This window comes from Vitis riparia, chromosome 2 (assembly GCF_004353265.1).
Source record: "Vitis riparia cultivar Riparia Gloire de Montpellier isolate 1030 chromosome 2, EGFV_Vit.rip_1.0, whole genome shotgun sequence".
In the NCBI taxonomy this organism is placed as follows: domain Eukaryota; kingdom Viridiplantae; phylum Streptophyta; class Magnoliopsida; order Vitales; family Vitaceae; genus Vitis; species Vitis riparia.
Genome location: NC_048432.1, coordinates 557,114 through 690,781, shown reverse-complemented (window position 1 = coordinate 690,781; position 133,668 = coordinate 557,114). Strand labels below are relative to the sequence as shown.

At 36.0% G+C, this 133,668-nt stretch overlaps 5 protein-coding genes and 1 long non-coding RNA gene across 15 annotated transcripts; 3 read left to right on the top strand and 3 right to left on the bottom strand.

Moving 5' to 3' along the window:
- Positions 1-3,113: 3,113 nt before the first annotated feature.
- On the top strand, positions 3,114-3,785 carry LOC117905910 (protein NRT1/ PTR FAMILY 6.4-like). Its single transcript, XM_034818784.1, has one exon. The coding sequence runs from the start codon at positions 3,114-3,116 to the stop codon at positions 3,783-3,785; it is 672 nt and encodes a 223-aa protein (XP_034674675.1).
- A 518-nt stretch (positions 3,786-4,303) lies between these two features.
- On the bottom strand, positions 4,304-8,199 carry LOC117928182. Of its 3 annotated transcripts, none has more exons than XR_004653566.1 (5): positions 8,119-8,133; positions 7,901-7,954; positions 6,283-6,490; positions 6,042-6,197; positions 4,304-4,626 (listed from the first exon to the last, which is right to left on the bottom strand). It is a non-coding gene; the product is annotated as an uncharacterized LOC117928182 (long non-coding RNA). The 3 variants fall into 3 exon arrangements; XR_004653567.1 differs by having other exon boundaries at positions 7,905-7,954; XR_004653565.1 differs by lacking the exon at positions 7,901-7,954 and having other exon boundaries at positions 8,119-8,199.
- Positions 8,200-34,690: 26,491 nt separating this feature from the next.
- On the bottom strand, positions 34,691-35,576 carry LOC117905542. Its single transcript, XM_034818444.1, has one exon. It carries the CDS (start codon positions 35,437-35,439, stop codon positions 34,834-34,836), a length of 606 nt encoding a protein of 201 aa, XP_034674335.1. The 5' UTR covers positions 35,440-35,576; the 3' UTR covers positions 34,691-34,833.
- A 1,656-nt stretch (positions 35,577-37,232) lies between these two features.
- Positions 37,233-68,831, bottom strand: LOC117926567 (pentatricopeptide repeat-containing protein At1g77360, mitochondrial-like). 8 transcript variants are annotated; one of them, XR_004653171.1, is made up of 5 exons: positions 68,367-68,831; positions 67,000-67,947; positions 66,507-66,622; positions 64,449-64,534; positions 38,252-38,332 (listed from the first exon to the last, which is right to left on the bottom strand). XR_004653171.1 is itself a non-coding variant. In XM_034845724.1 (4 exons), the coding sequence occupies exons 1-3, from the start codon at positions 68,780-68,782 to the stop codon at positions 66,547-66,549; spliced, it is 1,440 nt and encodes a 479-aa protein (XP_034701615.1). In that variant the 5' UTR covers positions 68,783-68,831; the 3' UTR covers positions 52,818-52,832; positions 66,507-66,546. The 8 variants fall into 8 exon arrangements, 4 of the variants coding, with proteins under 4 accessions (XP_034701600.1, XP_034701615.1, XP_034701625.1 ...); XR_004653166.1 differs by lacking the exons at positions 64,449-64,534; positions 66,507-66,622 and adding exons at positions 52,144-52,265; positions 52,365-52,832; XR_004653165.1 differs by lacking the exons at positions 64,449-64,534; positions 66,507-66,622 and adding exons at positions 52,144-52,257; positions 52,365-52,832.
- A 787-nt stretch (positions 68,832-69,618) lies between these two features.
- Positions 69,619-73,169, top strand: LOC117905201. Its single transcript, XM_034818149.1, has 2 exons — positions 69,619-69,902; positions 72,644-73,169. Exons 1-2 carry the CDS (start codon positions 69,861-69,863, stop codon positions 73,130-73,132), a joined length of 531 nt encoding a protein of 176 aa, XP_034674040.1. The 5' UTR covers positions 69,619-69,860; the 3' UTR covers positions 73,133-73,169.
- A 7,896-nt stretch (positions 73,170-81,065) lies between these two features.
- LOC117933072 lies at positions 81,066-97,670 on the top strand. Its single transcript, XM_034854440.1, has 5 exons — positions 81,066-81,420; positions 81,503-81,580; positions 87,116-87,197; positions 96,797-96,939; positions 97,209-97,670. The coding sequence occupies exons 1-5, from the start codon at positions 81,178-81,180 to the stop codon at positions 97,416-97,418; spliced, it is 756 nt and encodes a 251-aa protein (XP_034710331.1). The 5' UTR covers positions 81,066-81,177; the 3' UTR covers positions 97,419-97,670.
- The last annotated feature ends 35,998 nt before the right edge of the window (positions 97,671-133,668 follow it).

The following is a 133,668-nucleotide window of genomic DNA, read 5'->3' as shown; positions in this document are numbered from 1 at the left end:
AGCCCAACCCACTCCTTTTTTAGATTTGTTTCGTGGCCGATGTGGGATTGCATTTCAAGATGCAACGAAAAACAATTGGCTGATGATATATATATATATATATATAAATTATAAATATAAGATTAATAAAATAAATATCATTTATGAGTTTATATTATAAATATTATCTATATATACATAAATTAATATACATTTTTAATTAAAATAAGTAAATTAATTTTAATTATTATGTATTTTGTATCATAATTAAATATAAAATAAATAAAATTATCAATATTTTTAAAATAAAAAATACGTATACATATATCATTTAATACAATTTAATTAAATGGATTATAATTTCAATATTAAATATATTTTAAAATTAAATATGTTATAATCAAATATCATAATATTATTGTTAAATAATGTTTAATAATAATGTATACTTATAAAATTCATATTTTTTATTGACCATACGATATTATTATCAAATATATAATAAATTATATCATATACATATTTCATTTTTTTATAAAACAACTTTAAAATGTCTATTATTGTTTATTATATCATTTTAGAGTTTTTCTCAACATTTTCATAAGTTTTAATTTATTTTGGACTCACCGATATTTTATGTCAAAATATCCGTCGATATGTCTCTGATATCCATAAAATCGAAACACTGATATATCTAAAATTACCAATATTTTATGTGGAAAGCTCAAATCTCTTTTCCCTCATTTGTCCATATTTAGTAATATATATATAAATTCATGATTGGAATATATATATATTCCGATCATGACTTTATATTCACAATTTATCTTTTATAGTAAGTATTTTATAGTCATCTTATTCATTTATAATTCTTTAGATATGAATGTTAATAAATAAATTTATTGCTTAAAATTCATGAAAGTATAAATATTAGTTAAAATTAATGAGAATAAATATGTCAAATTGATAATTTAAAATAAATTTTAAATCAACTTTACAAAACAACCTTAATGCTTAAAAGTAAAAATTAAATAATAAGTTTTAACAATAATTTAACTTAAAATTAAATTCATATATTAAGTAAAAAAAAAACATTAAGTTTTAGCAAACATTCATTTAAAGAATAATTTTACTCCAAATCAAATTAAGTCATTAAGTATTAAATAATAAGTTTTACCATATATCCTCTAACTCTTGAATTATTATTATTGATGGATAGTGACTATTTACCCATTTCCAAGTCAAACTAACTTTTTTAGGCTATGTTTGGTTTTTGGAAAGTAGCAAAGAAAAAAGAATATCAAAGAAAATGATTTTTTTTTCTTATTTGGTTTTATCATATAAAATATGAAAGAAAGTAAAAAATAATTAAAATATATTTTTAAAAGTTTGAAGCATGATATAAAAATAATTTATGAACTTTAAATATATTTTTTATTTTCCTTTACTTTTTTTTTTCCTTGTACTTTTCCTCTCTACTTTTTTCTTTCACATTTTCTCTCAAATTTTTTCGGGAAACAAAAATAGCTTAGTTTTTTCTTCACAAACTAAATAATGTTTTTAGTCACTTCCAAATAGCTCTCATTCTCACTAAAAGTTATAGTAAAAACCACAAACAAACTTATGTTTGGTTATTGAAAAGTACTAAGAAAAAAAAATAAATGTTAAAGAAGATGATTTTTTAATGTTTAGTTGTCCCATGTGTTAGGACATTGAGGTCTTATACTATTTTTGTTGGCTCTTTTCATTCTGGCATTGAAAACTTTTTAAACAGTAACTTACTCTCCATCGAATATTCGAAATTGTTGTTTTTCAACTAGAAAATCACAAGTCTAAAAAGGTTTATTTAGTGGCAAGTTAGGCGTATAAAGGGTTGGATTTGATCAATAAATTTTATTCAAGTTAAATTATTCTTTATTTTATTTTTGCAAAATTCAAGAGCGCTCTCACCGCTCAAATGCCTATCTAAGTGCTCAAACGCTTGAGGCGCAAGAGCGATGGATAAGTGTGCTCCAACGGTCCCTCTAAATCTACAAATTGCATTTTGGAAATTAAAGATTTATTCATTTTGGAAGATTCAAGTACCAATCCTCTAGGTCTTAGGACCTATATAAATCATTTCTAAACCTGTTTTTAGGTTGGATACTTTGAAAGAATCAACCCTAACTTGACCTATCATTCTCAAACTCTCTCGAGAATTCATCGATCAAATTCTTAATTGTTGAAAGGACTTGCATCCCCTTAAAGGTTGAGGTGAATCCACTAGAGTGTTGGAGGTATTGCGTCATAGACATGAATCACAATATAAGTACTAGAGGGTAAATCTTTAGGATAAAACTGTATGATAAATTTGTATATTTTGATAGCCTATAGTGGAATATTAAATTAGATGTCTTATACCCCATGGTTTTTTATCTCCATAATTAGTGTGGGGGTTTTCCATATAAAATTGCTTATTTCTTGTGTGATTGTGTTTTATTTGAATATTCATTCTATCATATAAGATTCAATTAATTTAAATTGGCTTAGATCCCCCTCATAAGTTAATTTGGTTTAAGAAATTCAACTCATATATTAAATTTTTAAATTTTCACGCATTCAAACCCTTGTAAGTGTTACCCTAATAAGACAAAAGGTTTTCAACTAGTATCAGAATGGATTTTTCTAAATAAAAGTCAAATTTTTATCAATCCTGCAATTCTAGTATAGAACAATCGAGGTCTAGTGCTCCTTTAAATAGTCCATCATATTTCAATGGGAATAACTATCCCTATTGGAAGGCCTGAATGGAGTTTTTCTAAAAATGCAAGGAAAAAGGGTCTAGAATGCAGTGGAATATGGATGGGGACAGCCATTGGAATTATATGTGATGGAGAGATCTACTAGTGAATTAAAACCTAAACAAGAATGGAATAAATTGATAATGAAAAGAGTGAGCCAATACTCGGGCTCTTTTTAACATATCCAATGAGGTGAGTCCTAACGAGTTTTACAGGATAGCCATATGCAAACGTGCTGGGGAGGCCTGGGGCATTCTTGAACTAACTCATGAAGGCACTTCAACAGTTAAGTTATCTAAAATATAAATGCTTTCTTCCATATTTGAAAGCCTTATGATGCAAGGGAATCAAATCATGAACCGAAAAATTGGCTCCTTAGTTGTTCCTTCAGGTTCTCTCTTTGTCTTCCTCTTCATCTCCATTCTTCTCTTCACTTCCCTAAATGAAACGATCATTGTCCCATTTGCTCAGAAACTCACCCACAATGTCCCAGGAGTTACAAGCCTTCAGAGGGTTCGAATTGGACTCATTTTCTTGATGGTGGCTATGGTAACTGCTGCTATTGTTGAAAGGCAAAGGAGGGAAGTTACTGTTCAACACAAGACATTCTGGCTAGTACCTCAGTTCTTCCTAGTGGGTGCTGGGGAAGCCTTTGCTTATGTAGGACAACTAGAGTTCTTCATCAGAGAGGCACCAGATAGGATGAAATCAATGAGCATAGGACTCTTTTTAAGCACCCTTGCAATGGGGTTCTTTGTTAGTAGTTTGCTAGTGTCTCTGGTAGACAAAGTGCTTAGGAGCAATTTGAATTGGGGGAAATTGGACAACTTTTATTGGATGCTTGCAGTCCTAGGAGTATTGAATTTCTTGGCTTTTCTTGTCTTTGCAATGAGACACCAGTACACAACACTACAGTACAATAGCTCTGATGTTTATGGGGAGAATGAGCTAAAGAAGGGATGGAATGAAGGTATCACCAGCGAAATGGAGAAGAAAGAGAGAGTTGAAGGAAAGGAGGAACCTTAGATCATACACTTTCAACAGTTTGTTTATGTTATTTTTAGCCCTATATTCTATTCACGTAGTATATTTTAATCATGTACCATCTTGGAAGAAAGAAATATAACATTTTTAGTTATATTCACATCCAGATCAGAAGGTATAAGCATTCCTACCTTTTATACATTAAGTAATGTTCTTGTCCGACAATACTGTTGTTTTGTAAATCTCAATTTTCTTATAGCACAAAACTGAGAAAATATTTCATGACTGCAAAGTCCTGTACATGTCAAACAATGGTTCAGCCATTCACAACCTAAATTCAAAGACTTACAGATGAAATAAGAGTGCTCTGTTTGCAGGATGCTCTTGCTATCTAAACCTCTGAAATTAGACTGATTTTCCTAAAGAACTCTTCTAAAAACCTTTGGATCCCAAAACCAACCCTAACATAGAAGTTAGACACAAAAATTGAGCAGAACTTTGTTTGAAGGACAAAAACCATGCCAAGAACAATATGCATCAATGATTCTACTACACACAGATGCACAAATCAGACGACTGAATTGCTCTTATTCAAGCAAACTTGCCTATGGAGTTCAAATTCCAGGTAGGCCAGTATATGATCAAGTCTGCAGATGAAGGATGAATACAAATTTCAAAATCAGCAGAATGCCTGAAACATATCCATTTCCTAAAGCCATCTTTTCTTTGTTCATTTACATCTCTATTTTCACAGTAGACAGAATCAAAATGAACCCCAAGTTACCAGCTCACAGACAGCATGAACAATGGCCACAACAATTGCCTCCTTTTTAGGTCATGTGCTTTCCTATGCCTGTTCACTCAAGACCAAATATCTCAGATCCTGGAAGGAGGAAAGAAACAAAATTTAACGACACCTCATTTAATGGCAACACTATTTACCTATATAAAAAAAAAAAATTTGATGGCAACACTATTTAAAAAAAAAAAAAGAAGAAAAAAAAAAATTAAGGTCAAGCATGTAAAAGAATATCTGCCTTTTTTTTTGGTCTCATGTTGTTTCCTTTCTTTCCTCTAGAATCATACCAATGGAATAAAGTTCAAGAAATATTTCATCTGCAGCAAAACATTGCGGCTACATATTCATTGGTACCACACGAGTTTTTTAAAGAGTATTTAACAACAAAGTCCAAAAATTAACCATTGCTGTATTTCATGCTAAAATGCTAACTAATCTCGAATGGGCATTAGAATTAGGGAGAAGAATGCACAAATATGACAATGGACATAAAACAACCTGGTTAGGCTATTGACCCACAATTGATGGCCAGACCAATTGGACATGTTTCAGATGTCAACTCCTAAGGGTATGACTGAATTGCGATGATATGAAAAGGGAAAAAATCTCAATCATAAAAGCATATAAATTGACATAGAGTGGATTGGTGAGAGGACCCATAGAATATATTGACAACACCTAATTCCTTTTCTAGTAAAGACTTTAAAATGTGCGAAGCACCGATGTGAGACATGAGGTGACATTGGTATGGGACCATGGGTATGACATTTGTGTGCAACATGCTGAATGCAATACCCTCTAGAAGTCCAGTGAAGGAAGAAGGAAAGATGGCCCTAGTTCATTAGAACTTGCCCGGTACACTTGTTTCATTTTCCTTTTGGAATACCAATACATCAAATTGAGTGGGATACCCATGTTGTACATGTGAAACCATTATGTAAAGTTAGTTGCTATGTTACATTTCATTCAAACCTAACATACATATGAGGAGATTTTGGACATTTCAATCTTCAACATCTAAGGCTTGTCATATGTCATAAGGTTAAGAGATCAAACAAATCTAACCCCTAAAAAAGTACCCACAACAATCTCCAAGCATCATGCTATGATTCTCCATTGCCATTTAAAAAAGAAAAAAGAATTAAACTAAAAAAATTTTAACAGTTCATTACCTTGTCTTCTAATTACACAAAATCTTTTCCAATTTCAGAGATGTCTCAGGGAAAGACATGTTTAATCACATTTCAGAAACCCATACAAAAATAGGCTATTACATCAAAGATGACTGGCTAATCCAGCTTCATTTGACTGGTCAAGAAAGCATGATTAACAAGCAAGCAAACCAATAGACACATTATATGTGATACCCAAAGCTGCATCACACACATACATTGTGTGTGCACCTATGTTGCTGCCTTGCCATACTTTTAGTAAACCAACTTTTGCCAAAACAATTTCATTAAAGAAGACCCCCTTTCAAAAAAAGCAGGAAAGCTAACCTCTGAGAGTAACATAGGATTCTAAGAAGAATCATTTGCTGGTGGGGGAAGGACATGGTTTATGACCAAAGGTGGGCGTAGAGCTCGATGGTTGATCTCCTTCAGTTTGCGAGCCTTATACATCTCTTCTGTCTCAATAACAACTAATCTTTTTACCTAACAATAAAATTTGGCAACCAAAATCAATTAAAAAGCATATATAATGGATGATGATGCATTCATCACAAGCTCATTTTAGCACCTGTTGAAGCATTCCCCTGACAGTAGGAGTGTTCCATCTCATGACAGTTCGGTTGCACTTTCGGAGGCGCAGTGCCTCTAATGTACGCCTGTGGAGTCTCCTAGTTCCTGGAATGCCCCTCACCAAGGTTATATAAAGATTAGGGCTCCATGCAACCGGAACACATGCTTTAAAAGCCTTGAACGCATTCATATTTTATCTCTTGCCCCTATGTCAGCCAATGAAATGCCAAATAAATAATTTTTCCCAAATTAAACAATAAAATGATAGCACCTAACAGAGATTGAAACAGTGGGAAGAAGTGGGAGTGCCAAAACAGGAAATGGTAGACAATTTTTTTCTTTTCTTGCAATTTGCATACACTAATAGATGTTAAGCATGCTTATGCACTCCAGTTTATTAGAAATAATATTGTCAAAAAACAATGAACATACATATGTCATTTTATTAATCATACAAAACCTGTAACATCATAAATCACCAATCACTCTGAAAATTCAGATATTTGAGGGCAAATCAGGTTCTGAGCATATTAATAACCGCAGCAAGTGCTGAAAATAAAAATATCTAAGAAAAATAATTAGTATCCAGATAAATTGGTTGCAGTCCAAAATTGAAGGTAATTAGTTAACTTTATTATTCACGGATGGATATTCCTCGTGTAGGCACAAAATACATCCATCTATTAATCACTCATATGAGTGAATCTTCACCTTAATGAGTTAGGAGATACTTCTACTCTCAATTCAACATGATCTCCCAAAAGATGATACCAAGTCTTCTTTCCAAATTTAAGCAGTCAGAAATGGGGATTAGAAAAATAACATATGTTTTGCCTTTTTTTTTATAGGTAGGGAGAGGATATTATAAAAGTAAACACCAAGAGAGCACCCCGAAATACACAAGAAGTACATAATGGACGCCTAAAGGCACCACCAAAAGAATAGAGGGGCAACAAAAAACAACACCCCACTCAATGAATATCTAAAAAAATTTAAGAGCAAGATTACCAAGAGTAGTCTTCTTATATAATTTATTGTGGCTCTAAAGGAACAAATCTTATAAAACACTGATTTAGACTCTATGCAAAAATATGCAGATTGAAATAAGTCACAGTAACATTGAATAACCCAGTTCCTAACACACCAACAGATTGCAAAACAATTCAACACAACAAAGCTTCATATCTCAATAACTCCTTGTAGGTTATACATGTCCCTTTTTTCAGTGTTTAAATCCATCTAAGCCTTTAGTCTCAAGAAATTAACAAATAGAATAAGTATTATCTGCCTCTTTAACAAAACAACCAACCCAATAAAAAAAATCAAACAAAGCACCCAAAAATCGGATCAGCAAATAAACGCCATTTCAAAGTTGCAAACAGTCCTCTCACATAAGGCAGAGCTACATTCAGGACACACCATAATCATAGAATTGAAAATTGAACGCTTTCCCCATTTCCATACTAGCTAATTCAATCAATAAACTCAACAGAAAACACGTCAAACGCTATGGGATCAAAAAACAAACACCATTTCAAGATTAAGCAAAGGTTCCACTCAGAGAAGGATATGCTAACAACTAGAGGAAAATTGAAAATATTTCTTCATTTTCATACCAACCCAAATCAGTTCAATCGACAAGCCACTGCAAGAATCAGTTTCAGCTCAACCTAGAATATGTACAAAACACTAGTTCAGTGACAAGATCTTCTCTTCCCTTTTTTCCCCCTTTTTTACTACATTCTATATACTGGCTGGTCAGGTTTTTAACTTTTTATCATCTCATTACCGTCTGAACACGAAGAAATTGGTTTAGGGTTAGGGTTAGAATTACCTGGTGGCCGTGTGAGACAAAGCACCCTCCTCTCTTTTTTCTCTGTTATCGGTCCTACTTAGGGTTCCGTTTGAATCAGTGGAACTCTTGGAGATAATAAGGTCATGTTTGGTTGCACTTTTTTTTTATAATTAAAAATTTGAGAATAATTTTAAAAATTATGTTTGGCAGCCATTTTTACTTTTTATTTTTCAAATTCAACAGTAAAAAATTATATTAAAAAATAATGGTATGATTTTTTTTTCTAAAATATTTAAAATTAATTTTAAAATACAAATTAACACTCGAGGCCTAAATATATATTTATTTTTTTTACCAAATTAATACTCAAGGCTCAACCGTCTCACCTCTAAAGATTGGAAAATCAATTAAATTCATTTAAAATTTAATGAATTTTTAATTAGGTAATGCGAGTGTTGGGTGCTTGGCTATTTAGTTTGAGCTCTTTGTTTGTTTGTTTTTTTTTTTTTTTTTGATAGATTAGTTTGGGCTCTTTGTTATGGTGTTCTATAATGATGCCTAATTATGTAAGTGCATTGTTATTTGTAGAAACATATAAAGGTGTGAATCTATTGGTTGATCAGGCGAATCTATTTGTATATACAGATAGATAGGTGAATGCATGATCCAACATGCCTATTTGTGAAGTACAAAAATATTCCTCCTCATCTCGTGTCCAAATAAAACAAAAGGATATGTAAAATGGTTATACCCAAGGATGAAAATATCGGTAATCACGGATATATCGGTAATTCGATTTTACGGATATATCGGATATATCGGAGATATTTTTGGATATATCGGAGATATATCGGTGGATATTATTGGTAGGCTTAAAATTGTTAAAAACTCATGGAAATGTAAGAAAAACCTCATAATAATATAATTAGAAGTATAATAGACATTTTAAAGTTGTTTTATTGAAAAATTTGATATATATATATGATATAATTTGCGATATTAGATGTAATTATATCATATCGATCTATAAGAAATGTTAATTTCGTAATTGTTCTCATTATAAAGTCACATCAAATACTTCATTTCATTAAATAACAATAATTTGTACACATTACATTGCAATGTCCCTTTAGTACCAAAATGAGGATCGATGTGGTTCAATGGGATTGATAGATGAAGGAACCCCGGCTTGCTGTTGGAGACAATATTGGTACCAAGTCAATGAGCCTCGATAATATTGGTTATAAATTCTAACATGCCATGCATATATCTCTTGAGTCCTACCTACTGCCTCTACATGGATAGGATACTCAAAGTTCACCCATGTGTTAACGCCAAATCCTTCTTCCATCTGATATGGAATTTGTCTAGAAGGGGAATAATGCGACATACCATACTGTGGACCCGCATTTTTCATGTGCGTCCCCACTTGATCGGCGAGACTCGCTTTTTATTTGTGAAAAATTAATTTTTGGAAAAAATTTGGAGTCGCCACTTATTTTATTTTTATTTAAAAGGGAAAATAAAACAAGAAAGAAAAACCCTAAAATGTGACTCCATAATTTTTGGAAAAAGCATGTCTTTGAAAAACCCGAGTCTTGGTCCGGGGATCAGGTTACTTATTGGGAAGGTACCTCTAGGAGGTAGCACCCCTCTAAGCCCTAAAAAGGTCTCTACTGACTAAGTTGAGGGAAACGTGGCAATTAATCGGTTAGTTATGGATACCTAAGTAGGCTAGGTGATTTTGAAAAATAGCATGCTTAGCAGGAAAACCAATCACAATCATGAAGAAGATTTAGGGTACGTACCTGGACTGCTTCTTAAGTGCTATCACAAGACATCAAAGTTAGTATAGAAGTACCGCACACAACATGTATTTAATCATAGCGAATCTAGCATACATCTAAGCACCTAAGGATTATCAAACATATGCATATTTCACAGTGACATGATTGTTTACAAAAATTTAGAAAGTAGGTGATAAGGGACGTACCTGGATAACATAGATGACTTACAATGCGCTTCCATAAGACATGAAGGGTTAGATAATAAATAATAAAATATAGAAATCCTAGCATGCTCGTTATCTAATTGGCATAGCAAAAATTATCAAAGTATATGAAAACACTAATTATCACACTCATCTTATATACAATTCCTAAAGAAAAATAGACATAATTTCAACAAGTGACAAAAGTGGCAACAAAAATAATTTTTGAAAAGATTTTCTTATGTAGGGGTTTCACCAATTCCCCAATTGATATACACGAATTGAGCCTAGAATTATCCCATTTATTTGGGACCACAAGCTTTGATTCGTGTTTTGTTTAAAACTGTAATTTTATTTGAAAGATGTGAACCAATCAAAACATGGTTGCACATTATTTTAAAAAATGAGATTTTGATTCTAAGAATCCTAAAGGAATTTTTGAAATGGTTTTTTAAGGAAATGAGATTTTGAGAATATTGTTATGTTTTAAAGATAAAAGAAGTTAATTTAAAAACAATAAAATGTATGAATCAAAATACCAAGCAAAAGAAAAAAAGAACAAATCACAAAGTAGAATTTTTGACAACAGATAAAATTGAAGTGGTGGGAATGGAGGCCAATCTTCACTATTTTCGATAGCCTCTAAAAATTGATTTTGACAAAGGATGACCAAAGTGATAAACCAAAACCTTAGATCTTACAAGCACTGAAACTTTAACAACATTTAATCTTAAGATAAACTTAATCAAGCACTAAATATTATGTGACCTTTAAAATAGTACAAACGATACATATCAACTAATATTAACGATTTGGAGTCATAAATTTAATCGGCTAACTAAACAATTGAATAAAAGAAAACAAACACAAACTAAATAAAATTAGTCAAAAACTAAAATGAACTATTTTTAAACACAAAATGATAATATGGGGATGGATTAAACTAATTGTCTACAATTCGAAAGCATAGAATTAATGGAAAAATGGAATAAAAAAAATCTTAACATAAACTAAACAATATGAAACCAACCAAATTAATTAAAACTCTAAAAAAATATCAACTAACACAGGATCAGTCAAAACTAAAATAATTTCTCTCTTTATTTATTTTAAAACATGAATATATCAACGCAGAATGAAATAAATTAACCGACTTAAATTCTAAAACTAATAAACTAGAAGGATGAATCATGAATTAAATTTAACAACCTTTAGATATGAAAAGAGTGGCATGGAATCAATTGAACTAATAAACTGAATTTTAATAACATCTAAACTAACAGATAAATTAAAACTGAAACGTATGAAATTATGGATTTCCTAATTGAGAACAAAAATAATGCTAATCAAAATTCTAAATTTCTAACCATTATTACAAATTATCCAAACTCTAAAAAATCCTAACTTTTCCATTATTAACAAAAATTGCCCAAACCAATACTAAAAAAAACTAATTTGTCAAACTAAGAAAATGAATTATAACCACATTAGACAAAAATCATAATTTTCAAGATGGAATAATAAATCAATAATTAATTAATTAATTAATTAATTTATAGTTGGATAAATATATATATGATCAATTATTTTAATGAACTAAAATTTTATAAGAATGCTTAAATCTAAGGTAAAATTAAAAACTAACAAAAATGATTTTTAAAACTAAATCTCTAACCTATAGAATCAATTTTATTTATAATTAAATAAATTACAAAGCATTAAATTGGTAACAAATAAATAAATAAACAATCAATAATTAGATAAATTAAAACCATATCAAATGAAGATTAAAATATATATATATATATATATTTTTCATGTGAAGCTATCTAAAATCATATTTTATGAACTTAATATAATACATTAAAACTAACCTTTAACGTGATGAATAAAGAAAAACTAAATAAACAAATGTGAGATTGTATTGCCATGTTAAAGCAAACACGTATTGGAACTAATAAACAAATCAACCCACTCACCTAATATAATAATCCAAATTGACAATGGTACACCAAGTATAATAACTAAAGCAATTAAACCAAAAAGTAGTATTCTTGCTGCCATATTAAAGGAAACGTACTGGACCATAAAACATTCAACCCAATATAATAATCTAAATAGGAATCAGACCAGACTTTTATATTTTTTTTAAAGCAAACACAACATAAAAGACCAAACTTACCCAGCGGCTAAGTGCGTGGTCTGTTCTTCCCAAAGTGGCAGCCGTGTAAGTGGATCTCCTTCAGGTGGAGGTGCGTGTTGAAGGTGCTTCCGGAGATGTGCGGCGGGTATGGCGCAGGGTGCAGCCGTGACACTTGCAGTGTAAGATCACGCTCCGCAACCTGATATGAACCGTTTCGATGAAGAGCAGATGCACGGACTGATGATGGATGCAGCCCGTGGAGATGAAGATTTGATGCGTAGACTACTCTCAGCGGGAAACCCGTGTTCAACCGGCTGATGGTTCTCTTCTCCCAGATGCGAATTTCCCCTGGACTCCCCTGTAGATGGCAGGCCTGTGTATCTGTCTCTCTCTCGTGTGGCTGCAACTTCTTCCACTTTTCTGCAGAGTGCTCACTCTTTTTCTCAAATCCTCAGTTGATCCTCCTTTTCCCTTCCATGCTGCGTTATTTTCCTTTTTTCTTCCCTGAAAATTTCCTTTCCTTCTAAAGAAAAAACTCCTCTCTCCCTTTGTATCTTCCCCACAAAACTCTCTTCATTCATTCCCATGAGTGTCTATCTATCATGCCCTGAATCCACCCTTCCAAAACCGGCGTGATCCCTTTCCATGAGCGTGTTCTGCACCTTCTCGTTGATTCCACCTTCAAGGAAAAATCATTCACCAACCCGGAGAGAGCTAGCAAGCAGTTGCGTGTTGCTGAGTCACCTTCCCAAAGATATTCTCTATTCATTCCTTCCTTCTAAAACACTAAACGATCCATCATTCCATAAAATGCATAACCTTCCTCATCCATGGCCTCTATCAAATATCAGCCTACAGAATTTCATAGAAACGTGCTCAGAATCCTCCAGAATGTGCACCCAACTCCTTACCAAAAATGTGCTCCAAGTCCTCCATTTGGCTAATCTGTGATAAAAAAATCAGTAAAAGTAACTATACTAATAATAATAATAATAAATAAATAAATAAATAAATAAAACATTTAAACAAAATTATTAGATTATTAAGGACAAGTATTACGAAAATGTGACAAAATAATAGGAAAATAAAATAAAGGAGGAAATAGACAAAATAATAAATAAAATAAACAAAAATATAATAATAAAAAGCCAAGATATGCAACTCCATAATAAACGAGTCATGCAAGTCATGCAAGCCATACAAAAATGCAATCCATGCCAACCATGCAAGCATGCAAAAATTCCCTAAAAGGTAACCTAAGTGGGCCTAAGATGCCTAAGTGAGCCTAAGGTGGTTAAGTGGGCCTAAGGTGGTGTCTAATGGGCTTAAGGTGGTGCCTAATGGGCCAAGTGTCTAAGTGAGCCTAAGGTGGTGCCTAATGGGCCAAGTGTATCTAAAAGCTATCCTAAAAAAACAAGAAAAGCCTAAGTCTAAGTTAGGGCTTCCAAGGGTCACAATAAGGGATCAAATAATCCCTCAACCAAAGTCTCCAAGGTGACTCAGAAAAAGGTAAGTGGTGAGTAGTATTGGGCCACCAAGGAACTATTGTGGAGCACTGAAAACGAACTTAAAGACATGTGTTAAAGGGACAAAATTGAGGGTCTACAAATATGCCCCTCTTCGGCATAGATCACGAGTGTAGAGAATGCGAGTAGAAACGCGAGTAATGAACGGAATGAAGTGAACTATACCGAAGAACTAAAGAAGGACCAGAGATTTTGTCCTAGCACATGAAAAGAGTAAGCTCGGAACACGGGGATGCAATCACAAAGATGGAATAACTTTAGGTCGTGAGCTCAAGGCTCTACACAGAAAGAATACTCTGGGTCATAAATGGAAAATCGATTCTGGGTCGAGAGCTCTGGGCTCTAAATGGAAAAGAAATGACTCTGGGTCATAAATGAAAAAAAAAAAAAAAAACGACTCTGGGTCGAGAGCTTTGGGCTCTAAATGGAAAATCAACTCTGGGTCGGGAGCTCAGGGCTCTAAATGGAAAAGAAATGACTCTGGGTCATAAATGGAAAATCGACTCTGGGTTGAGAGCTCTGGCTCTAAATGGAAAAGAAATGACTCTGGGTCTTGAATGGAAAACGACTCTAGGTCGAGAGCTCTAGGCTCTAAATGGATAGCCGATCAGGATACTTTCCGGCTCATGGTGCCGGGTCAAGGCCACTCACAAGTGGCTAAAATGATGAAAACGAAACATCTCAGGGATGTGAATGATGTAAATGACTCCGGGTCGTGAGCTCAGGGCTCAGGGTGCTATGAATGACTCTGGGTCGAGATGAAAAATGACTCTGGGTCGGTGAATAGCTCAGGGCTATGAGCTCCGGGCTCTATGACTGATCGGCTAGAAGGAGAATGCGATACGCAAACTCTAGGTCAAACCACTCATGGGCGACCAAATGATGAAAGCTCAACTAAGAGCTGGAAAGACTCCGGGTTTATAGGAAATGATAGCTCAGGGCTAGCGGGCTCAGGGCCTAAGGGAAAAAGGATAGCTCAGGGCTATAAGACTCAGGGTCTAGAAGGAATGGATAGCTCATGGCTACGAGGCTCAGGGCCTAGAATTGAATAATAGAGAAGACCAACTCGAAAGTGGACATGAAATAAATTGGCTCAGAGCCATATACTCGAAATGTCAAGGGTCGGACTACTGAAACCAAGAAGGGAAATATGCCCCAGTATCCAGGGTGCTCACACTGCTGAAACAACCAGTAAACCAATCATCTGCTAGAATCAATGGGTCAGAAACTGATGCATCGTGACAAACCTCTGAAAAGTCTAAACTGAAGGAACCCTCCATGTCTGAAAAGCTGCTCTGTCGATGAATCTCAAAAGGTAAATCTCAAAGAGTGTATATCATGGCTCATCTAAAAGTAAACCTCAAAGTGCATAAAATGCTGCTCATCTGGATAATCCAATCTGCAATGTAACAATGACGAAAACAAATCTGTCTCATGAACATCTGGCTAAAGGATCCACCCACGCTCCTCGGGTGAAACCTGATGCGATCCATCTCTATCTCAACAAATCCATGTAGGGAGGCCCTGATACGGTCGATTGTCGGAAGCTCTGGGCTAGTGCTCAATCTAAAACCAAACTGGTCACTGTCTCAATCTCAAGGATACTCAAAGAAAATGGGGGAAATATGCCCTAGTATAAGATCCGATATCAAAGTCATGAGGCGAACAACAAACAATGATCATCCATCCTCGTACCGCTTCCCAAACAAATCTCGCAAAGGAGAGGGGAATATGCCTCGGTATGATATCTGATGCCAAAGTCATGAGATAAACAACTAACAATGATCATCCATCTATATACCGCTGCCCGAACATAATCTCATCATGGAGAGGGGAATATGCCCCAGTATGGATAACTAATGTACAATAGAGAATCAGTCAAAATCAATCAAACATCTCCATGACCATGGATAGGAATAGTCATATCATCCAACAACAACTAGAAACCTCAGAGAAAAGGGGAAATATGCCCCAGTGTGGATATCTGACGCACAATCAAAAGGATGAATCCAACATCATCAATCAACTGTCCTCAGCTCAACAATAATCCGCTAAGAAGTCAGAATGATGTATCGACCAATGCCTTAAGGAGACACTCTAAATCTAATATCAAATGAATAGCCAAAATGATGAGGAACGTGGTAATCTCAAAAGTAGAAACACGTCTCTGATGAATCCCTGACTGAATCTGATAGGAATCTGGTAACCTCAAAATGGGGGAAATATGCCCCAGTATGCCTGATCTATACACTGCACTGAAAACTGCCTCCAACTCAGTAATAATCCACTAGTCTATCTCAGAAGTACTCCGCGAATGGAACCACAAGGGGCTCAACGATGCTCCACTAGAACTGATATAGTCTCAACATCCCTCACTAGGGATCCCTGATCGGTGAAAATACCTAGACTCAAAGAAAGTGCTCCACTAGGGGCTCATCTCAACCAAAAGAAAGGGGAATATGCCCCAGTATGGATATCTAATGCACAACCAAAGGATGAATCCAATATCCTCAATGATCTGTCTCCAAACCCAAAAAATCCATCAAACATCAATATGCCAAGCAAGAGAGAGACCAAATGTTTCCAAAAGTATCCTCCATAAAAGAGAAAATGGTAACGACCATACTTCAACCAATCTACCAAAAACCTGTCCAAGTGAAGACTGTCAAAGATAACGTCTGATTTCGTGGCCTCGGGGTGGTCTTAAGACACGGGACGTAACGTAGGCCAAGGTGATAGGGTGAAAGAAATGACGCAGTTTGTGAGAGAACTTTAATGGCTAACTTTCTCAATGTAGGTGTTTGATTCCCATACATAAACCACCATTCAGCTGCAACGAATTTGATAATCATATAAATACTTATGTGGTGAATTTGCAATAATAATAATCAATTTTTTCTTATAAAGACTCACCGGGCACCATGGTTGACCTTGATGCAACTGCCGCTCGATCACCGAATCCTCTTTTTGCATCTCGAAAAAGTACAAGCTATGTATTCAACATTTAATTTGTTAGTAAACGTTCACATAAATTGATGAATGAAATTATTGTTTTATTGACAAAAATAACAATTTTTTATTCACCTCATTTCCAAATTGACCAAGCGATTCAGTAGTTGGATCTAATTTTGCAAAAACATCATGGACAGCTTGAAGTAGTTCCGGATCACTACCAACTCCACGCCTATATTGAAATCTTGGATTCAAAAAGTATGCTACAATAAAGTTTAGTAGAGTTAGTATTTTTTTTTTTAAAGAAACTTAAAAACAAAGTAAAAACTTATAAAGATATATAGTATTTAAGTACCTGCTGCATGAAGTGGATGTTTTAGTGTTTTCTGCCAATGATGTTGTATTATTTTGAACATCCAATCTCCAGATCCTTGACGAATAAGGTTCTCTTTCATCACGTGCATAAGCTCGTACACAAATGGCATTGTGGGAACAACTTCAGAATCCACAAGTCGAAGCACCACGTATAATGGCTCATATAATGAAACTATATTTGTCAATGTGTCCCAATACGCATGGTCAAACAATAATTGCTCCAATTCTCGTCCAAGTTTTGTTCGACTGAGTTTGTGTTGTGCCCATTCATCACTCATAAACAATTTTTCAAATCAGCCCTTTTTTTGAGAAGACTGTCAAGAGCAATATAATTGGTAGCAAACCTTGTAGCTCCTGGTCGAACAATGTCTCCACCACAATACTTTCTCATTTGTGCTAGTAACCAACCATGATTGTAAATGAAGTTAGTTATCTTGCGAGCATTGTTTATCACCTCGATAACATTGGGTCTTTTACCGATGTCTTCAAAGATTAAGTCGATGCAGTGTGCCGCACACGGAGTCCAATATAAGTTATACTTCTTCATCAATTGTTTCCCTGCTTTCATGAATGCCGACCCATTATCTGTGACAATTTGGACCACATTTTCCTTACCGACTTCTTTGATAATAGTCTTCAAAGCTCATATATATACTTGTGGTCTTTGATATAGTTCGATGCATCGACTGACTTAAGGAACACTGTAGTCCCTTTAGAATAAACCATGAAATTAATAATACTTAATTTCGTGGGCCCTGTCCATCCATCTGACATTATTGTGCACCCATATGTCTTCCATTTTTCCCTTTGTTGGTCCACATAAGCTTCCATTTCTTTGTACTCCATTTCCAAGTATTTGTTCTTTATTTCATATGGAGATGGAGGTTCGATTCCCATTCCTGCACTTCATATGTAAAACATGTCACAAAATACTATACTTACTAAAAGTATAACATAATATAACATTTGATAAATTAGTAATTACCTGCTTGTTGTGCACCAATAATCATATTCTTGAAGTGATGAGACTTTGCTTTTGCGGGTACGACACTCTCATAAATGAAGAATTTGCTGATTAAGCGTCCCATCGTTTCTTTAATTGCACCACCCTTGAATATATCTTTGATACTTTTTTGTTTTGCTGCAGAAGACTTGTAAAGCGAAGGGGCAATAGGGGGTGAATGCTGCGAATGTTGCATACTCTGTGATTTTCACATCATCGACGGTATACCAGTAGAAGACTCTCCCGATTTGCGTTTGCTTCCTACAATATTCTCATGTTGTTCACGTTCCCAATTAGATGCTTTCGAGGCACGAACTGCAGCTCGATATGCATCTCGCTCATCTGGGTGCATATTTGTCGGATACATATACACATCTTCATCCTCAGCATCTTCATCACCATCATCTTCGTCTACCAAATGTGTATGATGCGTCCCCATTGTGCCACGTAATTGACTACGAATTTCTTCAATATCAACATTTTTCTTTGCTTTTGCTTTTTGTTTGTCATGCACCAATAATCGTATCTCTTCTTTCACTTCGGGCGGCACTCTTGGACACTTTTTGGTGTTGTTATGCGGGTCCTTATGCATTAAATGAGACTTGAATCGTGTGATGCCTCCACTTTTCATTACCAACCCACAAAAATTACAAATTGTTCCATTTCGATTACCCTCAATTGTTGAACAATACCTCCAGGCCGGATCTCGCCCTGGCACGCCAGAACCACCTTCACTAGCCATGCTAAATCTATTGCAAGAAAAATACACTTAAATTTAAATCTATGTTAATTAAACTAATTAAATAAATTAGCTAAGTTAATTTTTAAAATATAAATGTAATTTTATGACAAATTGACTAAATATTGAAATTAATCATACCATATATAGTAGTTCATGTTAATTTAACTAATTAAATAAATTAGCTAAGTTAATTTTTAAAATATAAATGTAATTTTATGACAAATTGACTAAATATTGAAATTAATCATACCATATATAGTAGTTCATGTTAATTTAACTAATTAAATAAATTAGCTAAGTTAATTTTTAAAATATAAATGTAATTTTATGACAAATTGACTAAATATTGAAATTAATCATACCATATATAGTAGTTCATGTTAATTAAATTAATTAAATAAATTAGCTAAGTTAATTTTTAAAATCTAAATGTAATTTTATGACAAATTGACTAAATATTGAAATTAATCATACCATATATAGTAGTTCATGTTAATTTAACTAATTAAATAAATTAGCTAAGTTAATTTTTAAAATATAAATGTAATTTTATGACAAATTGACTAAATATTGAAATTAATCATACCATATATAGTAGTTCATGTTAATTTAACTAATTAAATAAATTAGCTAAGTTAATTTTTAAAATATAAATGTAATTTTATGACAAATTGACTAAATATTGAAATTAATCATACCATATATAGTAGTTCATGTTAATTAAACTAATTAAATAAATTAGCTAAGTTAATTTTTAAAATATAAATGTAATTTTATGACAAATTGACTAAATATTGAAATTAATCATACCATATATAGTAGTTCATGTTAATTAAATTAATTAAATAAATTAGCTAAGTTAATTTTTAAAATCTAAATGTAATTTTATGACAAATTGACTAAATATTGAAATTAATCATACCATATATAGTAGTTCATGTTAATTTAACTAATTAAATAATTAGCTAAGTTAATTTTTAAAATATAAATGTAATTTTATGACAAATTTACTAAATATTGAAATTAATCATACCATATATAGTAGTTCATGTTAATTTAACTAATTAAATAAATTAGCTAAGTTAATTTTTAAAATATAAATGTAATTTTATGACAAATTGACTAAATATTGAAATTAATCATACCATATATAGTAGTTCATGTTAATTAAACTAATTAAATAAATTAGCTAAGTTAATTTTTAAAATCTAAATGTAATTTTATGACAAATTGACTAAATATTGAAATTAATCATACCATATATAGTAGTTCATGTTAATTTAACTAATTAAATACATTAGCTAAGTTAATTTTTAAAATATAAATGTAATTTTATGACAAATTTACTAAATATTGAAATTAATCATACCATATATAGTAGTTCATGTTAATTAAACTAATTAAATAAATTAGCTAAGTTAATTTTTAAAATATAAATGTAATTTTATGACAAATTGACTAAATATTAAAATTAATCATACCATATATAGTAGTTCATGTTAATTTAACTAATTAAATAAATTAGCTAAGTTAATTTTTAAATATAAATGTAATTTTATGACAAATTGACTAAATATTGAAATTAATCATACCATATATAGTAGTTCATGTTAATTTAACTAATTAAATAAATTAGCTAAGTTAATTTTTAAAATATAAATGTAATTTTATGACAAATTTACTAAATATTGAAATTAATCATAATTGAATATGAAAATAAATCGCGATAATATAAAAAATTTAGCATTTTTAATATTCCATAATTAATCATGTTAATTAAATTAATTACATAATTTACTATGTTAATTAAATTGATTAAATAATTTAGCTAAGTTAATTAGCTTAATGTAATTCTAAATGCGAATTTAAATCACAAATAATCATCTAAAATAAATATATCATAACCTAAATTAATTCAATAAAAATATACAAAATAATTACAATTGAATGTAAACATACTAATTAATTAAAAATACATGAATTAATTATTGCAAACAAAATTAATTATAATTTAAAACAAACATACCTTAAAATGATTGAATAATTGAGCAATCTTGGAAAAAATTGGAGCAACAAGAGAGCAAATGAAGAATCCAAGTAAAAATGGATGAAATTGATGCAAAATTGGCTATTTATAGGTGAAATTTGGGCCAAAATAGCCGTTGGAAAGTTAAGTTATCGTTTAAAATTAATTTTGGCCGTTGGATCACAATTTGGAAGCAATCTGGCCGTTGGATCTCTTTGTTAACGTTGGGATTCAAATCTGGGCGTTGGATCAAGGCGGCCGTGATCTGGGCCGTCAGATCAAGCTGGAGAGAGGGGCGATTTTTCGGAAAAAATCGCCAAAAAATCGGCGATACAAGCGATAAATCGGCGATTTATTGAAAAAATCGGCGATTTATCGTGTGTCGCCGATATATCGGCGATTTATCGCCAATTTTTTGGCGATTTTTTCCGATTTTTCGCCCGGCCGACTTATCTCCTTGCTGTGTTGTTTCGCTGCCCGCCGACACGCGATATATCGGCGATATTTCGCCGATATTCTTCGATTTTTTCCTCCCTGGTTATACCCTATGTTTCATGTAATGTAATACCATTGCAAGAATCAGTTTAGGTTCAACCTAGAATATGTACAAAACCCTAGTGACAAGATCTTCTCTTCTCATTTCCCCCCATTTTTTACTACATTCTATATGCTGGCTAGTTAGGTTTTTATCATACCATTCTTGTCCGAACACGAAGAAATTGGATTAGGGTTAGGGTTAGAATTACCTTGCGGCCGTGTGAGAAGTACCCTCATTTCCTTTTTCTCTGTTATCGATCTTATTTAGGGGTCCGTTTGAATCAGTGGAACTCTTAGAGACTAATAAGCCATGTTTGGTTGCACTTTTTTTTATAATTAAAAATTTGAGAATAATTTTAAAAATTATGTTTGGCAGCCATTTTTACTTTTTATTTTTAAAATTCAATAGTAAAAAATTATATTAAAAAAATAATGGTATGATTTCTTTTCTAAAATATTTAAAATTAATTTTAAAATACAAATTAACTCTCGAGGCCCAAATAAATTTTATTTTTATTTTTTACCAAATTAATACTCAAGGCTCAGCCGCCTCACCTCTAAACATTGGAAAATAAATTAAATTAATTTAAAATTTAATGAATTTTTAATTAGGCAATGTGAGTGATGGGCGCTTGACTATTTAGTTTGAGCTTTTTGTTTGTTTGTTTGTTTTTTTTTTTTTTTTTTTGATAGATTAGTTTTAGCTCTTTGTTATGGTGTTCTATAATGATGCCTAGTTATGTAAGTGCATTGTTATTTGTAAAAATATATAAAGGTGTGAATCTATAGGTTGATGAGGCCAATCTATTTGTATATATAGATAGATAGGTGAATGCATGATCCAACATGCCTATTTGTGAAGTACAAAAAAATTCATCCTCATCTCGTGTCCAAATATAACAAAAGGACATGTAAAATGGTTATACCCTATGTTCCATGTAATGTACAACTACTGCAAGAATCAGTTTCAGCTCAACCTAGAATATGTACAAAACCATAGTTCAGTGACAAGATCTTCTTCCCCCCTCCCCCCCCCCTTCCTCATTTTTTACTACATTCTATATACTGGCTGGTCAGGTTTTTATCATCCTATTCCTTTTCGAACACGAGGAAATTGGATTAGGGTTAGGGCTAGAATTACCTGGTGGTTGTGTGAGACAAAGTACCCTCATCTCATTTTTCTCTATTACCGATCCTATTTAGGGGTCCGTTTGAATCAGTGGAACTCTTGGAGACTAATATGGTCATGTTTGGTTGCACTTTTTTTTTTATAATTAAAAATTTGAGAATAATTTTAAAAATTATGTTTGGCAGCCATTTTTACTTTTTATTTTTAAAATTCAATAGTAAAAAATTTAATAAAAAAATAATGGTATGATTTTTTTTCTAAAATATTTAAAATTAATTTTAAAATACAAATTAGCACTCGAGACCCAAATATTTTTTTTATTTTATTTTTTACCAACTTAATACTCAAGGCTCAACTGCCTCACCTCTAAAGATTGGAAAATCAATGAAATTCATTTAAAATTTAATGAATTTTTAATTAGGCAATGTGAGTGTTGGGTGCTTGGCTATTTAGTTTAAGCTCTTTTTTTTTTTTTTTTTTTGATAGATTAGTTTGAGCTCTTTGTTATGGTGTTCTATAATGATGCCTAGTTATGTAAGTGCATTGTTATTTGTAGAAACATATAAATGTGTGAATCTATAGGTTGATCAGGCCGATCTATTTGTATATATAGATAGATAAGTGAATGCATGACATGCCTATTTGTGAAGTACAAAAAAATTCCTCCTCATCTCATGTCCAAATATAACAAAAGGACATGTAAAATGGTTATACCCTATGTTCCATGTAATGTACAACTACTGCAAGAATCGGTTTCAACTCAACCTAGAATATGTACAAAACCATAGTTCATTGACAAGATCTTCTCTTCTTTTTTTTCCCCATTTTTTACTACATTCTATATACTGGCTGGTCAGGTTTTTATTATCCTATTCCCATTTCTTTTCAAATCAATTCTTCAAAATTCTGATTTCCAAACTTAATTTCCATTTTCCAAAATTCCAATTTTCACATTTATTTATTTAATCATTATTATTTTCGTTATTATTATTATTTTATTCATTTATTTATTCACTTATTCATTTATTTAAAATTTCATCTCTAAATAATCCTCCAAAATTCTAAATTTAATTCCCAATTTTACAAAATTCCAACTTTCACATTTATTTATTTATTATTATTATTGTTATTATATTTATTATTATTATCATTTTATTTATTTATTTTTAAAATTTTCACCTTCAAATAATTCCCAAGATTCTAATTTTTACAATTTAATTTTCATTGTTCTGATTCTCAAATGATTTTCAAATTTTTAATTTCTTTCAAATTTAATTTCCAAAAATCCAATTCTTAAATTTAATTCCTAAGACTCCAAATTTCAAATAATTTTCGAGACTCCAATTTCCAAATAAATTTCGAAAACCCAATGTTCTCTTGAATAGTTTTAATTCCACTTTGGTTTTCAAATAACCTTCTGTTTTTCCCGATCCTCAATAAGCACAAAGGCGATTTCCATAATTCCGAGATAATAGAATTTGTGAGATTAATTGGGTTTTGGTGGGACCCGACATATGTGGCCTTCTCATTGATTTATTGATTACTATGCTTGACTAACTTACTTCGTTATGTGACATACACACGATTATTTTGTGCCTATTTACTAACATTTGTTTTCCATGAAATAAATCAGTTCATCATTCAGGTATGTTTTTCGCCTTTCATATTCATTCGGGTATTTTGTTTTGATTTTCATTCGGTATCCATTGACCTACTTATTAATTGTCATGATTGCTTTATTTTATTAGTAGAGACTCATCTTTAGGGACTTAGAGGGGTGCTACGGTCTTTACCGTACCTTCCCGATAAGTAACCTAACCCCCAAGTCTGATCCGATTTTTCGCAGACCACCTTTTCCGAAAATAAGGAGTCACACTTAGGGTTTTTATTTCTTATTTTATTTTCCCTTTAAAAAAATAAAACAAAAAATAAGTGGCGATTCCAAGCCATTTTACAGTAAATAAAATCATTTTCAAATAAAAAAATTGAGTTCGCCATCAAATGGAAAACGCATGAGTCGAAATACGGGGTCCACAGTATTCTTTATATCTTTTTTGAGAGAAAAATCTAAAACTATTGAGCAATTGAAGTCATTTTGCATTAGAATTCAAGTGGAAAAGGCCATCTAATTGTAAAGATGAAGAATGATAAAGGAAGAGAATTCGAAAATGTTGTAATTGATCACTTTTGTGAATCAAAGGGTATTAAGCATGAATATTTAGCCCCTAAAACTCCTCAACAAAATCAAGGGGTTGAAAGAAATAACCGTGTTCTTCAATAAATGGCATGAGTGATGTTTCACATGCACGATACTCCTATGTATTTTTGCATCGAAGCCATTAACACGACTTTATTATACTGTCAATAGGGTTTTTCTTGGGACTAGAACAAATAAAACGCCATATGAATTATGGTCAAGGAGAAAACCTAACCTTAAGTATTTTAGAACTTTTTGCGATGAATGCTACATCCTTAAGGATGGGAAAAATCTAGGTAAATTGGATCCCAAGTTAGATTTGGGCATTTTCCTAGATTATTCCACCAAGAACAAAGTTTATAAGGTTTATAATCAAAGTACTACAGTTATCTAAAAATCTTCAGATGTGCTTATTGTTGATTCTAGATATGTTCAGTAATAAGTTAACTCTGAATATTTACCCTAGGAACCTATTAGGGATATTCCTGGAAAAATGGTTGATTTAGTGAATACCCTTGAAAATATCCCTAAAAAGGTGGTTGACTCCAACAAAGATAAAAAAAAAAACCACTTGAAATTGCTAAGTTAGGTGAAATGGGTAATAGGCATTAATCCAGAGAACCCAAAAATCACCTTATCTCAAATGTAATGGGAAACATAGATAATTTTGTGGTTACAAGGAGACAATCTAGACAAAATGAGATAATTTTTTTTTTTTTTTTTTTGCTATACCTCTCAATTAGAGCAAAAAATGTGGAGAAAATTATAAAAGATGAATCTTGGACTACCACTCTATAGGAAGAGTTAAATTAGTTTGTTAGGAATGATGTGTCATATTTAGTCCCTATACCTAAGGATAAACATGTGTTAGGTATAAAATGGGTTTTCAAGAATAAAACAAGATGAAAATGAGATAATTATGAGGAAAAAAACTAGGCTAGTGGTTCAAGGATACTCCCAAATTGAGGGAATTGATTTTGAGGAAACCTTTGCCCATAACTAGGTTAGAATCTATTAGAATCCTCCTAGCTATAACATGCTCATTAAGAATGAATTTATTTCAAATGGATGTTAAGAGTGTTATTCTTAATGAAGAAGTTTATGTGGAGCAACCTAAGGGCTTTGAGGATCTCAAACTCCTTAATCATAAATATAGGTTAAAGAAAGGCTTATATGGATTAAAACAAGCTCCTATAGCTTGGTATGAGAGGCTCACAACTTACCTTATGGAAAAAAGATTTAAGAAAAAAAGAGTTGATAGAATTATATTCATTCAATGGATAAAGACTAAGCTTTTAGTAGCTCAAATTTATGTTGATGATATTGTTTTTGGAGTCACCTTGAGCGATTTTGCCCTTAATTTTGTTGAGGAAAGGAATTTGAAATGATCATGGTAGGTGAACTTAATTTCTTCTTAGAACTACAGATTAGGCAACTTAAAGATGACATTTTTCTATCTCAATCTAACTATGCTAAGGAGTTAATGAAAAAGTTCGGCTTACATTCCACTATGTACTTTAGGACACCCATGAGTACTACTACTAAGCTTTACAATGACTCATTCAAAAGGGATGTTGAGCAAAAGTTTTATGGGAGTATCATAGGGAGTCTTTTGTATCTCACCACAAGTCGTCCAAACATATCTTTTAGTATGGGAGCTTGTGTTAAGTACCAAGTCAATCCCAAAGAGTCATATTTAACTTCTATTAGAAGAATCATTCAATATATTAGTGAGACTTTACATTATGGGCTATGGTGCCCTTTTGATTCATCTCTAGTTTAGTTATTGATGGGTATTTTGATGTCAACTGGGTCGGAAATGTAGAGGATAAGAAAAACACTTCTGGTGCTTGTTTCTTGGTCAATGATTGCTTAGTTGTCTGGCTAAGTAAGAAGCAAAATTCGATATCCTTCTCCATTGCGAAAACAAAATATATTGTCATAAGAAGTTGTTGTACCCAACTCCTTTGGATGAAACAAATGCTTAGTGACTATGACATTGAGCAAGGTACTATGAATATTCATTGTGACAACTCTAGTGCAATTAATATTTCCAAAAATCTCATTCTTCATTCTCAAACTAAACACATAGAAATTCGTCATCATTTCATCTATTTTTCAAACTAAGATTGTGATTAACTTTTTTCTTTGAATTCAAAATATTGATCTTGTGTTGGTTGAACTTTATTCTTTGAACATTTTACTTGATTAATTATTATTCTTTCTAATTTTGTAAGTTATTTTGATTGAATCATGCCCTAAAGTGATTTTTTTTTTTTTTTTTTTGTTTCTTACTTGTTTCCAAAGAGTTCTCATGGTTTATACACTATCAATCGTATGCCTTTATGTCATTTTGATTGTTTCTAGCTTTTGTAGCTTCTTTCGTACAAGATTAGCATAGTTTCGAGCGCATATCCAAGGGCTCAAGTACTACTTCTAGTGTTTTGGCTATGAAGATTAGAGTTTGAGCGCTCACAGTGCTCAAGCACCCATAAATTATTCCCAATGTCGCTCCGTGTAGTAAAAGCGCACAAGCTCTTCTTAAGTCATATCTAACATCACTTCCAACACTCACATCGCTCAACCACTGATCTATGTCCAGTTGCCCAAGCACCTATTTAAGGCCTTCCGATGCGCATTTTGATTCATTTTCACTTGGTTAGTTGTCTTGAGCGCTTTGGGCCTTCATGTTCTTGCTATCTAGCATGTTTTAGTGTCCTTTGTTTGAGTTTTCAAAGTTCATAGTATTGTTTGGGGTAGTATTTTGAGTCTTTCCAATGGTTTAGTTTTTCTTAGCTATTTTTTCGATTTTCATGCCTCTTTACATTTTCATTCATAGGAGTATGATTGGACATAGATGTCCTAGGGAGGTGACTCATTTCATGCCTCCTTCTCTTAAGCCCCTTTGAGGCGTTCATATCTAAGGTCCATTTAACCTAAATGCTTTATCTATGGAGTGTTTTCATTCCAAGGAATTGGGTGACCGATATTACTCTTCTCTTATAGGACGTCAAGTTGAGGCTGAGTGCCCCATTGATCGATCTGACAGCCTTTTAGGATACTCTTTTGCCTACTATCTTCCAAGCATAAGGTTGGGAGCCCCTTATGACTACTAATGGACACCATATTCCCATTAAATTTAGATGTTCTATGTAAACATCCATTTTGTAGTGAGTGGTCTCATGTTCTGTGTCATAATGTATGGTCAGACCTTTATGGTCTCTACTAGGTCCATCCGATGTGTCTTGGGCATACCCTTTGTTTCTAGTTAGCTTTCCACTTTTTCTCTTAAGGTTCAGGTACTCACTCAAGGTGAGCATACCTCTATTCTTATCTCTTTATATGGCGAGCCTCACTCTTTGCCTACCTATATTCCCATTGCTAACTTCACCAAGTCAGCTTGGGTTCTTGCTACTTGTATGTCATACTCCTTCTATCTTTCATCCCATTGGATAAAGATTTGATGCATTGTGGCTTATTTCATACATGTTATTCTCTCTAAGCAATAGTTCGATGTTGCCCAGGTCATTCTGGAAACTATGACCCTTTTTTACGATCCCACTATTTGTACAAGTGTTCCTTCATTTGCCTTAATCATCACTTGAATTGTTGAGGACGTCAAGTTTGATTTAGACCATTTTTTGGCTACTTAGGTTCCTCATGCCCTCATTAACGTGAGTTCCTAGGCTAAGCATTATAGCCATGTTTATAGCCCGATGGTGCCCTCACCCCAATCTCAACAAGTCATTATTTCTCAAAGCCTTACTCACCTGACCTCAACTGTACATGAGCTTGTGCTGAGAAGGAGGAGATACAAGCTCTGAAGCAGGATCATCCCATTTATAGGTTGATTTTCCCAAGTTTGCTCCTCATGGGCATCATATTCAAGGTTATGAAGGTTCTTCGTGCTTATCAACTTGCCCAACTTCTCCATCCAATGCTTCTTTTCTCCAATAGGTAATAGGTTCCCTTAACCAGTTGTACCTTTGGATAGATACCATGACTACATGTTTGGATTCACATGAGCAAGAAATGGATACTAGCTTTAGAGGTATTGAGGGGCAACTCTCTTATATCATCTCTTGGATTCATTCCTAGGGCGCCTTAAGCTCTACTCCATTGCCATCATTAGATTAGGATGTTTAGTTTGTTTTGTTAGGATGTTTTGTATGTACAATGAAGTCGAGTTGGCTCAATTCACTATTGTTACTTTTGTTATGTTTTTGGTTTAGATACTTGCTTTTATTATTATTATTCTTGTTGTATCCAAAACTTTTTTTTTCCTATATATATGGATATCATGTTTCTCTCTTTTTGCATCTTATTGCTCTATTGCTACTCATTGTCTATTTAGTAACAAAAAGAAGAAAACATAAGGAGAATTGTTTGATGGATTGGATTGATTGTATTGTTTTGATAGCATTATTTCTTTTTGGATGGATTCATATACTTGAAATATGTTTGCATGCATGGGCTGTATCTTGATCTTGATCTTGATCTTTTCTAATTTTTTTCCCTATTGCCTTATTTTGATTCCATAGCCATATATTTTCTCCCACCCACTGCTTTATCCTAGGTATTTATGTTTCATTGTGTGCAAATTACAAGTATTGGGATATTTTATGGGAACTTGTTGCATCTTTCGATTCCAAGCATATGATTGAATGATTAGGTTTAGATGAACCTGATTAAGAGTTATGTAAACTCCGTTTGAGAGTTTTGGGGGGTTTATGTAACTATATTTTGTCACAATTACTAAAAGAAGAGATTGTTAGGACATTGAGGTCTTGTACTATTTTTAATAGCAATTTTGTTCGTTTTCATTCTGGCATAGGAAACTTTTTAAATAGTAACTCACTCTCCATAAAAGATTCAAGGTTGTTATTCATTCAATAAAAAAGTCACAAGTAAGTCTAGAAAAGTTTATTTAGTGGCAAGTTAGATGTTTAAAGGATTGGATTGGATCAGTAATTTTTTTTCAAAATTAAATTGTTCTTTATTTTACTTTTGGAAAATTCAAGGGTGCTCAAGCATTGGCATCAACGCTCAAGCGCTAGCATCAACACTCAAGCATTGGCATCAGTGCTCAAGCACTAACATCAATGCTCAAGCGCCTATCTAAGAACCCAAGCACCTATTTAAGCGCTTAAGGCACTTGAGCAGTGGATAAGTGCACTTGAACAATTCCTTTGAATTGATTTAAATTTGCTTAGATCCCTTTCATAGGTTAATTAGTTAAGAAATTCAACTTGTGTATTAAAATTTTAAATTTCCACTCATTCATTCCCTCAAGGTGTTACCATATCAGGACAAAGGCTTTTAACTATAAAAAAATTCAATATAATTAAAACTAATTGGAAACTTAAGTATTTTCAAATTATCTAGTCTTTATATCAATAAGTTAAAATAAGGTAAAAGAATTTAAAATAGCAAATAAAAATAATTTATTAACTTTAAAATTTTTTTTATTTTACTTCATTCTTTATTTCTTTCATTTTTTTTCCCTTTCTTCTACTTTTCCTTTTTGTTTTCTTTCTCTTACATTTTCTGTCAAATTTTTCAAGATGTAAAACATAGTCTAATTGTTTTATAAAAATCATCTTTCTTTCTCTTATATTTTATCTCAAATTTTTCAAGAATTAAACATAGTCTAAATGTTTTATAAAAATCAACCTGACGAACCCTAAATAAATATTGTGTTTTACCTAGTGTAAACCCCCATTCAGGGGATTTTAGTTTTTAATATGGCATAAGAAGAGCCGGGTAACACCCTAGGCAAGTGGGGGGACCCCTTCCCGACACATGAGAGGAGCTGCATGGACCAGCATGGAGATGGCAGGGGGTCATGCTGGTGGAAGTCAAAGACGCCATGCTGGCTGACGGAGGGAATAGTGGAGCTGGTAGTGGCTTCTAGAGGAAGATAGAAACAGGGAGGGATCTTCTCGGCAGTAGGGGAGCTTGAGAGAACGGGCCAGACAAAGAGAGCTTGAGGGAGGTTTTCTGGGGCTTCCAAGGGAGGCTAGAGGCGAGATTGCCAGAGAAGGTATCCGGAAGAGTGGTCGCAGGTGAGTTTGAGCTAAGTTTTTGTCTTGCTTTGATTCTTATTCCTCTTATTCTTTTTTATTATTTTATTTTTATTTTGGTTTGCTTTGCACTGCTCATCAGTCTGGGTTGCATTATATGTTGATTTTCATTCATTTTCTGGGTTATTTTCTTGGTATTGTTGTTGATCTTGCTGTTATCCCTATGGTTTAGTTTGGAGTTGATAAACGTACTATGTAACTCTAGCTTGAGATCTCCTCACCTGTATCAGCCCATGGACATCACCTGAAATGAGGCTATACGCATTCATTTTCTTTTTTTACTTCATTCCTCGTTTTTTTCTTCCCTCGTTTTTTTGTTTTGGCTCATTTCCTTCTACCCTTGTTCTTCTATTGCTGAGTTCGCAAATCAGAGTCCTGAATATGGGGATTCGGAGGCTTTTATTTCCGCTCCTAAAGACTAAGAGTGTTTGACTAAGGAAAGATGGCTTAGATGTCAATATACAGCAGCCTGAAGAGGGTAGGTGAATCTGGAAAGATGATTGAGGATTTAAGACCAGCAGTTTCTCCTTGGTACCGTTTGTTATTGTGATGGCAGTGTGCATCATCTTGGTTAGGATTGCAGCCACTGAAGTGGACAGGGAGCACCCTGCTACCCGTTCCCTCAGCTCCATGCACGTATCCTATACCTAACTTGCCCATACCCATCACTACTTTACCCCGTCTGTACCCTTCACGCCCATTTTTCCAGACTCACCACGTGTCAATATCCCCACCCCACTTTCTCATCTCCTTTCCAATCAGACTCATTCCTAAGGTCTCTTGTAAACAAGGATGGATATCGGCACTTCAGTTGGCATTTTTGGTGTACTCGGATCTTCTACCCTATAGTCTTTCATAGTTGCCCTTGCCATTCCTTCAGTACCAATTTTTGAAGGCTCAATGACAAGCTATAACAGTTTTCAGATTTAGTGTACGCACTTGTGAGTCTCAGAATCCGCAGCCGAGGAGACACTAATGTTGTGGTGCGCTCAACCACTCAATTACTTCCAGCGTGCCTTCGACTCCTAGTCATCCCTCTTTCTTCATCTTCGGCACTGTGATCTCTATCTCTAACCCGAAGTGAACCGTGACGATGAAGAGGACAAGTCCCTTGAACCCAGAAAGCGTTTCTGTTGTGGCAACGGTGCACAGTCGGCATCTTGGAGTGGTGCTCCAAGCAGCTTCCGAGCTCAAGGTGGCTGCCCTTACCCCGCGACCCATTCATCGCCACCATTGCCGCCGCCCATGCCAGTGACGCCGCGGGGAGGAGCACGAGATGGAGGGAGTTCATGCTCCCGGTAGCACCCTTTTTCTTTTATGGCGAGGATCGGGATTCGAGACCCCAACGACGCCCATGAACTGCCGTTTTGTTGTTGCCCTGGATGACGCGGGCGCGCCCTCCCCTTCAGTTGGAAAGCCATGAAGCGGGTGTGCAGGGGACCGGGCCTGCTGGAGGTGTGCATGCATGCGCACGTGGAGAGCCCAATACCCATGGGCCTCACCTGAAGGATCTCTTCCACCTTGGGCCTGCCTTTGAGTGCATCCCGTTTAGCATGCTCCTGGATAGACAAGCCCATTTGGTTACCTCAGCTCCAAAATAAATTTTCAAACTCCTAGTCTTAGTAACTTATTAATGTATTCATCCTTTTTTTCTTGTTTTTTTTTCTTTTTTATTATTTTCTATCGTGTTTTATTTTTACCAACTTAGATTAGCCCAGCTTAAACATAATTAAAAGACATGTTATTAAGGATGAATATCGTTTTCAAAGCCCAAATTAATTCATATTTCATTTTCTTTGCTTTAGTTATGTTTAATCGAATATGGAAATTTTTGTATAATAAATTTACGTTGGCTTCAATGAATGTTCTACTATCCCAATTTTAAGTCCCATCTTCATAATCCATGTCTTTTAAAATCATTCTTCAAAAATCCGATTTCCTAAATTAATTCTCAATTCCAAATGTTCGACTATTTACTTTCACCCATTTAAATATTATTCTTGCTATTATTATTAGTTTGTGCTTACGTATTTAATTCTTTTAAAAATTCTAATAGTTGAAACCCAACCCTTTAAAAATCCCCTGTCCTAATTTAATCTTCAATCCTAGAAATCCCATTATTCGTCAAAATCTTATTTTCATTAAATAGAATAATTATGATCCCATACTTTATCTAGTTATTTAAAGCCCCATCTTTCAAAATCTTAAGTTTTAATTTAATTCTTCAAATACTTGTTTAAATCATATTTTCATAAATCGAATTATTATCCCATGTTTATTTAGTTATTTAAAATCTAATCCTTCAAAAATCCCCTGTCATAATTTAGTTTCTCAGTAATTCGTTTAAATCTTATTTTCATCCATTAGGATTATAATCTCGTACCTACCTTTTTATTCAAAGCCTAATCCTTTAAAAATCCAACGCCCTAAATTCACATTTTCAATTATAAAAATTCCATTATTTTATTCATTTGCATATTTGTTCGTTCATTTATTTCAATCATTAAAATTCAACTCTTCAAAACCGGATTCCCAAATTTAACCTTTAGACTAAATTTTTTTCCATCATTCACTTTTATTCATTTAAATATCATCTTTGTTATCATTATTATAAATTCCACGTTTACTCGTTTCTTTCTTCTAAAAATTCCAATAATTAGAGTTCAATTATTCAAAGGCCTGACTTTCGAAATTAATTTTCACAATCCCACTATTCACTATTCATCCGTCTAAATATCGTTTTGATTAATTAGTAACATTATTCCATACTTACCCATTTATTTCTCTTATAAATTTCAATGATTAAAGTCTATTTCTTCAAAATTCCGATTCCTAAGTTTAGCTATTCGAAATTCTAATTGTCCTATCTCCGAACTTCATTTTCAGTTTCTCGTGCTCCAATTCCCGTATTTATCCCGCTACTTATCATTATCATTGTCACTATTGTTTTATTCATTATTTCTATAAATTTTGCCTTCAAACGATTTTCAAGACTGCCAACTTTTTATAAATCGACTATCATAATCTCTACTTCTCAAATAACTCACAATTCTGTTTTCTTTCAAAATTTAATTCCCAAAGCCTCGATTTTCGCACCTTAGTTTTCCTCAAAGATCCCGAATTTTCAAATAATCCCTCAAAATCCCAATCTCTTTCAAATTTAATTTCCAACATTCCCATTCTTACATCTAATTTCTACGAATCCAATTTTCAGATAAATTTTAAGGCTCCAATTTTCGAATAAATTTTCAAATGAATTTCAGAAATCCAGCTTTCCTTCGAACAATTTTAATCCTTGTTTAGTGATGCATGTGATATGTTTTATGCTCTATATGGTGTACTAACCCTCTCTATTGATAGCGCATGGTGGCTCGTGGCCCAGGTATGTACCCATTTTCCCTCTAATCGTTGTCTATGCATGTCTCGATTCTTATGTGTGCATGATCATCTAGGATATCCATCGTTTTACTCATCAATTGCCACGTCAGCTTCATTTTTATTAGTAGAGACCCGACTTTAGGGACTTAGAGGGGTGCTACGGTCTTTACCGTACCTTCCCGATAAGTAACCTGACCCCCGAACCCGATCCGGTTTTTCACAGACCACCTTTTCCAAAATAAGGAGTCACACTTAGGGTTTTTCTTTCTTATTTTGTTTACCCTTTAAAAATAAAACAAAAATGAGTGGCGACTCCAAGTCATTTTCAAGCAATAAATAAAATAAACTTTTCGAATTAAAAATCGAGCTCGCCATTGAGTGGGAAACGCATGAGCCGAAATGCGGGGTCCACACCTAGACAAGAACCATCAAACCAAAATTGCTAAAACAAATTAACTACTCCTCCATTTCCTTGGATGGGTGATAGATGCATTTCTGTTCTACCCAAACATTGGAAACCAAAGAAAAAAAAAAAAAAAAACTTCTGTTCTTATTAATATAATTATTGTGAAAGAAACCGTAGTTATTTTTTGATACAAAAGAACCTCGTTAAGTTGTCTCAGCCTCATTTTGGAGAGAATGTACAAAGGCAAAAGATTTCAAATAAACAACATCACTTTGACTTTGAGCTGCAGTATGAATGGATGTAACTACTATTTGAAGGATGAAACCGAAGCTCACAGTTCAAATGGCACCAAAGCGTCACCGACCCCAGAAGCCCAATTCTCCAGTGTGTTTTTGAACTCCCTTTCAGATCAAACTTTATCTTATCTTCCTTCAACGATCTGTCCACAAAGTCCATATCCCGTGACCCTAACGGAATTGAACTGGACTCTACCACGTAGTTAAAATCAATGGAACTGTTCTTGCTTACATCGAAAGGGTAGGCCACCAGCTTCGCGATTTCTATTTCGTGGAAGCTCATCGTCAAGCTGGTGTCTGAGAAGGAGGCATGCGCCTTGGCATTGTGGTTTTCAGCGCGGATGTAGACGGTCATCTGGACGTCCATGACGCCGGCCTGCGAGAAGTCGAGCCTGTTCAGGCGGGCATCTGTGACTGTCAAGGCAGGTACCCGGGGGTGTATCACCAGGTACCCGACAAAGACGCAGACCCCAGCTACGATGACGGCAAGGGCGATGAAGACGCAGATGACGGCCGCGCACCAGACCAGGGGGTGGGTTTTCTGGCCGGACCCGACGACTAGTTTCCTGGGAGGCATTCGTGGTGGTGGCCGGAGAGGGCGACCACATACAGTCGGAGAAGGGGTGAGCTATGGCTTTTTTGAGGTTTATGGTGATGGCTTTACAGGGTGTGGGAGGTTGAGAGGAAGGTATAACAATTTGGGTGGGAGATATGGGGGGGGGGGGGGGGGTGGAGAAGGTTTTGGTATCTTCCTTTCCTGGGCGTAAAGTCAGCAATGGTTGTGTATTTAATCAATTTTGCTTGAATGCAGTTTAGGAATCTTGGCTACTTTGTCTGGAAAAAAGGAAAATACCAAACTTGCATGGCTAATTAAATACCAAATCCTCATCCTCTCTTTTTTTTTTCCCTTGTTCAAACTATACATGCAAGTAAAAATGATTTAGTATAGTAAGGTAAAAATGTAATAAGACCTGTTTGAGTCAGTTTTTGTTTGACTTTAACTAAAAGTTGAAATCAAAGTCAAAATCATAATTTTTTAAAGATAAAATAGGTATTTTAAAAGGGTTTACACAAAAAAAATAAAAAAAATAAAAATCGTTCAAAATATTAAAATACAAATAATTGAAATAGCATTTGAAGGTTAAATGTAACGTTTGAAATTGTTTGGATAAAGCTTTCACCCAATGGTACTTTCCAACCCAAAGTTCTACTACTAGAAACCAAAGCTTAACACTACCCCAAACAGGGCCTTATAATAATGCAAAATATTGTTAAACCTATGAATTTTTCAATTGAGTGTGGTTCAAGGCTATGATCCAAGGTATATTTTCAAGTAATTTAGAGAAAATTAGGTATTATGAGGTGGAACATGGTTGTTGTGGGTGATTATATAGCTTCCTTTGTCTTCAATTTTCTTGGGAAGAATATGATTTGAAATTAGATTCCAAGTCTTCTAAAGTAAAGAAAAAAATCTAAGCTTTTACACTTTAAACTGTTGAAATTCAGCTCAAAATCCATGGCTTTGTGAAGCAACCAAGCAGGATTCTTTCAGTCCCCGGCCTTTCCATGCAACCAAACAGGATTCTTTCAGTTCTCATCCCTTTCCAATGTAACCAAACAGGACTTCAGTTCCTCCACTAGCCATAATAAATTTCTATCTATTTAGTTTCCTTCTCTTATTTTATCATCTCTGGTTTTCAGATACTTTGTGGCATTCAGATATGAGAAGGCCCTCCTCCGTCTCTGGTTACACAAAAGATGAATGCAAGCGGAAATATGACAGTGGCCAGCTTCAGGGTGATGGAAATCTTCAATCGATTAAAAAGCTCGAAGGCCTCTTGGTAACGTTTTCAAAAACAATTCTCAGAAAACAATTTTTAAGAACAATTCTTCCTATTTGAAAACTCAAGCGTAGAAAAGATTCTTGGTTTATTATCCATGAAGAAATTATACACTCATGTACAATGCATATGTTTCAAAAATATTCTTCATATTTTCGAACGCTCTACAAAAAACACCTGAAAACATCTCAAATCTGCTTCAAAAAACATTGCTTTCATTATAAATTTTCAAAAAACTCTTGCCAAAAGTGTTTTTTAAGTTAGAAAACTGTTTTAAAACAGTTGACAAACAGCCCTTGACTAAATTTTGGGGGTTTGTTTCTCTATCCCTCTGAAAGCCTGTTCTTTTGAAATTTCATTTGTTAGAAATAGTTCAGGAAGAATGTTTGGATCACTAGAAAATTTAATACCTTGACAGGGGAAATCAGAACAAATGCTCCTAGATCACATTTTTTTCTATTGAATAATAAAGCAAAGCAGAGTTCCTCCGGTCACCTTAGGTTCGGCAATCCAGAATCCACAGAGGTTCAGACAGAAGAAGACTAAACAATAATCTCAATCAATTTTTCTAATTACAACCATGAACATATACCAAATCTCAAGGTAGAAGCAACAAAAACCATCCAAAACCATCAATTGCTCTCTCAAAAACACAGAGTAACAAGAAAGACATACAAATTTATAGCATTTTCCCTAACCAAATGATCCAAAACATTCATCCATATTGCTATATCATCATTCTCATCAGCAAACAGAAAAACTGGCAATCAAGATTCTTACCCGGTTGCCACAATCGATCAAAGTCCTCTTGATCTGATCTCTTTTCCTGCCCCCACAATGCCTCCATAGACACCATATTATGCAACCATTGCTGTGGAACTGGAGCAGCAGCAGCAGAAGCAGAAAACCTAACACCAGTGCCTGCAATTTCCATTATTTTACCTGTCTCTGCAGCTATCATTTCAGAAAGATGTTTTAATCAGTGTTTTCTGTGCTCACAAGCATTCCTTTTCAGGGCTACAGTCTGTAGTAAATAGCAAACCCTGAAAAGGTTTTCGACTTGGGTCATGAATCCAACCAACAATTAATTGAAGAAGATGACTGCAGTTACCTTCCAGAAGATCAAGATACCTCTTCCCGTAACTCCTGGAGCTTCCTGCCATGGCAATGTACATACTACTCTCCCAGACTCATCAATTTTTGCTTACTTACCTTACAAGCAAACCGAAAATGAAAGCCGCATTCTTCCCCCCTACCCCCACCAATTGTTTTCAGAAACCATCCATCACAGATTCACAAGGTTCTAAAAAATTCGAGGCACCTGTTTCGCCCATGTAGAAAAGATGATACAAGCAGGGAAAAGCTTTAGTCTCTCTGCAATTCAAGATTATTTCTGATTCATGGTCATGATATGACCAGAACCGATGATCAACAGAATTCCCAACTCATGTAGAACTCATCCCTTAAGCTGAAACGCAATGCATCATCCCTTCAGATTCAAATTGCCATACCCTGGACAGCAATGATTACTTCATACAAAAAAGAATTACGCATTCCATAAATGCAACCAAATAATACTCAAAAACATCACAAACTTGTTTCTTTGTTGAGTTTTTCCAATCATAACATCTGCAGAAAAATAACACATACCCAGCATCAGAAACTACAGAAAGAATAATCAAGACTATCAAGGTAAATGACAGGAAATGCCACAGTGTCGAAGGCCGATACTACTGGAAATCTCTCTTTGACAATGACACATGAGACGTGTGGAAGCAACCAATGCATTCATAGCAGTAACATCTTCATAAGGAATTTGCCAAATTGATTCAACAAACAAACCCAGAAAAATAAATGCTCTCAGTTTTTCAAAAGCCACCATCTATCAGTTAACCACTTTGGAAATCCTACCCGTAAAATCATTCCGAGTAGACCCATGTTTATAGACAGTGAATACAAAACAATGAAACCTCATGCCAGTTGGTGATCAAACAAGTGTAATGACAATTACTAGCTAAAAACCAAATAATTAGTTTGAAAAGATCAACTAAATGACTGGAAAAATATCCTCCTGCACACCAAAATCAATAATCCAAAATGGAAAAGAAAAATAAAAAATAGGAATGCCCAGAACCGTGACAATAAAATGGTGACAAATAAAAGTCACATCCTGAATGATGAAGCAAGGTCTAAAAGGTAAACAAGCTTGAATTTTTTTTTATATGAACTGAATATATGAAATTTTAGAATACCCTCATTTTTTAACTCTTTTTTTGCAGAGGATTTCTTCCAATGCTCACAGAAACTTTGTATGACATTATAAAACTTGGTATCTCATATTTCAACCATATAAAGTGGCAATAATTCTGTCTTCCTGCTACAAAAATAAGAAAAAAGAGAAAAAAGAAACGAAAAATCTTTGAGATCTCTCCATGTGGTCCATAAAGCTGGAAGCTGAATGCCAGATCAGACATTTTACAACTGTCCTCTTGTACATTTCCGGGGTGAGCATATTTAACAATAAAAGCTTTAATTGTAAGAATGCTCTATAATGGCTTCCCAAACAACAAACTCTGCTTAGGCTGTTCATCTAAGCTCTACATGTTCATTCTTTCAGAAAGGCAACCAACAAAGTGTCACTGAAATAATCACTTGTGCAGTATACCAGTGTCATTTACTGATTTCTAACAAAGACCATTGTATGCACAAATTTCATGAAATGCTATGAAATGCTATGAAATTAGTAAAGTATAGAAAAATAATGCGAACAAAATTTTTGTTAAAATTAATAATTATGGGAATACAATCTTTATGATAATATTCTTTTACAAAAGAATATTTCCTCTTCCACCTTGATCACCATTTGAAAATGATGAAAACATTTTCTTGATTTCGAAGATCAATTGAGGGTCACAAGTAGCTTGTACCTGAATGAACTCGTCGAATGACGAAGATTGTGTGTGTAGATGATGAAGATGTTTTCTTTATTTTGAAAGTAAATCGAGGGCCTAGGGTGCCTTATTCCCAAATGACTATGTCAAAAGGCGAAGAACAAGTGTGTAGTTCTTCTATGATTTCTTAGACTTCTAGGGAGATTTTGTGAAGCCTTTTCCTCTTTATGAAACCTCTTTCCCCATTTTGAGTCGTTTTTATCAATCCCAAGTCCTCCTCATTGAAGGAAGTCACCATTATTTATAGGTGAAATTAGGGGATTAAATTTGGAATCCTTAAGATTTTATTTGCTTAATTCAAAGAATTTCATTCCTTAACTTTTAGCAACCAATCTCCTTCAGTAAGGAAAATCGCCAACAAGAGAATTTTTTTTATATTTTTAATTCTCTTTTGACTTCAATTGGAAGATTTATTTCCTTTCCAACAAGAGAATTTTTTTTTTTAATTCTCTTTTGACTTCAATCGGAAAATTTGATTTTATTTGTAAGACCAAATTTTTTAGTCTTCCAAATTTTGTCATGTGTCACCTTTTGAATATATGTCATGTGTCAAATTTGTGTATGACCCATCACTCATCGAGGGCAAATTTTGTCGAATTGAGAAGCCATAACTTTGAAGACCAATTTAGTAATAATTAAATCCACTAAAAATTTTGATGTCTACAACCATGTCAAGGAATCAGCAGAGAACATTTGTTACTCTGACTTATTAATAAACATCAAAATTTGACAAACAAGAGCAATATCAAGTGCCTTTGCATATGCTTTGTAGACCAATAATCTGTAGTTCTTTTAAACGTACAAATTTATTTAATATGCCACAAAAAATGGTCTTCAACTTTGATGCACCATGTGGACTTCTTTTTGTCAAATGCCTTGTTTTTACTAGCTTGTCAAGTAAGACCTACAAAACATGAACTCACTAAATGCCACATACTGTAAAAGCTTCATGGCACACAAACATTCTGGAGCCACATGCTATATCATCCCATCGGAAAACACAGAAACTAGCAATCAAGATTCTTACCCCGATGCCACAATCAAAGTCCTCTTGTTGATCTGATCCCTCCAAAGATGCACTTTGCAACTCTTGCTATGGTACTGGAGCAGCAGCAGAAACACTAACATCAGTGCCCACAATTTCTATAATTTTACCAGACTTGTCTCTGCAGCTATCATTTGAGACAGATGTTGTAATCAGTGTTTCTCTGTGCTCACAAATCACAATCATTCCTCAACAGGGCAGAAGTCTGCAGTAACTTAGCAAACTCTGAAAAGGTTTACATCATCGGTCACCAAGCCAACCCATACCAAATTGAAGAAGACAACTGGAGTCACATTCCAGAGGATCAAGATTCCTCTTTCTGTAAGTCCCGGAGCTTCCTGCAATGGCAATAATATACATACTCTCCCAAACTCATCAATTTTCCTACACTAAACTAATATTACCTCGCTACCCATATGAATTGTATACTGTTGAATATAATGAATTTATAGTGTACAATCTTTCCTTTTTTTTAATATAGGTCACATGTATGGTAGTTAGGACTCCTAGCCTTGTATATATATATTTTCTCAATTGTAAGTAGACACCACATGAATAAGAATCAAGGTTTTCTTCTCTCTCTCTCTTAACATGGTATCATAGCCAAGGGAGAAAACCTAATTCTTTCCAGTTTCCCCGTGTCATCAATTCCGAGAAACCTTCCTGTGACCGTGTTTCATTCCGGTCACCTTCCCCAACCCCCAAAGCTTTCCGGTCGGTCGAATCGTCGTCAGAAAACATTCACCGCCGGCGACTTTTCTGACAAACTTTTCCGGCGACGTCTTTTTCCGACACCGCAAGGAGCGCCTGGAGAAGATCTCCAATTTTTCCCAAAGCACAGGAGCCAGAAAACCACCCACGCGCCGGCCAAGCGCATTTTTCCAGCCGGCGACTACATCTCACGCTCCGGCGCGTAAGGGCGCGTGAGCCACTTTCCGGCGACGCGCTTCCTCCTCCAGCCTCGCCTGACGCCGACTAGCCACCCTTCATACCTGTTTCTGCCATCCGAGACCTGCAGTGCCTCTTTTGGGGTTCTTTTGCCTCCGCCGGCCCTCCGAACAGTTTTTCCGGCGTCCTCCGGCTTTTTTTTCTCAACCCCAATCCCTGCACGTGCCTTGGGAAGTGTTCTTCTACCTTTCCGGTGGTGCCACGGTTGTTTTTCTTTTCTATTTGGTCTCTCACACGGGCGATTCTTCGGTTTTTCCTTCTTCAGTCGCATCTAAAGCCGTATTAGGGCTCTCTTCGATCCAAATATACTTCATTCTCCAGATAAGTGGATATGGCTACTAAAACTTCCATTTTTTCCTCTGTCATATCTAGATCTCCTATGATTACTTCGGAGAAATTGGTTGGCAGTGAAAATTATCTTTCTTGGTCTGCCTCTGTTGAACTTTGGTTTATGGGACAAGGATACGAGGATCACTTGATTACACAGGAAGCAGATATCCCTGAGGTTGAGCGCATACAGTGGAGAAAGATAGATGCCCAGTTATGTAGTGTATTATGGCAATCAGTTGATCCCAAGATCCTTCTTCATCTTCGGGCCTACAAAACTTGTTTTAAATTTTGGACTCAGGCCAAAGGATTATACACGAATGATATCCAGCGTCTTTATAAGGTGGCTTCTGCTGTTGTCCATATCAGCGAACAGGACTTGGATCTATCTACTTATATTGGCCAGATTGCCTCTCTTAAGGAGGAGTTCTTGACTGTGATGCCTCTTACTTCTGATGTTGGGGCTCAACAAACACAGCTTGATAAGTTTTTCATGGTCCTTACTCTTATTGGCCTCCGTCCGGATCTTGAGCCTGTCCGCGATCAAATTCTTGGGAGTTCATCAGTTCCGTCCTTGGATGATGTGTTTGTTCGCCTCCTTCATATCTCGTCCACTCAGACTTTGCCATCTGATAGCATTTCAGATTCTTCTGTGTTAGTTTCTCACACTACCTCTCGAGGAGGACGCAGTGGTAACCGAGGTAGAGGCCAACGTCCTCATTGCACCTATTGCAATAAACTTGGCCACACTCGCGATCGTTGCTATCAGTTACATGGACGGCCTCCTCGCACTGCCCATGTGGCCCAGTCCTCTGATTCTCAGCTGCCTCAGCCTCCGAGCTCCTCCGCATCTCAGGCATCTCAGGCTTCTGTTGCCTCTGTTGCCCAGCCTGGTAATGCTTCTGCCTGCCTTACCCACACATCTTCTCTTGGACCCTGGATTCTAGATTCTGGAGCTTCTGATCACATATCTGGTAATAAGGATCTTTTCTCCTCTATTACTACTACCTCTGCTTTACCTACTGTTACCTTAGCTAATGGTTCTCAAACTGTAGCTAAAGGTATTGGTTTGGCCCTTCCTCTGCTTTCTCTACCTCTCACTTCTATCCTTTATACTCCTGAATGTCCTTTTAATCTTATTTCCATCAGCAAAATCACTCGTACTCTTAATTGCTCTATTACCTTTTCTGATAAATTTGTGACCTTGCAGGACCGGAGTACGGGGAAGACGATTGGCATAGGACGTGAGTCTCAAGGCCTCTATCACCTCACCTCGGATTCATCTCCTGTAGTTTGCATTTCCACTGATGCTCCTCTCCTCATTCACAGTCGTTTGGGCCACCCTAGTCTCTCCAAGTTCCAGAAGATAGTCCCTCGTTTTTCCACTTTGTCGTCGCTTTCATGTGAGTCATGTCAGCTTGGGAAACATACTCATGTCTCGTTCCCAAAGCGTTTGAATAATCGGGCAAAGTCTCCTTTTGAGCTTGTCCACACTGATGTTTGGGGTCCTTGTCGGACTGCGTCTACTTTAGGATTTCAGTATTTTATCACTTTCATTGATGACTATTCTCGATGTACTTGGTTATTTTTAATGAAAAATCGAGCTGAGTTATTCACTATTTTCCAGAAATTTTATGCTGAAATCCAGACCCAGTTCAATATTTCTATTCGTGTGTTACGCAGTGATAATGCTCGGAAATATTTTTCAGCCCCATTTACTTCATTTATGTCTCATCATGGGATTCTTCATCAGTCTTCTTGTGCTCATACTCCTCAACAAAATGGGGTAGCTGAACGCAAGAATCAACATCTTGTTGAGACAGCTCGTACTATCCTCCTCCATAGTAATGTTCCTTTTCGTTTTTGGGGGGACGCTGTTCTTACCGCTTGTTATTTGATTAATCGTATGCCCTCCTCTGTTTTACATGATCGGATTCCTCATTTCCTTCTCTTCCCTGACCAACCACTTTATTTCCTCCCTCCTCGTGTCTTTGGGTACTTGCTTTGTTCATATTCTCACTCCTGGACAGGACAAGCTTTCCGCCAAAGCCATGAAGTGCTTCTTCTTGGGATATTTCAGACTTCAGAAGGGTTATCGTTGTTATTCCCTTGAGACTCATCGATACTTTATCTCCGCTGATGTCACTTTCTTTGAGGACTCACCATTCTTTTCCACCACTTCTGAGTCTCTTCCTGTTTCTGAAGTCTTGCCCCTTCCCATTGTCTCCCCATCTGATGTTGTGCCTCCTCGACCACTTCAGGTTTATCATCGTCGCCCTCGTGTTGCTGCTCCTCTCCCTTTTGCTGAGGCACCTGATGACTCACTTCCTATCCCTTCGGCTTCTCCTGCCCCGGCTCTGCCTTCTCCTGATGATTTACCCATTGCTATTCAGAAAGGTACTCGCTCTACTCGTAATCCTCATCCTATTTACAATTTTTTGAGTTATCATCGATTATCTTCACCCTATTCTGCTTTTGTTTATGCTATATCCTCTGTTTCTCTTCCAAAGGGCACCCATGAAGCTCTTTCCCATCCAGGCTGGCGACAGGCAATGGTGGATGAAATGGCTGTTCTGCACTCTAATGGCACTTGGGATCTTGTTGTTTTACCCTCTGGTAAATCTACAGTTGGCTGTCGTTGGGTCTATGCAGTTAAGGTTGGTCCTGATGGTCAGGTTGATCGCCTTAAGGCCCGCTTAGTTGCTAAAGGCTATACTCAGGTTTATGGTTCTGATTATGGTGACACATTCTCCCCTGTTGCCAAGATTGCTTCTGTCCGCTTGCTTCTCTCCATGGCTGCTATGTGTTCTTGGCCTCTTTATCAGTTGGATATTAAAAATGCCTTCATGGTGATCTTGCCGAGGAAGTTTATATGGAGCAACCTCCTGGTTTTGTTGCTCAGGGGGAGTCTGGTTTAGTGTGCAGGTTACGCCGTTCTCTATATGTCTTGAAACAATCTCCTCGAGCATGGTTTGGCCGTTTTAGTTCTGTTGTTCAAGAGTTTGGCATGCTTCGCAGTACAGCAGACCATTCAGTTTTCTATCATCATAACTCCTTGGAGCAGTGTATTTATCAGGTTGTTTATGTGGACGACATCGTCATTACAGGCAATGATCAGGATGGTATTCAGAAACTAAAGCAACATCTTTTTACCCACTTTCAGACCAAAGACTTGGGGAAACTCAAGTATTTCTTGGGAATTGAGATAGCTCAATCCAGTTCCGGTGTGGTCCTTTCCCAAAGGAAGTATGCTTTAGACATCCTGGAAGAAACTGGTATGTTAGACTGTAAACCGATAGACACACCTATGGATCCGAATGTCAAACTTGTACCAGGACAAGGGGAGCCTTTAGGAGACCCTGGGAGATATCGACGGCTCGTAGGTAAATTGAACTATCTCACCATTACTCGTCTAGACATTTCTTTTCCTGTGAGTGTTGTTAGTCAATTCCTACAGTCACCATGTGATAGTCATTGGGATGCCGTAATCCGCATTCTTCTATCTATCAAAAGTACACTAGGCCAAGGTGTGTTGTACGAGAATAGAGGTCATACTCAGGTTGTTGGTTACACAGATGCAAATTGGGCTGACTCACCCACAGATAGACGTTCCACTTCAGGGTACTATGTTTTTATTGGAGATAATCTAATATCTTGGAAGAGTAAGAAACAAGATGTAGTGGCCAGATCTAGTACTGAAGCTGAGTATCGACCTATGGCTTTGGCAACATGTGAACTCATATGGTTGAGACATCTTCTTCGAGAGTTGAGATTTGGAAAGGATGAACAGATGAAACTCATTTGTGATAACCAGGTTGCATTACATATTGCATCTAATCCAGTCTTTCATGAAAGGACCAAACATATTGAAGTTGACTGTCACTTCATTAGAGAGAAGATCGTATCAGGATGTGTTGCTACAAGTTTTGTTAATTCAAATGATCAACTAGTAGACATCTTCACTAAATCTCTTAGAGGTCCTAGGATTAAATACATTTGTAACAAGCTTGGTGCATATGACGTATATGCTCCAGCTTGAGGGGGAGTGTTGAATATAATGAATTTATAGTGTACAATCTTTCCTTTTTTTTAATATAGGTCACATGTATGGTAGTTAGGACTCCTAACCTTGTATATATATATTTTCTCAATTGTAAGTAGACACCACATGAATAAGAATCAAGGTTTTCTTCTCTCTCTCTCTTAACATATACAAAGCGCCTTACCAGCAAACTGCAAAGGAAAGCCACATTCTTCTAATATTACTTCGCTACCCATATGAATTGTATACAAAGCACCTTACTAGAAAACTGCAAAGGAAAGCCACATTCTTCCCTCCACATCTACCAAATTATTTTCAGAAATCATCAATTACAGATTCACAAGGATCCAACAATTTTGAAGCACCTGTTTCACTCATTTAGGAAAGACCATATGAAGAAATTTAAGGGAGAAAAAAAAACATTTCTCTCTCTATATTCGAACTGATTATAGTACCGATATTTATATATGAATGGCTGAGGCAATCTGCCTTTAAAAAAAATACATATAATCCTTGATTTTAGAAAAGAAGGGCTCTCATAAAATCAGGGAATAGGTTAGAATTGGAAATACAACCGTACCATAGCTGTGACACAGCTGTAGTTGTAACATAGCTGTTAACCCAAAAGAGGAGTACTCAACTCAATGTCTACAAATTCAGTAGTTTGGAGCAGGAAATTTGGAGCAAGAGAGATAGGATTTGAGTTGTGAACTATAACAGACTCAAGTGTTTGAGGTTTGGTCATGGTTTCTATTTCCCAAAACTGGTCTTCCTGAATTCCATTCTCCCCCTAAATATTGGTTTTGGAGTAATAGGGCAGATTTTCAAAGAATATCACATCCATGGAGTTGTAGAACCTAATTGTGATGGGAGAGTACCACTTATAGCTCTTCTAGTTTGGAGAGTATCCTAGGAAAATACACTTAATGGCCTTAGGATCAAGCTTACTTCAATGATGTTAGGGAATGTGAACAAAGGTTGAGCAACCAAACACTTTAGATGGAATGGAGGAGATGAGCCAAGTCCTAAGGTATGATTTGAGAAAGAGTTTGCCTAGTGTTTAGAAACTCAAGACACAGGAAGACATTCTATTGATGAGATAGGTTGCAATAAGTACAGCTTCTCCCCAAAAACTCTCTGTGACATGGGTAGAGAACATAAGGGCCCTTACAACTTCTAACAAGTGTCTATTCTTTCTCTTGGCTATCCCAATTTGTTGCGGATTATCAATGCAAGAATTTTGATGAACTATATCTTTTCTTAATAAGAATTCCCCAAGGATAGAATTGAAATAATTTCTAGCATTATCAGTTTTCAAAACTTGTATTTTGGCCTAGGTCTAGATCATGTTGTAAAACTTTTTGAAAATATGACCCATTTTTTATTTGTCTTTCATCAAGAATATTCAAGAAATTCTAGTATGATCATCTACAAAGGACATGGACCATCTAGCCCCTATTATGTTCTTTATTCTAGATGGCCCCTAAACATCACTATGTATCATGGAAAAATGATAAGTTGATTTGTATGGTTGAATTGGAGAGGACTTACGAACATGCTTGGATAATTGACAAATTTCACACTGAAAAACATTTGAACTTTTAATGAATAATGATGGAAAGAGTTTTTTGCAATACAAGAACTAGGATGTGCTAGAAGATAGTGTCACTATGTAACATTACTATCTTTATTAGAACTAAAAACAGAAAGAGACTGTTTTTCACCAATTGGGGGTTGAAGTTGTCTTTCAATATAATCACTCACTTTGAAGCTATAAAGTCCCAAACACATATCAACATGGTCAATTGTCTTCCTTGAATTCAAATCCTAAAAACACAATAGTTTGGGAAAAATTTAGTAATACAATTTTTTGCCCAAGTGAGTTTACTAATGGACAACAAATTGCAATCCTAGTTTAGAACCAAAAGAACAAACTCAAGAGTTAGGTCCTTGTAGATGACAATAGAACCTACACCAGTCACCTTGGAGAAAGAACCATCAATTATATGAACCAGCTATACGAGCCGTATATTTCTTAGAATAAGGCGTGTAATTTTGAAAATTTGTGGCATCTCCAACCATGTGATCAGAAGCTCTTGAGTCAATCCAATGACTCAAATTTTCCTTTTTACTTTCAAGGCAACAAGAAATTACCTTTTTGGGTTAAGGATCCGAACCCGCTGATAGAATTGGAGGAATTTAACCCCTGTTGGGATTGGTTGAACACTTTTTGCAACAGTTTCAATTGCTCTTTGCTGAACAGACCAGAATTAGATGGTGTTGGGTTGTACTCAATGGTGACATGGTGTTCTCGGATTTCTCTATCATTTTGAGGACGTGACGGCTTCCAATATGCGAGTTTCCCATGGATTTTCCAGTATGTGTCCTTATTATGACTTGGTTTTCGGCAATGATTACACCAAGGCCTCCTTTTTCTTGGTCAATTGTCACTAGAAAGATGGAGAGGACCTCGAGACGCTAGGGCTGAACCTTAAATGATAGGTTGGTTGGTTTGTGACCACAACATGACTTTCTTTCTACTTTCTTCTCGACGCACTTTTGAGGCAACTTCTCAGATGTTGGGTAAAGGATTAGTTCCCAACATTCTACCTCGAACTTCAACCAAATTTTTCTTCAACCCTAATAAAAATTTGTGAGTTTGTTTCTTCTTAACAATCTTCTTGTATTTAATTGCATCCATTAGGCAATCCCATTTGGTGGTTTCAAACATGTCCAACTACTGCCAATAGCAAGTTAGAAGACTGAAATATTGAGTGACAGACAAATCACCTTGGCGTAAATCATGAAGGATCCCTTCTTTTTCAAATGCCTCTACTATGTCTTCTGTATTGAAATGAGTCTCCCTTGTTGCTTCCCAAATTTCTTGCGTCGTTTCATTAAGTATAAAATTTTCCCCTATGTCATTGTTCATCAAGTTAATTAGCTAAGACAAAATCAAGTTAATTTTCCCCTACCACATATAAACATCATGATTGCATGAGACCATTGAAGATAGTTCTACCATTCAGTTTGCGTCCAGTAATGAGAAAGACAGCACCATCTGATCCTCCATTGTTGCTCGGAATAGGAGCTTCTTGAGTTGAGGTGACTTCTAAGGTTGAGGAGTCCTTGGTGGCCTTTCCGTATTTGGTCATGAACAGATTGAATAGTTCAGATTCAGTTTTGATACTATGAAGAAATTTGAGGGAGAAAAAATACTTTTTTTTCTCTATATTCAAACTGATTATAGTACCAATATTCAATCATGAATGATTGAGGTCATCTCCCCTAGAAAAAGAAAATCTAGTCCTTGATTTTAGGAGAGAAAGGCTCTCATAAAATCGAGGAATAAGTTAGAATCGGAAATACAACTGTACCACAGCAATGACACAGCTATAACACAGTTGTACATTCCGAATTTCCAAACCATACAAGCAAGGGAAAACTTCATTCTCTTTGAAATTTAAGATTACTTTTAATTCATGTTAATCATATGACCAGATCAACTGATCAATGGGATTACTATTAGCACCCATGCCCTTACTTGGACGCTAAAGCCATCAAGGGCTTCATGGGTGAACACCTTGCACCCATGGGGGAAGCCTTGAGGAAAGAGGCAAGGTGATGGAGGGTTTGTGGCATCAGAAAGGCAACACTTAGGTGGGTGCAAGGCATCGCTCATGGACCACACACATAACAGCTACATGCACAGGGCGCATGCACACAAGAAGCATGAGAGTATTTTTCTAATTATTTAATAAATTCATTATTCTTCCTCAAGCATATATGATATCTCCTCCATAAATATCTAAAATGGTCTAAAATTCTCTTTAAGGTGGAATGGGGGGTAGGGGGGAACGGGAGGAGGTAGGTGACTTAAGGTGGCATGGGCGTGGCCACACCAAGCAGCCTCAATGCAAGGCCTCTGACACGAAGAAGGCAAATGGGCCAAGCCTTGTTAGTACCCAACATGGGCTCCACAACATGTGGTGGTGTACGACCCGTGGCTACAACAGCGCGTGGTGTGATGCGAACTCCCATCCTGATGGTGGCACAAGGGCACAATGCCTTGTGCTGAGCAACTTAAAGAGCCATGGGCGAATGCCATTGTTTGTTGCTTGGATGCGGCATGAGGATGCAGTAGCAACGAAACCTACTCAAGACATGATGCAGGATGCTATGCACAAGGGCGTAAGGCCTTGTGCACGGATGGAGTCATGGGCGCAATGCCATGACTCATTGCTGCACCAAGGAGAGGGGACTTGAGCAAGGCATGAAGTCATAGCAGCAACAAGATGGATGCACGCAGTAGGTTGCCTAGATACGCTACAGCAGATTAGTGAGCCATGGGAACAATGCTATGACAAGTTACTGCACCAAGATAGGATGAGACATTGCATGGTGTCATTGCAGCAGTAGGAAGGTGTAAGGTGTGGGCTTCAAACATGAGCAAGGGGCGGTAGTAATCCTTGCCAAAGCATGCAACCATAGGTAGGGAGTCAAGATGTGATGTAACCCATGCGCGCAATGACATGGGGCGGCATGGGCATGGAACAAAGGCAACCAGTTACCTCGGCATGGATGAGACTTAAACGTGTAGACTAAGAGAGGGTTTGGCATGCACATGAGCTACATATATAGGCACTCCCGACAACAACGTGAAGAGTTAAGACTCAGTGGGATTGCAAGTCGAGCATGAGTAGGAGTCTTGATTCCTATTGTAATTGTAGTCTAAGTAAGACTAGGACTCCTAGTTGGAGTAGCTGGTGTCATAGACTATCAAAAAGAGTCCAAGTAGAACTAGGATTGTGTACTCCTAATCTAACAAGGAGTGGGTGGCACCACTATATAAAAAGGGAGGACTAGAGAGTCTCCTGGGACACACGCACAAAGACACAAAGATAGAGAGTAGAGGAGTAAGCAGGAACTCACTAGTGTTATTGTGGAAGTCTTGCTGAAAGCCACATCTAATGCTCTTATTTGGTGAGGTAATAAAATACAAGTTGTGGTTGGTGCCCAGTAATCTCATGGGTTGGTTTTTGTGTGCAATCACGTGTGGATTAGAAGGCTGGCTTAGAGGGCATCTAAGTGCCGCACAGACGGGAAAAATTCTTAAGGGAGAAATTGTGCTTGTGACAATTCCCAACTCATGTAGAACTCACTTCTTTAGCTGAAATGAATTAATCATCCCTTCAGAGTCAAATTGCCATAACCTAGTCAGAGAATTAATTAGTTCATGCAATAAAGAATGATGTGTTTTAGAAACGTGATCAAATAATATTCAAACATTACAAACTTGTTTGCTTTGTTCGAGTTTTTTCAATCCATCCTGCCAAGGACAAATCAAAAGACATAGAAAGAAAAATCAAGACTATCAAGGTAAATGAGAGGAAATGCTAAATGGTATTTGGGGTTGGCACTGCAAGAAATGCATTTGTTGTTGCTCAACAATTTAAAGCATCTCTTCTTGATGGTGATGCATGAGAAGTGTCGAAGCAAACAATACATTTATAGCAGTAACATCTTCAAAATATTTTGAGGAATGATGCTATATCTTCCTAAGGAGTTTGCCAATTGATTCATGGAACAAACATTAGAAAAATAAATGCCCTTAGCTTTTCCAAAGCCAATTGCTAATTGATGAAGAATGGTTTAAGATGTCAACAATATTTTTTAAAATTTTTTTGATAGGAACCAAATGTCTGAAATTTTAGGATACCCCAACTTTAATTCTTGACTGTGAAGAAGTCTTTTCCAATGCTCACAGAACTTTTCACAACATTATAGAACCTGGCCTATCTCATCTCAACCATATCTAAACCAAATAATTGCTACTAAATGGCAATAATTCCTAATTCCTGGTGAAAAACAGGAACAGACAGACAGAAAGAGAGACAGAGACAGACAGACAGACAGACAGACAAAACCAAAAAACCTTTTGAGATTTCCCCAGCTAGACCATAAATCCGGAAGCTTGATGACCAGATAAGACATTTTACAACTGCACTCTTAGACATTTCCAGAGTGGTCATATTTAACAAGAAATTTTTTCATTGTAACAATGCTCTATAGAAGATTCCCAATCTACAAGCTCTGCTTAGATTTTTAGTCTAAGCTCTATACTTACGTTCCTTCAGAAAGGCAGCCTTCAAAATGTCACTGAAATAACCACTTGATCAGTGAACTATTTTCATTTATCGATCTCCAGCAAGACAGTTCAAGGAATCACCAGTATATACACCTGCAAATCTGACTAAGAAATATCAAAATTTGGCATAAAGCATATGCTTTTGTAATCCAATAATATGCAGTTCCCTTAAGCATACAAATTTATTTAATGTCATATACCTTTTCTTCATCTTCAATGCACCATGTGGGCTATTCTTTCAGGCACCATGTTATTAGTAGACTGTCAAGAAAGGCCTATGAAACACAGACTCATTAAATGAGATATTAAAAGCCTCGTGTTCTGGTGCCACTAGAATGATGCCAGTTTCTCCATGGTTGTATCTCCTTCCAGTAGCAAAGAGATGATACATCCTAGCCTTGATGTCCATCCATTTGATCAAGCCCAAGTCTGCTTCTTGCTGTTGCCTGTTTCCGGAAGATGTCACTAAAGGGATCAAACAACTTCACTCCTCCAAGCTAAAGAGGCTGAAAATAGGTCCCATGAGGTCAAGACGCAGGTTTCCTCCTCTGACAAGGTCGTGCCTTATCCTTGAGGTCAAGGTACATTGGGACCTTCCATTTTCAGCTTCCCTTACTGAAGACATCTCTCCATCCGCAAGTCCAACCTCCTCCCAAACAAAGAACTCTCTGTATACAATTTTTCAAGGCCCTCTTGAGGAAAGTCATCATAGATTCATTGATCTAGTAGAATGGCTACATCCTCAAAAGAATAAGGAAATGGTGAAGGTGATGATAATTTATTTTACAGTCACCTTGGTTGTGATATTTAAACTGAAAAAAGCTCTTTTGAAAAGAGAAGACCAAGGATTTATGCTCTTGGCAACATTAACCATACTTCAACTAGATTCAAACCAAGGTGGTAACCATCTGCTTTGTGAATTCTAGAGAGTGTGAGAATGAGAAGATTCTCAAGATATGCCTTACAGGACAACATCATCCTGGCAATACAAACACAAATGAAGGAGTCTTTAGAAATGCACTCGGTCACATTCCATTAACACTTTACAGGAACTACCATGAGGTCTTAATGATGCTAGCACTCTATAACTCAATTCTACATGTTAGAAGTTTGTGTCCTCCTGTGTTATTGGCAATTCCCCTCAGAATTTGGAGTTGTAACCAAGTTCATCCAATATGTCCAACTAAATTTTGAGGGGTTTGCATTCATATGTACATATTGAGAAAATTATGCAAACTTCTCTTCGAGCACATCATAGAGATGGTAAGTGAATTAGATGCAAACTTCCACTTCAATGAATTCATATTTTAAAGAGTGGTTTTTTTATAGGTAAATAAATAAGTATTAAGAAGCACCTAAGATAAGCAGGCACACCCAATACACACAGGAAGTTTACAAGAGGCACCATAACAAAAATCAACTAACCCAACCAAAAATACAAAGCACACTCACTGAAACTAAAAGTTCACTATTTAAAAATGCTTCTCATGCATTAAATCTTAATTTTGGCAGAATCAAGGCCAATTGTTAGACCATCAATCTTCAGCTGGTTCACATTTCACTCAATCAAAAGAGAGCTTTGATTGATCTGCCTTTCAATTGATCTATCATCCAGGTAAGAAACTTTACCCAATATGATCTTGTTAGATGTGTTAAATTTATATAAACATGCATCCAATCTTAGGAATGTTACAACTTAGCCAACTAAAAGAAATAACAAAAGCATAAGAAAATTGAAACTCATTATGAAAAATAGCCAAACAATTTTTCTATTTCTATTATTTTCAAACCTATTTCCAATTATATACCAAACAAAATTTTGAATTTTCTGTTTTGTGAAAATTGTTCTTGAATTTATCTTACCAAACATATTTTTAACAAATAATTTAAAATTTTGTTTTTTTTTTTTTTCAAACACATTCTTTATTGCTATTTTTTCAGAACAAAACAAGACATGAGCATCTTTTTCATGGATTTTTTAAGAAAAAAAAAAAAACAATTTTTTAAGAACCAAACATGCCCTACATGTAAGGATCTTTTAAGAAAAAAATTTATCAAAAATTCTCAATTCAGTTTCTCATTTTTTTTAATATAGAATTGTTTAGATAAATTATAGAGCTTCCCAAAATTGCTCTTAGTGTTTTTTGATATGAAATTTTTTTTGAGAAGGTTGTGGAAGGTTTCCTATAGTAATCCTGTAAGGATTTTGAATCTGAATAAATTATTTTAATTGAGAAAAAGTTTAGAAAATTAATTAAGAGTATAAAGAAAATCACAAGCATCATATTTTGCTCTTGTTCATTGATTTCAAAACTAGCATAATGTTTTATCATCCAAAGTTTAAAATCCAAAATTCCCTATTCTCTTGATCTATTAACAACTATTGTCTTGGTGTTGATAAAAAATAGCATAGGTTTTCATCATTAATGGTTTGAAACCCAAATGCCCCAATTCCCTAACATGTTAAAAACTATCCTCTTTGTGTTACAATCTATAGGGGAGAACACATCTCTTGAAGGAGTTCAAGAACATCACAAGCATCGTATTATGCTCTTGCTCATTGATTTCAAAACTAGCATAGTGTTTTATCATTCAAGGTTTAAAATCCAAAATTCCCTATTCTCTCTCAACTATTAAATACTATTGTCTTGGTGTTGATAAAAAATAGCATAGGTTTTCATCATTAATGGATTGAAATCCAAGTGCACCAATTCTCTAACATGTTAAATCATCATCTTTGTGTTATAGTTTCTAGGGGAGAACATGTCTCTTGAGGAGTTCAAGGAGGTTGTGGTTGCCTCATAGAAATTTGAGATGTATCCACTAAAGTGTAGGTTGAGAGAAGATTCACAACTTCGTCAGGGGTGGCCAAGTGATTTTGGTAGTCAAATGCAAGAATCGTGAAATGAGCCAAGGATTAGATTATGAAGTAGAGTTGTTTAGTGAATTTGCATCACAAGGGTGGTTTCCACATAAATCACATGTTTATTTTATGTGATTGTATTGCAATCGCCCTCAATAAAATGAAATGATTAATTAAAAGCTAAAAATGTTAATATTTGTTGAACTATCAATTTTTCTAAAAGCTTAAACTCGTAAGATTTGAGCTCACAATGTATATCATGCACTCAAACACCCTCCCTCACCTGTAACCTCCATTTTTGGGCTTACAACCTTAACAAATTGGGTAAATAAACATACAATGGTGAGGGTCAAACACTTAACCTCCCACTAAACAAGGCTCTACTACCATGTTAAACTACTAATTTTCCTAAAAGCTTAAGTTTGTAGGATTTGGGCTCACAACATATATCATGCACTCTAATACCCTCCCTCACGTGTAGCCTCCATTTTTGGGCTTACACATGGGCTTAATAAATTGGGTAAATAAACATGCAATGGTGAGGGTTAAACACTTAACCTCCCACTAAACAAGGCTTTGATATCGTGTTAAACTACTAATTTTCTTAAAAGCTTAAACTTTTTTTTTTTGATAAGTAAAAGCAATTGTCTTAAGAAAGCCTGAAGTACACCTGACAGTATACACGAAGTATATAAGGCAACTAGGCCAAAGGGAAAGAAAAAACAAAAAAAACTTTACTTACAACCCAACCAATCAATGAAATCGAAGATGGACCATGAAGCACAATTTACATGCACCCTAACCCAATCCGAGAACATGTACAAAAAAGACCGTAAAATAGCTTGATCCGCTAATTCAGAATCTTCAAAGATTCTTCTATTTCTTTCCTTCCATAAAGTCCAAAATAAGCATAAAGGTTGTGCATTCCACGCCTTTTTTCTTTTTTTTCCAACAAAGGTGCCGTTCCAACCAAGAATGGTTTCCTTGATAGAATTGGGCAAAACCAATGAACACCAAAAAGAGCAAAAATAAGGTGCCAAATCATAGTTGCCTTGGGACAATGAATAAGCACATGATTAGTTAATTCTTCATCCGCTTTACACAAATAGCACCTACTTGGTAAGGCCCAACCCCTCCTTTTTAATTGATCCATAGTTAGAATTCTTCCCCAGACAGCCTCCCAAGCAAAAAAGCTGACTCTCTTTGGAACCCAAGGATTCCAAACTAAGCTTGAAGGGAACTCTCTACCAATGCAAGGAGTTAGGGAAGAGAAGAAAGATTTAACTGTAAAGATATCTTTCTTTGAAACCCTCCACGACATGACATCCTCAATCCCCCTTCTAAGCGCATGGCCATGTAACCTACTGAAAAAAGTTTCCACCTCTTCCATCTCCCAATCATTGTTGAGTCTTGTGAAAACAAGGTTCCAACAACCCAAATTCCCAGAAACTTGTAAGATTTGGACTCACAATGTATATCATGCACTCTAACAATATTTGGGAGCACTACTTGTTCAACGCCTAAGGTAGTTTAAATAATATTGAGAATAAGTTTTTCAATAAGTAAATCACAATCAATTGAAAGAAGTTCAATAGGAAATTGAAATTAATTAAGAAATTGAAATTAAATAGAAGAATGTAACACAAAATTTGTACTCAGGTAAAAGCATATCAAAGGTTAATACTAAAATGGGGATTTAAATACAAGGCAATAAACCATGAAATGGTAAATATGCTTGTACACAAGTTTTTCCATTCATGGCTACTCACATCAAAGATGTTCCCAAGCATAGTTCAAACTATGACCAAGACAAGACAATCAAGCTCAAAACATAAGTTAAGATGCTTTTCTAAGGATGTAAACTGGGCAGGATGAGGCAAACCGGGGAAGGCTCACTCATCCCCATCCCTTCCCAGCTTGTAAATTTATTCCTTATTCTCATCCCATTCCTCATCTTAGATTAGGCAAGGTCGACAAGGATAGGGAATCCCCATTGGGGGAATAAATTCCAAATCCCTAACAAGGAATCCCCGTTGGTTTTCTTAATTTAACAACTTTACATTTAGTTTTTAAAATGTATAAATATAATTGGGCAAGGAGGGGATTTGTGGTAGAGAATAGGGTCCCCATCCCCACCCCATAAGGGGTGGATCATTGCAAGGACCCGAACTAATAAGTTGCCAAGTAGCCTTGTTCCAATTACCAATAAAACTAATATAAGCACCTAGCTTTGAAAAGACAAGTTACCCAGGAGGATCCTCACACGAGTATGAATAATAAAGAAAGGAACTTCATTTCTTTTATAACTTAAAGGATAGGAAACAATCTCAATTTGAAAACCTTTGCTGGTTTTAGAAAACTTTCCATTCATGTTCCTTTGTTGTGGCCTTCCATTCAATTTTCAGCATGTCTCTCTAGTGTGCTTAGCTCTTTTGCAACAGTCCCACCATCTAATATCTTTGTCCGCTCCTTTGTTTGTGTTTGGATTGTTCTCCACAACCACATGGAAAGCAAAATAATCATGAGACGGGGTTTTCATCATAACACCAATTATGGATTCTTCACTATGCACGAGGGAACACATTTCATTCAAGGACGAAAAACTTTTCCAAGGATTCGACTCCTTACCTAATCTAACTTAGCATTCAAGCCAACAAGGAATTCAAAGATCCTCTATCTTTTAAATAAATCAACAAGCTTTGCAGCATCATTTGGTGATTTCATGTCAATATGTTGATAGATGTCCACCTTGTGCCATAATACCTTCAATGTATTATTGTAGGTTGCGATCGTCAATTATCTTTGTTTGGTTGCATGAATATTTTTCATCGATGCATTTGAGCAGCATTTTCCTTCTTCGAATAGGTATGTGTAACAGCATCCGAAAATCTCTTTAGTCATAAAGAGAAATAAGAAAGCCCGAGCTATTTTTGGTTGCATTGAATTTAGCAACCAAGACATTATCAAAGAGTCTTTGACTTTCCACGCTTCAAAGCTAGGATACTAAGTTTTTGGTTCTATTATTGTCCCACACAAATACCTGATCTTCCCTTGATTTAATAGAAAGAGTTTGGAAGAGTGAGAACTCAAGAAAATCATTATCATTGAGTTTCTAGGTGATGATTTGGAGAGTAGGATTATCAAGATGATTGGAGACTTCTGGGACTATGGAATTTTGATTGGAAGTTTGTTCAGCCATGTTGAGAACAAAAGAAGATAAAAAAATAAAAAAATAAAAAAAGATTAAGAAGGTACTAAGAAAAAGCGAAAGGAGGAGGAGACAACTAAAGGTAGGAGACGGAAAGACAGAGACACCAAAGGTAAGAGAAGGAAGAGTGGAGATGCCAAAAAAAAGGGAAGAAAGGTGTGGTTAAGACACTGAAAATTTGAACCCAAGAAACTAAAGTTGCTTTGATACCATATTGGTTGAAAAAACCAATTCATATATTATTTTTTTATCAAAAAATAGTACGCAAATTTATACAATAGTGTCAAGGGGAGTTGTCTGTTACAGTTATCCCAATTTGTAGGATAGTTGACTAATTCTATCAACTAATATACATTAAAAATAGATTAGTAAAGTACAACTAATCAGGTTGTAAGATTGAGATTTGGTTGATTTCCTACATATAGGCATATAACAATTATATTAATAGTGCCTAACAAAGAGATGCACAAAAGCATAAATGGTCAAACACGGCTAGGGGCTACATTAAAAGAAAAAAAAAAAAAAAAAGACCCTTGCCTTACTTGGAGCTTATCAAAGATTGAACCGGCTGCTCCATCCCATCAAAGATCTTATGGTTCCAATCTTACCAAATGGTCCAAAACAAACATGCAGAGATCAATTTCCAAACTTTACTTCTTTTTCTCTCCATAAAACTCCTAAGCCATCATAATAAAAGCTCTCTAACAAACCTAGGTATCACCCAAGAGACGCTAAAACATGCAAAAACTAACTGCCATAAACTTCCTACTATACCATAATGAATGAGGATATGATTGATGTATCCTTCGTTACTTCTACACAAGCAACACCAATTTTTTCTTTTTTTGGATCAAAAACAAAATATATATTGATAATAATAAAGGTACAATAGAAGGATGAGAGGTCCTTCCCTCAAACATACAGATCCTGATCAAAGTAAGACAGAACCCCACTACACAAACAACACCAATTTTTATTTTTATTTTTTTATAGGTAAATAAGCAGAATGTATTAAAAGCGCTTGCAAAAAGGTGCAAAAGAGTACACACAAAGTATATAGATAAGGCTAAGAGGAAAGCAAGAAAAGAAAAGAGGACTAAAAACCACCTTCCCACCAACACCCGGCCTCCAAGGGGTTAGGAGACCAAAAACACTCAAAAGACCCTTAATAGAAAACACCCCACAATCCTGAAGCAAAAAATCTTCTACCGGAAGCAACAAGAAAAACCCTTAATATAAAACACCCCAAAGACTTGCAGAGCCCCTTCCTCTAAGACCCTACACCCTTCCCTTTTCCTTTTACTATGGACGGCGCACTATTGTAATTGACAAAGCACTCGAGCCTTCAAATTTCCTTATCCAACCAAGAAGAGGACATGGATTTTCTCCTTTCCCCTAACACCTTAACCCCCTAACCTTTCTTCGATTCCAATTTTCTAAGAGAGCCAATTTCCTTTTTGTAGCCCAAAATTGGCATCCCCAAACAGTTGGAGAACTTGACAAAAGCTCTGGGAAGGCACGCAAACTCCTCCCCCTCTTCCACGCCACTCAAGCCCACAACCCTCGGAGGGTTCACACACTCTAGCCTCTAAATTTGACAATCCCTTCATCACTTCAAGGACCCATATGGCGTCGCGGATCCCAAAGAAGAGATCACGACAAAAGGGTGTCGGTTTGCCTCCGCCAAGAGGGCTTCATTCATGATTGCTACCCAGGAATCCTCCAAGGGCACTAAAGAGTCAAGGCAAACACCCTCACAGCTCCCCTCAATCCTTTTTGCTGCCACAGGAAAAAGCTCTAAGGTCGTAATAGTCCCACCGTCGCCTCCTTCCTTTCTCTCAGTCTTAACCGCAGTCCCTTCCAAGGGCCTTCCTTTTCTTCACATTTGATCCAAGGTTAAGATCTTCTTTCAAGCAACCTACCATGCAAAGAAACTCACTTTTGTGGGGTACCTCAAACTCCAAACTTTTCTTGCTTGGAAGGCAATTGCCAAAGTAGCTTCCAAAGAGCTAAACAAAAGATTTGACAAAGAAAATCTCATCCTTTGAGCATTTACATACCAACCTACCCCCATAGCTCCTATTCAATACCACCACCTGAATTTGTTGAAGAAAAGGTTCCACAGTAGCCAACTCCCAATCATTTTTATTTTTATTTTTGATAAATATCATGAATATATTAAAGGGCAAAGGCCACCAAGCATACAGGGCGTATACAATCTGCCTCAAAACGAGAGCACAAAAAAAAACAAGCACCCTTACCCTCCCTAAGTGGCCGCTAGCCACTCCAAAAAACCTAAGAGTGAAGAGGACTCCTCTCCAATATACACCCTAGCCCAACTCCACAAGGTACAAACAAAAGAATTTTTGAGTTTCTGTATATTTAACACCCCTCCCTTGAAAGCTAGCCTATTTCTTTCCTTCCATACCGTCCAAAAAATACACAACGGTATAGAATTCCAAATTTTTTTCCTCTTTTTCCCCACAAAGGGGCCCTTCCAACTGAATAACGCCTCCTTCACCAACTCTGGGAACACCCACTGAACCCCCACTAGGGCAAAAATAATTTCCCATAAGGCCCTTACCACTAGACAATGCAAAAGAATGTGATTTACACTCTCCTCTTCACAACCACACAAAAAACATCGGTTAAGAAATTGCCATCCCCGTTTTTGAAGCCTATCCAAGGTAAGAATCTTCCCCCACGCGGCTTCCCAAGCAAAAAACGCCACTTTGGTTGGGACCTTATCCACCCAAACGCCTCTATACGGAAAGTCGCAAGCATTGATAACAACCAGCTTGTTGTAGGCATCCTTCACCCCGTACCTCCCATGGTCCCCCCCTTCCAAAGCACCACGTCCTCTTCTGAAGATAGTTTGAAGTCCATGAGCATAATAAGCAATCCTCTAATCAAGTCCAGCTCCCAATCATTAAAGTCTCTATGGAATCTAAGATTCCAACCTCCTGAACCACTGCTATGATCCCACATCTCATTAACCGTTGCATTCCTGTTGACTGCCATCTCATGCAGTAGGGGAAAAGAATGGGACAGCCTCTCATTCCCACACCACTGATCAGACCAGAATTTCACTCTAGTCCCTTTCCCTACCTTAAACTTTGTATTTTCCCAACACCACTTGGCTTCCTTCATAATCTCCTTCCAAACCCCCACTCCATAAGTACCCCGGGCTTCTTTGGTTCTCCACCCAAGCTCTTCCTGACCATATTTCACCCCAATCATTAACTTCCAAAGATTATCCTTTTCAACTGCAAATCTCCAAACTCATTTGCCCAACAAAGCTTTGTTCAGGGAGTCAATCTTCCGAATGCCAAGGCCACCCTTCTCCCTTCTAGTGCACACCACCTCCCACTTAATTAAATGGACCTTCCTCTCCAAGCTGCCCCCTCCCCAAAGAAAGTCCCTTTGAAGTTTTTCAAGCCTCTTTACAACACTTTTCAGCATACGAAAAAGGGACATATTGTAGATAGGAAGGCTGGCCATAGTGCATTTGATCAAGGTGATACGCCCTCCCTTTGAAATATACTGTTTTTTCCACTGAGCTAATCTCTTTCTCATTCTCTCTTCCACCCCATCCCAAATGGAGGCAGCTTTGTGATGAGCTCCAAGAGGCAGCCCTAAATAAACAGTGGGCAGCACTCCCACTTTACAGCCAAGTTCCACAGCCAGCTCCTCAATGTCTTCCACCTCACCAACTGGAATTAGGACACTTTTATCAAGATTAATTCTAAGACCGGAAGCCGCCTCAAACCAAGCCAAAATCCAGCTTAGAGCGGACACTTGCTCTTTGCTAGCTTCACAAAAAATGATCGTGTCATCAGCAAAGAGTAGGTGGGAAACTATCATCTCCTCTTCCCCTCTCCCCCGCATTCTGCAGCCTAATACGAAGCCCCCTTCAACCGCCCTTCTAATTAGAATACTAAGAACTTCCATTCCTAACACAAAAAGATACGGGGAAAGGGGATCTCCTTGTCTTAGCCCCTTAGAATTTGAAAAGAAACCAGCCGGCACCCCATTGATCATGACTGAAAATTTGGCGGTTGAGATGCACCACCAAATCCACTCCACCCACCGCGACCCAAAACCCATTTTGACCAGAATTTTCATGAGAAAGTTCCAATTAATGCTGTCATAGGCTTTCTCAATGTCCAATTTACAGATCAGCCCTTTCTCGTTTCTCTTTTGCCAAAAATCGATCACCTCATTGGCAATAAGAGACGCATCCAAGATCTGTTTGCCCCTCACAAAGGCGTTTTGGTCCCCGGACACCACCTTATCTAACACTTTCTTTAACCTATTCGCCAACACCTTAGCCAACAGCTTGTACAAGCTCCCTAACAAGCTGATTGGCCTAAAATCACCCAAATCTTCAACCCCTCCTTTCTTAGGAATGAGGACTATAACGGTGGAGTTAAGGCTGTTGGCAAAAGAACGCTGGACATAGAATTCTCTAAACAGTTCCATAATCTCCTCCTTCACTAACTCCCAGCTTGATTGCCAAAAAGCAATTGTAAACCCATCCGGGCCCGGAGTTTTATCCCCATTCATACCCATTAAGGCTGCGTAAATTTCCTCTTCAGTAAATTGCACCTCCAGAGAATCAGCTTCACTAGAACTAAGACATTTAAAGTGCACCCCCTCAATATCCGCCCTCCAGCCAGGTTCTTCAGAAAGCACCTGCTGAAAAGCACTCACTATTCCCAATCATGGAAGTTCCTTGAAAAGCAAGGATTCCAATACCCACCTCCCATAACCTCCTAAACATCAACAACTCATGCATCTTTTGACCTTGCAATAGAAAATAATGTAAGAACAAACTCCCCTCGAACAACCTCATTATAACACAGATCAGGCCAAAATCTATTAGTTCTTTTTTTTTTTTTATAAATGAGCGCAAATATATTAAAGGGCAGAAAGCCACAAAGCATACAAGTAGTATACACAGTAGCCTAGAAACAAAAACACATGAACAAAAACCTCACCACCCCTTAAGGAACGGCAAGCCATTCCAAAAAACCTAAAAGCGAAGAGGACTCATCTCCCATATACACCCTAGCCCAACTCCACAAATTATATATAAAAGAATTTTTCAACTTCTATATAGCTAAAGAGCCCCCCCTAAAGGCTAATTTATTTCTTTCCTTCCATACCGTCCAAAAAATACACAACGGGATGGAATTCCAAATCTTTTTCCTCTTTTTCCCCACAAAGGGGCCCCTCCAACTAAGTAACACCTCTTTGACTGTCTCTAGGAACACCCAATGAGCCCCAAACAAGGCAAGGACAATCTCCCAGAGGACCCTGACCACTATACAGTGTAAAAGAATATGATTTCCAAAATCTATTAGTTCTTGACAAAACCACTTTCCTAATTGCATTCCATAGCCTAACTCCATACCCTCCACAAACCTCTTAAATACTAAAAAACCTACCAAATTACAAAGCTCAATTAGCAACCCACTTGCACTCTCATCAATGGGAGAGACACAAGTTTGAATCATATAGCTCCAAATCTAAACAACCATCTTAGGATTCTTGCCATCAAAAAACATTACAATGGTTGTAGCATAAGTAGAATGCATTGGAGATTTTTCATTCTTGATCATCTTAGTGAAAAAACTTTTCCCACCTCATGATGCAAGATCTTAAAACGTCCAACATTAAACAATTTTTCATAGGTTATAGAATGAGATGAAAAGAACAAAAAAAAAAAAATAGTTGAAAAAGAAGAAAATAATTTTTTTGCAATCACAACAAGATTCCTAAGTAATCACACGTAGAGTTCCCTAAGCAATTTCACTTAGGAAGAAGATAATCATAACCTCAAAACGAAGCATAATAGATGATAAAACATTTTATTAAAATTCTCCATTTTGAAAGACTACATAAGCATATATGGAGTCTTATGACCCTTCTCTAATGAGCAAACTTTCCTAATTCCTTAACTTTCTTTTCAAAAATAGGAAAAGATGTAAGGAAAGAAATATTATTTGGGAACTAAAAGAAAGAGAAACTTTTCTAATAAAATAAGAAGACTAAAAGAAAAAGATATATGAAAAAAAAGGTCAACCAATAACTAAAATAGAAACTTGACAAATTGACATAGAACTAAATAAACTAACTATGGCAAGTCAGAAGAAGGGTTTAGATCAATATTAGCATCCCAAATTAAGGGTTAGGCATTTTGGAACCAACCTTTCCCCTCCTCTCGTAAGTCTTCAAAACGGCATTCCCAATGTTGTTCCCAATACCTCAAGAATCTTCTTACTCTTAAAACAAAACTGAAAAACCATGTTGTTAGTTAAAGAATTAGGGAAAAGACCATGGCAAACCCATCCCACACAAAAACCTAAACATAATTTTTTTTTTTTTTTTGATAGGTAAATTAGGATAATGTAATAAAGATGCCAGCAAAACTGGTGCAAAAAAGTACACACACAGAATATAATTAAGCCCAAAGGCAAGCAAGAGGAAGAAAGGAAAAGCAAACACCTACAACCCTAACAACCAACCCCTAAAAGAGTTGGACTTACCCCAGCAATAGATCCCAAAAACCAAAGAAAACCCCCAACATACCCCAACTGCAATCAAAATCCCTCAACCAAATGATAACGAAAGAGCAAATTCACAAATCAAGTGTTGGAACCCCGGTGCTCCTCTATTCAAACATAATATCAATTTCACCAATATTGTAAAGCATACCAATGAGCATTATACATCATCAAATTTGACATCCCCTATCCAAAGGAACCGCATGACTCAATATATTCTACTTAAGAAAAACATTAAGAATATTAGAGAAAAAATTCAAACTTGGTAAGCAATTCAAACTTGGTAAGCAATTCTCTGCAATAACTTGAAGAAACTTGATCATTTCATTCACTTGCACTCCCCAAGAAAATGTCATCAAAACCATGTTATGAACTATCTTATTTGCAGATTCCAATCATCTTATTCACAAATTCCAACCCACCCAAATCACAACTTCCCTAAAACTACTCTTTGCCTTCGTCATAGTGCCTTTTCTTTCCAATCCCCCAATAAAGTCACAAAGGCATCAACATTTAATGCAATCTTTCCTTTTATTTTCTCAAAGAATTCAAGTGCCATCAACTTTCCTAAAAATGGCACTCAACAAAGAATTCATCGCCACCATGTCCATTGGAATTCCATACAAGTCCATAACATCCACCATTATAATGCCTTGTTCACATTATCAACAAAGCAATGGCCTATGCAAATCGACCCCTCTCTAGTCTAATAGATAGAATAACATCATAGAGTGGCTTAAGCATTATGTTCTAGCCAAGCAAGTTGAGAATGAAATTCCACGAATTGGAAGTGTTTGTAAGGCTTGCCCAATGGAAGAACTCGACATTGGTAGAAAGGTGTGGAGCAAGAAAGTTGAAGGACCACTACAAGCATTTGGGGGCAAGAGAGATGTTGGTGGCAAAAAGAACAACAACAATGAATGAGGGTGGGGCTCCCAATGAGGAGGACTTAGATGATTTTGACACAAGGAGAAAACTAAGGTGTCGAGATGTGATGGGAAGTGGCATTGGGGCAAGGCCCATTAGGGTTTTCGAGGATTATTTGTGGTTGGGGTTGGTTTCAACCATGGCCCCCATTTTTAAGGTTTCGTAAAAAAACAAGAATATTTGAAGCATTTAGGAAGAAATCTAAAAGGAGAGAGGAAGAAAGGAAGAAAAAAAAACAACAAAGATGAAAATTGAGTTGTAAAGAAAAAGAGGACTGAATAGCTTAGAAAAGGGGAAAATAAGATCAACTTTACCTTTCAATGGGCTTAATATTTTAATCAAGATTGGTCCAACCTAACAAGCTCCATAATTGGAATTATTGCACATCTAGTTCCACCATCTCAAGTGATCTCTTCTTCCTTTCCCTACCTCTAACTATAGAAAGTCTCATCGACATTTCTGAATCCCAAAACCAAAATCAACTAGGATCTAGAAAACCCCAAAATTATAGTAATGAAGTATCACGATACAGGAAAACTACAGGAGACGCTAAGACACAAAATCCTGGAATGAGAAATAAATATAATTTAAGGAACCAAAAAGTTCTACCTCAAGATCCTAAACTAAAGGTAGTTGCACAAATCTTTGCAATGGAAAAACATTGCCTGCTGTAGAAGACAACAAAAATATTTACAGTGGCAATGAAGAAATCATCAGAAAAGTTGCCACCCCAAGTTATCCTAATTGACATAACACGATAAGGTAAGAAAATTACCCATCAAAGAATCTAGAAAAGTTAACCAAGCAGTTTTCTGTCAGGTCAGAAAATGACCATCAAGTCCTTCGAGAATCAGCTGCATCTTACAATCTTCTAAATAGGGAAGCACAGATCTAAATAGGGAAGCACAGAAAAAGTAAGTAAATCACCACCAGCCGCAGAACATCCCAGTAAAGGAAGTGAAATTAGCCAATAGACTGGAACAAGAAGTCCGTAATCAATAGAATGGAAAAAAGAAGCAAGGGAAGATAGCAAATCAACCAAAAATAGATCAGAAAGCAAGGCATCAAAATGGGGATTTAAAACTAAAGTAGCACAACCAAGAAATGGTAAAATCTGCTTGTTATGAAAGATTTTTCCATTCATGATTGCCACACATCAAAGATGTTCGCAAACATTATCAAAACAAAAGGCAGGGCATCCAAATCCCGCCAAAAAAAAGAAAAGAAAAAAACAAGTTCATAAAACAGAATCTTGAGATACTTTCCACCTTTTCCATAAACTATCACATGTATCTCTTGCACTTCTACCATCTTTGTAGCGTGCATTCTTCAGTTTTTCCATGGTTGACTCATGAATTTTAATCTTCATATCAAGCATATCTTCTGCAAACCTCCTGTAATCAGAGAACCTACGCAAATTACAAAGCCCAATAAGCAATGCATTTGCACTCTCGTCAACAGGAGAGAGTGAGTTCTCAATCATATAGCTCCAAATCTCAATTGCCATCTCCGGGTCATCACCATCAAAACACATTGCAATAGCAGCAGCACAATTAGAAGGCATTGGAGGACATTCATTCTTGATCATTTCAATGAAGAACTTTCCCGCTTCATGAACCTTCTTATGCTTAACAAGACATTGAAAAATCATGTTATACGTGAAAGAATCAGCAAACACACCATAGAAAACCATCTCATCCAAAAACCGAAATGCGTTATCAGCATCACCAGCATTGCAGAGTATACCAATTATGGTATTGTACATCATCAAATTTGGCATGAAACCACCATCCAACATTATGTCCCACAAAGCAATTGCATGAGTTGAATCATTCTGCTTAAGGAGAACATCAAGAGCATTAGAGAAGAATTTCAAACCTGGCAAGCAACCCTTCCCTTTCATCACTAGAAGAAACTTGATTGCCTCCTCCACCTCCATTCCTCGAACAAGTGTCATCAAAACCGAGTTGTAAGCCACCATATTTTGCGGACTCCAACCAAGTCGAACCACCATTTCCCCAAAAGTACTCTTCGCCTTTGTCACATTGCCTTCTCTCTCCCACCCCTCCAACAAGATCATGAAAGTATCACCATCTGGTGTAATCTTCACTTTGATTTTCTCAAAGAATTCAAGCGCCAGTGTAGTTGAGCCACCCTCGCAGCAAATGGCACTTAATAGAGCATTCATTGCTGCCACATCCGGTGGAATTCCATACCTGTTTTTTAGTTAAAAAAAATAAAAAAAATTCACATATAAAAAAATCCTTATATCATGTAAAAAAAAAAAAAAAAGTAAGTAAATGTACAATTTCTAAGCCTCTATCCAAACTCAAGGTATCCATTCATTTTTATTTTTTGCTATCGGATCCAACAAACTCAATGCTTCCCAAGTGTACAAAATCAGACCTAATTTAACACAAACAGCAAAATCATTGCAATAAATTAGAAGATCCGTCCTTTCCTTTTTCTTTATCTTTTCTTGGGCTTTTAATCAGAAGCAACAAATCCATTGCAATGAACTAGTATACAAAGGACGACACTTCCTTTCAAAATGTACAAAACCCACCAAAATTTACTTCATGTGAAACAACAAATTCATTGCAGTGAAGTAAAAAATACCAGGAAAACTCCATACCTGTCCATAACCTCAAAGCTCATAATCGCCTCATTAACCCTGCCGACGGAGCAATAGCTTCCGAAAACAGAAATAAAAGCGGACAACGACAACGCACCCTCATTCCTCATGGACCGAATTGCGTCCCACATGGGCTCGAACTTGGAGTTCTTACCGAGTAGGTCGACGATGAGGTTCCATGAGTGAGCGGAGTGCTTACGCGTGAGGCCCGCCCAACGGAAGAACTCGACGGCAGCTGAGGGGTTGGAGTAGGAAAGGCGGAGGACGTCTTGGACGACGTCCGGGGTTGGGGGGATGGCGGTGGCGGAGAGAGCGGCGGCGAGGGCGTGGGGGGCGGTGGCGGAAATGATTTGGAGGAGGGTTTTGGCGTCCGGGGAGATTTCTTTTGGTTTAGGGTTTGTCTGGCTTTCAGCCATGGCTTCCAATTTCTAGGAATTCAGAGAGAAGGACATCACTTTGGGGAGGAAGACCTCTGAGGTGTCAATATTTTAATATTTTCTTGTTTTTTTTTGTTTTTTTTTTAATATATTTTTTTATGAAAATTCTCCCTGGTATCAAAATTTTCATCAACGGTTCCAGTAAAATCTGCCCAGTAATTTTTACATTGACTTCGATAAACGTGGAGTTAAGGCAAAAATGGTTTTTGTGAACAAAAAAATTAAAATAAATTAATTTTTTCAAATGTAATATTATTTGTCCTATAACTTTTGTGATGTATACTTCAATGGCAGTTAAGCTTTTTTCAAAGTCCATCAGAAAAGTAATTCTTTTAAAAACAAAATTCTATATCTAAATTCCTTTTCAAAATATTCATCAAACTAATCTTTTGTTTGGAATAGCTTTCATTTTCTTCTTTTTTTCATCTTTTTTCATCTTAAAATCATAGTTATCATCGATAATTTATATCAAAATGGCATGAATGTAGTACTTGAAGTTGTAGGGGATTAGAGCATAGGCGTGCTTGAGACCTAGAAACAATCTAAACCTATTATATAAGTATTATTGATCATCCCCTCAATTGAAAATGGGGAAATTATGTAAATATGCATGATTGGGAATATAAAAAAAAACCTAAAAAGCCTCTTTTTGTTTAAAGTACCCTTTGACCCTAAATAATGCCCAATTGGTGCACTGTAACAGTGCAAACCCCCCTTCCCCTTATGCCAAAAAATGCCCTTCAATGGGGTGTTTGGCTGCCACCCACACTAGCCATTAATCCCATGTGGTAGCCACGTCACTCGTTTTTTAAGTACAAAGTTATGTGCTGATTGAAAGCTAATAATATGAGATTAGAAAACCCAAAAAGCCTCCTTGAAATTACCTAAACCCCATTAAAACATTGTTTGTCGAAATTCCCATCGAAACCCCAACCAACCAGACAAAATTGGTGAAACCCTTAAGCAATGAGCAGTCATCAATGGTGGAGGCCTAGCAGTGATGTAGAGAAAGTATCAAAGGTTCCCTCTCCTACTACTCAAATTCGTGTAGTTTCTTATGCGGGAAGCCGATGCCGTAAAAACCAAAGCTTCATACAAGGTATCATCTCTTTGTTCGTTGAGCATCCTGTGCAAATATTTGTTCGATATCAAAACACGTGGTGTTGGATGTGTTCTTGGTTGTTTTGAGCTTCCAATTGGGATGAGGAAGAAAATGTTTTGACATTTTCCCTTCATTTCAACGCATTTGAAATGTGAAATTTGAAAATGTTTGGGATGAGGGAGAATTGGCGGTCCACAGTGGCGATCTAAAAATTTCTTTTTTTTTTTTTTTTTAAGATTTGTTAAGGTTGTAGAAATCAAAACAGGACGCATTCATTTGTGAACCTAATAAGGGATTAGAGCTTTCACGTTTCAGTAGGGTTGCTTAGTCAAGATTTTAGAGGAAGAGCAAAGGAAAATTGGTATTGGGAACTTACTATATTGGATTTGTTTGGGAAAGTTACTATTTTTTTTTTTCGTGTCATTGGGCCTTCACTTACATGGTTAAGAACATACTAGGTTGGTCTTTATTTTATACATATTACTGAGATGTAATTATGAAATGAATTTAGCTTAAGGGATGTGCAACCTAAACCATAATCACACTTTATGAAGCAGTAATGAAAAGAACGGTTTTTCAATGTGGGAATGAACATTGTGTTCAGAAATTGGTGTACGGGGATCTTAAATTAATAAACATAAGAAGTTGTGTCATTGAGTACTCCCTTTGTAGATTTGAATGTGTTAAAATTTGCTTTTTTATTTTATGGTGGGAACTAGATGAAAGCAAAAAATATTCATCTGTGGTTGATTTAAATTAATAAATATGTTTCTTTGTGATATATTAGTTAGTTTTAATACATTAGTATCCCTTGTAATTAATCCATTAGATGCTTTAAAATCTCATCGTTTCAATAGGTTGTTGTACATGTAACATAAAAAACAATGGAATGTTTTATTTTACCTACTAATATATCTACAATTGTACAGTTTTTGTTTCGTTTAAGTCATATGTTAACTTAACAGACATATGTACCATGTGTTAGTAGTCATGGTGATTATCATTTTAATTGCTTTGGCACCAGAAAGTGAACATAAAGTTGTAATTTGTCTGATTTAGTGGTATAAAATCCATATATTCATGATGCATATCATCAATGTGTGAGGTGTCTAAGTGGTTAAACATTGTATGAACTATTTCAATAGAATTGATGATAGGGTTGATGGTATTAAGTATATAGCTTTTTACACTTTATTATAATTCATCTTTTTCCCATGAATTCATATACTTTAGGAGTGTATTTGCATAAGATTACATGTTATGGTAAAAGAATTTTTTCCTAATGCTTGTTGAATCATGTAGGATGCAATTGTCGCTTAGGATTCAGATTGATTATGTACAATGGTTAAATGTAAAAGTAACAGTCTTATCCCCTTAATGTAATAGTGTATGTTCAATTGTGTACTTCATGTGAGATGGGGTGAAACAGTTGGTGGTTTTCATCTCCAGTTTATTTAATTATTTATCCCCACATTGTGAAATGCACATTTAGTAGTTGTTGGATGAAGAGTTTTCCGCAACAAGAAGCTATGTAGGTTGAAAAATGTATCATCTTTATCAACTATACATTTACATAGGATTCATTCATGGTAGTTCCTTTCCATGGTTCGGAACATAGAATTGTTAACAATCATATTGAAGTTAACATATGTTTCACCTTTATTATATAATTTAACCACTTAAGTAATAAACCGTCGGACTATTGTCAATTATTGATTTGATAGTTTGTTTAATGATGTCACAATGGCATGTAACTACATCCTTACCAAAGCAAGCAAACCTTCTAGAAGTTGAATGTACAACAATTATAAGATATAAGAGCCTTGGGTTGTGTTATTATAAAGATATTTTATTTCCCTTTCCTTCTTCCATGTCCATATAATTGTTGAGTTGGTATTTGTGAGCATGTGTGTGTTATTGTGTGACCCTAATTCATTTCTCTTTTCATTCAATCCCATTTTGTGGTGTAATTTAGAATCCATGTTATTTGTATTGCACATATTGCCTTTATTAAATGTATATGCATCATAAATTCTCTTTATCCTAGCCATTCGTCTGTATACCAGATTCATGTATATTATAATTTAATTCTCTACTGTCTATCATCATCTATGTCTCTCTTACATAGCTGGCATTTTACACCCTTGCAAAATTTAAGAGTACCACCATGGCAATCTAAACGTAACAGTGTTTATGGCCTAAAGTTGGACGTTTGATCAAATGATGTACCATGCAATTGTTAGTTATGCTTTGGATTGCATGCACACCCAACCCTTTATTGTACACGTAACACTGTTTTTAGCTTCCATGGTAATTGTATTATTTACCTGGTTTTGATGACATGCACCATCTTAGAGAGGGTATACAAATATATTTTGGTTTAATATAAAAAATGTAAATAACCGTTTTAACTTCCTACTTTTTTTACATAAGCATCATTGTGTCTTTCATTTAAATAGCATTGTAAGGCAAAGTTACAACCTATTCTTCAACAAACACAACTTTGATTACAGTCATATTATGCATTCATTTCTTATATGCTAATCACATTAACTTTAACTTGTATGTGTATTATCATAATGTCATCTCAATTAAGATGTTCACCCTAAGGATTTTTAGTTGCGATGCAACAAATATCGAATGAGAGAAATGAATTGGTGCACAAGCTTGGATCCGGTGGCTTTTTGCAAATTGCTTGTAAGCAACTGAATATAAGGTTGTGTATGTGGATTTTGCAGAAGATTAATGTGGCATGCTGCAAGCTTCAGTTGGAGGGAGCTCTCAACATTCCCATGACTTGCAATCATGTACAACTAGTATTTGGAATCCCTTCTAGTGAAAAGAAACCGGTTCTCGACAACCATTACATTCGTGAGGGCCACACTCCATCCATTATAAAGATTGAAGATCTCATGGTTGAAACAGAGAATGCCACAAAATTCCATTGCCTATTTATTATTTTTGTGTGTGCTACTCTCTTTGCCCCTACGATGGGCTTGGAAGGTCACCATGCCTTATGGCATGCCCTTCCCGAATCACTAATAGGAGATGTTAACTGGGGACAATTCCTCATTGATGAACTTATGCATGTCGTACATGACCACCGACAAAGTGGGGGGTTTTACATTAGGGGTTGCTTGTTGTTCCTGCAGATTTGTCCTTACCAAAACTCTCCATCTTATACCAACTTTACTTGTCAATTTTCATGTCACGATGAGATTCTTTAATACTTTCTTTCATTAATAGTTCTTCTATGTTTGTTTCTCCAACTTTCCACTGATGCAAATTGACAGTGCAACGCCTCATTGTGTGCACTAGAATGAAAATTTGATTAAAAAATGGTTGAAATTTGAGGCTAAGATGTTAGGATAGTTGGGTTTCACACATGTGGTACCCATACTATATATGTATCCTCATTGTATATTATTTACATTAGTGTCGATCAACTAAAGGTCCATTGAACTAGCTATGTTTTTAAATTTTGTTCTCATTGGCCTACAGTTTATGCATGCACGAATTGAAGAAGTGACACCTAATCAAACGAGTCCCCCTTAACCCGATGCTACCCTTTAGGCTGACAATGCTCTTACCAACCTACAGGTACCTATGAGAAATGAAGATTATGCTATTCAATGTATTCTACTTTGCATTAACGTGGCTATGTGTGCTAATACAAAAAATAAGGTATCAATTTAACTTTTTGTTATTATAGCAAGTGATTGCTCGCATGGAGACCAGACAACAAGAAATAGAAGTTGCGCAATTGCACATTAATTCATTGATCTCTCTCCATCTTGACGGCATCAAATCTCTAATGAGGTTTTAGCCAAGCTCATCCATTATCAACCATGATTCGCCTAAACTAAGTGATGGTGTAGAAGTAACGGTTGGTATTGGTGCATCATTCAGTCTTGAAGCAAATGTCTCTGAAGATGCCTTTCCTGATCTAATGCCAAATGGGCCTCCAGTTGCAAATGACACAGCTTCGTTGCAACTAGCGTCAACACTTTTGGAGGCAGTAGGTGGTCTTGGTGCATCTTTCACTCCTGAAGTAAACAGGAAGAGTCATTGGGTGGAAGACTACTATGACTTTGAAGTATTCTTTATCGATTAAAATCGATTTTAGAACACTTAGATCACAAGTATGTGACATTTTTTTTTCTAAATATATTGTATCTATATTCTTTTTTTATTGTCATGTTTCTACTATGCATAGATCTAGAAAGCCTATGATAGATTTTCATGCTCCCTAATGATCTAGGGTTTCAAAATTGAGCAATCCAAGATTTCCTAGCATCATATTGAAGATGTTGGTCTATGTGGAAAATCCAAAGGGTAAGGCATGTTGCAAAGTTAACGTATAACTTGATCTCAGCACATTGTCACTCGAGGAAATAAAATTAGAACATTGTATATGACTTCTAGTTATAAGGATACAATTTTTCTTGTTGATGCTAGTGTTAATTCAAATTTATGGCATTGTAGGCTTGGGTACATGAGTGAGAAAAGAACAAAAGTGTTTTTGTCAAAGGGAAAACTACTAGGTTGAAATGTTGAGCATAGCTTATGTTAAGCCTACATTTTTAGTAAGCAAAAAGAGGTTAGGCATTCTAAAGTTTAAATGGAATCAAAAGCAAAAAATAAAATAAATAAATAAATAAATTTAGTTCATACCATTTGTTGGAACCTTATCCTATTTCATCCATCCACCAGTTACTATGTGACATTCATTGATGATTCGAGTAGAAAGACAAGGGATTATTTCTTGAAAATAAGTCTAATGTTTTTTATGTTTTCAAAGGTAGAGAGCCATAGTTGAGAACAAGTCAAATTTAAAGGTGAAGTGCTTATAGTCTAATAATGGGGGAGAATATGTTGATAAAAAATTCAAATAGTATTGTGTTAACAACAAGATCAAGATGAGGGAAACTATTTCATGAAAACCTTAACAAGATGCTATGGTGGAAAAGATAAACAAAATCCCAAGTAAACACTCTAATTAAGAGCATAAGATTGCATGTAGGGCTTTCAAAGATGTTTTGGGTTGAATTAGTTAGCATTGCAACTTATCTGATCAATGGTGAACCCTCAAACCATGGAATTGCAAAACCCAATAGGAGGTTTGGAGTGGTAAAAAGGTAAACATTTTTTTTGTGAAGCGTTTAATTATGTTTCTTATATTCATATTGACTCTATTGTTAGAAGTAAACTTGATCCAAAATCTAAGAATACATTTTTTTTTTTATTGACTACGGTGATACAAAGTTTGGTCATTGCTTTTGAAATAACTAAAATTGCAACATTTTCAAGAGTAGATATGTTATTTTCAATGAACAAGTAATATATAAGGACAAGTTAAGCACAAAAGATGAAAACACATGCCTTAAAGTTACAAATCTAGAAATAGCTCAGTTGAAGGATTTTCTAATGAATCCTAGTAGTAATACCTAGTAGTAATGAAATAAATAAATAATAATGATTATTCTAATACTTAACCTTAAACGTGCTTGATGAAAGGCTAAAACTAATTTAACACTAATCATATTTAATTATGAATTAAATTTTAATTAAGGTTAAGTATGATTAATTAACGACTTAAGTTTGTGTATTAGTTTCATAGGGGTTAATTATAATTAATAGGGGTTAATTATAATTAAGAGGGTTTAAGGGACTTATTGGCAGCTACAAAAGCATAAAAAGCTACAAGTAGCGAGACTAAAATGCAATTTGGAAACTTTTGGTTGGTAGCAACCTTAGAGCTTACCACCTCATGCTTGCTTTGAGACACTATATAAACGCTATTAGCTTTCATTTCAACTCATTCTCTACAAAAATTTGGTAGTTTAGAGAGAGAAAATGAAGGAATCAAGGTGAGCAAGAAGACAAGGTTAGTAATTTTAATACATTTGGATTCCAAATAGTTTTTTTTAAGCAAATTAATGATAAAGTTTGTTTGAAAACTAAATTTAATTAGTTATAATCATGTTTAATTATAAATTAAAATTAATTAGGGTTTTAAGTAATTTAATTTAAGTATTTTTTTAAAGGAAGAATCAACATGTTTATTTGCTTAGTTTGCTTTAATTGAAACATAAATTGACGAATCATGTGATTAATTAAGCTTATCTATACACTTAGAATATGCTAATAGATTGAGTTGACGGAGAATCAGAATATTTAGAGTATACTAATTAATTTGGGTATATAATTATGCATAGAAAATATTGTTTACTCACCTTAATTTTAACTTAAAATTTGCAGGCATGTAGATTAGGTAATTTAAAAACTAAAGTTATCAACATTAAATTGTTAAAATTAACAATAAGGGAAAAATGTTCTAAATTTTAATTGTGTAATTTTTATGGTTGGAAAACCTAAATTGTATTGTTTTATTTTAGTTCCTTGTAATAGCTAAGAGTTATTTACATGAAAAAAAAAAATTGCAAAAGAGAAGTCAATGTAAGGTAGAGAATTTTATATCATTTTATTGTGTATCATTGTTTTCTTTTCTTGAAGCATTTATTGAAAATCCTTATATATAATAAATATTTAGTTAAAAGGGATGAATTAATCCCCAAATTGTGAATCTAACCCTTCCCATGTTTTTTCTTGAAAAGTAACTCTTTTTTTTTTACACAAATATCGTTCATCATTTCAAGTATTTACATGTAGGTTTTAAAGGAAAATATTATTTTTACAAGAAAATAATGAGGGCATTTTTGTCCAAATGAGGTCAAAAAGGGATGGGAGGTCAAATTTCAAATTTTGGATTTTCAAAAACCGTTTTAATCAAATAACCATATATTTAATATGATTTTATGAATTATTTTAATGTGCTATGATGTTCATAGTGTATTTGAATTGTTTTAAAATGTTGTCATGATGTTTGGATATGTATTGATATGAGAAATCATGACTTCAATATTGTGGACATGGTTCATGGTGTGGTTACATTGCAAAAATGGTATGAGACAATGACAAATAATATCCCAAGGACAGATTAATGATGGAAAGTATCTATAAGAAGTTGTAGTATTAATTCAGACATTGTTTATGTGGGATTATGGGTCCTTGGGTGAAAATCCCTAAAATCCTCAAGGAATACACTCCAATGTGGTGGTATAAGGTTGGTTTTATGCTTGGATTTTAATCCCTAAAGACATAAGGTTGGTCCTACCCTTGGGTATGAGTCTCAAAAGACATAGGATATGACTTGCCCTTAGGTGGTAGTCCTATAATAGTCACTATTTATGGTAAAGCATCTTTTAGAGTATTGATTGATGATATGTACATTGGTGGGGATTAGCAACTTATCATATGAAAGAGAATGAATGAGACAAAGTAGATATGAAACCATTAACAATCTGCATACATATTTGACATTATTGCATATTTGTTAATAATTATAAAATATTTATCATGCATGATGCTACATGTATAATTCAAGTTTTTAAGGATATATACAGAATGATTATAAACTTTCCTACTGAGTTGTGAACTCACCTTATCTCTTCCACTTTTAGATGCAAGTCAAAAGACACTTGTTGGGGTTAATGCTTGAACTTTGCATGTATTATTGATTATCTGTTGTTTTGCTTATATTGAGAGTGTTTTGAGGTTTTTGTCTTTGTATCATAAGAAGACTAAATTATTTTGAAGAAATGATGTCATTTATGTTTGTTTTTGTACGCTAAAATATGAGTAAGACCATGTACTAAGCTAATCGTGCATGGGTCACCTATATAATTAACCTAAATTTACAATCATTTGTGAGACATCTAATATGAAATTAGTTTTTAAAAAGGAAAACTTAAGGATAATATAGTTACGTTAAAATCACCTTTATAACTATAATTTTTTTTAAATACTCTATAAAAAAATAGTAGGAAGAATATCAAGATTATTGCCAAATGGCAGCTAGCACAAAGAACCAAATGAGAAAAACCCAAGGCAAGGTGTCACTTGGTTTTTTGTATTTATATGAGAACAGGTGTGCATAAGTGAGTGAGTGACTTCTCATGCTATCATTACATGTGTCTCTTCTTCTTTGACATTGACATAAAAATCACTTTCATAATTATGTCAAATAGTATAACCAATCAAAACAATTTTATTTCTTTTTGGGGTTAAATTATAGGCTTAAATCAACCATGGAAATGAATAAGTTATTCAAAAAAGTGTTCTCAATTTTATAATATCATAACAATATAACTTTTTATTTTTTATATTTAGGGAAAGAAGCGATATTAGATTTAATTATCAAATAATTGTTCTTTACCAAATATTCAAAATATTTTTTTAAAATGATAATTAAAAAATTATTTCCAAATTTATAACCGTTTGTGAGACATTATTGGTTTTTTCAAAACACAACTTATTATAATATAATTAGACTAAAATTATCTTTTGATGCCTCTTGGTAGTTTTTCACATTCAAAATAACCTTTATAACTACAATTTTCTTAAATGTTTTATGAGAAAATTAAAATTACTTCTAAATATTTAGATGTAATGGGATAGATCTGAATATAACTACAAAATAACCTTTATAACATTATTTGTACGCTAAAAGATGAGTAAGACCGTGTACTAAGCTAATCGTGCATGGGTCACCTATATGATTAACCTAAATTTACAATCATTTGTGTAACATCTAATATAAAATTAATTTTTAAAAAGGAAAATTTAAGGATAATATAGTTACGTTAAAATCACCTTTATAACTATAATTTTTCTTAAATACTCTATTAAAAAAATACTAGGAAGAATATCAAGATTATTGCCAAATGACACCTAGCACAAAGAACAAAATGAGAAAAATCCAAGGCAAGGTGTCACTTGGTTTTTTTGTATTTATATGAGAACAGGTGTGTACAAGTGAGTGAGTGACTTATCATGCTATCATTGCGTGTATCTCTTCTTCTTTGACATTGACATAAAAATCACTTCCATAATTATGTCAAATAGTATAACCAATCAAAACAATTTTATTTCTTTTTGGATTAAATTATAGGCTTAAATCAGCCATGGAAATTAATATAAATTATTCAAAAAAAGTGTTCTCAATTTTATAACATCATAGCAAGATAACTTTTTATTTTTTATATTTAGGGAAAGAAGCGATATAAGATTTAATTATCAAATAGTTATTTTCTACCAAATATTCAAAATATTTTTAAAAAATGATAATTTAATTATTTCTAAATTTATAACTGTTTATGAGACATTATTGGTTTTTTCAAAACACAACATATTATAATATAATTAGACTAAAATCATCTTTTGATGCCTCTTGGTAGTTTTTCACGTTCAAAATAACCTTTATAACTATAATTTTCTTAAATATTTTATACAAGAAAATTAAAATTACTTCTAAATATTAAGAAGTAATGTGATAGATCACATTATGGTATATGTAATATTTATCATATGTACATCATCGAATCAAATGTATGTCTTATTTTTCTTTAAATAAGAATAGTTTTCTTAAAAGAGTCAATAACCCACTTAAGGGGCACCTAAGAACAAACTCAACTACTTACTCGACTTTAGTTAACAACGATCCTTATTTTAAAGGTGACAAGACCAACAAAAAATCGAGCTAGACACATACAGACAAATAGACAACGGTTTTGCATATCTTATTTTGCTTTAACCCTAAAACATGAGGTCTTTTTTTTTTTTTTTTTGCAAGAGTAGTGTATTTTTTTAAAAATCATAACATAAAAAATAATTCTAAGTTTGCGGAACTTTTTAATTTCAAATAAAACTCATCTTTTTTAAAGATGAGTTTAGTATAAAAAATGAATTCGTTTTTTGAAAAGACAAGTTTAGTATAAAAAATAAATTTATAATTTTAAAAAGACAAGTTTAGAATAAAAATAAAAAAGGAGTTCAAAAGTGTCACAATTTTTTATTTAAATAATTATATTTTAATAATATTTTTTTAAAAGAACATTTTTATTAAAAAATACCATGTCCTAACCCAATGGTGCACGAGACATGTACATAATTAGCCTAAATTTTTACAATATGAAGATTGTTGCCAAATGGCAGCGAGTACAAAGAACAAAATGAGAAAGATACAAGTGTCGATCCAAGTGTCTTAAAATAGGAAGCATGATGTCACTTGGTCTTTTGTATTTACATGGGAAGAGATGTGCACAAGTGATTGGCTTCTCATACTATCATTACATGTGTCGGCTTCCCCTACTATCATTACATGTGTCTCTTCTTCCTTGACATTGACATTAAAATCAATAAAACTATTTTATTCCTATTTGTGTTAAATGAGAGGCTTAAATCATCTAAATGAATGTAAGGGACTCGTTGGCAACTATGTTAAAAAAAAAAAAAAAAAAAACTATTTTTCAAGAAAAAAATTAAGAAAAAAAAGTATTTTCAGAATTTCTTTTTAATTATTTTATATTATTTTCATTGATTTTTTTTAAGAATTATTTTAAAAAATAATTATATAAATATGTAAAATAATTAAAAATAAAACATTACATATAAAAATTATATTTAAAATATATTTAAAAATATTAAAAACAGACTAAAAATATTTTAGATTTTTAAATAAATTTTTATTTCATAAATCATTAAAAAATTAGTTTTAAAAATTATTTTTTAAAATACTTTCAAAAATAATTATCAAATGATTTAAATTATTTAAAAAAAATGTTCTCAATTTTATAACATAATAGATAATTATACTATGATAGCTTTAAAGAAGTGATAAATAAATTAAAAATAATAATAATAATTTTTTTTTGGAAAATTATATTAAAGGTTTAGAGAAATACAAAAAATGTAATAATATATATATTGATATAAAAATTGAACTAAAAATAAATAAAAATAATTTTAATTATTACTAAATAGTATAATTATTGAAATAAATAAATTTTCATAAATTATTTAAAAAAATAATTTATTTTTATTTTAATATATTTTTAACACCTTAAATTTTAAAATATTCAAAGCCGAGGTGTCAAAGAGTTTTTAGCGTTAATATCATTTTCTATTTTCTAATTTTTTATTAATTACAATTCTACTAGTTTTTAAACACAAACTATTTTCACTCGAACACGTGTCATTTGTCGATTACTAAAATCATGAACAAATCGTGGACTTGGCAGTAACCAAGCATTTTTACAAGGCCTATTTCAGTGGCTGCCATTCACTTCACACCTGTAACTGACTCGCCGACCGTTACTCAGACATCGCCGGACCCTATCTCTCCCCCCGAAGACCTGCATTTTCCTGCGCCATGAAGCCACCTCGATTCATTTTTACTAAACCCACAGCTTCACTCTTCATCAGAACCCCCAATTCGCCTCCAAATTCGCAGAGACTCCCTCACCTCTGGCCATCTGACATCAGATTTCGGTCATGGAAAAGACCCCAGATACCCTCTGCAGCCCAGTCGTCCTCGACGGCGATTGCGCCGGCGATGATCTCCGGTGGGATAGAGGACGAGAAGGCAGAAGCGGTGGAGGGGAGTGTAGAGAAGGTGAAGAGTTATGGTGTGGGTGGCGAAATCGTAAATGTGATGGTTTTGATGTGCTAATGGTTTCAATTTGTTGATTTTGTAGGTTATTTATGGTTGCAGATTCTTTACACTTTTTGGAGTCTGGGGGTCTTTGGTTGGATCAATTCTATGTTTCATCAAGGTACGATTTTGAAACGCTAATATAATTTTTATTGATAATGCATTTTACTTTGATATACCAAATTGTTTATTTTAAATTTTTGCTATTTAGTTATATTGGATTGAAAATAAATATTAAGCGGTCTATTATCCGAAAAATTTTGGGTGCTGTTGAATCCAAAAATTTAATTAAAAAAAAAAAAAAAATTCTGGGGTTGGTGAATCCAGGTTAGGTCATTGAGCTGCTAGTAGTATATGAATTTGAAAATGTCATACTTCCATGCTCTGTTCATATCCTTTTCCAATTTTGGCTGCTGAATGATTTTGGTTTGTTCCTTACATTAGAATTAGGGATGGCAATAGGACGGGTTTAGGATGGATCACCCCATCTCAACCCTGTCTCAATTATTTAAACATATTTTCATTCTCATCCCATAAAAAAATTAAACATGATGGCATGGGGTGGGGTGGGTATGGGAATTTTGCATACCAAAGGCATGGCTGATGGAGTTGCAATTAGTATTGTGCCTTTATCACTTTGCACTGGTTGTGGATGTCATTAGTTGGCATATTTAAGTAGAGGGATGATGTGGATCACTAGGTCCTTGATTACACGGTCCTACGTGATCATCACAAAGATGTGGGAAATAGTGCATGACTTCACCTGAAGGTGGCAAGTTTTGTAATGGACACCTATTTTGGAAAGGAATCGGCATGAGGAGCAAAACTGTCATGATGTACACTATTTATTGGTCAGATTACATCGTTTAGGGCCCAAAAACCAGTAATTTTTGTTGTTTTCATAGTTTTAGAAGGCATAAGGTTGTACCTTTGGCATCAACAGGACCTAAGTTGCAAGTCTCCTGTAGCTTAGGAGCAAGGTGGAACACAAGGCGTACGTTTGAGTAAAGTGAAATGTGACTTGGGATGTATATTAATTTTATAAAATGTGATCCAAAATCTAATCCAATCAATAAAAAAAATTTAAGATTCTAAATATTTAAGAAAAGAATTCAATAAAAAGTAATGAAATTATATAAATTTCAATATACAATTAGAAATTTCAATAATAAAAGTGTTTAAAAAGGAAAAGTAAAGTAGAAGAGGCATGTTTCTCCAACAAGGTGCATGCCTTGGCAAGGGAGACACTATAGCTAGGGAGTGGTCGTGCCTTAGGTCCAAGAGTGCTTTAAGTGCGTCTTTTAAAACTATTCTTGTTGTCATGTTCATGTAGGAATGCCAAAATCAAAATCTGTTATAACCCTTGGGTTGAATATTTTTATGATCCAATTTTAGTTTTTCTCTCTCTTTTTTTTTTTTTTTGTGGAAATTTCACTTTTATTTTATTTTTTAAACCTTTTTCGGATATGTGACCTTATTTAAAAGGGTTTTATTATTAGGAAGAGATTTTTTTTGTTTTTTTTTTTCAATAATACAAAATTTGATGATTTTCTCCTAATTTTGTTTATTATTGGTGTTTTTGTGTGACATCAACAAGACGTGCATCCCTCTTCTTGGTATTATTCATATGCCAGTCAACATGTTTAGGAAAGTTCTCTTCTATTCCATTGCATCAAGGTCTCATGGTTATGTTGTTTTCTGATACACAACATTTAAGTTGGCAACAATAGATTAAGGGTTTGAGTTATCATCTTAAAAAGATGCTTTAAGTGAGGTCTTCAGAAAAGGGGTGAAATTTGATGGCTAGTTCTTTCAATATAATTGGTCCTAAAAGATTCAGGTCATTATAAAATTAAAACAAGATGGATGAAGGGGAGTTGTGCTTCTTTAAAGTGTTAGGTGATCAATGAATGTCTATTATGGGTAAATCTTATAAGACAGGATACATGGCTAATCATGATTTCAAGAATGAAATTGCTGGCTGTAATGGTAGCCATGGTTTGTGGTTCCAAAATGGTGGGCAGTCAAGAAACATGTCATAAAGTGAGCATGAGTGAGATGTGGATTTTTTTTCATTCTCCTTTTTCTTTTTTCATTTTCACAAGAACAAAGCATTTATTCAATGAAGTACAATAGATGACAGATATCTGAATCCAGTGTACTCTCTCAGCAAAACAAATCTTATCCACTGATGAGCTTAGTTGAAACCATGTATACAGGAGAAAATGTCGAGAGTTTCACTACTGAAGTATAGAGAGATCTGTAATATCCTGCAACCCATGGCTTCTATATAATTCAGAATACACATGTGACAGAAAATTGGATCTGAACCATAAAGTGAGTTAGAGCACTGAGGCACACCTGGCGTATCTTATCATTATCTTGTAGATCAGTAATAGTTATATGTGGTTTGTATGTTATCAAGATTGGCATTTGATTTGATTAATATCCTTTAGTTTCAACCTTTTATGTTCCATTTGAATCTTGGAAAGTTTGAGGAAAAGTACAAAAGAGAGAAAATGAAAGACAAATGTGGAAGGAAAGAGAAAGTGAAGGCAAAAAAAGGTTTAAGCTCAATAAATTTCTATTACATGCTTCTCAAGATTTATTTATTTTGATAAGTATACATGCTTCTCAATATTTATTTCTCATCTTCTCTCTTTCTCTATAAAGATGAATTAGAAAGCATATAAAATTTTGAATCATTTTTGTTATATTTGATTTTTCTTCGTACCATGACACATCAAACAGGAGAATTTAGATTCCCTTCTTAATTTTCCTTTACCTAATAAATCCCTTGATCCAAACAGAGCATTGAAGTATGGGCTTTCTCCATAAATCTTTCTTAGGAATATTTTAAGGATCCAAAGCATCATCAATTTATTTTTCATCATTGTATTATAGTAGGTAGGGTGAATCCCACTCTAGACTTTCTCAGCAACCCAATTCCCTTCCTTAGCACCCTATATTTGGAACTAAATCCTTGATTGAAAAGAATTTCAGCTAATAGAAATGAAATGAATGGAATCAGATTTTGTTTCCTATATCTCATTTCACATTTCAGAGAACTGAAATGGAAGTAATTAACTTTCCTTGTTTGGTTCTATAAAGGAAATGAAAAAGAAACATCCTTTTCACCATTACACCTTAGTTTGGTTTAACAAAAACTTAGGATTCAAGTAGTGGACAGTAAGTCTTCATTATACATTAGTAAAATCATGCAATAGATTGGATTGAGGCATTTACTTATCCTGTAAGATTCACATTGATGTTATGGTTATTTAATTGCCATAATGTCTTTAATTTGTATGTTTCAGAAAGAAATTTCTCATTCTACATGCTTGTTTGTGGCAGCCTAATACATGATGTTTGTATAATGAAAATCTATTGACATTTCTAAACTATAATGGAAATTTAATTTTCTTTTTTACATTGTCTTCTAAAAATTGGAAATGGCACATGCACTCTAAAATGTTGGTGAGGCATTCCTTTGCCTGTGGTTCCATTATTTCATGGAAAAGTGATATCCAGAATATAAGGGATTAATATTATACATCTATTGATGGGACTTCTGTGGTAGCAATACCAAGGCTCCAACTTGGGCGGGTTGAAAGGCTAACCCATGTATCCATATGTACAACCCATGCTAAACCCAAGATGAGGTTAGGTTGGGAATTCTCAACCCATGCTAAGTTTGTGGGCATCTCGAGTTCCTTAGGGTTCCAATGGGTTATCAAACAAAAGGTATAATAGAGTCTCCTAATAAGTAAGTACTTATTTCAAAGTTATAATATATAAACCATATTGCATAATAAGATTTTACAAGCGAAATATGTCTCAAAACTATTAAATATATTTTTAATTATTAATATAATATAAATGACAACTTTAGACTCCAGTTTCAACATTTAAAAATGTTTTGATAATTAAACAAGAATGATAAATTTATTAGTATGCAAGTGAAGGAGATTCTTTATGGAAGAAAATCATTAAGGGTAAGTTTGGGGAGGAGGAAAGGGGGTGGAGGTCAAGAGTGGTGAGAGATTCCTATGGAGTTGGGGTATGGAAAGAGATTGAGAAGCATTGGGAGCTTTTTAATTCTATGATTTCCTTTGTGGTGGGTAATGGGAGGAGGGTGAAGTTTTGGAAAGATAGATGGTGTAGTGAGGAGCCTTTATTTGAGATTTTTCCGTCCTTGTTTGCCTTATTTGATTCCAAAGAGGCATTGATAGCTGATCTGTGGGAGCATAGAGGAAAAGGTGGTAATTGGAGTTTCCGTTTTGTTAAGAACTTGAATGATTAGGAGTTGGGTGTCATGGAGCGCTTTCTTTCTTTACTTCAAAGACATTCAATGAAAAGGGAACAAAATGATAGAGTAGTTTGGAAGGGTGGGAACAAAGGTGTCTTCTCTGTTAAAGGGCTTTATTTTGTGTTAGAGAATGGTTGTACAACCCCGTTCCCTTTAAAAATAGTGTGGAACCCTTGGATTCCATCAAAGGCAAGTTTCTTCACTTGGGAGGCTTGTTGGGGAAAGGTTTTGACTTTGGATCAACTTAAAAAAAGAGGGTGGACTTTGGCCAATAGATGTGCTTTATGCAAAGTGGAGTTAAAGACCATAGACCATATCCTTCTTCATTGTGACAAGGCGAGATTACTATGGCAGCTGGTGTTCTCCATTTTTGGTGTTTGGTGGATTATTTCTGAGATAGTTAGGGAAACCCTTTGAGGGTGAAATGAGACTTTTATAGAGAAAAGGCGTAGTAAGGCTCAAAGAGCAGCCCCTAATTGCATTTTCTGGACGCTTTGGAAGGAAAGAGACGAGATTTTTTTATAGTGTGGAATTGTCTGATTAAAGGCTAAAAAGTTTATTCCTAAACAATTTCTCTGTGTGGGTTAGGGTTTATATAGGTGACGGGTATATGCATTTGATTGATTTCATAGAGTGGTTGGGCATTGGGTGAGGGAGAGAGTATTTTTTTTTTATACCCTCTTTTCTACTTTTTGCTTGTTTTACTTGTATATGACCTATATACTCTTGCTCTCTTTTTGCGTTTTTTTAATACAATTTCTTACTTATCAAAAAAAAAAAAAAATTATTAGTATAGGACAATTGTAAAAGGCAAATGTTAGAGTTCTTTCAAAATTTTAAAATATTTTTCCATATTTTAAATAAAATGATAAATAGTACAAGTAAAAAATAAATAATAATATGTGGCTTTGGGTTTCGGTGGGTTGCCTACACCTTCAATTGGTGCGAACCCTAATATCTTCAGGTTGGTATTTTTTCAACCCAAGCTTGGCCTTAACCCATTGACACCCCTGCCCACGCCAATGTGAACCTCGGGTTAGGCATGGGTTGGGTGGGTTGAACCAACCTAAGTTGCAGCTGTAAGTAGAACCATGACATTGGTGTTTAATAACTCTATTTTTGTATTGATTGCATGTCAGCCTGACCCTAACCCATTGACACCTTGCCCACGCCAATGCAAACCTTAGGTTAGGCATGGGTTGAGTGGGTTGGACCCACCTAAGTTGCAGCCGTAAGTAGAATCATGACATTGGTGTTTAATTACTCTATTTTTGTATTGATCTCATGTTATTAGTTGGATTTCTTTTTGGCCTCGCTTTGATTTAAATTATTTGCTGAGACATGCAGGGTTGCACTTATGTTGCGATGTCGTTCATGGAGTACTTTGTGAATCACACCAATGTGATTTTGTTGCTGGTTGAGGCTATTGGTGGGTTTATGATTCATTTTCATTATTTGTCCTATCCTTGATCTTCTATCTGCACTCATTTAACTTCTCTAATTTGAAATGTTGCTCTTTTATAGAAAATATATTGTATGTTGAGATGGTGGAGTGTTAAATGATTTCGAAAAGTAGAAACTTCTTTGGTAAGGCTAATAATTTGTTAGGGAGTGTAAAGGAGGTCCAACCCAACTACAGGCAGAGTATACACGGATCAGAAAGACAAGAAAGAGTAGAAATCTAGTGGCACAATTTAACTCACCAAGGAGAAGAAAAAGGAACTTCTCCTTTCCAAATGGAACTCTTGAGGCTAATAGTACAAAGTAGAAAGGGATAAATGCTAGGTTTCAATATCGAGAGTTTCTCCTCTCTGAAAGTCCTTTGGCTCCTTTCCTTCCAAAGCATCCACATGAAACCCAAAGGAGATTCCTGTCAAACATTACATTCTCTTCATGACCAATTAATCCCAGGTCCAGTGTCTTCTCATCTTGCTTGCATGCAGAGGACCAGTTGGGAAGGATCTTACCTCTGTGAACTTGGTGATCAATAGTCAAAATCCTTTCCAATGAAGCAGCCAGAGAAAAGACCCCTTTGTGGGACTGTAGCTGCGCCATATCTTTTTCCAAGGAAATTCCCTTAACAGTGCCCCAGGTAATGATTTTATAAAGAAGTAACCATTGTTGGCTTGGTCCTCCCATTTGATAATACCCTCCTGCACCATCTGAGCACCAAATAGAACCTTATGGAACCTAATTGATAAACTCCAGCTCCCACTCTGAAAGAGGGATAAGAATGTTGGTCTGCATAAAGAACCCTGTATACCCCTTCCCTGTTCCCCAATAATCCAACACCTTAGCCTCCTTATTCCTAGCTGTGGCCAAAAGGTCAGGAAAAGTTACTTTCAAAGGCTTATCTCCATATCAGATGTCTATCCAAGACTTTACTCTAGCCTCATTCCCTATTACAAATGAAACTCACTCCTAAAATCTTGTCACATCTTGCTGACACTTTTCAACAAATCAATCCTGTGAGAACACCTCATGTCCCTCCACAGCCGGTTCCCTAGAACAGCTTATTAGCCCAGCCCTCCAACTTGTTTAGAGTTGTACTTGAATTTCTTCCCTTCATAAGTTGTCCCTCTAAAGTTTTTCTATCCTCTTAGGAAGGACAGAGAGTTGAAGAAGCTCGTCAGCACCATTAACTATGATGGAGTGGCTGGAAGAGAGACAGAGGAAGGGGAGTTGGGAAGGCAAATGACCGTGGTCCCTTATGAAGCTTAGATTACTGTCCTGGAATGTTAGAGGCATGCATGACCCAGATAAAAGGATGGTCATCAAGTCGATGGTGAGAAAACACAAGCCAGATCTGGTATGTCTTCAGGAGACAAAGATGAAGGAAATGTCTGATAGGGTTGTCAAGAGTTTGGGAATTGGGAGGAATTTAGGTTGGGTGTCTTTAGATGCTAGGGGTGCAGCAGGTGGGGTGCTAGTAATGTGGGATAAAAGAGTTTTGGAAGGGTTGGAGTTCGAAGTGGGGTCTTTTTCTATCTCTTGTCGCTTTAGAAATTGTGAAGAGGGCTTTGTTTGAGTTTTCTCTGGGTTATATGGCCCGAGCAAAGGAAGGGAGAGGAGGGAGTTGTGGGAGGAGTTAGCCGCAATCAAGGGGCTGTGGAATGATCCCTGGTGCATAGCAGGGGATTTTAATGTAGTGCGGTTCCCAGTTGAAACGAGCAATGGAAGGCAGATGTCAACTGCGATGAGAGAGTTTTCAAGCTTTATCGATGAGTTTGAACTAGTTGACCCACCTCTGGGGGGGTGGAGCCTTCACTTGGATAGGAGGGGAAGGAGGGGCCCTAAAGGCTCGGTTAGATCGTTTTCTGTTCTCAGGAGACTGGGAGGAACGAGTGACCGGGGCAATGCAATGTCTTCTTACTAGACCTGTTTCTGACCATTGTCCAATTCTGTTGGACTGTGGTGGGGTGAGAAAAGGTAAAAGCCCGTTTAGGTTTGAAAACATGTGGCTAAGGGTGGAAGGATTTATGGATAAGGTTAAAGAATGGTGGCAGTCTTACAATTTTAGGGGGAGTCCAAGCTTTGTGATAGCGAAGAAGCTTCAGGCTTTGAAACACGACCTGAAGATGTGGAATAAAGAATCCCTTGGCGATGTATCAGTTAAGAAGGATGCAGCCTGGGAGAAGTTAAAATATTAGGACAATTTAGAAAGTATTGGCTCTCTCTTTGAGGAAGATAGGAGGAGTCAGGGGGCAGCCAGAGACAAATTTAATCATTGTGCCATCCTCGAAATAATCTCCTGGAGGCAGAAGTCAAGGGCCCTTTAGCTGAAGGAGGGAGATAGCAACACCAAGTTCTTCCACCGGATGGCTAATGCAAGGAGAAGGGGAAACTTTATCAGTAGCCTAACAGTTAGGGGTATTAGGCTGAGTAAAGAGGAGGAGCTTAAAGAAGGGATTGGGTCTTACTTTAAGTCCATGTTTGAGGACCCCATAGTGAGAAGACCAGAAGTGGAGTTTGGTCTTTTTAATACTCTTGATTCCTTGGATAATGATATTTTGGAGAGGCAATTCTCGATCGAGGAGGTGCTCAGAGCTCTCTTCGATCTGGGGGGAGACAAGGCGCCAGGGCCGGATGGCTTTACGCTGGCTTTCTGGAAGACCTGCTGGCCTGTTGTTGGGGGGGAAGTGATGCAGGTCTTTGAGGAGCTCCACTCGCAGAATGTGATCTTTCAAAGCCATAATGCAACCTTCTTAGTGCTTATCCCGAAGAAAGAGGGGGCTAGTGATGTGCAAGATTATAGACCAATCAGTCTAGTGGGGAGTCTTTATAAAATTATTGCTAAAGTTCTAGCAAATAGGTTGAAAGGAGTAATGGGAAAATTGGTTTCGAATAGTCAGAATGCTTTTATGGAAGGGAGGCAGATTTTGGATGCTGTTTTGGTGGCTAATGAGGCGATAGACTCAAGGAAGAGAAGTGTTGGGACAGGCTTAGTGTGCAAATTGGACATTGAGAAGGCTTATGACCATGTAAACTAGAGGTTCCTTATGTCAGTCTTGGAGAAGATGGGTTTTGGTCCAAAATGGCGTAAATGGATTTTTTGTTGCATATCAACTGTGAGAATGGCAGTTTTAGTGAATGGTACTCCCACAGATTTCTTCTCAATGTTTAGAGGCCTAAGGCAGGGTGATCCACTCTCACCTTATTTGTTTGTGCTGATCATGGAAGCGCTCAGTAGTTTAATTTCAAGAGCTGAGGAGAATGGTATTATTAGGGGCTTCAAGGCAACGGGAAGACGTGGAGAAGGGGTGTCGGTCTTCCACCTGTTGTTTGCTGATGACACTCTCCTTTTTTGTGAGGATGATAGGGATCAGCTGATTTTTTGGAAGTGGGTTGTAATATGTTTTGAAGTAGTTTCAGGCCTAAAAATTAATTTGCAGAAAAGCGAAATTATTCCAATTGGGGGAATGGAAGAGGTGGATAGAGCTGCTGCAGTTTTCGGGTGTAAAGTGGGGAATCTCCCTACGAATTATCTAGGCCTACCTCTTGGAGCATCCCACAAGTCGTGTAGAGTTTGGGATGGGGTAGAAGAAAGATTCAAGAGAAAGTTGGCTATGTGGAAAAAACAATGTCTCTCTAAGGGAGGTCGTCTTACCCTCATAAAGAGCACACTCTCAAATCTCCCTATCTACTTCATGTCTCTTTTTGTTATCCCAAGGAAAGTGAGACTCAGATTGGAAAAAATTCAAAGGGAGTTCTTGTGGGGAGATATGGAGGAAAGAAGGAAGGTCCACTTGGTAAGATGGGCGGTTATTTGCAAAGATAAGAGGCATGGAGGGTTGGGGTTAAGGTACTTGAAGGATTTCAATCATGCTTTGCTCGGAAAATGGCTATGGAGATTTCCTATAGAAAGGGAGAGTTTTTGGAGAAGAGTCATTGTTGGTAAATTTGGGGAGGTGCAAGGTGGGTGGACCACTAGAGAGGTGAGAGAGTCTTATGGGACGGGCCTTTGGAAAGACATTAGGAAGGGTTGGGAGGAGTTCTTTCTTAGAACTAGGAGGAGTTCTTTCTTAGAACTAGGATTCGTATTGGAAATGGGAGACGAACCAGATTTTGGTGGGACATGTGGGTAGGAGACTCTAAGCTAAAGGATCTCTTCCCTTTGCTGTTTAGAATTGCAGCTAATAATTCTGCAATAGTGGCTGATCTATGGGGAAGACAAGAAGGTGGAGACGGGGGTTGGGAGGTGCACTTTAGAAGACCCTTTCAAGATTGGGAGTTGGAGGAGGTGAACCGCTTTTTGGGTTACATTTCTGCAGTAAGGGTGCAAGAAGGGGAGGATTTTCTGGTTTGGAAAATTGAGAGGAAAGGAACGTTTAAGGTAAATTCTTATTATAGGTCTTTGAAGGAAGACAATAGCCCTTTATTTCCAGAAAAGGAGGTTTGGGGTTCGTATGCCCCTTTAAGAACTCGTTTTTTTGCTTGGGAAGCAGTTTGGGGTAAAATTTCCACTATAGATATGCTAATGAGGAGGGGTTGGTCTATGGCTAATAGATGCAACCTGTGCAAAGAAAATGAGGAAACGGCAAATCACATCCTAATTCATTGTGGTAAGACAAGGGATCTTTGGAATTTGTTGTTTTCTTCTTTTGGGGTGGTGTGGGTGCTCCCGGATTCCGTGAGAAATTTGCTTCTTGAATGGAAAATGAAAGGCATGGGGAAGAAAAGGAGTGTAGTTTGGAAAATGGCGCCTATTTGTCTGTTTTGGTGTATTTGGGGAGAGCGAAATTGAAGAACCTTCCAAGAGGAAGAGATGTCAAATACGAGCTTGAGGAAACTCTTTCTTCGGTCCCTGCTTGAGTGGTCTCAACAATTTGTGGACTTGGACTTGGACTATCTCTCTTTTCGGAATTTGTTGGGTGATAGGGTTGTTGTTTAACTAATCCTTATTAGACTTTATCTTTCTTTTGTTGCCATGTTTTGGGCCTTCTTTGTATACAACCTGTGTGCATAGGGAGCGCCCCCTATTTTCTGGCGTGTTTTTAATCTAATGGTTCTCTTTGTTTATCAAAAAAAAAGTTTTTCTATCCTCTTAGTAAACATAGAGGGGATGTAAAGAGCACATGAAATACATAGCCATGTTGTTAAAGTATTATAAATTGAACTCAAATCATTTCCTTTTGGTAGATGGTACTTCTCCCTTTGAGACAATATATCATCATATCCTGGTAGCAACCCTACTTCTCCCCCTCAAATTTGCAAGAAGCTAGGCTCCTTTGCACCTTCATAATGGGTGAAATTAGCTTGACTTTCTTTTTTTCTCCAGATGCATTCCTAACCCCAAAACTGCCTTAAAGCATATAGAAAAAAAAAAAGTTTCCAATGCTTCTCAATTGCACCATATTCACAGCACAAAGGACCATAAAATCTCCTGCATTAAAAAGAGGCAAGATTGGAACTGTTTCCTCATTTTTTCTTCCTACCACAAATCCTTCAACCACGCATGTTCCATTGCCCTAAAGATAAGTCACGTAAGCACCTCCTTAGCCATAATGATAAGATAGGGTGACAAAGGGATCCCCTTGTATCAGACCTCTCTAGCTGCTGAGCATACCTGAGGGCTCTAGTCATCCATCACTGAGAACCTTACAGTTGAGAAACAAACAACAATCCATCTCTCCCTCAGAACATGAAATAGAAAAACTCCAAGTAATTTGATCATAACCTTGTCTATATTCAATTTGCTCAGGAGGCTGGATCATGATTCCTCATAATAGAGAGCATATTCATTTGCCACCTGAACTACATCCAGAATTTGCCTTTGCATTTTTAGAATGCTACACCAGCTTGTCCCCTACCCTCTATCTCAAGATCAAGACCTGGGCATGTCAGCTTTTAAAACTCCCTACCAAGCTGGTAATAAAAAAGTCTTTGAGGTCTTCTGCTGCCTTCCTTTTTGGTAACAAGAGAAAAAGGTGGCATTTAGGCTTTGAACTAAAACAATGCATTTATGAAATGTTCTGAAGCCCGCATCAGTTGATCCCTCACAAAATCCCGGCCTCTCTTAAATTAATGCCTTAGTGAAACCTTTAACCTTCTTAGATCCGGACTGCATCTTCGTTATATCATTTTTAATGTCTGAAAAACACACTTTAGACTTTTGATTAATAATATTCAGAATCATTTAGAATATCTTTCTTCTACTTCTATTTCTCCTTTTTGTATTAGTTTTTCTCTACTGTTCTACATCACTTCTCCTCAAAAGGATTCTCCATCTCTGCTCTGTATCTCTCTGCCAACCTCGTGAATTCCGTCTCCTCTATCAAGGGTATTACAGTTGTCTTGTATTAATGAGTATTGTACTTTTCATAAGAATATATAAATGCGCAGTCTAATTAGGTCTTGTTTGGGTCTTCCTCAACCTGCTACATATGGCATCATAGCCAACCTGACAGAACCTGGTTCTTGTCCCAATCCTTTTCCTTCTTCACTGTCTTTTTTTCTTCTTTCTTACTTCATTCTATCTTCCTTTGTTTTTTGTTGGATCAGAATTCCTTACTTCATTCTAGCTTTTCTCATTAGCATACAGGAGATAATACATTTTATGTCTGTGTGTGTTTTCCCAATTACACAACTCCATATTCTATTCCCTTTCCTATTCTTTATCCTGGGCTTCACCTTAATAGTGACCTCAATGTCATCTTCCTTTTTTATTCCTAATTTGTAATATCACAAATCATTTCCCAATCAAATTTGTTTTGAAAGTTATTTGATATGGCACAATCAGTTCATGCCTTTTATTTTATGCAACGATCTTCTCGATTAATGGACAGCTCTAGCTTTCCTCCAAAAACTGTTCTTGATGAATCTAACAAATAAGTTTTCCATCTAGCTAGAAGGATTTTCTCCATTCTTGTCAAGACATTTCTCAAAAGCTACTCTATCCCAAGCACCATTATTTGTGTCTCCTCCCTGTAAACTAGGGAGGAGGTATGCTAAATCTTCAAAACTTTCTTTTAACAATAGTCAGCATCATGACTGGACCTTTCTTGGAATAGACTTCAAATGTCAAGAAAGGAACTTCTTGTCATTCATCATCTTGTGCTCGAGTTTGAACTTATTAGTCATACACTTAATGCTCTTCAGCATGACCCAGACTATCAACCATTTGTCTTTGCAATGAAAAACCATGAAAATCAACCAACCTTTGATGGTTAAGGGCTCATATACTGGTGCATAAACCCTGAGTGCAAAGTATTCACCTGCACAGATTGTCAAGATTGGACTGAATGGTTCACAAATATCAGAAGTCACCTTGGTTGGACACATCCATGTTCCAACACAATACCCTGACCAGAGGCCTGATTATTGTGCAGGGATGATGGGTGTCATACTTATCACCAATCCCAACACTACATGATGGACATGATAGACACATTAGTGACTTTAATGCCCTTGATCATGACAGCTATTATTAGTGTTATTCATAACATGATTATTGTGATGCAAAATTTGCAAGCAGCGATGCTGGACCATGGCTGATTTAATGTCCTCTTCCCAGGTAATATAACTCCCATTATATGATCTGTTTACCAATATGATTAAACTGCTGATGCGAGTGTTCCACCATGTCTGGCTTTCCTTACCTCATTTTCTCCAGCTCTTCTTTATTCTTTCTTTTGAACTCTTTTTTTGAAACTGTCATGTCCTAGCTAGAACAAAAGTTAAAGGACCTCGATTTCTAACCCTCCCACCATTGGAGAAGCTCAATACTTGATCCTTCCACCATTGTTTAAGTTTCTCTGTGAAACCATCAGCTTTCAACCATATTTTGGCAGTCTTCCCTCATACAATGGAATCAAGAAAAACAGGAACATGATTGCTAACCAGTCAAGAAAGAATATAGTGTTAGATCTGGAAAGTGCTCCCCCTACTCTGATGATCGAGAATCTTTTCAATATGGATATCAAGGGAGATTCTGATTGTTAGTCAAGTGAAAAACCTCTTTTCAAAAGCAAATATCATTAGTATCTGAGAAGTGCCTCTAATCTTCCCTCTGCCTCTCTTTGTGAACAGATCCACAAACATTAGAAGAAGGATTGTCCTGCTCCTAATCCATCACCCACTCTTTAAAAAACCCAGCTGTTATGTATCTTGAAAAACTATGTAGAGCCATCATTTACATGTTTACAGACACAAGATAGGAAAACCTAACTATGACATCCTTTTAAGCTAGTAAGTTACCATCCTCTTCTCTGACATCATAAGGATAACCTCCCATCACACCTTTTGCACCTAGAGCTACCTAGTCTGCTGATGCCCTGACCCACTACTGTCTGAGCATTTCATTGCTCATTTATCTCCTCCATCTTCATTCCCTGAGTTCTCATGAAATCTGGCCTCCACTCCTTTGAAATAGAGTTCATTGCTACTCCCCAACTAGGATGATTAAGATTGCTTATATTTTAGGGAATGACCTTGATCTTGATGATAGTATCACAATTTCCTGTCATCTTTCTTCCTCCTACCTCTCCTCCCTCCTTACCTCCATCCTCTCAACTTACCAAACTCAATGTGGTTTTCTAGTTCCCTCTTCTTTGATTACTACAACTCGCCTTTCTATTCTTAAAAGCTTCATAACCCCTCTTCCCCCATCTACCCTTAGTTATTGTAAAAGGACTCTGGTCTCCTCCTCAAAACCTTCAAATGACACTCCCATGAATTTACTATGACCCACAATCTTCCTTGTTACCCAATCTGGAGCCTCTTTCTCCACCTAATCCAAAATAAATTCACTCTCAAATTGGGTCATGTCACCAATGGGATTAAAATGACAACCAGCTCCAATACCTTCCAGTTCTTTCATTTGATGCAGAGTCAAAGTCTCCCTTTGGGAGAGTCTTCTCCTCCAAAGCAACAACTATGGCACCGCCAAGGCTAGACCTTCTTGTCCATGGATTGCTCTGTGTTGACCCTCTGCACCTCCCACCTTTTGCCTAAGGCTCTTAGTCAAACCCTTGAGCTGCCCAAAACCCAGGGCCTCCATCTCTTCATTGAAGCCAGCCTACCAGCTATCAGCCACAATAGTGGTTCTTCCTCCTACATACCACCTTTTATTCATGATTCAATGTATGTTATTATTGGGAATTTAGACTCAATGGAAATCCACATCTATTACTGGAATAAAGTGTCCAAAAACAATCTGAGGTGGCTTGTTAGGACATGTTTGGTGTACCGATTTCTAAATGCAACTGATGGGTGAGATCCAGCTGGGACTAAAACTTATGCCTTATGAAGATCCCCTATGGAGGTATGACATGTTTAGTTTGACTTGACACAATCCTTTAGTTACCGAACTTCAGTTTTGACTTGGAAAATGTAGGTGGTATATTAGAGCAAATTCACTCTCTTATTACAATTATTAGCAGTCATTATCCAGTAAAAATCACTATTTGTTTATCTGGGAGTGATAAGAAATGCATACATGCGTGGTGCATCCTCTTTGATCTCTGATTTTTTTAAGATCAGTGTCCATCTTAATCAATCCTATTAATAATGGTTTTATTCCATTTGTAGATGTCTATCTTCTAGGAACCGTGATGCTGGTTTTTGGAATGGGTCTCTATGAGCTCTTTGTCAGCAATCTTGACCTTGCAAAGTCACTGCCAGAGGAAAGAAATCAGCAGAGATCCAATCTCTTTGGCTTATTCACTCTACAGGTCAGCTTGAGTTTTGCCTATATTTCAGAAATTTCCACACTGCAGTAATGCAGAAAAAACTCATCCTCTCTATTGTGCTCTGAACTAGGAGAAAGAACATTCTTAAAGGGACACTTGAAAATGAAATTTGTATTACTTTCCCTCTTTCCTCCACAGTAAGGATTTGAAGTGGGTTTATTCTGCTTTTGTAGATTGAAAAATATGCATATTTTTGGGGCACATGTTATATCTATAAGTAAGCAATTTTTTTTTTTTTTCTTCATTTACAGGAACGGCCACAATGGTTAGAGATAAAATCGGTCAATGAGCTGAAAACCAAGCTTGGGCATGTAATAGTGATGCTTCTTCTAATCGGGTTGTTTGAAAAGAGTAAGAAGGCAGCTATACTCACCCCTGTGGATTTGCTATGCTTCGCAGCTTCTATTCTTCTTTCCTCTGTTTGCCTGTATTTACTGTCAAAGCTCCATGGCTCGAAATGAGGATTCTCACATGAACAAACGATCGATAATGCTTTGGAAAATGGTATTAGAGAAAGATTCAGGTAACCAAGGTATGTATATATATGGAGGATATATGTTGCTATAACAGTGTATTATGAAATATGAACACTGAGAGCTAAGATTACTAGAAAGGCTTATAGAAGTCGATGCTGTAATGGAAATTTAATCATCTTGCAGAATCAAATACTAACCTTCATCAAAGTTGGCCATAAGTTGCTTGATTGTACATCAGAAAGTTGTCTTTGAGCATATGCTAAATCCAATGATCATACAAGCTACTCAATGCTCCCACTTGTATATTCAATGACAAGTAAGGATTTATCAATGTTTTAAAAATTGGACCGGTCATTGAACCAGAAAAGTTGTTTATTTACGCTTCATTAGTTGGACCGATGATTGAATCACAATCGAACTAGTAATGCCATAAATATATGTTTGATATCTTATTAAAATTAAAAATAATTTTTAAAAATTATAAATATATATAAAATTAAAATTTAATAATTTTTATTTATTTTTATCTTTTATATTAAATATATTAATATTTAAAATTTTATTAAATAAAACATATATAATATTTAAATGTGAAAATATTTATTAAAAATGGAAGAGTTATTATTTCAAAATTTGAACTTGTGCATGTTTTCAATGTTGATTTTTCTTTTTTTTTTTTTTTTTTTTGTGTAAATCACTCTCTGGTTTGGCAATTCAATAGCTGGTTAAATGTTAGTTCAATCCCCCTTTCACCTCAAAAAGTGAATTGAACCGGATCGGGGTCTAGTTGGCGGTTCGATTGAATTGAATTTGCCGATTTGGTTCATTTTTTAGAACATTTGGATTTACAACTACTTATGTCTACACATCCACAATTTCAATTTAAAAAATAATTTTTTTCATTCCTCATCATACATATTATATAATAAAAAGTTATACAAAATAAAATAATCAATTAACAACTATGAAGCTAGAAGTTATAAAGACAATTTCTAATTTTATCATGTAACCGGATGTTATATCATAACTATGATAAAACTCATATAATTAGAAGTTATATGAAAAATATTTTATTATAAATTTATATTATATAGCTAAAAGCTATATAATAATAATAATAATTATTATTATTATTCAAAACTTGAGGTTATGAAAACAATAAAAATTAATATTTTTCACTTTATGGGATGATATATTAAAGTTATTAATATGTATTTTTTTATAACTAGTAGTTATAGAAAACCAAATTGTTAACTAACAGTTTCGTACAACTTTATGAAATTTATATAACAAAAAACTATAAGAAAAATATTTTATACCTTGAAACTATGGTAACAATGATGTAAATAATATTTACATATTATTGAAAGATTCATATATATATATATATATATATATATATATATATATATATATATATAATTGGAAACTTTACAAAATAGGTAACTTTTAATAATTTTTTGAGTTCTTATAACTATAAGTTATATAGAATTATTAGTAGAAATATTTACATATAAATGTGGAATTTTGAATTGCATGAAAGTATAATCTGTATACTTAATATTCTTGTCTTAAATGTGATATTGAAAATTTTATATTCTAATTGTTTAATACACAAAAATCTTGCCATATTATATAATAGTTGAGATTAATTTTAATATTTGTTTTCCAATATTTGAGAGTAATGTATAAAACTAAATTATGTTTGTTATTCATATAGAAAGTTATATACTTATATTTTGAAGATTTTTTTATAATATCCTTTTATTTGTTGATATACAATTACAATTTCTAAATATTTTGAGAACCATGTATAAGAATTCCTCTTATGTCAAAAAAAAAAAGTTTATCTTATATGTCGAGAATTTAATAGTGGAATTATATGTTGAAAATATCATAAGCTTATATGAGAAAATAATTAATTTTCCTAACACATCACTTATTATGATGTGATTTTATTTTTTATTTTTATAAATCTTGTTTATCAAGAATATGGAAATAAATATTATATTTATAATCACATGGAGAGATTTTAAAATGTAATTTCTTTTTGGATACTTATTAACACGTTTATTTTTCCTTATTTGAATCTTGAAGATACTTATTCAAATATGAAAAGATCTTATTTGAATATGTAATGTTTTTTGTAAATCTTACAAAATATATGTAACATTTCATAAGATTTTGTACATGAGTATTTATGCTGACATATTTTAAAATTTTTGAATTTTTGAATATTTAAGATTGATAGAATAATATTATTTTGATTTTATGACATGAATGCAAGGAATTTCTTTTTTATTTTTTATTTTTTGTATTTCTAATATTCATGTTTTAATACCATGCTTGATGAAAAATGAAGATTTTCTTTTTATATATTTGAAATATATGGAAACTTGTACAAATAAGCATAAAATAGATATTTGATTTATGACTGAATTTTCTAAAGACATTTTTGAAAATCTCAATCACATAATTTTTTTCTTTGAATATTTGAGAAACATATGATTCGGCCATATACTAACACATGTTTTTCCATGTTTGGAAAATTTTGAGTATATATATTACATGTTGTCACTTATGATATGCTTATTCATGCAATAATTTTATTATCTAATAATAATTTTAAGATTACATTAGGTTAAAGTATTGTTTTAAATATATGTTATTATATTTTTGCATATATATATTTAGATATATTTGTGGTATTTTTAGATATATTTTTGCAATCTTCCTCTTGTTTGTTCTTATACTTTATAGTTAGGAGAAGTATCATAGTTACTTTTATGAGCACTCCAATCCCATGCTTCTTTTTCACTAAACTTGGCATCTCTATTGATAATGATCTTTCCATTGTTTGGATGGTATAACTCGTAGCCTTTTGATCTTGAGTCATAACCAATGAAAATGTATTTTCCACTCTTGTCATTTAACTATGATCGCTTTTGATCTAACAAATAAGCATATACAATGCTTCCAAATACCCTTAAATGTGAAATACTTAAATTTCTTTCATTCCAAACTTGTTATGGTTGTTTTATTCCACACATTTCGATTAGGAGAACGATTTGACAAATAAAATGCACAATCAACCACTTCAACTCAAAATTCTTTAGATATATTCTTACTCTTCAAGATGCTTAGAGCTATGTCAAGAATAGTTATTTTTTTTTTCTTTCAATTGCACCATTTTATTGTGGATTGAGGATATGGAACTATTAAAGACCAATAAATCCTATGATTTTAACAATATTCTTTAAATTCTTTTGATATAAATTTGTTTGTTCTATCAGATTTAATGCTTTTATATTGTTGTCACTTTCCTTTTCAACAAATGCTTTAAATTTCTTAAAAACACTAAATACTTTATATTTTTTCCTTTAAAAAATATGTCCAAGTATTTATACTAAAATCATCAATGAAAAGCAAAAAATATTTATTCTTATCAAAAAAATTTAGATGAATTGGATAGCATACATTTGCATGAATAAGTTCTAGTGCCTTCTTTGCTCTTGTAGTTGCATTTTTGGAAAAAAAAATTTCCGCCATGTTTTCCAAGTAGACATCCTTCACATGATTGATCTAGATTATCTATATATAAGAGGTAATTCTCTCACCATATTTTTTTTGCTCAACAATTTCAATCCTTTAAAATTAAGATGTTTAAATCTTAAGTGTCAGAGAAATGATTAACACAAGTTTTTAGACATTTTATAACATTATTTGAATATTTAACAAAAACACTTTATTTCTTGTCATAAGCACATTAGCAATTAAATTGGTTTGTTGATATCTTTGAAAGACTTTGATTTTTCATATGAATATCATAGGCTTTTTCTAAGAGTTGACTCAAACTTAATATATTATTTTTCATGTTAGGCATGAAGTAGACATTCAAGATAAATTGATGTCTTCCATTTTTCAAAAGAATTAGGATTTTATCTTTCCTTTTTACTGAAATTTTGGATACATCTTCAAAAGTAACATGGTCACTTTTTGCAAGATCCACAAACATGTTTTTGAAATCACACATGTGATTTCTTGCATTGATGTTAAGATACTATATGTTTTTCTCTTCACTTGCTCCTTTTTATACCAACAATACGATAGGTTCTTCCGGATATTTCTTTTCAACATAGTTGACTTGTCCTTTCATATTGTTAGTAGAACTTCTACATTTATAAGTATAATGACCATATTTGTTACAATTATAACATTGAATTTGAGATTTACCATACCTTCCCCTTTCATTTTGCCTTAAGTTGCATTATCTTCCATGCCATATTGAGAAATATGAGTTTTGGCTTGTTCATTCATTATTTGATGAATTGAAACTACCTCTTCCTCTATTTCCTTGACTACGTACACAACTACATCCATAGCTACATTTGTGATTATTTTAACTTCTTTCATTAAAAATTTCTTCATTCTCTTTTAGTGAAATTTTTGTTTGAAGAATTTGTTCTAATATTTCTTGGTTCTTCCATTGTAATCTCTCTTCATAGGCTTAATGGTTATGCAATTTCAATCACACGAATATCATTTAAACTTTCACCATTTCTTTTTAATAAATTCATAATAGTCAATATTCTAGAGAAATAATCGGAGATTGATTTCGATTCTTTCATATTCAAACCTTTAAATTCTTCTCTAATCGGAGAAATAAGAGTTGTTAGATCATCATGAGGGATTGGATTCATACTCATGGACGGTTTCTCTTCCTCTTAGCTAGGGAGTATGATGCCTCCCATTTACTTTTACTTTGGAGTTCTTAAATGTCTTCACCATTGTGATAGCCGGCAGAATCTCGCAACTTCATTAATAATGAGAATGCATGCTTTTCCATATTTAGTGTAAGAGGTTGTTCCAAAGCCAATTATCCTTTTTCTCCATGGGTTCACCCAATCTTCAACAAATGGCAAAGAATTTTCCTCGATCTCCATACAATATCTCATCTTCTTCATCTTTTAATTTTATTTGGAGTTGGATAAGTCTTCTTTTGAATATTTTTGAGTCATTTTCTTCAACAAAGGAGACAATCTTACAGTTGGGAAAATCTAAATCAACGAAGCTTTGGCATTTGAATCAATTGGGAAATTAGGCTTAAGAGCACTACTAGAATGACATAGAACATCCACATCAATGCACTTAGAAGCTGTTTTATGGTTAGGTACCTTAGCCCTAGGAAAGAGAAGAACTTCCCAGTTGAAAGAGCCTCCTTTCCTTCAATTAGTTTGCATTTTATCTTGAGTTGCTTATTAATTCTGCTTTGACCGCAAAATTTGGCCAAGCGGGTTTTCTAGAAATTGTATGAATGCTGCTGACTTCTAATCCTTAGATTTACATATGAAGCTGGTTTTTGGAAACTAAACAACCAAGGGATGCTTTGCTATCATTAACAAGTCTGGTTCTGAATCCATCTCCAAGTTGAACAACAGAAAAAAGTTCAGTTGATTCAAAACCTAGTAGCTGTTGCATTTTGATTATTTCCAGCTATGGCTAGGCTCTTAGACCCCACCAGGAAGCTCCATTAATTGACAATGAAAGCTAGGTCTGTTCTCTGGATATTCTTTTTAATCACATGATCATACACATGGAAAGAGTAGCTAGAGAAGAAGTTAAAATTTATAATTGCATGTGGACAAAGGCTGCACTCGCGAGTCGTGCAAGTTGACCAATATTAAACCATTGAAATAAATTAAAATACGCATTTTCCTAGCTTTAAGCTCACTTGGATGGTGTCCAGCAAATGGGTTTGAAGTAATTGAGGTCTTTTTCTCTACTACATGTGTTTTCTTCACTATAAAACAATTTGTATTTCTCAAAAAAGCTAGATATCTGTTTCAAGTCCTTTAATTAAATCATATTGCTCATCCTTTCATTATTGTTTTAGTTGAAGATATCATCAAACTATGATGTCCAGTACGATTTTTTGTGCTTCTCCATCTGTGCATGTCTGCCCTATGCGCCTGTGCGTGCGGCTGTGGGCTGCCACCCACCAAGTCAAGTAAATATATCTTTCATACGGTCTTCGTCCACGTATTGTCTGAAAAGATCTTCCAATATGCTTTAATTCCCTTTCTTTATAAGGTTCAATGGTAGGACAGTACTTGTGATACTATATATGGCCTTACAAACTCAGAGGTTTTCGATACAATCGAGCTCAGAAAGATGACACTTATATAAAAATAGTGTACTCAGACAATTGCAAGATTCCCTTATTTATTTAAGGATCAGAGATTAATTCAAATAATTTCCAAGCTGTGATGCCATATGAGTCTCTATTAAATTACATGGACAACAAGAAAATTCCATTTCATGTTTGGCTAAAGAAGGCATTTCCTTTCATGAGAACCAGCAGTAGGGCCGAGCCATAATGAAAAGAAAGTAATGTGATATCAAGATTTGGGAGTTGAAAAGAAAAGTAGGAGACAGGGAATAATGGAACAAAAAAGAAATTGGAAATACTTCCATTACCATATGGTTCCTATGAACTTTGTATGAGGCTAATTACCAGGTAAGGAAAAAAAAAAAAACCTGAAAATCTAGAAGTCCAGTTTTCAATGAATAAAAAATTGTCATACCAGACAAACAAAGTTGACGTACTATTTCATGCCTAAATTTGTTAGCACACGCCTAGATCCTATGCAAACATGCTGGTATCTAAGACATGGTTCTAAAGGGCAAGGAGTTGCTGAGTAGAGCAGTTAAAAATTTCAAATGCATTAACATGAATGTTTCTACTTATCATGGTCACTACTAAGTGATGAAAAAACTTATGGCAAGTCCTTGGATTTGGTTGCTAATACAATGATAAAACATCATGTCTTATATATAACTGTTCTCAATTATTTTCAGTATATGCACACATGTATTTCCTTTTTCCATTGCCTTTTCTGCCTTAAAACCTTGTAAAAGAGGTAGCAAGTTTGAGGTATGAGAAGTATTAAAACTCCTCTCCCCCCTCCCCCTCTGAGGAACCTAATTCCTTCTGTAAAGTGGAAATTGTAAGCTGCAGATCAAGAAGTGTAAGGTTCAGATATTCGGTGGGCTACCACTTCACGATGTCCTACATCCTAGTGGGGATTCTGTTCATATGAGGTTAACAAGCGCACTTAATTAATTAACAGTGGCATTAATTAAATGAAAGCATTAAAAGTCGAGAAATACTATAAACTCTAGATGACCAAAGCCATTTCTTTTTTCCTTTCACTTTACTTGCAAAGGGAGGATAGGCCAGGAAGGCATCACATGGAACTGAGTTTGTGCACTGGTTCTTGGCCTAGGGTTGTTCAGGCTGATCATTGAGAAAGGGAATTTCTTTGCAACCGTGTGAGTTGGCCTACAGGCAATCAGCATGTGCATATCATTAGGCTAGGGCTAGGGTTAGAGGCTATATTTTTCCTTGAACAAAAAGAAATGGATTGATGATGAAGGAAGTGTATCAATAGTGGCAATTTTTAATGTTTGTCTTAAAAGGGAAGTGTTTTGTAGGATTAGGAAAGAGCATAAAATCAAGGAGAAATGTGCATCTCCCTCCCTCCCTCTCTCTGAGATTTTCATATGAACTTGGGATGCCTTTGATTTTAAGGCCGACAATAGATTGAGGCTCATGATTTTCCTTATAGTCAATAAAAAAAGAAGTCCATCAAAGGTGGTGGCCTAGTCCTTTATTGATCTCTCCTATTATTTAAGGGTTTCAACATGACTTTTTATAATCGCTATATTGGTAGAGCCCCACATGGCATTCTACCACCCAAGTGATATCTAAGCAAGTGCTGGATGCGAATCTCTCTGTAGACGTAATCTTTGAAATTTTGTCTCAAATCATACAAGTATTGACGTTAGTGTTGCAACATCAATACCATCGATCATATGTTTAACACATTTGCTCGCAGACCAGAAACAAATCTTAATGGAGGAAGATAGATTTTAGCAAATCGTTAGTTGGCTTAGTGGAACAAGCATTTTCTTCAATTATGAAAGAACCTATTACTTGATTCAATTATCATGTATCGTTTAGGAGACTTCAGTCACTCTCAACCTACTAAACAATTTCAAAACAGAAAGGTAAAGCAAATTGGTTGTTTGTGTTGTCTAATCAAATACTCCATGGTCTTTCCTTAAAAATTAATTCTATAAGCATTCAGTTAGTGGCTGGGACATAGCTATTTGAAATGGGACAATTCAAGGAATTCTATCCTTACTAATTATAGAAGATATATTCCCATGTTTGCTTCTTTATAATCTCTATTACATTAGTATCTGACAAACCTACCATGTGAACCGAACCCTTATTTTATGTTTTAGTTTAAAATTATGGAGGCCACGCACGTGGGGCCGTTACGATGGTTTTAAATAGCAGTCGTCGAGAGTCCATCACAAGCATCAAATAACATTTCTTACAGGTTATGCTCTAAATGCTTCAAGCTTGAAGGCTTTTTCTTGCTCAATTGTCTGCATTTCTTCTTTAGCATAGTGAAATCTCTGGCCACCTACCTTCATTCTTCATGGCTTCATATCATAGAATCCATATGCTTTCTCTGTTTATTATTCCCCTCATTCTACAGCAACATGTTGAGTTGATAACAGCATCACGTCCACTAGAAGTTTATTCACCAGCTATACCAGGAGATGCTTCAAGAAAGCTAGAACCTCTTTCCATTCACGAGTTTGTTATAAACCGGTTCAAGATGATTGAGACTAATGCTTACCGACCAACCTCTCCTGGACATAGCCCCGGCGTTGGGCATTTAGCACCACCAGGCGCCCCATAAGAGTGACCCCTAGCATGGCATGTTCAGTTTCATGATAATACATGTTTTTAATGTTCATTGGCTGCTTTATCAGTTGTGATGATGAGAATAAGGTTTCCCCAGTCTTGTAGGATGAGTAGTTAAGGTTTTTAAGTGACATCTGTTTCCATTATGAAAGCCCTAGCTGGCTAGGCTAAGGGAAGTGGAATGCCACTATGCTTTTGTTTGTTGTAAACTGAATGTGTTTATCATTGTTTATTCCACTTGTGAGAATATTTGAATCCCCCCTCTTGTCATTTATATAGACCTCTAGCTTCAGCATTGACCTTGGACTTGCTTTTTCTTACCTTTATCAAGATCACTCACTATGCAATCAACCCAACTCCACTTATATATTCTTGATTGATAGTTGAAGATCATATTATATTTGTGCAGCAAACCATCGATCAGACAACAGAGTTTTGGTCATACTAATTATCCGGTTCATCCATATCCCTCCCATCTCTTCGGTTATCATAAAGTTTGCCCTACATCTTTTCATATCAGCACTGTGCATGTCACCATAAGAAAAGATTTCTTATGATTCTATGTACTAAATTAGTAAGAAGTGCCTAAACAATTATTGGGTTCCTTTAAATGGGATTTACCTTACAATCCATACATATATACACTTCCTGTTCAGAAATTTTGGATCAACGCACCCATAAGTTTTACAACTGATTAAAAAATTTGATTAAAATTAGATTGCTGCAACGATGAAAATTACGTATGATATTTTGAGCGCACAAAATCATAAGGTGGTGAGTTTTGCATACTAGAGGAAACTGTTGGACTTATAATAGGCTTACACAGGACTCAAAACTCAAGTGGGCATTTGAAGTAAATTCTAATACCCAATAGACAAAGGAAGAACTAATCAAGGTAGTGCAGCTGAATCAATTATTATTGTAATCATTCTCTCAATATATATATTATATTAACTTATATTTGGTTTCACTTCGTTTATGGTTTTAGCCAAGTGTACCAGTCCCTTTCTTTTTAGTTTTTTCCTTTTGAGGTTGCCTATTTTAAATGTATAAATATATGGAGATAATCTTTTTCTTTGTCCCGAATCTGATCTTGACGATCAAAATCTCATTCTTAACTCATCTAAGCATATTTTAATAGAGAGTGGTGACCATAAAAATTGCCATGCGTGCTCCCCCATGTGGCCCAAAACAACTAGCAATGGAGTACATATGTCACAATCTTAATGAGGAATGATCAATCAATAATATTCCATGAAGAGTTCTTGGACAACTCACACATACCTCTAATAGCATATAGTTAATTTCTCTCCAAAATCAAAGAAGAAAGAGTACTCCAAGCTAATAATTAAGTTCTTACAACTTGCTTGTTTACGTAGAGAAATTAGCATATAAATTATCAATATAAACTTTTACAATTTCTTGTTTACTAAGGTTTCTGTAATAAAAATTCTTTTATAGGTAACTCATACTCACTCAAATATTTAAGAGAGATTAGTTTCTTAATATCTCCGTGGGCCAAGGCAAATGGAGACCCCTACCTTGGTCAATCCTATCTCTTTAAGGTGGAGGAGTATGATCACGATTGCAATTATTTTTGTTGACAAAATAACTAGAGGGGTAATCGCCCTTTGGTCCCTAGTAGAGGCAACTTATAATCTCTTCAGGTTCCCCTTATAAATGCCCATTAACCATAATTTGTACTTATCCTGATTCAAGTTGGGAGGAAGGCTTGTGAAACTTTATATGATATTTTAGTTGATTAATCTATCGTGAAGCAGATTGTCCAAAAGGGCATTTTTTGCAACCAGGAAGACGACCTTTTATATTACAGAAACTACTGCTACAGTATGATCTCTGTTATCAAACATAGAAGATGCATGTGGAGTTTATGTTGACTCTCAAACGAACAAAACCAATGCCAACAAAGATACACGGTTGATTCTGTTTGCAGAGCCTGCAATTGACCTAGAAATTTTATTATTGCTAAAGATTAAGGATAGCATTCTGCAAGATGAACTCCAGAACATCAACTACTTGGAGGTTTTTATACAGAAGTACCACTACAAGTTCAGTTTCAAAACTTTTGAGGTTTACATACTATAAGACTTCTATATATCATTCAAATATAAAACTGAAATTCCAGCTTAGTTAATTCCTTTTTTTCCTCCAAAGAGAAAATCACAAGCAAACTGCAATCTGGATGAGAGAAAATCAAGCAATCCTGAAGAGATCTTAAGTGAGCTTTTAATCAATACTTTTTTGTCATTAAGGTACTGAGGAGCTCTGAAGAATCTTAATGGAAAGAAACCAATGTAGATCTTTTTGTCACTTGTAAGTGGAGATTACAATGGGCTGTATTCAATTTTGGTCAACTTCCATTTCAAGTTCAGGGTGGTGTACATTTGGTGGGCAGGTCCAGATTCATTCTGGGCCAAGCATTGTGAATCAAGAGCATATGATGGTCCGCCCTGAGCAATGACCCTAAATCAACCAGCCTTCCAAAATTAAAGCAATACTAAAAAAAGGAACAAAATAAGTAATAGATGTTATTTCGTTATAGAATTTTTTATGGGCTGTGACAAATTAATCAACTTATCTGGCAAACATACTAAATGAACCCATTTAGTTTTTGCAGGTTTTGAGAAATTGCAATACAACTAGGATTCCCTAGTAGAAGTAAACCATTTGTTAATGCCATATATAAATTTATGTAATCTGATCTGCAGTAGATATGAAGGGTCTGCAGGCAAGGGTGATCTGCATTATTATATGGGTAGAAGAAACATTCATTGAAAGACACCATTAATTTATTGTTGACCTCTCTCCTGGATGATCTGCAGAATGGCAATGGGCACTCTAGTTTAGGTACTCTCTGGAGACCAGGTCATAGACTTTTCCCTTTCATCCCTTTGCAGCTCTAAGATCTCCACCCACCGCGTCCATGGCACTCTTGTTTTTGGTATGTTCTGACACCGTCTGTTCCTTCAACCTTACAAGCATCAGTACCTTTCATCTTAAATGTCGCCCTCAACATACTCTTACCCCTTTCATATCAACTTTGTCCTATTGTATTCATTTATATATTTAATTTTATGTAATTCATTCTTATTTCCATACATATTATAAGATGTTGATGGATAGTGATTAAATAAATATCCCAAACTAATGTTATAATAATGTGCAAATATATATGGTATCTGTTCCTTTTATAGAAAATTTTGATTCATATAATGGTAATATTCAAATTCCCTTTAGTCATTTTTTATTGTTTTTGTCTTTAATCTGATGAAGCAACCCCTCATTGAATATGTTGACCATACTACCTATTTGCCAATACAAATGGAAGAAGGGTCCGACCTTAGGGAAGAAAATGAGGCTGCGGATGGAAGCGACGAAGGGGATGGGTTGGAAGATTTGTAAGAAGAAGAGACAAAGCCGGAATTGGAAAATGAAACCCAATGGGACTTTAAACCCTTATCGGATGGACACAAGTATTCCCCTTTTAGACACAACGCTAGAAAAAAGATAACTTATCGTCATATGAGGCCATCTCGAGCCCAAGCAAGATCTCACACTCATTAAAGTGTTGCGAGAAGTGAGAACACAGGACGGCCATAGGCTGGTCCCTCTCCGATTTCAAAGCCATCAACCTCACTGTGGGCATCCATAGAATCCGCCTTGAGGAGGGAGCCAAGCCAATGCATCAGCCTCAACGTAGGCTTAATCTACCCTTAAGGAGGTGGTTAGGAAAGAGTTGGTCAAGCTCCTTGGCGCAGGCATCATTTATGTCATATCAAATAGCCCATGGGAAGGTAAGCCCCACACAAATAGTATGGTGATGGTAAATAATGAAGGTGAGGTGCCACCAGGGTCCCTACAATGCCCCTTTTAACATGTGTGCTTTTACCCGGACAGAGGTGAACGAGTTAAAAATGTCCCTTTGAGTTCCTTTATGTCTATGGGACATGTGTCAATCAGGAAATTAATTGAGGGTTGTTTTCACCGAGGTCGCTATCAGGCGGTGTGTCACTTCGGGGCGCGCTCCCAAGCGGCCTACTTTTTGGGATCCCAAGGGTTTTGGTTCCCTATAAATAGAGGACTCCCAACCTTCTGGGTCACTTTTTGGCCATTCTTGCTTTTTGGAGTTTTCATCTTCTTCTCCTTGCCTCCAGCATTCTGTGTTTCTGCAACTCCGGCTGTCGTTTATCTTCCCGGGGTTTCATCGTCTCTCCCAGTTCTGCTTCGAGCGAGCTTCGTTTCTGCTGGTGGACACTTTTCTAGGATTTTGGTAAGTTGTTGTTCCCCCACATTAGCTTCCTTGTTCATTTAGTTGCCATTGGGGGTTGTTTATGAGTTTGGAAATTTTTTAGGTACAAAATGGGCATTGCAGCATTTAGAACGTAAGGTGTTGGTGTTTTTCTGGGAGGGCAGTCGCCGTCAGCGGCAAGGTTGGCAGCGTCCATTAGAACTAGGGTTTTTCCGTGTCTCTTCCCTGTCGGTCATTCGAGGGCTATACCTAGGCTTTCTGGCTTGTGGTTATTGTAGTGTCGTGGTGGGAGAGTCCCTAGTTGGGGCTTTCATGGCAAGCACGACTAGGTAACTTGCCTAGGTGCGGGCTTAAAATCCACCACAACCGCTTGCTACATATCTACGGCACTCTCTGTTGCCGGAAGGGTCGGGTGACTATTTTCTAACATTCGATGTTGTGTCGTTCAGGTCTCACGCTACCCACTGCTCCAGTATGTCAGTAAGGGGGGATATTGCTTCCACTAGCGTGACTAGTAAGGGCCAGAAAGGTGCTCGGACAGGCGCAAGTGTTGGGCGTACCTATTCGAAACGTCCTACTGAACTTATCTCTGAATGGGAGTTTCGGGAGCTTTTTGCATTTCGAACGACATCTCTGTATGCTTGGTGGACGGTGACCCTACGCCTACCGAGAAGGAATCTCACAACGTCGTCTTTTTTAACAAGAAACAATTCAATACGGGGCTCCGTCTTCCCTTTCCTTCACTCTTCAAACAATTTCTTCATTTTACCAAAATTCCTTCGGCTTTCATTCATTTGAAAGTTGTTAGGGTGCTAATGGGGTGCAACATCCTGGACATGTTTTTTCATTTGGACCGCTCCCTACTAGAGGTCATCTTTGTTTATACAGTCAAGATGAGTTGAAAAGGTATATTCAGCTTGTCTGCTCAGATTCCTTCACTCCAATTGGTGATTGGGCTTCTAGACTCCAACAAAGGCAGGGCCAGGGGGCACGTTCTTGTCCTTGGTCCGTGGGTTGGCTTACTTGAGCATCCGGACTGGGATTTTTTTCCACACCGCACATTGCATATCCAGGGTAGAATTGGTTACGCCTTCCTCTGCTTGTCTTTTGCAATTCAATGATTGTAGGTTTGCCACTAACATTTTTGTTCTGTGGAATGCAAGCAAATAGATGAGAGGTCGTCTTGTGGAGTGGGTGGAGAAGGCCTCTTTTGATCGCCTTAACAAGCTGTTTGTAATTTCTACAAGCGAAAGGAATTATCAGACCCTCCTGACAGACCGGAATCTACTGGCAGTTGTACGGGAGCCTAAGCCGTATGTCCTTCCCATCATTCCTCGCTCATTCCCTAAGGTTCTGGTGCCCGAGGAGCATCACGTGTTGAAGGATCTTCCCTTCTACAAAGTTGTGTGTGAGGCAGACACTAAGGTGCGCCAGGACCAGCTCAATCAAAGGAAGAAGAAGCATTAGGAGGGGACGCTAAGGCAAGCTCTGGTTGGGAACCGTTCGACTGCTACTTCTACTGTCTGCCTCTCGACCAAAAAGAAGCCTGTTGCTAAGGCTGCTAAGAAAACGTCTACTCCGACACCTATGTCTTCGTCTGCTTCGACTTCTTTTGCATCTACTTCCGTGGCTAGCACTGTCCCGGACTCAGAGGTTGACTTGAACTTTTCGGGAGCAGATCCGGACATAGAGGTTGAGAATGTGGTGCCCTGCATCATCCACGAGCCAGAGAGAGAAGAGGGCATAACAGTGAACCTGAGAGTTAACTTTAAGAAGAGGCAACGCAAACGCCTTTTTGAGTCTATTATAGTTGTTCTTCCTCTTGATAAGAGGTCTCGCACGGAGGAACCCCATAAAGCGCTTGTTCCAGATACTTCCTCGATGCCAATGCCCCCAATTGATGCTGCAGGGCCCAGCAATGTGCCGGTTGCGAAGTCCCCTGCTAGGAAATATGTCTGCCCGACACAAGATGAGGTTTCCACTGGTCCAGCCCCTGTTGGCGACGACCTTGATAGAAAATATGCCCCAGCTCCTCCTCGCGCTCACAGTTGGAAGGAAATGATGGAACTACTAAAGCGGGTTCCCTACTTCACCAAGGTTGAGCCTCCTTCGATCAAGATGTTAGAATTTTTCTCGCTCACTAAGCAGATCTCGATGAACATAGATGGCAATCCCCCCATTTCTATCGCAACCCGACTTCTATTTGGTACTCTAGAATCCGTCGTCTCTCGCATTCAACCGATGCAGGACTACATAGCTTAGGAGACGACTTAAGTGGTAAGCCTTGCCCCCTCTTTGGTTTGAGTTTCCTTAGTTTCTAACTTTGACACTTGTATTAATGTGGTTCTCAAGTGGTAGTTAGTGTTCGCAACTTGATGCGACAGCGTGCTTTGCTTTTTAAACGACTAGAGGTCACCGAGGCCATGAGGGTGTTTATTACCCAACAAATGGATGGTAATGAAGAACTCCATACCAAGCTGGAATGGGTAGAGAGCGACCTTGCCGTCCTCAGAAGGCTGCCGCAGACGGAACTGAGACATTGAGGAAGTCAGAGGAGGAGAGGGAGACGGCCCAAGCTGAGGTACGTTAGCTGAGAGAGGAAGGAAAGGCTACAAAGGCCAAGTGTAGGGATGTTGAACAGGAGAATGATCGCCTAAATAAATAACAGGAGGAGTTTCAGGCAGGCTTTGCTACTCAAAAGAAGGAGTTAGAGAATGAATACCAGAAGCAAGTTGATGACATGTTCTTCTTCAGTTATCAATGTTGTATGAAGAAGAACGACATCACCCAGGATATCCTCAATTACCCTTCTGATGATGATGATGCAGTAGCCGACGACTCTACCCAAGGGAGTAAAGATCCTGTTGCAATTGACCCCCTCTGGTGGGCAGTGATGATGCATTTGTATTTCTTTTTCTTTTTTAATAGCTCTGGCTAGATATGGCCTTGTAATGAACAGTTGATTTTCAATGAATACTTATCTATTTCTATTCATGTCTTCGTGATAACTCTACTTTTCTTAAGTCAAACTTACTAATAGTATTGCTTCAAGTTAGACATATTCCAACGACGAAGCAGGGGCACTCCATCCAGTGTTTGCAAGTGGTATGCCCTTGAGTCCTCGCCCTTAGTTACGACATAAGGGTCTTCCCAATTTTCTTGGAATTTCCCGACCCCTCTATTAGCCGTATTTTCAAAGATCCTTCTGAGGACTAAGGTTTTGATTTTGAATGAACGAGGTCGGGCCTTTTTATTGTAATGAGCAATAGCTCTCTGATGATAGGATGTCATCCGGATGGTTGCGTTCCTTCTTATTTTGTCTGTCCAATCCAAGTGTCTTTCAAGCTCTTAACTTACATTCATTTGGCTTTAGATGGTCGTCTTGGATGTGGGCATGTCTATTTCAGTTGGGATGATTGCCTTCATCCCATAGGCCAGAGCAAAGAGAGTGGTTCTTGTAGATCGCCCAGGAGTTGTCCAGTAAGCCCATAAAACCCCCAACAGCTCGTCCACCCACTTTTCTTTAGCTTCCTTGAGCATTTTCTTCAGCGCAACGAGCAGAGCTTTGTTTATTACCTCTGCTTATTTATTGCTTTGAGGATAACGGGGCGTAGAATACAGATTCTTGATCTTTAACTTCGAACAAAAAGTTTTGAAAGCAATTTTATCAAATTGCAACCCATTATCTACTACAATAGCTTGTGGGATCTTGAATCGGTAGACGATGTTTTTCCAGACGAACTGGAATACGTTCTTATCTTTGATACTGGCATAGCCTTCTGCCTCTACCCATTTGCTGAAGTAATCAGTGGCTATAAGTAGAAACTTTTTCTACGTGACTGTGATAGGTAGGGGGCCAACTATATCCATTCCCCACAGTGTGAATGGTGAAGGACTCATGATCGAATTGAGGACTTCGGAGGTCATACGAGGAATAGGAGCGTACTTTTGGCATCGATCACATCTTTTGACATAGTTTTCAACGTTTTGCCTCATAGTAGGCCAATAGTGTCCCTATAAGTGAGCACGATGTGCTAAGGTATGTTTGCCCGCGTGATTTTCGTACACACCTTCATGGAGCTCAACTAGGACGTACTATGCTTCCGGATTGTTCAAACACTTGAGGTATGGTCCTTCGAAATATTGCCTGTAGAGGTTGTCCCTGATTAGAGTAAAGTGGGCAACCTGTCCCCGGATCTTGTAGATCTGTTTTTCTTCTTCAAGTAGCTCTCCTGTCAAGAGGTATGTTTCAATTTCACACATTCAATTGATGTTCGTCTCACAAGCACTACACACTGATGTTGTTGCTATTAAGGATGCAGTTTGGAGGTGGATGGGCAGTAATACTGCCTCCTTTACAAGGAGAGTAACAGTTGTTATAGCTAAGGCGTCAGCTTTTACATTTTCTATGTGGAGGACTCTCGTGGCGGCCCATTCGCTTAGTTTGTTTAAGTCAGCTTGTACTTGTGAGAGGTAACGAGCCATACATTTGTCTTTGGCTTCGTATTTTCCCTGGATTTGTCCAATGATTAGTTGGGAATAACTATATATTTTCAATTTAGCTGCTGATAAAGTGAGGGCGAGGTTCAACCCGACTAGGATTGCCTCATATTTAGTTTCATTATTAGAAGTAGGAAAATCAAGTTAGATGACTTGTTCTAGTTGTTCCCCGATTGGTGATTGTAAGAGTAGGCCTATCCTGAAACCTAAGGCTCTGGACGCTCCGTCCACATGAAGAACCCACCACTCTTCTTCAGGGGATTCCTTGAAGTGGGATGACTGCTAGGGGATCTCAACTATAAAGTCAGCCATGACATATCCTTTCATCGTCGATCTAGGCTAATATTTGATTTCATACTCACTTAACTCTATGGCCCATTTTAGAACTCTCTTAGACAGATATGGTTTATGCAGAATGCTTCTGAGTGGTTGATTCGTGAATACAGTCACCTGATGGGCTTGAAAGTATGGGCGAAGCTTCTGAGCGATGCATTTCAAGGCTAAGGTTGTCTACTCCATCTTGGAATATTGGGTCTCTACATCAACCATTGTCTTGTTTACATAGTAGACGGGCCTTTGTTCTTGGTCTTTCAGGTGATGAAATAGTACAGTGCTAACCGCGTAGTCAAACACAACTAAATACATGTAGAGTTGTTCACCGAGTTCAGGGCTACTTAGAATGGGCGGCTAGGTGAGGTAACGTTTGATTTCTTCGAATGCCCGCTCGCAATCATTCGTCCATATGGTCGTGTTCGCCTCCTTCAGTGTAAGGAAGAAGAGTCTTAGTTTGTCTATGAAACGGGTTATGAAACACCCTAGTGCAGCTAGGCGGCTCGTGAGGCGCTGCAGCTCCTTCTTATTACTTAGGGCAGACATTTCCATGACAGCTCTAATTTGGTCCAAATTGACTTTTATTCCTCTTTGCATTACCATAAACCTTAGAAATTTGCCCGCGCTAACACCAAATGCGCATTTGGTCGAGTTGAGATTCATGTTATAGGCTCTCATTAGGTGAAATATTTATTCTAACTGCAAGGCATGTTCACTCCTAGTTTTGCTTTTTACCACAATATCGTTGATGTAGACTTCCATGGTTTGACTGATTAGAGGTTTGAAGATCTTTGTCATTAGCCTTTGATAGATGGCTCTAACATTCTTGAGCCCAAATGGCATGACCTTGTAGCAATACAACCCATGTGGCGTCACGAAGGCGGTTTTCTCTTCATCTGGTTGGAACATAGGGATCTGATGGTATCCATAGAATGCATCTATGAAATAGAGCATTCTATGTCCGATAGTAGAGTCAACTATCTGATCTATTCAGGGTAATGGAAAGCTATCCTTTGGACAAGCATCGTTCAGGTTGGTATAACCAAAACATACTTGCCACTTTCCTCCATTCTTTGGAACGACCACCACATTCGCCAACTAATCCGGATACTCCCACTTCTCTGATGAACTCGATAGTCAGCAACTTGTCCACCTCAGACTGGATGATATTTTGTCTGTCAGGTGGAAACGTCGGACCTTCTGGCGAATGGGTAGTGAGAAAGATATAACATTAAGCCAATGTGATGCTACCAAGGAATGGATTCCGGGCATATCAGAGTAAGTCCATGCGAAGACATTTTGTTCTGCTGAAGGGCACCTTCAAGTATTTTTAACTATTTCGGTGATAGGAGGAAACTGGTGTAGGTGACATGATCACTACTATCTTAGAGACGTAAGAGTTGGAGTGGATCAGTTGTCGACGGATCTTTGTCCATTGAATTCTGTAATTACTATTGCTCCTCCATATTCGTTGGTCCTGTGCGTGGCTCACTGTTGTTTAGGGATCCGAACCCAAGCACCACTTGATAGCACTGGCGCGCGGCTAGCTAACTACCAAAAAGGTCAATCTGTCCATCCTCAGTGAGATAGCTTACCATATGATGATATGTGGAAGGGATGACCTTCATGCTATAGAGCCATGTGCGTTCCATGATGGCAATGAAATGGGACAAATCCTCCACCACTGAGAATTGCACATTCTTGGTAACTAGGCTAGCCTAGACAAGTAACACGATGTCCCCTATAGAAATTATCGAGGCTCTATTGAATCCGGATAGTATACGCCCGGGGTTCTCCATTGCAGATGGTGAAAGCCCCATTTGCCTAAATCAACCAAATTCTTCTCACGTCAAAATCACTTATCCCTAGTGTTAGGATCAAGGCATTTTTGTGTGGTTGTAGTACCCGATTAGGGTCTATCAGAGGGAAGATGATTGTCCCGTCCATTGGCATGCACCCCTACTTGGCGAGTCGCGTTGGATGAAGCTGACCTGTTCTCTTATAGAGGCTGCTTGGATCAATCTTTGTCTTTTTCATTTGGAATTGTATATCTCGTCAACGGGGCCCCAATGGATGTAGTTGATGACAAATCTAGGAGCTGTTGAGGTTGTTGGCACTTGGATGGCCAAATTCCGAGTTGTTTATCTTCGCTCTTCGTCAGAGTAGATGTACTATTTCAGATGTCCAGCCTTGATTAGTCTTTCCACTAAGTAGTGAAGACTTCTACACTACTCCGTGGTGTGGCCATGATCTTTATGATAAGCACACACTTCCTATTTCGATCCCGTTTTATCGGATCTGTCTTAATTGGCTTTGTCCACCTGAAATCAGACAGATCCTAGATTATGGAGAGGAGTTTGTGCTATGATATGCTGAGGGGAGTTAGGCCAGTTTGGCTGGGTTGTTGCTATCCGTCCCACCCTTTTTCGGCTTGCCTTAGTTAGTTTGAGGGTTTAGAGCTTCCGACATGGTCGTTTTTGGTAGGTCGACTAGTAACTAGGACTTATTGTGTGGTCGCGCGAATGTTGTCTTCGAGCATAGAGTATTTGTTTGCTCGTTTGAACAGGTCGTCCATTATTGCGGGTGGTTTTTTAGCGAGAGATTCAAAGAAAGGTGTACTGGGACATATGCTTCTTTTAAAGATTTGTAGGATGATATCTATGCTACACAATTCTACTTGGAGCATGGCCTGTCCGAACCGTTTCACGAACTCTCTCAATGATTCATTTTCCTACATCTTTATGTTTTGTAGGGTACTTATGTTCGGCTTATGTTGTGTCAAACATAAGTAATGTTGCACGAAGGCTTCTGATAGATCTCGAAAATTACTCACAGAATTCATTTGGGGGCGGTGGAACCATGATAAAGTCCGGCCGTGAAGGCTAGCTGGAAAGACTTTACATAACAACGCATCATTCCCTATGTCAAGGGTCATGACCTACATGTAATGCAAGATGTGATCAAACAGATCACTTGTTTTGTCGTATGTTGTGAATTTCGGCACCATGAACCCTCTCGGGGGCTCGTAGTCAATGATGTAAGGGTTGAAAGGTGTGGAAAACATGTCATCCAACCGTTTGTTGACAAAGCCAAGTGGGCCTCACTCTATTAGAGGCCCTACATGTGGTTGTGCTGGTGGTTAAGAAGACTAATTTGGCATGACCACTGTAGTTGAGGGGCCAAAGCAGACCTCTTAGGTCATTGCTACACATTGTCTTCCCTCCATGCTAGGTGTTTGAGGCCCTAACCGTGCACTCATTACGTCAAATAGCTACGACCTCCTGTCGCATCTCCTTTTCATAGAGATGTGGGTGGAGTTAGAGCTGTCATCTAGCAGAGTTGGGCGAGTTAGTGGGAGCTTCTCTTCAGGCCGTTCCTCCTGACTATCGAAGAAGAACTTTGCATTTCTAGGAAAAGACACATCTTCGTTTTGTTTGGAGTTCGTTCGTTGGCTTTTAAGCTATCGACTACGAGAGAGGCCTGATGAAGATACTTGGATACGCAACATGTTGTTCTCTTCTCGAAGTCTCCTTGTCTCGCGAAGCAATCTCTCCATGTTTTCACACCAATCAAAGTAGCCTTCGCTACCCATGGCTGAAGATCAGTTTCTCGAGGGCATCGACATCCTTAACTCTTTCCCATAGATGGTGCGAATGTTGATGCAAGGTCAACTGGAGTCTGATCCTCCCTTTGTTGTGCCACTAAAAGTCTCTGCTCAGCAACTGGAGACTGTTTTTTCCTGCACAAAGGATGTCTGAACAGATTGTCCGGGCACGCCCTTCCGAAGCTTAAGTTAGGCACGGATGGGTTAGAACCTTTTACTAGGAGAGTAAAGGGGTTCGCCCTTTTTTGCATACCTGGAATAGGTTAGAAGAGGGTTTTTATAGTGCTCAAGAGGGAGTCACTGTTGTGCTGAGTTGGCACTTTGACTTCCACTACAATGATGATTATCCTATTGATGGCAGGGTAATCATCATGATTTTAAGGTGACTGGCAGGTGTCGTCAAATGGTGTGTCATGATGCAGCTGCCCATCGTTTCAACCTGTTGGTGGTATGGGGTAGTGTATAAGAATCCATTGACATAGACATAAGGGTTAGAGAAGGTCCCAACAGTCACTCCCATGTCAGATGGGAATGATTATATGTAGCAAGGAGGACTTAAGGCTGGCTGGGAGATGATGCCCGCTCAATGTGCCTACATGGCCTGGATAGAGCGCTCCAGGCACTAAGGCAGTTATCTGGACAATGCCGAAGAAAGTAGTACACGGACTGACATGTGTACCGACACGAAGGTAGACATATAGAGGGTCTCTACAGGCAGGTTTGTCAAATTACGTTCAAACCGTATTTATTTTTATATGTAGATTATTTTATTTTTATGTTTTTGAACTAATATGTCAGCATTAAAGTTTTTACATGCATAACAAATAGTATCAGAACTTTGTTGAAGATTTTCATTAGCCATACTAACTATAGTTTTTTCTACATACTTATTGTTTGAATGATTTAAATCCATGGCACATTAACAAATTATGGTGCATGATGGGACTGTGGTGCACGAAGAGAACTGTGGCACACAAGGGGATTACAGTGCATAGGGAAATTATGACATGGACTAAAGATCTAGTTTAGACAAGCTTCTTGTATAATAGAAAGATGTAAGATTGACTTGATGGAATTTTATCTAAGGTAAAGATTGTTGGAATGTATAACAAATTCTTAATTAGTACTTTCTTGTAAAGAATATTTCATATATTAATGTCATTGTAATATTAGATTTCCTTATAAGATAAAGAAAGCTAACATGAATATTTTTATAAATAATCTAAGTCATGAAAGAAAAAAATTATGAGATGAAGATGGACTTATGAAGACTATAAGTGGAATATAGAGATGTGAGGAAGAATAGGGGACACTTGATGGAGTGAAGACTCATGGTTCATGGTATAGATACAAGGAGTTGAGTAATATGGAATGTTCCAGAACTCAATACTTATATCAGGTTTTTTATCCTCTATAGTATTCTCTATAATATAATGAAATGAACCCAATGGTTCATGGTAGGCATGTTGGTTGAACCATCTTAAAACTTTTTGTATCTTTGTATATCTATTATTATCTTCATATTCTTGCACTGATATGTTAGCATTGAAGCTTCTACATTCATAACAAGTAATATCAAAGTCTCAATTGAAGATTTTTGAAAAAGTTATAGAAAATAGAACACACGAGGATAACAAATGGAATTTTAGTTGAAAGTAGAGTCAATTATTCTCTTCTTAGAATGTGATACAAGACTTATGTTTTTATTATCCATAATATGTGTAGCTTCTCTAAACTTATTAAATCTTGAAAAGTGGGAACTATGAAGTGTCTAAATGGTTTAAATCCATAGCACATAGGAAGATTGTAGCATCATGGTATAGAAGGAAACCATGGCACACAAGGAAGTTGTGGTGTGGATAAGAATTTAGTTTAAACAAATTTCTTATGTTATAGAGAAATGAACAATTGAACTTAATGGAATTTGATCCAAAATAGAGATTGTAGAAAAGTGTCTCAAATTCCTAATTGGTATATGTTCCTTTTTTCTAAAAAAAATATGTTGTATAGAATATTTACTATATTGATTTATGATCATAATATTAGATTTTCTTATGTAATAAGGAAATTTATTAATTAGGAATATTTTTATAAATATTTTAGGTCATGAAAAGAAAAAAATTATGAGATGAAGATGTTAGACTCTTAGAAAAACTTAATACAAGCCATGGATGTCTAAAAGGGTGCATGTATTTAAGATCTTAGGCACAACAAAAAAACTAGATAAGTCATTTAAAAATCATTCTAGGGTGATAAATGATGAGAACACATATTTTGGATTTTGATGTTCCAAATCATTTTTCTAGTTAGAGTATAATAGCATCGAAGACTCATGGATCTTCCATTCCATGGTTGTCTTCTACATCTTAGCAATGGAAAATGGACTTAATTATCTCTAAAGGGATTAAGGCAAGGGTTTTTTTTTTTTTTTTGTAAACTATTGATCACTTAAGGTTATCAAGTAGTCATGACTTCACCACGCTACTTCATTGTGTTATCTCTCATCCTTGAGAAAATACTGAATTTGTACTAAAGTTTGTTTATGTAAACTATGGTCATAATAGTTTCTTAAGTAGAACTTGACATAGGCTCTTGGATAGCTAAGATATGTCAATTTAACACACAATAGGAGGATCTATAACTTAAAGCTAGTAGAGGTAGTCTTGAAAACCTGATAGCTTTCACCTTGTTAGACTATAGACATCAATTCATGGAGAGACTAAACACAATGGATAGTAAGTCACAAATCCAAGAATTTAGTGTCTCATTATTGTTTATATAGGATGTTGGAGTACAGTTGATTTTTTATAGTGCGATGTTAAATTAACTTCAAAATTGGATTTTAAGGGTGTCAATATTGTCCTATGAGTCCTAAAGGTTCTTGCTCAAGCTTATATACCTTAATGTTACAATTTATAAGGGTTAGATTGGCTTTAGGTTCACTTTTATGCATAAGATGATTTTGGTAATTACTAAAGGTTGCACAAGGGTTAGTGAACAAAATCGGTAGATTAGGCTAATTGATTTATTAATTGGCCCTATTGGATGAATTAATCAATTAGGACCCATTTTAGGCCAAATTAAGTAATTCAAGCCCTTGATGGGTTCAAGTCAATTAAGCCTGGTTAAGGAACCTTTTAAATACCCCTAAAGGGTTAGAGTTCTCAAAAAAGTTATCTTCCAACTCCAGAGAAAAAGAGAACCATAGCCTTCATTGTCCCTTCATCCCCATCAATTGAGTATTAAGATCACAGAAGAGCCATCGAGTGGAAGATCTTAGGCGTACGAGACTTCTGAAGGATTCAATCTTCATTTACATTGAAAGGAATAGATTTGAGAACATTCAAATCCAAGGTAATGTTTTTATTTGCACAATGCAATTTATTATTATTTTGTGCATAGGATTTTGAAAAGCCTAGGAAAGTTTTCATGCTCCTACCCTAATCTGAGGATAGGGAATAGAGAGATTTGCGATTCCCTACACTCAAACTACTTTTATTTGAACTAATGATGATTTTTTTCTCCTTTTATCTTTCATTTTTCTTTGTCGATGGTTTTTTAGTAAGTCGGCTTTGTTTCTCATTTATTTATGTTTTCATAGGCCTAATTTTAACATTTCTATCATGACTAGAAAAAAGAAAAAAAAAAGATCCCCGATCCTATTGAGGGTTTTTGGGTGGAATTTAATATTCTTTCATCAATCGGTCTTTGATTTGCAAAGGGTAATATGGACATTGTCATTAAGAACCATATAAAATGGGAATTGTTTCTATCAAAAAGGTACTTTAAGGCTAGTTTGAAGTTATCGTTGGTGTCTCTCTTTCAAAACACGATTTATTACCTTAATCTTACTCCCAACCAACTTACTATCAACACAATGTGCTTGATTATAGTATTTTAGTGAAGAAAACTCTTTATATTTACCATATGAAACGATCTTGTATTCAACTTGAGTGCTACCTTTGTCCTCAGTCTGGTATGAATAGATTCATTACCAATACGCCTTCAACCAATAAAGACCTCAATCATGACATAACGGTTATTTCTAGGAAGTAGGAGTTCGCTATTGCTAAGTCGAATGGGTTACCTAAGGTTCCCTATCGTCATAGTTTCCTAAGTGAATTTTTATAACTGACTTTGTTTTTGTTATTGATGTTAGTGTGAAGCTTCCTTCTTCATTCTTTTTTAATTGTTTTTTTTTTTTCAATTTCTAAGGACATCAAAGTTCCCAACCTTGATCAAGTTAAGAAAGATGAGATTCTAAGCTAATTTCAAACTAACGTGGTTGTTCGAGACCAGCGATTTCTACTAAGCCTTCTTAGTTGTATGCAACTTTTTTTTTTTTGTTACTAGGATGATCTCCCAACCCTAAGTGTTTCAATAGTTAAGATGGAAAGTTCCTTTGGGATGAAATTTGTTCTCTCTTCTTCTTCTTCAATGGAAGATTGTACTAAGAAGAGTTGGGATACAGATTCCTCGCTTCCTCATTTCTTTGAAAATAAGTCTCAAGGTACAGGATCTAGTGTGGGTGGATCTTTTAACTTGATCGTAGGTAAGTTGAACAAGGTTTGTACTAGTGGAAAGGTTACTCGTTCTTTTTTTGATACTTTAAAGGGTAAACATGTGTTTTCTTTCTCTTAGGCTCCTATTGACTTGACCTTAAGGGAAGATGTTGATGTTAGAGATCCTAGTTATCCTAAAGATGTTGGAGATTCAGGTAGACTTAATGATTTATATACAGAGGCCCTAATGAATAATTCTCACCCTTTTCTTATAGCTAATCTTGAATTAATGTTCAGTCTTTCTACATCGTTGTTATAGATTAGATGGCGACGCTCAACTTTTAGGCACTTTAGTTTGGCATGAAAATGAGCATGAGGTTTGTTCTTCTTCAAGTGAATGAAGTTGGAACAAAGGATCAAATTAATTCTCTATTCTCCAAGGTTGGGCATTTGTCCAAGGAGTTGAGGGAGACAAGGCTTCTTTAATAGAGACCTAATTAAAGATTACTCATATTTAAGTTGAGGCAAAGGAAAAAATAAATGACAAAGTGGCCATCCAAATTGGAGGTTGTTTTAAGGGAGAAAAAAAGCTTAGCTAAACTTTTGGATGAAATGAGATGAAAAAGTGATTTGTGAGCTTAACCTAGTCCGTCTTTAGGAAAGATGAAATCCATAACCAATTGTTCAACCAACTTACTATGGACTTATTGATGAGGGATAAACAAAACTAGAATGAAAGATATGTTAGCAACTCTGGATTACTTCGTTCTCAGGTCTTAGATCAACAGGGTGCATGTAATCTATTCCTAAGGTTCTCTAGATCTATCACAGTGAAAAAAAATGGATTCAAAAACCAAAACAAATATAGATCTAGAGCTACAACGCTCAAACCTACGATTTGGATGTTCGTGAATCAATTTCCATCTGATAAAGACTTTGAAACTGCGGTGATCATCGTAGAACTTGTCTGTCTAACGATCTTCCATTTAGTCTCTCACTCCATGGGTCTTGGCTAAGAGAATGATAGGCTTCTCTCTTTCTTTAGAGGGTGGCTAGGGTTTATCTCTCTCTCTCTCTCTCTCTCTCTCTCTCTCTCTCTCTCTCTAAAAAAATGATGAAAGTGGCAAAAGCCTAAACCTTAAAACCTAAACCCTTAAAAAGGTTTATATAGGCTTCCATGTGGGTTTAAGTGACTTAAGCCTAAATTAGGCTTGGGTAACCTAATTCAACCCACTTAGGTAACCCTAATGATCTCCAATTAATTAGTTAGTCAAATCTAGAAAGTCAATTCATAAGATTTAGTGCAACCTTGCATTTTTATCAAAATGCCCTTATCTACACATATGAATTACATATCCAAAATACCCTCAAAGCGTTAGCTCAAACAAGGATCATTGAAATACATAGGAAAACATTGGCTTTCTCATAATCCAATTCTAAAGTTGACTCAGCACCTTACTAAAGAGAGTAAACTGCACTCCAATATCCTATGAAATTACAACAAAACAAAGTTCAGGTATATGACCTACTATTCATTGCATGCAGAGTTCCCATGAACTAGTATTTATAATCTAACAGGGTAGTGCTATCAATCCATCAAGATTACTTATTCAATCCTTGAGTTACACATCATCCTATTATGTGATCAACTGACATAATCTAGCTCTAAGGAGCATATGACAAATTCCACTAAAAGAATTACAACGACCACAAATTTCATGATCACACGTTCTTTGGATCACCCAAGGGGAGACACTGTCTCAATCTCATGAGATATCAACTATTTCTATTGAAAATACGTGTTTCTACCAACCTCTATTGAAAATACATGTTGCTACCAACCTCTATCAATAATGACCAAATCTGTAGGGAATATATAACCATTTTTAGATCCCGTCCATAGGTCAAAACCTTATGTTGATTTCAACATAGGTTTTATATCCTCTCAAGGGTTGAGAGTCTATGCAATATAGTAACTTGGTGAGTCATGAAAATCTAATAGTTTTACATCATGATTCACCATAAGTCTTATTTAATATGTAACCATACAAATAGTGCAGTCACCATGGGAAACTCATCCCAACGAACAAGATAAGTCATCCCTCTAATTAGGAAGGAGTGCACTACAATCTCTATTGGATTGCCCAAATCCATGAATCGAATTTAAATAACTTATTATCTTGCAAGGAACCTATGACTTGTATCTTCTATACAACTCCTAATGCACTTAAATCATATACAATGCAAGTGATATGAGTTAAATGTTTAACTCAATGTCAATGCATAAAAAGGATAACAAATGGATAGTTAAGTCTAACTTTGTTACATCATGTGTTACTTTTAGGGACTTAATCCCAACAAGATAGACCTTAGATTAGGTTAATGATCATGTGAAAATGGGTGTCAAGTCTTTCAACCTACCTAAATTTGGTTGAAGTAGTCGTTTTGAAGCCTCCACATGTCAATATCTAGTGGATGACTCGACATGAGGTTTGTCTAATTTTGACTTAGAGGTGCATTTTTTTTCTCATCTTGGACCTTGTTTTTTGTTTTTTTGTTTTTTTTTTTTTTTACTTTGGCTATGGTTTATAAATATTTATGGTAATAGAAGGAGCTAGGCAATTTTGGATCACAATTAGAATTAGAGAGAGATAAAGAATGTTTGGTTATTAGTCTTGGGACTATGATAAAGATTACCCAAGAGGCGTTAAAGATAAAGAGTGTGATGGTGATTAAGCCTACCACTAAGGATAAAAAATTTTGTTGGCCCTTTTTTTTTTATGTTACTCCAACTCCTAGAGTCTTCTAAACATATGATGATTTTTTTTTTTTTTTTTTTTGTTGGTAGAACTTTTGTATGCCTTTGAAGAGCTATTTGTTATAGTATATTTTTGCTAAATTCTGAAATACGGGCTTTGATGGAAAGGAAATTTTGGCGCCCTTGAGTTATTTGTTAATTTATTAAGTTTGGAAAATGTGTAATTGGTTACGACCTTCTTTAATTGGTTGTAGCCTTATTTTCTATTTGGCCAGGAGAGAAACTAAGTTGTGATTAGGGCATCTCAAGGAAGTGAACTAGTGGCATTATACCAGTGGGTTCCTACCTTAGCATGTAGGAAGTGATCATAGCTTTGAGATTAATAAACCAGGTTAGTCATTCCTCACGAGAGGTATCAGGATTACTCCTTAAGATAGGGCTTTTAGTAAAAATCCAGATGTGGTAGGAGGTTTTTCCCAATGTTTCTAAAATGAGAGATAGAAATTATGAGACTTTATTATATTGGTACAAGCAAGAGTGTAGACCCTCAATTTTGTTCCTTGACACTTGCATTTATCCTATGAGTGTCACATGCACCCATGTTTTCATATGGCACCACTAGGGCCTCCTTTTGAGCTTAGTCGATTTTTTTTAGCCTTGTTTAGGTTCGTATGTGGTTCATTGTGGTGCGAGTATGGTTCATTTTGGAGTGCCATCGTAGCCATTTTCTTAATTGTTGGCATCATGCCATAGGAAGGAAGTGGGGTCATCCCGAAGTTTTAGCTCAGTTGGAATTTATCGGAGTGTGTCTGAGCTCGGAGCACTCAGGCTTGTTTTGGCCATATCTTCCACATCCGACCTCGGAATCGTGCACCAATTTTTTTCATGGACTCCTTATTCTTCAAGGAAAATTCTATCAAAATTTCATAATTTTTCTCAACCGGCTCGACCGGTCCCCAAAGTTTCAATTTAGGCATAATGCATGGGAGCAAGTCCGAATTCAGAGCACTCGTGCTTGTTTTGGCCATATCTCCCTCATCCAACCTCAGAATTGTGCACCGTTTTTTTTATAGACTCCTTATTCTTCAGGGAAAATTATTTCAAAATTTCATAATTTTTCTCAACCGGATCGACCAGTCCCCAAAGTTTCAATTTAGGCAGAATGCATGGGAGCAAGTTCGAATTCGAAGCACTCGGGCTTGTTTTGGCCATATCTCCTTCATCTGACCTTGGAATCATGCACCGTTTTTTTTCATGGACTCCTTATTATTCAGGAAAAATTCTATCAAAATTTCATAATTTTTCTCAACCGGTTCAACCGGTTGGCATCTGGTTCAACCGGTTCATCGAGCTAGCTTGTATGGAGCACTGGTTTTGATGATTTTGAAGCCTAATTCCTACATGGCTTGGGTCCATAAGCTCCAAATCGTTCTTGGGATATATTGTGGGTCCATTTTGGGCCTTTGTTTGGGTTCCTTGCAGCCCACCATGAATCCATATGGATCCTTGGTGGTGAAGCAAGCTGAAAACTTAAAGGAGTCAGCTTGCATGGAGAATTAGTGAGGAGAGTTATTAGGGAGTGTGGTTTCGAGGTTGAAGGGCTGTTTTCCAGAGCTGAATGCATGGGAAAATGAATGGAAGCTGAAAGAACAAAGAGGTCTGATATAAAATCCAAAAGAGGGGAAAAAGAGAAACACCTCTCTCTAGATTCTAGGAGGAAACTCTATCAAAATGGTGAAAGCCAAAGGAGAAGAGAGTGAGAGCTTAAAAAAGAGAGAGAGTGGGGAAGAGTTTTGGACCTGAGAAAGTTCTGTGTGTTGGGAGAGAAAGGAAAAGAAAGAAGAGAAGAAAAAAATAGAAAAAATAAATAGAGAAAAGAGTGAAGGAGACGGAGGTTTTAAGAGATTTTTTGGTTGTAGAGGGAGTAGTTTCTTGTTCGTGCTATTGAAGGGGAAGGCCTTGATTTCTGGAAGCAGAAATTGGACTTTTGCTACCCTAGTGACTTCATTTCTACCTCGGCATCTTCAACGCATGCATAGGTAACTCTTTGATCCTGCTTTTTGCTATTCTATATTCTCATTCTTTTTGAGGTTTGTTGCAATAATCTGTTTAGACAAGAAAATGAGGGCCTTTTCTAATTAGTCTTTGGGTCAAGTTTGTAAGTTGTCTGAGACTATGCATGTTTGATTCAACTGAGAGTGAGTCTGTTATTTTTTTAGCATTCGAAACGATCATTGGAGGTATATGAAATATAAGGTTGGGATCCTTGCATTTTCCTTATTGCATGCCTAAGCTCCCATGTATGGTATGATTTGTTTTGTGAACAAAGCAAGTATTTCTCTCATTAGCAACCAGTTTTGATTTGCTTTGAGTAAGCAAAGGTCTCTGGTGCTCAGATTCATGTTTGGAACGAGGGTTCCTTAGCCCTCAATTTAGGTTTGTTTTGCTTCCTTCATAAGGCCTTCGTTGTTCCCCTTGTCATTGCATCTAGAGGACCCTTTAGGGTTTTGGTGCCCATTTGTGGGTAAGGTTCTAGGTTATAGAATTAAACTGATCTCTTGTGTGATTTGGTTGTTACTGGAGATCCTTTGTTTTTTTCCTTTATTTTTTTTATTTCTTCTTTTCTGCTATTATTTTCTTCTGTTGTTACTTGTGTGTGGTTTTCTTGGCTAACTGATCATTGATTGGGTTTCAAAGGCTGTCCAAGTTCAGTTTTTTTTATATTGGCCCCTGAGGCCTTGACCTTAGTAGTTTGCAAATAAAAAGGGGACATGGTGTTCATTTCCTTTGATTGCAGGAAATACGGTTAATTTTTTTGGGAGGTAGGCCCTTTCATTTGTGGCCTTACCCTTTTAGGCATGCATACTAAAGGCTTATGGAAAAATTTCATCTACTAAAGCATTGGCTTAAGTTGCGAATTTTAAAGAAAACAATGCATTTTGGGTCGGGTTTGGCCTTTTATGGAACACATCGCATTGTTTCGATCGGTTCTCCCTCATCCAGGCTCGGAATTGAGTGCCGTTTGTTTTGTTGGATTCCTTATTCTCTGAGGAATATTGTGGTAAAGTTTAAAAAAATTTCTCAATCGGATGAACCAGTTGGGAACCGGTTCAACAGGTGGCTTGGTGGCAGCCCTGTTTTATAAATGCTTTGCATTGTTTCGGCCGGTTCTCCCTCATCCGGGCTCGGAATTGAGTGAAGTTTGCTTTGTTGGATTCCTTATTCTCTGAGGAATATTCTGGTAAAGTTTCAGATTTTTTCTCAACCGGTTGAGCCAGTTAGGAACCGGTTTTGCTAGGTAGTTCTAGTTTCAGCGTGTTTTGACCCCCATTTTTGTTATGGTTTGGGCACTTAGGCTCCAAGGCACTTGTAGGCCATCTTTAGGGTCTGAATCCATATTTGGTTTGAATTAATGTGGGCCCACCTATGAGTTAAGGGTATTATTGGCTAGGAAGGTCGGGGGAGTTTATTGTGAATGTTTGGCTTGGGCACATTTTGATGTTTGTTTAAAAAATGCTTGCCACGTGTTGACTAACCCCTCATTGCAGCACTTGTCTAGGGACCCAAGGTACATACTTTGACCCATGGTTTGAGCTCATTTGTGGGCCTTGGTATCTATTGATTGATGTTTTGACATGTGATTGCCATGCATGCTTGTTGAGTATTTATTCCTATTGGCTAATCAATTATGCAGCGCTTGGCTGGGGACCACAGGCATGTGTTTGATTGTTGGATTTTGTGTTAGTATGCCCACATGGCATTTAGATTGCGATGCTTGTTGTGCATTAATGCTTATTGACTGATCTTTTCTACAACGCATGGCTAGGGACCTCAGGTATGTCATTTGTTGATTTATTGAGTGCCTATGCATGCTAGATATCGAGTAGGTTTGTGTGATTCGTGTTGTCTATGATTAGCCTAAGAGGCTATTTGATCCTTGACCCATATACTCCCACATGCCCAATTCAATAATAAAGATCGAGTTCCGGGCCTAGAGGGGTGCTACCTCACATGAGGTACCTTCCCGATAGGTAACCTAATCCCCGGACTCAAACTCAAGTTTCGTAGACCGCTTTTTCCATACTGGAGTCATCAGGGGTTTTTATTCTTACTTAATTTTTCCCCTTTAAAAAATTAAAATAAGAAATAAGTGATGACTCCAAAACAAAATCGTTCCCCATCGGGGACAGGTTTTTTTTTTTCAAAACTCGAAAACCACTTTTCCATTCCATTCCACAATACTTTTTTTTAAATAAAAAAAAAATAGCGAGTCGCGTCATTCGAGTGGATCAGGTGAGGGTCCACAAAGAGTTTATAATTAGACTATTTTTTATCTAGGTATAATACTCTTTTTAAATAGGCTTGGTTCTAAGGGCAAGTTAAGGTTGTTTTCTTATCATAAAATAGACAACATGGTCTAAATAGAATAACCTCTTTGACCTTATAATGTCCTTTTCGGTTAAGTCTAGTACTTTAAGGTCATGTTTGAACCTTTGTTGCTACGCAACCATTTTGATTATTACCACCTTTTTTTTCCTTTCGACGGAGTGAATGTGTGCTTTATGGGTGTATCATCACCATGTGGGTTGTTCTAATGTATCTGTAGTTTCAATATCCCTATTTCTACTATGTGACAGTTTTGGCCATAGGTGACGGAGTATGGGGTTTCTCCCAAAGCTGTATGGGGGGTAGTGTAATATGCCCATAAAACTATTGGTAATTGGTTGACCCACCATTTTTTTTTCCAATCTTTTCTTGAGGGCCTAGTAATGGTTCTATTGCTAACCTTTGTTTTTCCATTCCTTGTGGATAAGCCAACATTGAGAAGTGATGCTTGATTTTTAGTTCTTTGCATAATCATTGTACTTCGTATCCCTCGAATTGTGTCTCATTATTGGTTATAATCTTGTGCAGAATTCCAAAGCGGCAAACTAAGTTTATCCATAAGAAGTTTTTCACATTACTTCTTTTTACCTACAGAAGTGCCTCAACTTCTATCTATTTGGTGAAATAACTGGTTGCAACTGACAACAATTATTTCTACACTGTGGATATAGGTGGGGGTACAATCACTTTTATTCCTTAGTACACAAAAGATCAAACTAATGTGGTCAAATGGTATTAGGTCGTCGAGAGATAAATCGTTGGTGCATGCTTCTGACAATGGTCACATCTTCATGCGTAGAGTGTATCACCTTTCTACATATAAAGCTAGTAGTACCTCATGTTCATAGCTAAGTGAGCTAGGGTTCTTTTCTTAGTGTGGTTTCCATATTGTCTTTCATGTATTTCGATCGGCACATATTGACCATCATATTATGACAAGCATCATAGATAGGATCTACTATTTGACCTTCCATTAATACTAAATACCGTGTAACTCTTATTCAAATTTTGTAAGCCTTATGCTTACTCAAAAGTAGATCTTCATGCAAGAGATAATTTAGAATTGGTGTTCACCAATCTGTGACATCAACCTCTTTAGTGCCTAGGCCTAGTATTATTTCGGTATTGAGCTCTATGTTAGTCGATTCAGCATATTCTACTTCAATTGTCTTGTTTTACTCTTGATAGTTAGTGATGGCCAGGTTAGCTAGTAAGTCTGTTATGGTGTTTTCTTCCTTAGCAATGCAAGTGATACTAAATTCAATGAAACGCTCAAGTAAGGCTTTTATAGCTCATAATTAGATTTCCATCCAATCATCCTATGCTTAGTACTGGAGTCTCACTTATCAAACCACAAATTGGGAGTCCGAGTATGCTCAAACCTTGGTGGCCCCAATGTTTTATGCCATTCTTGTTCCTTTAAGGCCTTGTACTATGCTTCATTGTTTGAGACATCAAATCCTAAGGTTGCATACTTCTCTATCACTCCAAATAGGGTCTCTAGCATAGGGAACCTCAGATCACTATGTTCCTTATCCCAAGCTCAAGTTAAGTACATGAATGTTCCCAAGGGCTTCTAGATCCTAGCAATGGAAGCAAAAAAATACAATTTTTATCATAAGGATTTAGAATAACAGTGTTTTAGAAAACTTTACTTCTAATTTGGACGTTGTCAAATCAATTCCTTTCAATGAAGAGTGGTTTCACAGTAGCTAGAAGCCTCGTAAAGCCAAGGTTTTTCGTCCAATAGCTTTAACTTGATCGTGGCACTCCAAAAGGTGGGTCTTTGGAAGGGAGAAAGCTATGATTCTCTCTTTATCTAGAAGTGGAAGACAACTCACACAAAAGGTGATGGAAACTTTAATACCCAAAGGGGAATTTATAGGGTTCCCTAGCTAGGTTTAAGTTAACTCAATCAAGTGAACTTGTTTATTAACCCCTATGCAACCTTGCATAGTTACCAAAACACCCTTATGCACAAAAATGAACCTTGAGTTAATCCAACCTTTATAAATCATGTCATCAAAGTATATGAGTTCAAATGGGAACCATTAAGACCCAAAAGAGTAATAGATCCCTCATAATTCAATTGTGAAGTTGATTCAACATCCTACTATAGAGGATTAATCACACTCTAGTACCCTATGCAAATAAAAATAAGATGAAATTCGAGTATGTGAGCTACTATCCACTACATGCAAACTCCTCATGAACTAGTGTTTGTAATCCAATAAGGTAGTGTTATCACCTATTTAAATTACCTCTTCAATCCTTGAGTTATAAATCCTCCTTATTATGTGATCAACTAACATACTATAACTTTAAGAAGCATATGTTTTTCACTAAGTAAAATGTTTTGATCATAGTCTTCTAGATCATATGTCATTTGAATCATCTAATGGGACATACTATCTCAAAACCATGAGATATCATCTATTGTCACCAGCCTATATCAATAGTGATCTAATACATAAGGATATATGATAACTTTATGATATCACTCATAGGTCAAAGCCTCTTATTAATTTTAGCACATGTTCAATATTCTCTCAAAGTTGAGAGTCTATGCAGTATAGTAGCTTAGTGAATCATGACAATTGATAGTTTTATGTCATGATTCACCATAGTTCCAGTCTAATGTGTAACCATATATACTAGTGCACTCACCATGTGAAACTCATCTTGATGGTCAAGACAAATGATCCCTCCAATTAGCAGGTAAGTACATTATAATCTTATATGGATTGCCTAAATCCATGAATTAATTGTGAACAACTCATCATCTTATAAGAAAATCATAACTTATACCCTCTGTGCAACTCCTAATGCACTCAAGTCACGTATAATGCAAGTGATATAGGTTGAATGTTTAAATCGATGTCAACATAAGACAAATTTCAACAAGTTTTTCTCGGTAAAGTACTTTGATAATTACTCAATAATAATTGAATTAATTATCACAATATACTTAATATTCAAATTTTCAAAATCTAATATTAATCATTTGATAATTAAATTTTCTTTAAATTTAAATTTAATTCTTGAATTTCTCACTCTTTAAATTCTAACATAGCAAAAAATTTAAACTATTAACTTTTTTAAC

What these genes read in the sequence shown, in the direction of transcription:
- LOC117905201 (XM_034818149.1), top strand. Translation starts at nt 69,861, where the DNA reads ATGCGGGAAGCCGATGCCGTAAAAACCAAAGCTTCATACAAG. An exon ending in AAACCAAAGCTTCATACAAG is followed by an intron (nt 69,903 to 72,643) that starts GTATCATCTCTT and finishes TGGATTTTGCAG; the next exon opens with AAGATTAATGTGGCATGCTG.
- LOC117905910 (XM_034818784.1), top strand. Translation starts at nt 3,114, where the DNA reads ATGAACCGAAAAATTGGCTCCTTAGTTGTTCCTTCAGGTTCTCTCTTT.
- LOC117933072 (XM_034854440.1), top strand. Translation starts at nt 81,178, where the DNA reads ATGAAGCCACCTCGATTCATTTTTACTAAACCCACAGCTTCACTCTTC. An exon ending in CAATTCTATGTTTCATCAAG is followed by an intron (nt 81,581 to 87,115) that starts GTACGATTTTGA and finishes TGAGACATGCAG; the next exon opens with GGTTGCACTTATGTTGCGAT. An exon ending in GTTGCTGGTTGAGGCTATTG is followed by an intron (nt 87,198 to 96,796) that starts GTGGGTTTATGA and finishes TTCCATTTGTAG; the next exon opens with ATGTCTATCTTCTAGGAACC.
- LOC117905542 (XM_034818444.1), bottom strand. Translation starts at nt 35,439, where the DNA reads ATGCCTCCCAGGAAACTAGTCGTCGGGTCCGGCCAGAAAACCCACCCC.
- LOC117926567 (XM_034845709.1), bottom strand. Translation starts at nt 68,782, where the DNA reads ATGGCTGAAAGCCAGACAAACCCTAAACCAAAAGAAATCTCCCCGGAC. An exon ending in AGCTTTGAGGTTATGGACAG is followed by an intron (nt 67,948 to 68,366) that starts GTATGGAGTTTT and finishes ACTAAAAAACAG; the next exon opens with GTATGGAATTCCACCGGATG. An exon ending in TGTGATAGTTTATGGAAAAG is followed by an intron (nt 38,333 to 66,999) that starts GTGGAAAGTATC and finishes ATTTTTCTGCAG; the next exon opens with ATGTTATGATTGGAAAAACT.